The sequence below is a fragment of the Balaenoptera musculus genome, chromosome 13, assembly GCF_009873245.2.
Source record: "Balaenoptera musculus isolate JJ_BM4_2016_0621 chromosome 13, mBalMus1.pri.v3, whole genome shotgun sequence".
Lineage (NCBI taxonomy): Eukaryota > Metazoa > Chordata > Mammalia > Artiodactyla > Balaenopteridae > Balaenoptera > Balaenoptera musculus.
In genome coordinates this window covers 1642727-1786905 of record NC_045797.1, presented here as the reverse complement: position 1 = coordinate 1786905, position 144179 = coordinate 1642727, and the positions used below count along the sequence as shown (strand labels likewise).

Sequence of the window (144179 nt, the reverse complement as noted above, 5' to 3'; positions counted from 1 at the left end):
TCTCCCGTCTCTGCCTCCGTGGTCACATGGCCCCCTCCTCTTCTTTTTGTCAGATCTCCCCTGAGTGATTCTTATAAGACCCTTGTTCCCGCATTTAGGGCGCCCCTGAATAATGCAGGATGATCTCTTCATCTCAAGACCCTGAACCGAAAAGGGTCTGAAAACACCCCTTTTCCAAATAAGGTCACATTTGCGGGTTCCAGGAGTGGCGGTCGGGATGTATCTTTTGGGGGCTACTATTCCGCCTACTACAAGGAAGAATGTGACTAGAGTTGGTGAAAAAAACAAAAGAAAACAACAAAAAACACCTAAGACCTGGGGAGAAAGTCTAGAATTAAAAGTGAATTAAATTACATTAAAAGTGAATCTTTTTTTCTAAAATATATATATATATTTATTTTATTTTTTTTTGCTGTGCTAACGACACCCACAGCCCTCGACAACCATGTCCTGATAGTTCTTTAATACCACCTTTTCATTCTCGTCAAGGTACAGCATGGAGATGGCCCTGAGTTCCGTTGGGACACAGCACGCCTTGGGAATCTTAGAGTTAACTGAGCTGACCAGCGTCTGGACGATGGCGTGGTTCGTGGAGTTCAGGTGATCGGCCGGGGGGTAAGGGCACTCCCCGTGGCAGTAAAAGGCATGATACCCCAGGGGGGCGACGATCCAGTCATTCCACCCCACGTCACTGAAGTCCACGTACAAAGGGTTAAATATCCCCAATTCTTCTGTCCCCGCTACTCGATGGGTCTAAAGTTTCTGTTGCGTAAAATGAGTAGGTTCTAGAGATCGGCTGTACGGTACTGCGCCCCTAGTTGTCAGTTCTGTATTGTATACTTAACAGTTCGCTAAGAAGGTAGATCTCATGTTAAATATCCTTACCACACAGAAAAATTCTTATTGCAATTTGATTGTGGAAAGGTAATGCACGTTGATGATTTGCAGCTTCTTTGGGGGAAGAAGCTGTGTCTGATGCCCCGGGGACCTCGGCTTCCCCGCCAGTGCTGGCCTGAGAAGGAATTCTTCATCTCTGGGATCTGGCAGGACCAGAGAGGAATCAAAAATATTACCGCTTAACCACTGGGAAAAGAGCAAAATAAATATATCAGTAACCCTAGGAACGTATACAAATAGTAACAGAAGTAATAAAGAAATGAAGTAAATCCATGGCATTGACAGTTTAAAATAATTTTGAGTATAAGTGAAGAAACAGTCATTCGTAGTCACTCTATATTTCTTTTTTCTGATGCTTCAGATGTTTGAGCTACTGAAACGAATATGCCTTGCAAAATTGGTTATTATCATTTGACATGTTTTTAGACATAAAATTGATCAAACTTGTAATCAATATTTATATTCTCAAGAAACACTGGTTTTCTAAATTTTATATTAAATATATGAATTTATCAAATTGAGCATTAAACAAATAGTAATGAACATTCTACTTCACACACTTTGAAGAATGTATTAATTGTTTCAGTGACTGTCTGAGACCTTTTTTAAAGGGAGAGCCTGCTTTGTTTTCCCACTTCTCCCCTTGCAGACCCCTCCTTGAGCTGACGGGGTGGAGGGCAGGGTGTCCCAACCTCCCTCCTCAGCCTCTGTCTGAAAGGAGTTAGGACTTTAGTCCTCGGCGCTGGAAGCCAGTGGGGTCTTCCTTTTCTGACATGAGGCTCTCAAGTTTATCCACATCGAATTACAGTTAACTCCAATCTGTATCAATTTACAATTAAATCAGATGTGCAGTCATACTTAAGAAACACCATTACGATTTTAATGAGGCATTGATTTTTATGGAATAGATATTTCACTGCAATGCCTCATTCTCAGTTCCTGTTTCTTCCACAAAATTGTGTTTTCACGCAGAATAGGAATAAACACCTTTTCCCAGGAGTATGGTATTTGCTTTCATGAGTAATAAATTTGTTGTTTTTTTCCCCTCTGAGAACTTTTCTAGGCTCTCTACCCAGCTACTTTTTTTTCTAATTAATTAATTTTATTTTAGTTATTTTTGGCTGCGTTGGGTCTTCGTTGCCACACACGGGGTTTTTTCTCTAGTTGCAGCGAGCGGGGGCTACACTTCATTGTGGTGCGCGGGCTTCTCATCGTGGTGGCGTCTCTTGTTGCGGAGCTCAGGCTCTAGGCATGCCGGCTTCAGTAGTTGTGGCACGTGGGCTCAGGAGTTGTGGCTCACGGGCTCTAGAGCGCAGGCTCACCAGCTGTGGCACAGGGGCTTAGTTGCTCCCCGGCAAGTGGGATCTTTCCGGACAAGGGCTCGAACCCGTGTCCCCTGCATTGGCAGGCAGATTCTTAACCGCTGCACCCAGGGAAGCCCATACCCAGCTACTTTTGATGTAATGATTACATCCATATTTTTACTTTATTTTCTGATATTCTCAACAATGGTTCTGAAATACACCTGGCTTCAGTTGTTGAATGGATACAAATTGATGCTCCCGCTGGAAATGGGTACCCATAAAATGGCGGGCGGTGCGATGGGTAGAAATATTTGTTTTCTCCTCCAGCAAGTTGATTCAGACGCCACTGAGAGCAACTTTAAAGAAAAGTTGTGCTCACTTTTTCATTTGTAGGTTTTTATTCCTGGGAGAAGGATAAGAAAAGATTCCAAGTGGTGTTTGCAACAAAAGAAAATTCAGCATAGAAATGTGACACTCTTTCCAGATTGGGCAGTAATTGGGGTCATACTCATCAGGGGAGCATGAAACGTTGCTTAGAGATCATTGGGGGAAACAGGTCCAGGCCTGAAGTCCAAATATGCTCTGTAATTGTGCCTCATCATTGTCTTATTTGATGGTCTAAAGACATCATGAATGTTTTCTCTTTGCCTTTTGAAATTTCTGGGTGCTGTCCTCTCATTTTATAAAAAAGTGATGCATCAGGAAATAAGATGCAACAGCTCCTTGGAAAGAAAGCTACTCATTCCTTCCTGCGGTTTATAGTTATCAAGCACGTTTCATGACCAGGAAGGGGCCTGGCCCCTGGGGTCACAGGGATGGAGAAGGTGGGAGGCGGGCAGTGTCCCTGTCACCATGGCAGCGTGTCTGGACCCAGGAAGATGGCTCTGCATACGCACAGCTCCTTCAGGCCTGTCCCTCATGGCGCCTCCCTAGCCTGTGATGATTAGCGTGGGGGAGCATTTCAGGACTCAATTCAACAAGTGGGGGGCAAGACTTTGACTTTCCAGGGGTGGAGGAGGCCACCAGGTGTGAATAAGTGGACGGTCCCAGAGAGTTAGAGGGAACAGAGAGGGAGGACTCCAGGCGTGGTTGACAGGCAAGCTGGACGGTCACACTGGCTTCCGGGACCGGCTCCACCCAGGTTAGGAAGGACCCTGCCCACCATCACTGCGGAGGTCAGCAGATACCTCTGTTGGCGACATGCAGCCTAACAAAGTGTCCCCCTTACTTCCCCACGTGAACTTGGTGCAGGTGAAGCCAAGCTACACGTGAGTGACCCTTGCCCCCGTGCAAAGGGACCCGGGTCTCTAAGGAGGAAGGGGTGAGGCCAGGACCCGGTGGCTGACGGCCTCCCGTTCTCTGTCTGGGGTCCACTGGCCTCCGCCTGCACGCCGACCCCTCTGGGCAACTCCTCAGTTATCTTCCCGGTTGTCAGGGCTGTAGCACCCACGTTGGGAATAAAGAGTCACCCCCGGGACCCGATGTCATGGAGTCAGCGGACGTGCTTTCTGGGAAGGTCAAGGAGGGGTGGCTGGCAGAGGACGGCTGGCGTCAGACACGGAAACCACAGCCCCAGCCTGCTGCTTGGCCACGCTGACCGACAGCCGTTTGGAGCCTCTTCCAAGGGCAGGTGGTGGTCCAGAGCCTCCTCGTAAGCATTTCACAGCATCCCGTGTGGTTCTCCAGGCAGCTGCCCGCTGCCACATCCACACCAGGCATCACGTAGGGGAGAAGGGTCAGAGCACTGTCTGAGCCGCCAACAACCCCCCCCCCCCGCCCCGCCACCTCCTGCTTCTTTGGGGAATCTTCTCCCTTTTGGACTCTCCTTTTATTTGTGATGTGATGGCCGGCAGCAACTTCCTAGCCAGGCTCTTCAGCCTCAGTACTTGTTTTTCTCTGTTTTGTTGCCTCCGTCTGCCCTTAGACAACGCTCCTCTTTTTCACCTGGGGCTTGAGATCTTCTCCCACACCTGTGTCCGTCCCCCTGGGGTGGGGCTGCTCCTGGCCCCACCAGGAGGTCACCACTGAGGCCACCTTTTTGTAAATGTCAAGGAACATCACGATATGGAAAAAGGAGTTCAGCAATTTGAAAACGAACATGACTGAAGACTATGCACTTCTGATTGTAGGAAAAGAAAAGGACTCTCCTGGGAAATCCATGCTGTAGGAAGCTTTAAAAAGAATGAATGAACCACTGCAATGGCAGGAGCAATAGACGCTCCGTGTCACAAATCAGGGCAAGAGACTAAATGCCATAAATGTAACGTGTTTTTCTTAGAATGTTTCACCTGATGAAATCTGCATGGCTTGGCATTTCAACGCTGGGTTTCTAGGCTCAGCAGTTGGTGTGGATCTGTTCTAACCAGCAAGACTTACACCAGCAATCCAGACACGACATCTTTGCCGCTCACGCTGGTTGCTAACAGACTTACGTCCACATGATAGCTCACGCTGGTCCCAGGCTGCCCAGAAGAAAGATCCAAGGACTTGAGTGACTGGGGTCACTTCTTGGGGGTGAATTACATGAAATGACAGCTTGCAGATGCCTCCTTTTGGAACTGAAATTTACATTGTCAAATGGCTTTGATATTGCAAGGTGGGATCTTAATATTTAGCAAGTATTTATAATCTACATTATTTAAGCAAACACCTACCTGTTTTCCATAAAACGAAGATACTGAAGAAATCAAACACAGTGAAACCCAAGGCTAAGTCCTCGTGCAGGTCATCACTTGCTCTTTTGTGCTGTCGGCCGAGTCTTGGTCACTGTCTACGACCACATAACTGATGGAGTAAGGTCAAGAGACTCAGAGCTGAAATGGGAAATATGATCACTCGTGTAACAAGGTTCAATTTGATACCGACAGTCCTTGGCTTCACTGCACTACAAAATTCCCTTATTTAATTTCCACATAACATTTTCTCTTATCTAACATAAAATTTAAAATGTCAATGTACAAATGGCCCAGTTAAATGTCATTTGTGTTGACTTTGTCTCAAAAATAACTTAAAAAGGAAAATACCAGACATAGTCAACCAATGTTAAAGTAGGAATCAGAGGCAATGTGCTCCAAAGAAGCCATGCAAATTCCAGTTCAGTCCAGTATGGAAAACACTGGTAGTCCCCTATATGTTATGTACACGCAAATGTGCATGTGTAAATATTTAACACATATTAAAATCCGCCCAATCGTCAAGCCTACCTATGCAGAGCACATTAAAATGGAGAAACCGTTTGTCATTGGAAAAGGAGCATAAAATGGCATCTGCAATATCTATAAGGTATATGGATCTTTACAAAGTCTAGTGATAAATATGAAAGAGGCAGGATGGAGTGAAGTGTTCTCAAATTCAAATTACTTTAAGTGCACAAATTACTAAGGCTGGGCCGATGTATTTCCTGTTCGTTTTCACTCACACCGTACATGAGTTACAGTGACAGTTTGTCTGAGAAGCAGAGGATTCACAGAGCAGTGATAAAGTCCTCCACTGTCCCCGAATGAGTATGTACCTGACAGAGCTGCATCGTCCTGGCCCCTCTCCTTTTTATAACCATAGGCACAATGGATGATTTGCTTTTAGTTACTATTTTTGTGCATTCAAGATAGATATTTTTTGGAGGGGGGCTGGAGGATTCGATTAACCCCTCAATAAGCCTTCACATATTTTTATAAAATTGTTTTAAAATTATAGTAGTTGGTGCACATAAAATGATACCTGGAGTCTGCACTCGTTTCTGTAAGTCTTCTGATTTGATCTGTGGAGTTGGCATTCTGAAGCTAAGGAAATTGTTCTGTCCTTTCCAGGAGCTCTGATGATTGTGACACGTGCTTCTGCTTCTTTAAGAGATGCTTTCAATCGTCCTTTCCTGTGGCAATTCTCCCTTAGGTGCCAGGTCTTGGAACTGTTGTTTGAAAGTTCAGTAAATTAAACCTGACCTTGAGTCGTTACCCTCCTTAAATCTGACATTCCTGTTTAGGACTATTCACTGTTTGTCAGTGTTTTTAGAATCAATGAGGTAAATGGCCACGTGTCCTAATGGTGGAGAGCGGGCGGAAGTGGAAGGGAAAAGTTTGGCAAATGCAAATTTCTCTCTGCTGATGAAATGAAATTCATATTTTATGAAATTAAAAAAGTCTTCTTTGCCCATTTGGGCCTCCCCCCCTCCCCTTTAGTGTGTACTGTGCATCTGCATTAACCAGACCTCCTTAGGGGATAACAGTCCTTCTTAATCTCATAAAGGGTCACAACTCCTTAGGAGATAATCTTCCTCTTTAATCTCATAAGGGGTCAGGATGAGCCATACTCTTTGTACCTGTAGGTCTGGAGTGTATAAACTCAGTAATCTGTCATTTGACACATGACCCCTTGTCTCAAAAGCTTGTGTAACTGTGCTTTGACCTCTAATGGGCGCAACAGTCCTCAGGGCCTTCTGAAAGACTGTCTCCCGCGTCATCATCCTCAGGTTGACTCGAATACAATTTTCCCTTTCTTTCTTAGATTGACGACTAATTTTTTTGTTGACACTGGACTTGCATGTTCAATATTCCTGAAGGTGGGGATTTGGGTCTAAAAAGAAGGAGCGGGGGAAGTCCAATACGAGAATTGCCTCCTAAAATATATGTGTGTGAAAGCACACCAAATGGTCCTATAGGATGGGGCCACATTTAAATTAATCTCTACAACATCTCCTAATAGCCTAGGGTTCCATTTAGAAACCTTTTAATTGCAAAGTAAGTTTTCTTAAGATTGCTGCATTTTGGAGGAAAAAATTAAAATGTTGTCTGAGTATCTGTTAGGATCTGGAATTACAAGTCATTGTGGTTCTACATTCCAGAGAAAAGATGCAATGCAGCTAGATTATTCTCTCTTTTTTTTTTTTTTTTAAGATTCTTTTCCCATATAGTCCATTACAGAGTACTGAGTAGAGTTCCCTGTGCTATACAGCAGGCTCTTATTAGTCATCTATTTTATATATAGTAGTGTGTATACGTCAGTCACAATCTCCCAATTTATCCCTCTCCCTGCTTATCCCCTGGTAAACATAAGTTTGTTTTCTTCATCTGTGACTCTACTTCTGTTTTGTAAATAGGTTCATTTGTACCCTTTTTTTAAAGATTACACATGTAAGTGTGATATCATATGGTATTTATCTTTCACTTGCTGACTTACTTTACTTAGTATGATAATCTCTAGGTCCATCCATGTTACTGCAAATGGCATTATTTTGTTCTTTTTTATGGCTGAATAGTATTCCACTGTGTATATGTGCCACATCTTCTTTATCCATTCATCTGTTGAGGACATTTAGGTTGCTTCCATGTCCTGGCTGTTGTAAACAGTGCTGCAATGAATATTGGGGTGCATGTATATTTTTGAATTATGGTTTTCTCTGGGTATATGCCCAGGAGTGGGATTGCTGGGTCATATGATAGTTCTATTTTTAGTTTTTTAAGGAACCTCCATACTGTTCTCCATAGTGGCTGTATCAGTTTACATTCCCACCAACAGTGCAAGAGGGTTCCCTTTTTTCCACACCCTCTCCAGCATTTGTTGTTTGTAGATTTTCTGATGATGCCCATTCTGACCAGTGTGAGCTGATACCTCATTGTAGTTTTGATTTGCATCTCTCTAATAATTAGTGATGTTGAGCATCTTTTCATGTGCTTTTTGGCCATTTGTATGTCTTCTTTGGAGAAATGTCTATTTAGCTAGATTATTCTCTTGAATGACTAGGAGAAAAGCTGATTGTATTGCTCTTTGAAAACACAAAATGTTATGGAAATGCTAAAGAACAAAGAAAATGATGCTACTGATTCTGACTGTAGTTTTGATTATTATCAAAACTTGACTGACCAGTGATGAAGGTCAGTGAGTGGTGAGCATGGAATCAGAATTTGCTGATGGTGAGTTTCCATTTTAACAAAGAGCTATACTTTGGACGTGTATTTATAGGGCTGACTGTATTTGATAAGCTTCACTCTGATGAATTTATAGAAGAATGAGGAGCTAATACATGAATATTAACAATATGCCATTTTAAAAAATACATGAATTGAATTTATTTTGTCATCTCATTTGAGTAAAACTTCCATGTCAAGAATAATTGTCATTCTCTATTTCCTTGAAGGAACATGCACCATTGCGTCATTTAGAAGTCCGTCTAGTCACTGACATTTCACTTTTTCAGCAGGAAAATGTGAAAAACCTAAGAAAAATTCTTCCTTAAAAATATCTGAATGGTAGAATCTAGGTGGTAGATAAATAAGTGCTCACTGTAAAATTCTTTCAACTTTGCCGTAGTTTTAAAAATGTTTATAATAAGATGTTGGAAAAATCTGTTTGTAAACCACTATTGATCTTAGATCCAAGGGGTCTTCATAGCACCTGGCCAGTCTAAAGCAGTAGGATGTCCCAGAGTGGAAGATCTCCATCAGCTGCCCCCCAAGACCTCTTTCCAGCCCAACCCCTCCCCTTCACGCCCCAGATGGGAGGCCTGGCTTCTTCTGCGCTGTTTTCAAGCATGGCTCTATGATGGAGTCTGCCCCCTCGCTGAGGCATCTAGAAAATTAGAAATTTGGTTCTCAACATCAAGTTGAAAACTTCTTCCTTCTTAGTTCTGAATTTATTTTGTACTTTAGGACAGCAATTCTCAGCCTTGGTGCCACAGACCTCTGGGGGCAAATCATTCCTTGCTTTGGGTGTTGTTGGGCATTTAGCAGCATCTTCAGTCTCTACCCACTAGACGCCAGTGGTACCCACTACCTGTGGCAACCAAAAATGTCTCTAGACGTTGCCAAGTATCCCCTGGGAGACAGACTCGCCCCTGGTTGAGACCCACTGCTCTAGAGCAATTCTGAGAATTTTTTTAAAAAGTGAAATGCTGTTGAGTAGTTGGTGTGTAATTAATTTTTTAACATAAAGCAAGAGGTTTACTTTTATTTGTATTAAGTTTTATCTGGTTGATCTGGATACATCATCCAGCCCATTGATGTCTCTCTGACTTGCGATTTGTGCTTTGTAAGCTCTCTCTTCCTTGGCAGGACCGTTAGGCAGGCTGACTTAGCTACCGCTGCCTCTGTGTCAGTCCGGGTCCCAGTAGAAAAGAGATGGCTTGCTCGCTGGTAACTGAGGAAAGTTTGGTACAGGAATTGCTCTCAAAGATAGAGGCTGGGCTTCAGAAATCAGTAAGATTTTTTTTTTTTTTTTTATAGTAGCCAAAATGTGGAAGCAAGCCAAGTGTCTATTGAGGGACGAATTGATAAAAAAAAAATGTGGTCTGTACATTCAATGGAATACTATTCAACTTTAAAAAGGAAAGAAATTCTGACACCTGCTACAACATGGATAAATCTTTTGTTTTTCCTTTTTTTTTTTTAATTTGAAGTAGAGTTGACTTACCATGTTTCTGCTGTACAGCAAAGTGATTCAGTTGTACATATATACACATTCTATTTATATTCTTTTCCATATGGTTTATCACAGGATATTGAATATAGTTCCCTGTGCTGTACAGTAGGACCTGTTGTTTATCCATTCTCTATATAATAGTTTGCATCTGCTAATCCCAAACTCCCAGTCCTTCCCTCCTTGGCAACCACAAGTCTGTTCTCTATGTCTGTGAGTCTGTTTCTGTTTTATAGATAAGTTCATTTGTATCATATTTTAGATTCCACATAAAAGTGGTATCAAATGGTATTTGTCTTTCTCTGTCTGACTTACTTCACTTAGTATGATAATCTCTAGGCCCGTCCATGTTGCTGCAAATGGCATTATTTCATTCTTTTTTGTGGCTGCGTAGTATTCCATTATATATATATATATACATACACCACATGTTCTTTACAACATGGATAAATCTTGAGGATATTATGCTAAGTGAAATAAGCCAGACATAAAAAGACAAATACTGTATGATTCCACTTACATGAGGCTGGGGAAGGGACTGTGGAGTTATGTTTAATGGGTACCGAGTTTCCATTTTGTGAGATGAAAAGCATTCTGGAGACAGATGGTAGCAATGGTTGCACAGTTACGTGAACGTGCTTAATGCCACTGAACTAACTGTACGTTTATAAAGGGTTAAGATGGTAAACTTTGTTATGTGTATTTTACCACAATTTAAAAAGAAGAAAAAGAAATCATTGAGGAGAGTGTAACAGCCTCTAAGCTATCAACAGCCACAGAGGAGCAAGGTGAGGGTTCCAGAACCTGGGAAGGCAGCTCCGTGGACAGGACCGTCTGACAGAGGCTGTGCCTTCCGTAGAGGGACACACGTGGAGAACAAATACACCAAGCCCACCCTTCTTCCTTCCTCTGACTTCTGCCAGCACCTCCAGATGGTACAGCCAGCTGAGCTGGAAGGCCAGGACTCCCACTTGTGCATCCACCCAGGTCAGCTGCCTGGGGCGCCCGGGGAGTGGAGGAGGCTGGGTGGGGACCCGGGGCCGCAACAATGGAGACTCCAGCTCAGGGCCCGTGGGCTCATGCTGGTGGGAAAAGCTCGGCTTCAGAGAGCCAGGGGACAGAATATGAGCCTTTTCAGAGAGAATCGGAATTGGAGAAGAATGAAGAAACAGATTACCCGGGTGGGGATGTCCTGAGTTGGCTGTAGGGCCCTGAGAACTGCCCGCAGAGCAGAGCCCTGAACATGGGCTGCTGAGTGGCCGTGACCCCGGCAGCAGGAGACGGTCGGCAGAGCCCCCTTTGCTGCGCAGTCCTTTTGTTTGCGCGGAGTCCGCAGGGAATGTCAACAGCCAGGGAGCTTTTAAATAATGCAGTTGCTAGTGTTTCTTAAAGGAATGGAGTCTGTTTTGTTTTTTATAAATTATTTATTTTTATTTTTGGCTGCGTTGGGTCTTCGTTGAGGTGCGCGGGCTTCTCACTGCAGTGGCTTCTCTTGTTGCAGAGCACGGGCTCTAGGTGCATGGGCTTCAGTAGTTGTGGCTCGCGGGCTCTAGAGCGCAGGCTCGGTAGTTGTGGCGCACGGGCTTAGTTGCTCCGCGGCATGTGGGATCTTCCCAGACCAGGGCTCAAACCCGTGTCCTCTGCATTGACAGGCAGATTCCTAACCACTGCGCCACCAGGGAAGTCCCAGGAGTCTGTTTTTAATGTGGATAAAATCCACCTTATCTGGGTTTTCTTTCATGGATGGTGTGTTTAGTGTTGTCACTAAAACGTCATTGCCAAGCCCAAGGTCACCTAGATTTTCTCCCATGTTATTGTCTAGAACAGCCGTCCCCAACCTTTTTGGCACCAAGGACCGGTTTCGTGGAAGACGATTTTTCCACGGATGGGGTGGGGGTGATTCAGGCGGTGATGCACGCGATGGGGAGCGGCTGTAAATACAGATGAAGCTTCACCTGCCACTCACCTGCCACTCACCTCCTGCTGTGTGCCGGTTCCTGACAGGCTGCAGACCAGTACTGGTCTGTGGCCCAGGGGTTGGGGACCCCCTGGTCTAGAAGTTATATAATTTTGCATTTTTTTTTAATGGTAAACTTACTGACACAGGATATTTTTAATATTTTTATTTATTTATTTTTATATTTATTTTTGGCTGTGTTGGGTCTTTGTTTCTGTGCGAGGGCTCTCTCTAGTTGAGGCGAGCGGGGGCCACTCTTCATCGCGGTGCGCGGGCCTCTCACCATCGCGGCCTCTCTTGTTGAGGAGCACAGGCTCCAGACGTGCAGGCTCAGTAGTTGTGGCGCACGGGCTTAGTTGCTTCGCGGCATGTGGGATCTTCCCAGGCCAGGGCTCGAACCCGTGTCCCCTGTATTGACAGGCAGATTCTCAACCACTGCGCCACCAGGGAAGCCCATAATTTTGCATTTTTATGTATGTCTGTGATCCATTTTGCACTAAATTTTGTGGAAGGTGTGAGGGCAGTGTCTAGATTCTTTCTTATTAATAGTTGCTTGGTCCGTGGATATCCGGTTGTTCTGGCACATCTGTTGAGAAGACCCCCCACCCCCCCTTCTCGTTCTGTTGCCTTTGCTGCTTCTCAAGGGTCAGTTGGCTACTGTTTGTCACTGGGTCTGTGTCCAGGCTCTCCATCCTGTCCTGTCCATCTGTTTGTTCTGTTCACGAACACCAAACTGCTTTGATTATGTAGATTTACAGTACATCTTGAAGTCAGGTCCCACTGGTCCTCGTTAGAAGCTTTGGTTCCTTGTGTAGAGCACTCATTTCATTCTTTAAAAACTCTGAGATGACCACAGGGTGCTTGGTGCAGCCTCTTTTTTCTTAGCTTATTTCCCACTTTTTATTCCATAGTTAAATTCCTTGTAGACGTGTTGTTGAAATTTTAATTGTGGTGCCCGCCCCTACCTTTACTGCATGGTTATTTCTTCATGGTCAGTTAGGAAGGCAGGTGCATTGTTGGAATGGACGTGTCTGAGCATGGCTGTCGTGAATGATCTTGGACGACCTCAAACAATTTCCTGTATTTGCAAAGGGCCAGCTTGAACGTGGCGGTTTAGCATAACCAAGTGTAAATCGGCAAACTTCTGCAGATGAGCTGCAATATATCCTATTTCCTCTTTGATAGTTGTGTTTCATAATATATAATACTATTATTATTTAAATGACATCATACATGTTCATAAAATACTATTGCATACCTAATGTTAATATAGACAAAAATCAAAAAAAAAAATAGACAAAAATCAATGATCTATTCAAATTTGAAAGGGATGGAATATGAATCTAATTTCTGGGGCAATGACAAGATGGGATCAATAAAAAGTTCCAAAGATGGCATCACTTCATTGATATATTCCATGTTACTCAAAATAGGTCCCGCAGTTTTTGAGACACAGATGCAGATGCTAGAAAAGCCTGCTGAGATTTGCATTTTAATATTTCCTGAAGATTCAAGTACATCCAGCTAGAATTTGCAGGAAGAGACTTTCATTTGAGCTATGATTTATCCAATGGTCTCTAGGCCTTCAGTGTTAATAATTGTTTTGAACATTGCTGTTCTCTCTCAAGTTGCCTTTTTAATCAGCGTTTGTACAGCTGCATCCTCATAGCTGTTTGTCTGTTGCTCTTTCAAGCTGGAACATTTCAGGCCCTCTCTCTTTTTATTTTGTTTTTCAGAGTCAGCTTTGTGTTTGCAGTGTCAAGATTTACATTTGAAAGAGACAGGCAGGGAAAGGAGAGAAGATAAAAACCCTCTTCTCAGAGACCCCTCTTTTTTTTAATTGAAGTGTAGTTGATTTACAATGTTGTGTTAATTTCTGTTGTACAGAAAAATGATTCAGTTGTATATATATATAATATTTATATATATATATGTATATTCTTTTTTGTATTCTTTTCCATTATGGTTTATTTCAGGATATTGAATATAGTTCCCTGTGCTCTACAGTAGGGACCTTGTTGCCAAGGGGGAGGGGAGGTGGGGGAGGGATGCACTGGGATGGTCAGGGGTTAGCAGATGCAAACTATCACGTAGAGAACGGATGAACGACCTCTCATTTTCTTTGCGATGAATTTCACAGAAGGATGTTGGGCACTGCTCCTTTTCACTTCCGGAAGCTTTCAAGAGTGTGATTTTTAACAAGGTCTTGTTTTTCTTATTTTCTTCTCCTTTTTTATAAACATGAACGTAGCTGGGTTAATTATTTCATTCTGTCAAGTGAACATGCAGGACCAATGCCTGGATAACATGCTGCAGAGTATTTTCACAGGGATGTCACCTTTCAGTCCCTCAGGGTGACCAGGTGTGCTTTAGTGAATGATGGCGTTGCTTCTAAAGGATGCATTTATACCACTGACAGCATGGATTTTCCTATTTTTATAACAAGAGTTTTCCAGCTAGTGGAGGTAGTGTTTTATCCTAATAAAATTAATATATCATGGGAAATTTCCAATTGTGGGAGTAAAGTGTCTCATGCAAGGGGCACCTCTTTTTAAATCTGTGCAAGTAAGGGGATGATTCTGGTCACCAAGGTGAGGCTCACTGGAGGCAGAACAATTTTGGAAAAAAAGAAAGTTCTTGGGTTCAATTTTTTTTTAAAATAAATTTATTTATTTATTTTATTTTTGGCTGCATTGGGTCTTCGTCGCTGCACGTGTGGCTTTCTCTAGTTGCGGCGAGCGGGGGCTACTCTTCGTTGCGGTGTGCAGGCTTCTCATTGCTGTGGCTTCTCTTGTTGCAGAGCACAGGCTCTAGGCGTGCGGGCTTCAGTAGTTGTGGCGCGCAGACTCAGTAGTTGTGGCTCGTGGGCTCTAGAGCGCAGGCTCAGTAGTTGTGGCGCATGGGCTTAGTTGCTCCGTGGCATGTGGGATCTTCTCGGACCAGGGCTCGAACCCGTGTCCCCTGCATTGGCAGGCCGATTCTTAACCACTGCGCCACCAGGGAAGCCCAGGTTCAATTTTGATCTGTTAAAATTGTGCAATGGCAAAGTCAAGAGGGCAATTGAATATATTCCAACTCAAATTAGGTTAGAGATGAAGATATAGGAAGAAATAGCACCTAGACAACGACGCTGATGTGGTAGTGGATAAAACCACCCAGGGGCAGAGTGTAGAGTCACAAGAGAGGTCCAGCATTGGAGGAGATCCAGAGTTTCATATGGGCCAGAGGAGAATCAGCCAAAAGACTGGGGGGTGGGGGGGGGCGACCAGAGTCAGGAGGAAGGGTGCAGCTGTGTGATTTCAGGAAAGCCAGGGAGGAGAGCGCTTCCAGGAGGAAAGAGGCGTCCTAAGTGTGACGGCTGCTGAAGGTCCAGGTTGAGAATGGCAAAGCGTCCCCAGGCTTCAGGAGCAGCCGTGAGAGCCGAGATGCAATGTCCTGGGAAGTGCCTGAATGGTGGGCAAGGGGAAACTCTCAGAGACAGTCACCTGGGGGGGAAGGAGAGTGAGGGGTGGTGACTGAAGGGGGGAGGGGGTCAGGGGAGTGGGTTTTCTAAGCGATGAGAAAGACTGAAGTAGCTGTTGGGAGACAGCTCTTTACGGCTCTCTCAAATGTCTCGTGTCTGCAAGCAGAGGCATTGGCTGCCTTTGCTCTGCTGTCTGAGTAGTGAAGAGCTTTGCAAGGTGCAGCATTTTCCTCTGAGCTGAGGGCAGATCTGTCCAGTGACCACTAAACAAGGTCATGTCTCCCTCTGGGACAAAGCTCAGGCAGGCTTCATGCCCATCGTAAAATACCTGGGTTCCTGCAATGCATCCTGTGATGAACGCAGGTGTTACCTGAGCCTCTTCACCTGGCCCTGTGAGGATCGGGGCTCGGGGAACAAAGGCGAGCAGGCCAATGGTTATGCTGCCTGCTGTGCTCTCAGTGATAAAATCATTTGTCTTGGACCCAGGAGTTTGTGTCTTCTTGCATCATCTGTAAAACTGTGGTGAGCTCCTCGTTTGTTTGTAAGACGGTCCTAGTTATAGAAAGGGTTTGGCATTTACTACTTCAAAGAAATAATTTTCCCTCGAAGTCTTACGCCAGTATATGTGTGTGTATGTGAACTTCTCATTTTCCGCCAACCGGATTACTCTGAAGGAGGCTCTCTTTCATGTATATTGCACATTCTCTCTTGAATTAACCCTTCAGTCACTGTGGAAAACAGTATGGAGGTTCCTCAAAAAATTAAAAGTAGAATTACCACATGATCTAGCATTTCCACTTCTGGGTTTGCATCTGAAATAAACAAAAGCACTAGCTCAAAAAGATCTCTGTGCCCCCATGTTCATTGCAGCGTGATTCATAATAGTCAAAATGCAGAAACAATCTAAGTGTCTACCAGTGGCTGAAAACACACACACATATATATATAGATAGACATATAACATTTTCTTTATATATATGAATATTATTCAACTATAAAAAGGAAAAAAAATCTTGCCATTTGTGACAACATGAATGGAACTTGAGGGAATTAGGCTAAGTGAAGTAAGTCAGAGAGAGAAAGACAAATACTGTATGATCTCACTTATATGTGGAATAAAAAAGAAAGAAAGAAAGAAAGAGCTCATAGACAGAGATTGGTGGTCGCCAGAGGCAGGGGCTGGGGGAAGGGGGTCAAAGGTACAAAATTCCATTTACAAAATAAATAAGTCATGGGGATTTCATGTACATAGTGACTGTAGTTAATAATACCATCTTACATATTTGATATGCTAAGAGAATAAGTTTTTGAAAGTTCCCATCACAGGAAAAAAATTTCTATTTATAGTGACAGATGTTAACTAGGTTTATTGTCGTGACCATTTTGTAATATATACAAATATCAAATCATTATGCTGTGCATCTGAAACTAATATAATGTTATATGTCAATTAGACCTCAATTAAAAAAAAAATCTCCAAATCAGAATACCCTAATAATCCTGATCCTGCAAATTCATTTCCCCCACAAAATTTATCATTTTCCTTGAACTGAGAAGTACTGTCATAATTTTCAGAAAAATAAACTTTTTTGTTCATTTTCATTCAGAAAAATCAGCCATTAAAATTATTTTTGCTTTCAATTTGGAATTTAAATGAAATTTTAAGAATATTTAACCTAACAGAAATAAGTTTTAAAGATAAAATATGCTTTAAGATAATTCAAGTTCATATACATTGATAAAATAATTCCGTGACTGTCTTGAAATAAAAACCATTATTTCTCCTACTGGTTCCTTGGCTGATGCTTCTGTTGTACAGATCTTCCTCAACTTACCATGGGGTTATGTCCCAATAAACCAATGGTAAGTTGAAAATATCATAAAGTGAAAATGCATGTAATACACCTGACCTATCAAACATCACTGCCTAGCTTCGCCTACATTCAATGCACTCAGAACACCTAGGTTAGCCTATAGTTGGGCAAAATCATCTAACGCAAGGCCTATTTTATAATAAAGTGTTGACCATCTCGTGTAATTTATTGACTACTGTACTGACAGTGGAAAGCAGAGTGCTTGTCTGGGTCCGTGATGGTTGCATCTGTCAGCTGTCTCCTGGTGTGGTCGCATGGCTGGTGGGGAGCTGGGGCTTGCCACCCAGCATCAGGAGGAAGTGTCTTTCCCCATATTGCGGGCCCGAGGAAAGCTCAAAATTCAAAATTCGAAGTAGTTTCTACTGAATGCGTATTGCTTTCGCATTACTGTAAAGTTAAAAAATCGTAAGTTGATTTTTCTTCCTTGTGAAAAGTATATTCAGTCACTCAGTAATACTGATTTCTGTTCAAGAACCCTATAGTCGAGTTGGAGAGAAAAGATGAACACACAGGAGGAGAGGCAAAGAATTTTCCCCTGAAAACTGGTTGGTATAGCGTGCTGTAGGATCTCAGAGGGAAAAGAATCAACACAGGGCAGTCCTGGAGGGCTTTACGGAGGAGGTGGGAATCGAGCTTGTTCTTAGCGGATGGTTAGTATTGGAGCGGCTGGAGAGGACAGAGGGAAGGCGTTGTAGATGTGGAACATGACGCATAAAGCGAGGAGGTGAGCAGAGCGCTGCGTGCTTCTCCCAGCCAATCCTGATGAGCTCAAGTGATTAGTTCAGAACCGCTCCCGTGGGGGTGTCATCTCCATCCTCAGGGACCCCAGGAGTGGAGGCAGAGGACAGGTGGCGAGGAACGAGCGCAGCCCTGTGCCACGGGGAAGGTTCACCCACTGCTCCCGGATGCTGAGGGGGAGGGGTTCCGTGGAGGAAGGGATGCTGAGGCGGGGCCAGCGCCACCCAGATGCAGGGAATGGGGGGCGGGGCTGGTGTGAAAGCTAGTCGAGCTCAGCCCCGCGCGTGCGCACAGAGAGAGGCGGCCCCACGTGGACCCCTGCGCGGAGGGACAGGCAGGTGGAGAGGGCCAGGCCACAGACGGACGCCCAGTGCTAGGGCGCGCCCCTGTATTTCATTAATCCTTCAGCGCTTCCCTTAAACAGGTCACATCCCGCGCCCCCGGTCTGTGGGGTTTACCGATTTTTGTGGTACAGAATTCTGCTGAGTTACTAAAAATCCATTTCCAGTTTATAGGAGCGAGATACGAAACAGCTGTCACTCAGCCTTTCTTTATTGACTGAGGAAGTGAAAAAAAAGCCTTCAGAAAACAGAGGAGAAGAGGAAGAAATTGCATGAATTCTTCAAACCGTAGCCCTTACAGACAAAGCCTTTTTCCTGCTCCACTTTCCAAGTATTTGGTGGAGGGTTTAGGAGGTGAGGTTTTGTCTGCTTCTATTTCATTTCCCCTGAGTCTGTTTGACTTGGGTGCTAGAGGTGGGTTGAGCTGGTAATTTATGCTTTTGGAAGAACATCAAACAGACCGCAAAGTAGCTCATTCCCTTCCGTCTCTGAAAGGACCAGGCAGTTCATGAGGATGGGCCTGTGGCTTTGATGTGAAGCAGGGAAATCTTAAGGAGTTCAGGACTTTTCAATACAGAGAATTTTTCAGAAGGAGATCTAGTTCACAGTTGTGCTGTGAGTGATTCTAAATAGCAAAAACAGCTGGACCATCAAGGCCGCTGGATCCGAGAAGCACAGCTTTAGACGTGGATGGAGGTCTGTGTGCTCATCCCTAAGGCCCCCTCCACCTCCAGACCCCTCCCCGTGCTAGCCGAGGGTGCTTTGTTATGTCAGTGTCTCGGGCTGCTCGGGGCTGGTACTCACATCACGGGAGAACTGGCCACCAGGACACTTCCTTGGAGGCCCACAACTTGGGGCAACCGTCCACTGCGGCTCGGAGAGTGGAGATCGCCTAGCTTCCCGGCACTGGCTGGTTTCTTGAGAGATGGTAACAGCTGAGACTGTCAATTCAGGGCTACATCCAGCTGTGAATGACAGAAATCTGATCTGGGGCGGCTTAAACCAATTAGGGGTTACATTTCCCCTGGAACGAGACGACCAGAGGCAGCATCCCAAGGCTAGTCCAGAGATTCACGATGTCATCAGGGACTCAGGCTCTTTCCGTTGCTCTGGTGACCTGCACGGAGCGGGTGACGGGCTTGTTCCCTGTGCTTAGAAAGTGGCTTCTCTGCCTGCAGCGTCGGGTACCATTCCTGCGGGTAGGAGGAGTAGGGAGCCAGCACGCCTGCCAGCGATCTTGTCCACCCAGCACTCCCACCCTCACCCACCGGCCAGGACTGCGCCTTCCCTCCTGAGGCAGGCTGGGAAATTGGGTGCCTTGGGGGCACACACCAGTGCCCCCCAACAAAACGAGGCGGACACAGGGAAGGCAACTAGCAGTGTCTAACAACAACAACAACAACAAACTCACAGAGCCAAAGGCAGGCAAGAGGGAAACAAAAAGCAAAACCACAAAACCCTCACCTAGCAGATGTGGCCATCAGAGGGGGGAGGTTCAGCGAAACACTTGGGCGGGGAGAGGGCTGCCACTGAAATTTAGCGGGTAAAGAAGTCACAGCTTTCGGGCAACAAAAAGGACCAGCAGCAATTCAGGGGGTTTGATTAGGTCAAAACAGAGGTTTCTCGAGCCAAGACACATGATTTTTAAAGGATTTATTTCATAAAATGCAGGAGAGGATATTCACGTTACTCAGAAGAACTGGCTAGAATTTGAGTGTTCCAGAAGAGAAAAGAAGGATTTGGGGCGGCGTGTGGAAAGGGTTTATCACCTCCCAGGCAGGATGAACTTCTTTGGGAAATCCTGAATCACAAAGAAAATCTTATAAAAACCAAGATCTGGACAGAAAAAATTACTCACAAGGACAATGGCCTTGGGGAGACATCTGCAGGACCAGAAACCAAAAGGTGGTGGGTTCACACCTGCAGGCCTCACCTCCCTATCCTGGTGGGAGTGAAAAGGGCTTTTGTAGATGTAAAAGGATTCCAAGAGGATATCATGGAATATATTGAGGGAAGTACACTAATCAGATCAACTGCTTGTTTCATAATTATGAGAAACTAGAAGTTATGAAGATTGTGAGTTTAAACTAGCAATTACAGTAAAAGTAAATCATTGAGGGACTTCCCTGGAGGTCCAGCGGTTAGGATTCCACGCTTCCAATGCAGGGGGCACGGTTTGAACTAAAATCCCACAAGCTGCACAGAGTGGCAAAAAAAAAAAGAAAAGAAAAAAAAAAAGAAAAGAAAATCTTTAGAAACTTCCATTGATCATTAAAGGTGAAATAAAGTGAAAATTTCAGTATTGCTCTGAGATGTTTTTACAACCAGTTCAGTTGAAGCTTCCCACCTAAATCAATGGGACCGTTTCTTCATATGCTCAGATAAGAATTCTAGGGATTCGCTGTGACAAACATTCAAACAGAGAAAAAGCCCTCAAATTCAGGGTGAATGAAGAGCGCTAGATTGCAGAGTTGTGTGGGAGAAAATGCAAATGCAGAATTTAAAGTAAGTAAAAGACGTAAAGGAGAAACATAGGGGAAAACAGTTTCACATTCATCTGCTGGTGTTTCCCGAAGACCTGGTCCATGTGAGGCAGGGAACAGGGGCAGGGAAAGAGAGGCTGAAGATCAGGGAAATTCAGGGGCTTGTTGATTGCTAGTGGCCCTCGACGTGGGGTTCTGGAGATCCCACTTGTGGGGTTGCATCTGGGGAGCTGAGAATAGGAGCAGTGATGGCAGAAGATGCAGCAAGTGTAGGCTTTAACCCACAGACGATGAAGTGTAGGGCACACCCGCTACCGCAGCCAGCACCAAGTCCAAACGACACTAAGAGAACACGGAACTCTTTCCGCTGAGCCCACTCTTAGCCTCAAAGTCCTTTGAAACACGTGTCTCCAGGCAGCCCCTACTAATTGGTCAGAATTGGCACAGAAGATGAAAGATTGACCACAGTTGCTATAAATGATGGGCAGCCACTGAAGATGAGAAGTGACACAAACACATCTTTGTCTTCACTACATTGGTCCAAACTCATGGCATCCCACTTTCCCATCAAATGCAGATGTGCTGGCCTTCTGCCTATTCGCCCTGGGACTGGTCCTCCCCCTGCTCTGCTCTGCATCTCAGGGAATCATATTCCCCAGGTCTCCCTGCCTCTGGCATTTATGCAGGTTCAGCCAGTGGGAGGCACCTGCCCGAGACTGGAGGGCAGGTGGGGGGGGTGGGCGTGATGCCAGGGTGTTTTCCCTCCTCCCCTCGGCTTTGTGGCATTCCTGGCAGGGACCGAGTCCCCTCGATGGGCCTGGGCGCCCCGGGAAGGCCCCGGCTCTGTGGGCTCAGCTCTCACCTGCTGGCCAGCTGCAGTTCTGGCCTCTGGATCCTAGACCCCATCCCTCATCCCTCTGGCCCAAGGAGGGACAAACCACCTGGTTTGCCTGACCACCCACGCTTTGGGTCCTCAGCTCTTTTACTGCCTGCATAACCGATTCACAAAGTTCAATGCCTCTGTTTGAAATGTCTTCTCGATGACCCCTGGCTGATGCACCTGTGTCATTCCTCCCCTGTCTGGATCCCCTTTCCTCTGTGCTCACCAGCAGGTGACCTCCCATCACGCGTCAGTACTGAGTCTATCAGTGTGTGCAGTTGTGGGCCCAGGAGAAGAAGGATGGATTAGGGGCAAGAACAAGATGGAGGCTGGACTTGAGAGAAAAAGGCTTTTCCGTCCCCGTTGACATTCCAGGCAGCGGCTCTGGACAGCGTCCCTCAGTGGAAGTTTCCTTCTGAAGACACGATGCTGTCACCTCCCCCCCACTGGCCCATGCAGGCTGGAACTGTGCATGGTGCTGTACATTAGCAGAGAGAGCTAATGAAAATCTAGAATGTACTGGGGAAAGGACTTCCCATTCCTCTAATCGATGCCCATTTCACAACTTCTTGGAGAGAGACAGAGTAGTGGGCACCGTGGTGTCAGCTCAAAACTGAAAACTGTCTGTCTCTCTCCCTCCACCTCCACCCGCTTATTCCATCACAGCTGGAAAGGGTCCGAGAAAAAGGTAACAAAGACAATGGCCTAGACGTTCTTCAAGTCCACCTGGAAATTTTCCTTCTGGTTAAAAAAGCCCACAGGAAGGACGATGACCTTCTTCTGGTATCGTGTTTCCTTCTGCGTCTCTGCACGGTTCCGATTGTGTGAAGATAACTTTTTAGTGGGTTTTGAGGCACCTCAGATTTTATTCGGTAACATATAGAAATGTGGTTTCTAAAAATTCATTATCCCTAAAGGATGAAGTCGACGATGTCAGCTGACTTTGATTTTAGGTAACAGTGAGTAGTTCTGCTACCTCAACTTCTGGAACGATCCTTCATATCTGCAAATTCTCTTCTAAATCAGTTATTCTCCATGCAAGAATAAGTTTTTTATTTTTCATTTTAGGAATAGCATTTCTCACTTAATAGAGCTTTCCTTGTCACACGCATTCTTCCCCCCCCCCCCCACAATCAGAGGGAATAGGACCCTTGAAAGAAGAAAATCACATTTGTCTGACTTGTCTCCTGAGGGTACTTCTACTTGGTGTGGCTCAAGGACAAGGGAGCTCCTGCTGAAGGTCTTATTGGGCTGAGGAATCAAAGGTCAGAATTTGAATATTGGAAAAAATTCAGTTTATGTTTGCAAAATTGAATTTGAGATACTTAAAGCTATTAAATAACATGAAAGAACTAACTTTGTATATGTTATGGTTAAAAAGGTCCCGAGTTGTGTGTGTGTGTGTGTTTTGTTTTGTCATTGGGCTTTTTTTTTTTTAAGTCAAACTGATCAGGTTTTGAACCCCAGTCATTTTGCCAACATCTCAAACATCACATATTTGCTTTTCACACTCATTCTGTTTAATTCTTCTGGGATATACAGCCAGGTGTCTGTGGGAATTTGAATCCAGGGGGAGGGGGGAGCAGCTTGTAGGAGCCTTTGTAACTTTATTAGTAAAGGTCTTTCTCCCTTCTGTTCTTTTATCCACTTACTGGACATTAAAATATTGACATATATCATCAACTTCAAAATAGCTGATGATAGTTTCAAAATAGCTGATGATAGTTTCAAAATAGCTGATGATATAATGGGTTCTTGGGTTTCTAAGTTTTCCTTCCCATTCAGTGGGTCCAGGAGCCCACGTGGGAATCGCTCCAGGTACTGAGGAGAACTAGTCCGAGTACGTGTCCTCCTGTGGAGCTAGAACAATTACAGGAGGGGCTGGGGCCCCATGTCAACAGCTGCGAGGGGAACTCGGGTCCACAGTCCCACAGACCCTTTACTCGTGACCCCCCCGCTCTGACCAGAGCACGAGAGTGATGTCCTAGGGCCCCAGGAGTTGGCCATTTTTTTCACAACTGTATTCAGGCATATTTTACACATCATATAACTCACCATTTCAAGTGGACAATTCAGTGACGTAGTAAATTTACTAATTTGTTGTCCAGCCATCACCATAAATCAGTTTTAGAGCATTTTCATCACTCTAATAAGGCCTCTTTTGCACACAGGTAAGAAAGCTTACTGGAGTCATGAAAATATCATTAAATAGACTTTGAAAGCATTAAAAATAATTGCATTATATTTCACCTTATTGATGATCATAATTTATTTAACCATGATTAACATTTAGATTAACATTTTGTGATAATACATGTAATGATGTGATGAATATCACAGTTTGTAAATATTTGTGTGCATTTCTTAATATACAGCTAGGAGACATTTCTAAAAGTGGAATTAGTGAGCACTGATACTGTAAAGCAGAAAATTATAAAAGCTGTGGAAGTCTGAACGAAGAATAAATGTAGTACGAGGGCCTTTTCTTACTGTGGCTTTTGGCAGCCGTGTCAGGAGGACAGTTATTTTCCGTGACGGCCGACATCTGCTGATGGAGGAGGAGCTCTCTTGCCCCCATGGGTCCTAACGGGAACTCGAGGTGGTTCTGGGAGGTTCTCTCTGTGCTGAAGTCTCTGCTGCCAGGAAATCAGTTCCTGGGGAACTGCCTGATAAGCTGTGCAGCCTGACCGTCCCTTGACAAAAGCCACACAAACAAGCTAAGGTCTGGGCCAGAACGGGCAGCTGTGACTTCTTTACCGCACTTGTTCGTGTGTCTGGTATTCAGTTTTTAGAAGACACGGTTTATTCCCTGGGCCCTGGTCCACCGTGAGGTGGCATCACGGGAGAAGCAGGCCTCTGGGATCAGGAAGTGCGGGGCGCTCCTCAGACCTGCGGCCGGCCCGGCGCACAGACTCTTCCAGGCTGTTCAGACACTCGACTGCGTCCCGCCCTAGAAATGAGGAGATGACAGCTGACCCTTGGCGTTGACGGGGGATCAGGGAGCGTTTGGCAGAAGAGGGAGCTGAGACGGCCGCTTCCTTTCTCAGCAGTGGCTGGCGCCACGTGTCCCGTGGTGGGGTCTGGTGGGGCTGCGAGGGCAGGGTGGGGGGCATGACCTTAGGATAAAGCTTGAAATCATTCTTCCCCTCCATCCTAGCCAGCAGGGTCTCCGTTTGTTTTTTTTTTAATTGAAGTATAGTGGATTTACAAGGTTGTGTTAATTTCTGCTGTACAGGAAGATGATTCAGTTACACTGCACATACATTCTTTTTCATGTCCTTTTCCACTGTGGTTTATTACAGGATATTGAGTACAGTCCCCCGTGCTCTGCAGTAGGACCTTGTTGTTTATCCATCCTATATAGAATAGTTTGCATCTGCTAACCCCAAACTCCCAATCCATCCCTCCCCAACCCCCCTCCCCCTTGGCAACCACAAGTCTCTAGGTCTGTGAGTCTGTTTCTGTTTTGTAGATAAATTCATTTGTGTCATATTTTAGATTCCACATATAAGCGATATCACACGATATTTGTCTTTCTCTGTCTGACTTACTTCACTTAGTGTGATCATCTCTAGGTCCATCCATGTTGCTGCAAGTGGCATTATTTCCTTCTTTTTCATGGCTGAGTAATATTCCATTGTATATATGTACCACACCTTCTTTATCCATTCCTCTGTTGATGGATATTTAGGTTGTTCCCATGTCTTGGCTATTGTGGATAGTGCTGCTGTGGACATAGGGGTGCATGGATCTTTTTGAATTATGGTTTTCTCCGGATATAGGCCCAGGAGTGGGATGGCTGGGTCATATGGTAGCTCTAGTTTTCGTTTTTTAAGGAACCTCCATGCTGTTCTCCATAGTGGCTGCACCAACTTACATTCTCACCAACAGTGCAGGAGGGCTTGGAGAGAAATGTCCTATAACGTCAGTAGCCAAACTTGTCTGCGCTGCTGGTCGTATATCCAGGGATTTGGGTTAAAAGTTTGGGGGTGAAGAATTGTAAGACACTGAGTTCAGGAGCACTGGCTCTGCCCTGACTCAGCTGGGTGAAGTGGGTGACACAACTTGTGTCCATGGGGGAGCCAGGGTTGGCTCTGAACCGTCGACCCCAAGCGTGTGTCTAACCACACAACAAGGTTTGCTCCCTTACAGTAATAATTCAGGCATATATTGAAAATTATAGACTATGAAGAATTCCTATAAATTCTTCCAGAAAGCAAATCACATATATTGATTAACTTTCCCGAATTCTCAGCATCATCTGTTAATCCCTTAAAAACAGTTCCTTCTTGATAGGAAGGTAATGGGGGCAATAAAAACACACCTTACAGCTTCGTTAGGAATTGTATGTTTTGTCTCAAGCCTCTCCTGAACTTCTTCCACTGACTTAGGTGATAATGACAACCTGAAAAGCATACAGCATGGAGGCAGGGACCAAAGAATCCCAGGCAAGACATCCGAGCAGATATTCGGTTGGGATTTAAAATGAAATGGGAGAATCAGTGAGCTAGAAAACAGCCAGGGAGGCTGTTGACAGCCTGAAGTTTGCAGCTGCAGCAGCAGGAGGGGGGGCTCAGAGGGTGGGTCTGAGCCGGGGGGGTCTGGGCCAGAGTGATGAGTGGCAGGATGAGACAGGACACAGCAGCCTTCCCAGGCTGTGAAGTGGGCGTTGGTCACGGCGTGGTACCACCTCCTTTTGAGGGAGTGGACCCACTCATCCTTCAAGAAAGGACTACAGGAGACAGAGTTAATACTGCAGTGACGGGACTCTTTGGAATTTAAGAACAAAGCGTGGTATGATTTTCCGTGTTGAACTATCGTATCTTGAAGTTCAGAAAAGAAACCATCCAGTTGATGTGGCCCCAGTGCTCTAAACCGCAGGACGTGCATGTTGGCTGCTCAGTTATGACAGACTTCCAACATTCTTTATTCAATAGCAAACAGTAATTGAATGCTCATCCTGTGCCGGGTTTAGAACGATTTTAGTTTTCAAGTTTTTTATGCAGAAGGCAGGTAAGAAAGAAAGCAGGGAGACCAGTTAGAAGGCTCCTGGAATATTCCTCAGGAGAGAGAGAGGTGGCTTAGACCAGTGGGGATGGTCAGGACCTGACGAAGTTAGGAGACCGACAACATTTGCGGACGCGTTGAACGTGGGAAGTGAGACAAAGATGACTTTGCTGGACAAATAGAAGAAAGGAGATTGTATTCATTAAGATGGGGGTCTGCGGGGGATTTGGGGGGAAAAGACTGAGATCAGCTTCGGATATGTTAACTCTGAGGTCCATTCAAGAAGACATGTCAGGGGAATTCCCTTGTGGTCCAGTGGTTAGGACTCCGTGCTTTCACTGCCTGCCGAGGGCCCGGGTTCAATCCTGAGTCAGGGAACTAAGATCCTGCAAGATGAGGTGCAGCCAAAAAAAAAAAGACATGTCAGGAGACACACGAGCCCAGAATCCAAGTGCTGAAGAATCAGTTTGGGAGTTGTTGGTATTTGGAAAGCATTTCAGGCTCTGAGACTGGATACGATCCCCTAAAAAGTTACTCAAGTTAGTATCTGAAATGTCTGTTGAGTAGATCCAAGAAAAATGAAAAGACGTGTTAACTTAAAAAAATTATTACCGGAGGAATAATAAAGACGGAACTTATAACTGGCCTCGTGAGAGAGGTGGGCAGATTTGTAGGAGACTGGAGCCGGGATATTCCCTAACCCCCAAGACAGACAGTGATTGTCTAATTCATGTCTGTGCCCCCGAAGTGTGGCAGAATGCCTCAGTGTCCATTCATTATCCCACAGATGAATGGACGAGTGAGTGGGTGAATGAATGAATGAATGCAAGCCTGGTGGAAAGGCATCAGGCTTCCCAGAGACGGTGCTGGGCTGCCTGGGGTCCCTGGCTGTAGCCACTGGGTGTCCCCGGGTCCTCCTCGCCGTCTTCACTGGATGTTTTCTCGGCTACTTAGGAGCATTTCTTTTCTTTTCTTCTTCTTTTTTTTTTTTAAAAACATAACCTGATTCTTTATTTTATTTATTTTTAAAAATTAATTAATTTATTTATGTTTGGCTGCGTTGGGTCTTCGTTGCTGCGTGCCGGCTTTCTCTAGCTGCAGCGAGCGGGGGCTACTCTTCATTGCAGTGTGCGGGCTTCTCATTGCGGTGGCTTCTCTTGTTGCGCAGCACAGGCTCCAGGCGCGCGGGCTTCAGTAGTTGTGGCACGTGGGCTCGGTAGCTGTGGCTCGCCGGCTGTAGAGCACAGCCTCAGTAGTTGTGGCGCATGGGGTCAGTACTTGTGGTGCATGGGCTTAGTTGCTCTGCGGCACATGGTATCTTCCCGGACCAGGGCTCGAACCCATGTCCCCTGCACTGGCAGGCGGATTCTTAACCACTGCACCACCAGGGAAGCCCTTATTCTCTCTTTAAATGAAGGCCTGAGACGCCTTTAATTCAACTGGGTTGCTGCTGCAGAGCAGTTTTCAGACGAAGGAATCGGGAGTCTTTTATTTGAGAAAAAATAAACCGTCCTGGGGTGTCTCTTTGTCACCGGTCTCAGAGGATGGCCGAGGGGACAGTCACACCCGGGGAGAACCAGCCCCACCCCTACAGCCCCACACGCAGGGAGAGGTCATGATGCCCTCCGTATGCAGGTGCAGACCCGGCCACCACTGCCCCTCTGAAACCCAGCCCCTCCCCTCTGCGTCTGCACCGGGAAGTGAGGACCGTTCAGGGGACTGGCCTGGAGGGCTGGCGGCGGACGGCAGCCTGGCTCAGCTTGCTGGGACACACCTGGCTGAGCACCTGGCTGAGCACCTGGCTGAGCACCTGGCCGGGCTCCCCCCGGGCTCCCCCCGGGGCTGGTTCACTGAGCGTCACCACCCCAAATGTCGGTGCTGTTCCCGTAGCCTGACTGTACAGAGAAGGAGACCCCTGGGAGCTTACGTGGTTTACCCGCTGACACGCCGCTGGTGTCGGAGCAGGTGTGGACGAGGTGCAAGGTCCGCACAACAGACCCAGAGTCTCTGTGGTTTGGATGCTGAATCACTCGCACGCTCTCTAACTGGACATTTTGTTGTTCTGTTATTTCCCTGGACTGTAAGCTTCTAGAGGTCAGGGACCCTTGCAGGACACTCGCCCTAGAGCTGGGGGCGCCACCTGTGCTAACGGGAGCCCCACAGTGGTCACCTGGGCACCCACCTGGCCGGGCGCTCCATCCTCTACTGCACTGGCATGGAACCCTGCATGGACCGCACTTCCCAATGGAAAGTCCTCAGGTACCGCGATCCCACTCCTCCAGGGAGGGTGTCCCTAAGAGCAGGGACCCGCGCTTTCCGTCTGCCAGCCTGTCTCTCCTCCTGACAGACCCTGGGGGGTGACCAAGCACATCACTCTCCGTCACCGTGTCCCCTTGCTTTTCCTGGCTTCACGGTGTTGACCAGTGCGGGTGTCATGGGAGCGAGAGAACAAGGAAGAGTGTTCTATTTGTTGACACTTATTTTTAGCTCTTCTGTGAGATCTCCAGAGAACGGAGACTTTGTGTTTCTCTCCTCCGAATGCCCTGGCAGATAGTATAATACCTGGTGTACAGGACATGCCCAATACTTATTTTTTGTATGAATGCTTCACACAGGCACCCACGTACAATTTCTGGTCTGTTCAATGCTGATGGTTATTTTCCTTTTCTTCTCTGATATGTTCCCTGTCCATTGTGAGTGGCAAAACCCCGTATTTTATTCAGGAATTTTTTTAAGAGTACAGTTAAGAGTAAAATGATTGAAAATGAATCCAAGGCTAATGCTCTTAACTGAGACACATTTCATAAACAGTATAAATAATGCCTCCCAGCAAATTTAATAGTCTATCACCTATCGTTATAAACTGTGGCATTTTTTTTTTTAAGTTTTTCTTTTTTTTAAAAATTTATCTATTTATTTTTGGCTGTGTTGGGTCTTCGTTTCTGTGGGAGGGCTTTCTCTAGTTGCGGCAAGTGGGGGCCACTCTTCATCGAGGTGCGCGGGCCTCTCACTGTCACGGCCTCTCTTGTTGCGGAGCACAGGCTCCAGACGCGCAGGTTCAGTAGTTGTGGCTCACGGGCCTAGTTGCTCCGTGGCATGTGGGATCTTCCCAGACCAGGGCTCGAACCCGTGTTCCCTGCATTGGCAGGCAGATTCTCAACCACTGTGCCACCAGGGAAGCCCAAACTGTGGCATTTTTTAATTGAAGTATAGTTGATTTAGAATGTTGTGTTAACTTCTGCTGTACAGCAAAGTGACTCAGTTATACACATATATATATACACACACACATTCTTTTGCATATTCTTTTCCATTATGGTTTATCACAGGATATTGGATATAGTTCCCTGTGCTGTACAGTAGGACCTTGTTGTTTCTCCATTCTATATGTAATACTTTGCGTCTGCTAACGCCAAACACCCACACCATCCCTCCTTCACTGCCCCTCCCCCGTCCCCATCCGTCCTATGTGGGAATGAGATGGACCGTCCAGCCTGGGTGACTCCACAGCTGCACGTAGCCCGGGAAGCCACCCAGAAGCCAGCAGAGGAACTGCCCGACGGACCCTCGCAGTGGGAGGAACAGCACACGGCTCCTGTTTTGAGCCATTAGAGCTTGCTTTGCAGCAACAGATAACTGATACACCAACAGTGCGAACGTTCAAAGAGAGCAGAAAGCTGTGAAGAAAAGAAAACAAATAGGAACCGAGCTGTTTACAACACTCGTTGCTGCTTTATTCCGTTTAGTGAGAGTTTGTGTGTATGCTCACCAGAATCATTGCGGGATGAGTAACAGCTCCCTTGGGGCAATAAACCGCAGGCGTCCTGACAGCAGGTGCTGACCCTCGTGTGGGGACAGAAGGACAGAAACAAGAAAAAAAGAATCCCAAACATAGGGACCTGGGCTTTCTTATTTCATGAAAGAGGATTCCTGCCGAGTTTTGTTTAGAGAGCCTTGAAAACAAATCATCACCACAAGGACATAGTTTTATTTTACCTAAAAAATATAAGCAGATGAAACTTCCCTGAGAAAGCAACCGTCTGCAATGTTTAGCATCCGTGAATGTTCTCTTCTAGTAATTATTTAGATATATTAGACTGAGGAGATCAAAATATAAAAGTAACAATAACACCAGCAACAATTTCACTAGGTGTCAGGCTCTGTGATAAATAATTTACATTCACTGCCTAAATTAATCACTGCAATAACTCAGTGAGTAGGCACTGTTATTACCTCTTGCACATATTTTGCACATGAGGAAACGGAACTTCAGAGAGAACAAGTAATGTACACAAGTTCGCATAGCTAGCACAGGAAGCAGGCACTGACTTTGCCTTTCTAATCAATAATGTGACCCCAGGTGCTTGCCACAGGGTTTGATGGCAGTTGGTGGTGACATTGCTGGGTGCTGGGTGATGAGCTAGCCTGTAGTGCTGCGAATATCTGGGGGGCTCTGATCCCCTGTCATACCTGGATCACATAATTGAATAAACACAAAGCAGGACATGGATTTTCTTCTCTGACCAGCCACGCTGTCAAAGCCCATCTCTTCCCACTAGAGCACAAGACCTCCTAAGTATTTTTAAAATTTGCTTTTCGTAATTATATTCAATAGATCTTTTAAAAATGTGTAAAATGAAGTACAATTAAGATAAGTAAGATCATAAGATATAAACCACCCATTTTCCCACCATGCAGAGATAATCGCTTGTTCTAATTATTTTGGCATATTAAAATATTTTTAAGTCATCTGTGTATTTACGTATGGCTCATATATGTGCATATGTATATAAATGTGTAAGTAATACATGCGTATGTATGTGTACATACATGAGAAAGACATTTTAATATACAGTTTCTATCCTATTTGTTGACCTTAACATCATACCATGCACTTTCTCCTATCTTATTGTCTTTTTAGCCATGGTTTTCATAGCTGTGTGGAATTCCCTGAGGCTTTGTACTCGATGGTGTGTCAGCAAAGTTGGGTTGTAGAAGAGTGAAGGACATTTCCTTGGAAATACTATGAATTCATGGCAGATGTCCCCATGTCTTCGGCATAGGGCAAGCCCCAGTGTTTATCCTTGGAATTCATTTTTTGTTCCTTAGACAGAAAGGTTAGGTGAAACAATTACAGACTTTGGGTTGAGAGGACCTGAACTCAGACACTGCTGTGTCACGATGAGATCCGTCCAGTCCAATTCTCCTGGGGCCTCAGTTTCCTTGTGTATCAAATGGGGGTGACGATCCCTCCCAAGGGTGTTGTTGAGGATTCATGGGATCACATTGGCCCAGAATCTGCTACACACTGGGTGTTCAGCGCCAGGTTCAGTGCTGATTCCTTTTTCCAGATTTCTTTTTCCTTGGGGAAGGGTGAGGGTGGCTGGTTTTCAGATTCTGATTATTTGTCTCGTGACGACTGTTAAGTATGGTGGTCTAGTGGGCCTGGCAGCTCAGTGGTGTCCTAGTGGCCTCCTTCAAGCAGCCGGTGACACAGAAGCATCGCAGCAAAGTGAGTAAGGGCTGTGGAACCAGCTGCTTGGATTAGATCTTGCTCCTGTCATAGACCAGCTTTCTAATTTTTATTAAGTTATTCTGCCTTCCAGTCTCTCGGAATCACGAATACCCCTTCTATCTCAAATTTCATTTCAACGTATCAATATAACAAAATGACTGAGATATTTTACATTCATCTTTTCACGCTAAGTCTTAGAGATCCAGGGTGTTATATTACACTCCACGTCTCAGTTCTGATGAGACTCAGCTGTTCCGTATCCTCCGGTGGCGTGTGGCTACTGTGTTCACAGCACACACCGAAGGGTCCACTAGTTTAATGACAGCATTTTTGTTTGTAGTGGTTCACAAAAGACAGGTGCATCTCATGCTGAATGATGTCTTAGATTAGATGAAAAATGGTAGTTTTCACCTTGTGTTGAGAAGGGGATTCAAGACAGAAATTAAGTTTAGTTATGGAGAAAATAAAGTTACATTTCTTTTTGTTGTAACCATTTTTAAATGGGAAGAATAATTAGTTTGCAATGTTGTGTTAGTTCCAGGTGTAGAGCAAAGTGACTCAGTTATATGTATATATTCTTTTTCAGATTCTTTTCCATTATAGGTTATTACAAGATATTGAATATAGTTCCCTGTGCTTTCCAGTAGGTCCTTGTTGGTTATCTAGTTTACATATAGTAGTGTGTATCTGTTCATCCCAAACTCCTAGCTGATCTCTCCCCTCCCCTCCCGAGTCGCATTTCTTCTACCTACCTGGGGTGTAGTTAGATGACAGCTGTCCAGGTCCCCCTGCCTGCCCGTTATTCCGGATGAGCTCCGAGTCAGCCTCTCTGGTCCCTACAGAGAGGCAGCGGCTGTACCATCTCTGCTGGCTCTTCTTCTCCTGGGGCCCAGCGTGGCCGCCAACGCCTCCGAATGTCTCCTCCGGGTTTGCCAGTGCCCTGCTGGGCTCCTTCCAACTGGCTTCGTAGATGAGAATGATCCCCCATCCCTTCGTGCCAGCATCGCGTTAAAGCGGATGAGGGCCACGCGGCTCTTCTAACCTTCTTTCTCCTCCACCCTCCTGGGTGCCAGCAAGGCAGCCGTGACAGGAGAGGATGTATTTTCAAAGTCATTGATTTTTCTGTCCCTTTGACTTTTGTGATCATTTCACACCTCATGTCTCATTTTCCAAGTCTGCTCCTCCAGCATGACACCGTGTAGTTAGGACGGGAGCTGGGAGTGGAGTTGATGGGTGCCATTCCCCTGTGCTGGCTTTTCTCCATGCACGTCAGACCTCCTCCTTCCACTGGGCTGTGACAAACACAGAGACTGGCTTCTGATCGCAAGATAGAAATTGCCCTTGACACATGCTGTTCAGATACCTGTTAGTGTTCTGGGGATTTAGAGAACTCTGTTTGCTCCATAAATTTCAAAGCACAATTTCTCAAAATATTCAAAGTATAATGAGCCTCCCAGAGCTGAGCCCTTGGAGTCCGTGGGGTGTCTGAAAAGCAGAGCAGCACCTCAGGGAGAGGCTGCTTTAAGAAGCCCGTCCACAAGGACCTGCTGGAGAGCACAGGGGGCGCTAAGCAAACATCTGTAGTAACCTATATGGGAAAAGAATCCGGAAAAGAATGGATATATGTATATTTATAACCGAATCTCATTGCTGTACACCTGAAACTAACACAACACTATACTCTAACATAAAATAAAATAAAATAAAATAAAAAGCCTGACATAAGGGTTCCGAGCGGGGCTTTGAGTCAGACGGGGACCGCAGGCCGGGCTCTGTCATTTCCTGGCTGTGGGATTGCAGGCTGATGAATTAACCTCGCTGACCCCAGCTTTCCTGAAGCTAATATTATACCTACCTTACAAAGTGGTTTGTGAGGACCACCTACCCGGCATCTGCCACAAGGCTTGCCTAACTAGTCTCATATACTGTACTTACAATCGGGGCTCCGCAGATCCTTTCCGTAAAGGACCAGATAATAAATATTTTAGGCTTGGCGGCTATACGGTCTCTGTTGCAACTGCCTGACTCTTTGTCTGGCGCAGCCACGGCCAGGATGTCGACACACGAGCGTGGCTGCGGCCCAATAAAACTTTATTGACAAAAGGAGGCGGTGGCCACCGTTTGCCAAGCCCTGCTCGGATGAGGGGTCAGCGGAGGCTTGCTGCCGGAGGGCCTCCCTCCTGCTGGATTCTGTGCACCGGGGGTTTCGTGAGCACAGCACGGAGCGCCCAGGGCCGTCACCCCGACGCGTCGCCAGCCTCAGGCAGAGGTACTCAGCCCCCCTGCTCCTCTGTTTGCTGCCATGTCTCCTGTGCACACACCTCCGTCCCGGGCTGCCGCATCCCGGCATCCTTCCAGGGCCCCATCTTCGGTCCTTGTGAATCCGGCCTGCATTTTAATTACCTGGAAGCAGGCATCTTGCATCTTGCGGGGAAAGAAAAATGATGGCAAGCCAAGGTGTGGGTGTCCCCTCGGAGCCAGCACGTCCTGCAGAGGGGGTTTAGGGCCCCCGGCTCCCCAGCTGCTCACATCCTTCCTCACACAGAACCCTGGACGCTCCCCTTCAAGGATTCTTCACATTCTAACCGGAAACAACAAACCTCTGGGAATTTCCTTCTAGGAGCCTAATTAACTGATTTCCCTTCACGTGGCAAGTGTGAAAATACCAGGGCTAATGTGACATGGTAGTGGGTGAGTCTTCCCTCTAATAACTTCTTTATATTCTCTAAGACTAAGAGCTCTGTCACGCTGGCAGCGTCCCTCAAGGCAATAAGTTACTCAAAATGCTGGCCTACCAAGTCAACATCAGGACCTGTTAGCCTAACTTTGCCTTTTCTGCTGGATTTTGCCGTGGCCTTTCTCCTGGTCTGGCAGTGAACCCTTGGGTGAGGAAAACTGACCCGACCTCTCTTTCAGGCCGGGCTGTGTCCACGCTCAGTGTTTGAAGGCCTGCTGGTATTACTTTTTTTTACAGTCTTCCAATTAGGTCTCAACTTTGTGCCATTTTTTTTCTAGGGGTGGCTCACTATTTTGTGCAACTTCTACAAATTAAAACAGAGAAACTTCTAGACAAATGAAAGTGTTTTATTTACAAGAAAAAAGCCTGTACACTGTGTACACGTAAAAATATACAAAACCAAACTAGAAAATATCAAAGTGTTAAAATGTGTACAAACACTTTTAAAAGGTGACTCCTGGAAAACCTCAAGCCTTAATTCATTTGAAGAGTACACATCTCAATTTTAAAAATTATCATACAAAAAAATTCCCAAAGCTGTTAAAAAAGTTCACTGGTTTCCACTGGAAAAAATTCATAAGGATTTTTATCTAGAGTAAAACAGGCTGTGTGGTATCATAAATGTTAGGTTTTAACAGTTGCAATGCAGTTAATTTGTGTGAAACCTACCAAGTAAGAAGACTATTTTCCATAGAACCAAATAAGTGTTTCTTCCCCTAATCTTGCAAAAGCCATGAGCTGTAGATCAATTACCCATCAAAGGTCAGAGTTCAATTAGACTTCTGGCAATGATACAACCTTCAGGTCATAGTTCTACCCTCAGAGCACCTTTTTAATTTTTCTGCCAGACTTTTTAACGTAGCCAGAATGTGTGAAATATGAGTGCGTGGGAAGACTGGATTTCTGTTTGACAGAAGGATATGTAACATTTGCTTACTTCTCGTAAAAAATTGGTGTTTGCATAATTAAAACAAAATTTATTGTAAAGGTTTCAGAAATAAAGTTTGATGAAAAAAGACGATATAAAAGCAACCATGTGTGTAGATACGTATATATACAATTATATAACTATATCTACATGCACACTTTTTATAACAAGAGTAAGAACTATATCAGTATCTTTAATTCTTTAAATTCCATTAGCCCAAGCTAATTTGTTGGATTTCTTCTTACTAAAAAGGCTTCATTCACTTAATAAAGCAAGAATCAGAACTTACAGTTTATTTCCTTGAAAGATAAATACCTTTCATTTACCAATTGTGTAAAATAATTTACCAATTGTGTAAAATAATGCCCGAGAGACAGAAACATGCAGAATAATTTCACACAGGAAATGTCTGGAGTACAAAGCACGAGTTTGAACTCAGGTACGCTTTCCCTAAGCACTGCAGCTGCCCTCATCAGCTGTGGAACCACTGGGCAAGAGTCCTAAAGGATCAGAAAGTGGGAAGCCGACACAGACAACCTGAGTGCATGTATGCAGACCCTATCTGGCCTGTGCATTCAGTCACGTGTTTCTCGATAGTCACCCCCACCTCCTGGCTCCGTTTCTTCCCACAGCTAAGCAGCAATGAGACCAGGTCACTTTGGCCACCAGTCTCAACCACGCCCGGTGCCTTGATCTCTAAGAAAAAGGCTGGAGAGAGAGAGCTTTCATTATGCCATTTGTGCGCACGAAGTTCCTCCATCACCTACCATTACTCACGTGAGCCCGATCCCACTGCCGCAGCCAGATGGGACCTAATTAATTCAGTGATTGTAAGTGGTCCTGCCCGGAAGGGTCAACCCACAACATCAGGTATTAATCTGTTCCACTAGAATGAACCGGCTCGTGATCATGTAACAGAGTAACCCGGGGCGGCTTTAAACACTTGATTTCATTTCCCAATTTGGAAAAGGTTAACGCTTATTTCAGCATTGCTTTGTGCAGATGCTACGACTACCATGACAGAGAATTACTGGGGAGCCCAGGGTGGATTAAAGGTCCGGCTGCCGGCCGAGGGCGAGGGACACATGGGGAGGATGGGGCCGAGGTTCCTTGAGCCCTGTGTCCTGCAGACGAGGGTAGACCCCGGGACCGAAAGATGAACCTAAGCCCCTCGCGGGCCCTGAGGGGGCAGGATGCTTACTTGCAACCCCTACCTGCCAACCCGCGGGCCCTGTGCCCTGTAAGGCGACACACAGGACCAGCGCTGGCGTCCCTGGGGACAGTGAGGGTGCCACACCTGTTAGACCTTCTGCTTGTACCTGGGGAAGGACCTGGATGCAGGTGAGCTGTTATTCTTGGTCCGTGTTGGTTTCATTGTGACAATAGCAGCAACAAAAGATCAAGTGAAGTTACCTCGAGATGTAAAGCAACGTGACCTCCTTCAGTCCTGAGAGTGAAGAAAAGGGCCACCTAATGGCTTCGGTTTATCAAACGTCCCTCCTCAGCAGAGGGTGAAGGGTCTGGAAGAGGCGAAGCCTGGAAGAAATGCAGCTGGGCGCCGTTCCCTGTAACTGCTCCACGGAAGGCCGGGTGTTTATTGCCGTCGTGGCATTTGAGGGCTTCATTAATGTTTTGGGAAACACTGCCTCTTAGGGCCGATTTCATTCATACTGGAAGCAGCGGCACATCAACTAAAACCTCCTAATACTTTTAAGGAGTTAAACAATTTAAACTTTTAAATAGAAGAATGCCCAGCCCACGTTGTAGTAATACATGTACCCCATTTTCTCAATGTTTAGCAGACCTTGGTTCCCAAGGGTCTTTAAGGCCATGATAAATCCAAAACTTTTAATTAAATTTTCTTTACTGTCTTCAATCTTATAACCTCAGTGACACTGAAAGTACGTTTTAAAAGTACATGTGTCACAATAAAGGGTATCAATACTTAAAAGATCTTTGCAGTGTTTTCTGGGGCTTTTGAACTTGAATATTTACATTGACCCCCAGTAAATTTTCTTCCACCCATGATCTCATGCCACCAGAGGGGGCTGTCCTGGACATAAGGAGGCCGGTAGGGAAATCCAGTAGGAAGATTATTACAGAAACTTCAGTGTCGTGGGCCTCTGAAGGCAGAGCCTGGAGGGTCCAGGGGGGGACCAGGGTGGCTGGACCGCTCACCCCGTATCAGCCACTTCCCAGCGCCCAGAGTCACCAAAATGTTACTCACCGGACACCGGACAGGAGCACGCTCTTCCAGGAAACCAGGAAGGAAAGTGGCCTGGCCACATCTGCTCAGACGTAAGCCAATGCGCTGAACAGAATTACCATCCCGTCTCACAGATCTGGAAGCAAAGCTCTCAAAGTGGGCTTCTAGTGGATACTGTCATGATTGAAGTTTTTCAATGACACCCTCCTTCACTATAACAATAAGCTGTAGGAGATACTTGGGACCCAACCCGATTTCTGCTGAGTAGACCAACCAAACAGCCACTCTTGCTCAGGAAAAAAACCAATCCCGGAACACAAAACCTTGTGCAGTAAACTCTCCTGGCGTTCACACAACGGCGAAGGAGAACATATTTAATTAAGCTGCTATTGTCATGGCCAAGAAGTCTGAACTGTACCACTGAGATAGGTTTTAGTTATAGATGGAAATTGCATGTTTGACTAAGGTATTCCAAAATGTTTCTGTTTCACTACATTTACAGCCCAAAAAAAAAAAATTTTTTTTTGATGTATCAGTGACAAAAGTTGAGATTACAACAAAACCAACTGATACAGCTAACACGCTGGGCTGACAATCTTTCGCTGCCTCTCCCTCTGAAGCACATATTAATACTTATTTTCCTATTTGTTAAAGAGCGATGCTTTCACACAACTGTATTTAATTACATGGCTTTGTTATGTTGCTGACATAAAACAGGTCTGTGAAAACAAGGGTGGGATTCCTAAGCATCTGTCTGTAGGAAGAACTAGTGAAAAATCAGTGTATCACCGTCAGGATCCCAATAGCTGATATTAACCTGCAAGAAAAAAGCATGAGAGAGACAGGTGTGCATCCCCAGAAGCAGAGGGTAAAGCTAGAGGCTGGAAGCCACCGCCCACATCCCCCGGGGGTGTCCTAATCGTCAGCACCTGTGGTTAGGAAGGCTATGGGGAGGGCTGGCGGCTCAGGAGGCCAGAAAAGCTGCGGCCCGGGGCCGTCCTGCCCTGGGCTACCCTGCAGCCCCTGATTTTGCATTCACCTGCCAGGGATGTTCCTGTCCGCCTGGGGGCGTTCCTAGTCAAGTTGCAGGAAAACAAAGTGCTTCCCCTGTGCTGCTCTTCCGGGTTGGCTTTTTCTTGGACTGCTCAGGAGGAAGGCTTTATGGTTTTAGAAATGTGTCTGATACACAAAGAGCAAAGCCTTCGGTGGCAGCTGGGAGCAGAGATGGGGATGCCGAGGGCTAGAAACCCCTCGAAGGATATACCGCGGGTTCCGCTGTTAGTGTAAACATGTCTGGGCGCTAATGCAGACGTTCGTCATCAACTCTAGGCTCTTTCATGACAAGTGCACGTACAAGTGGCACAGCATGTCCCTCAGCATGGGTGCTCCCAGGTACAAACTGTGTCATCCATCAGGTGTATCCCTGACACCTGCTGCTGAAACCAGCCCTAGGAAAGAGAAGACTAACATTTTGGAGCTATTTACCCACTTGTTATACATTTGCTTCTTTTCTAGCTATTCTTTACAAAAGTTTTTTGCAACTTTCTTGAGTTTATTTCTTTGAGTTCCATTTCTATATTCAAAGCGGTCGTTAATACTCAATGGCTTAGAAAGGGAAGGAGCCCCGTGGCCACCACGAAGTCACAGCTGGCGACCGAAGGCCGCGCCACCTCCAGGGCACCTTCCAGCATCTCCGGGACTCGGAGCCCGGCCAGCCCCTCAGGCTCCCGGCGGGCAGCGCACGGCCCGCAGCCCGGGCAGCACGACCTTGCCCTTGCGGTGCAGGTCGCCCTGGGCGCCCGTGTTGAGCCGCTGCACCAGCAGCTTCTCGTAGAGCAGCGGGTGGTAGGCGCCCAGCGTGCAGGCCGCGTCGTAGTAGGGCTCGTGGTAGTGGCACAGGTCCGTCTGCCGCACGGACGGGATGTACTCGTACACGTGCACCTCGCCGCATAAGCTCATCATGAGCAGGATGCCTGCGGGAGAGACCAGAGCCGTGAGCGACTCGGGAGGGGGTACGTCAGCCCTCGCGCTGCAGCCGGATTCTGCGCTCATGTCTTCCCTGTCTGCGCATCTCTCTGCCCTTCTGACCGTGACGTCTGTGGAATTGTCTGTTTACAGTCTGTCTTTCCCACTAGCAAGCAGAGGATCTGAGGGTTAGGGCTGGGCCCCATCCATCTTTCTGTCACTAGTGGCGAGCACAGTATCTGGTGGAGAGTTGGGGGCCCATGCTTGTTGAATGACTATAAGACCTGCTTTCTTGCTTTTTTTAAAGGTAAGGTAACGAGGTGGGGGACGTCTTTGAAGGGCCGGGGGTGGAGGGGCACGGCTGGGGCAGGAGATTCCTGCTCTGTGCCCCCTTCCTTGTCGGCTTTACCTTGTGGCTCTAACTTCCAGTCAGTGGCATGTGTGCGGTTTGGGGGCTGGGGGCGTGTTAAGACGTGATGCTATTAAACATTCACTTGTCCAGTTGACCACTGGGGGCCCAGGAATGAGAGAAGAAAAGACAAAGTGATCAAACTTAAGGAAAGGACAGTCAGCGACAGATCTGCATCCCCAAGTCAGAATATCATGTACCACCTTCGACACGCAGGTCCAACCGATTTGCAGCAGGAGGACTGTGATATACCAGAGAGACGCATGTTATAAAAAAAACTGGGGCTTCCCTGGTGGCGCAGTGGTTGAGAGTCTGCCTGCCGATGCAGGGGACACGGGTTCGAGCCCTGGTCTGGGAAGATCCCACATGCCGCGGAGCGGCTGGGCCCGTGAGCCACAACTACTGAGCCTGCGCGTCTGGAGCCTGTGCTCCGCAACAAGAGAGGCCGCGACAGTGAGAGGCCCGCGCACCGCGATGAAGAGTGGCCCCCGCTCGCCGCAACTAGAGAAAGCCCTCGCATAGAAACGAAGACCCAACACAGCCATAAATAAATAAATAAAATAAATAATAATTAAAAAAAAAACTGATGCTAAAATAGTTGCTTAAATGAAAGAAATGGAGACACAGAGTTCAAAATTAATATTAAAATTATTTTTCTCACTGGAACTATCAATATTAAAGTTGCTTTCATTTCTTTTTTTTTTTTTTAATGTTCAAAATAGCTATAAAACCATATGATCATTGAGCAGATCTCGTTCTGGATCTATGCTAAAGAGCGTTCTTTTCCTAGCTCCACCATCATCTTTGTTAACATTCTTTAAACTTAAAAAACATATGGACTTCCCTGGAGATCCAGTGGTTAAGACTCCACGCTTCCAATGAAAGGGGCGTGGGTTCGATCCCTGGGCGGGGAACTAAGATCCCACATGCCGCATGGCGCAGCCAAAAAAAAAAAAAAAAACCCCAAGAGGAAAACAAAAGAAAAAAAAAATGCTTAGTCCTTTTATGAAAGGATATCCCTTGTTATGAAAAACACATGGAGTCACACAGTTAGCTCCTGTTACAGACAAGGTTTCTCTGCAGAGGACAGTCGTATTTCTAATTAATCAACTGTGCGTGCATCATGAAAATCCCCACAACTGGAGAAAGTCCAGCACGAGGGGCCCAGGGGAGCAGTGGGAAGGGCCTGGTTTTGCCTGGGGATCCAGAAGGGTCCCCAGGGAGGTGAGGCCTGAACCCGTAGGTACCACCTTGGGCAGGGCGGGGCGGGGGGAAGAAGGGGAGGGGAAGCAGAAAGGATGACAGAGAGGACCCTGGTGTCCTGTTGAGAAGACGTCAGGATGTGCCTTGAGGGCCACGAAGCTGCTGTGGCTGAGAGTAAAGCATGCTCCTAACGAGAGACAGAGATTCTTCAGGTCAAGGTCTAGGAAGCGACACTGTTCCCAGGAGCTGCGTCGGAACTTCAAGTCCCTGGTCAGTCCCCCTCTTCCTCCCAGTTCTGCCGGCTCCCTTCTCCCCTCTGCGTCCGTGGGCCCGCCCGCCGTGACCGTGATCCAGGTGGAGCCAAGAGAGGACCGAGGACCAGCACCTCCTTCCTCAAGTCACCGAGGGGGTGGGCACCAGCCCAGCATCGCACAGGCGATAAGATCTCTGCCTCTTTTGTTGTTTTTAATTCTTTTTCAAATTCTTTTCCCACTTAGGTTATTACAGGATATTGAGCAGAGTTCCCTGTGCTATACAGTAGGTCCTTATCGGTTATCTCTTTTAAATATAGTAGTGTGTACGCGTCAATCCCAAACTCCCAAACTATCCTGCCCCCTCCTTCCCCCGTGGTATCCCTGCTCTGTGTACATTTCTCCTCATCCTCACAAAATCTCCCATGAGGAGTTGACACAGTGGATGAGAAAGCCATGTGCCCAGAGAGTTACATTCGTTTATTCCCGTGACTTTAAACCTTTGATGAGCAAGGCCGCCTCTGCCGTGTGCGTCTCTGGGTGAGAGTCACAGGCCTGTGTCTGTGGAGCCGAGGACGCTTCAGTGTTTGCCCGTCAGGGCTCGCGCTGGCCGCCCGCCCTCCCTTCCCTTCCCTGGGCATGGCGTGTGGCCAGCTGTGCCCAAGGAACCACATCAAAGCATCCCAGAATCCTTCACACCCTGAACATCTTCCCTCCGTATATTTATTACAACAGTTTTCCTGCAGCGCATTGAAGAGGCTTCAAGGGTATCTTTTTCTTTTTTTTAAATAAATTTATTTATTTATTTATTTTTGGCTGCATTGGGTCTTCATTGCTGTGCACAGGCTTTCTCTAGTTGCGAAGAGCGGGGGCTACTCTTCGTTGCGGTGCGCGGGCTCTAGGTGCGCCGGCTTCCGTAGTTGTGGCACGCGGGCTCAGTAGCTGTGGTTCGCGGGCTTAGTTGCTCCGCAGCATGTGGGATCTTCCCAGACCAGGGCTCGAACCCGTGTCCCCTGCATTGGCAGGCGGATTCTTCACCACTGCGCCACCAGGGAAGTCCCCTTCAAGGGTGTCTTTTGCACAAAAGCTTCTGATAAATGAGCGTGGAGCTGTGTCTAGAAACCACACTCTCATTACTGTCAGCCCAGAACACAGCCTCGTCCACGGGGGCTGCGACCGGCGTGCACTAGCTGTCGCCTTTGCCACTCTGGTCTCCAAGTGCATGCCTTTCAGAAGCCACTGTCATTCTTGCGAGATGCTGTTGTCCTCCCTCGAGAGCAGTTCTCAGCCTTCAGCGTGAAGGGACGACCTGGCAGCTTGTTAAAATGCAGATTCCCGGGCCTGTCCCCGTCCCTAGAGACCTGGGTTCCCTGGTGTATGTTGGGGTCCAGGAAATGGAATTTTTTTTTTGGCCGTGCCACGTGGCATGTGGGATCTTAGTTCCCCGACCAGACCAGGGATCGAACCCATGCCCCCTGCATTGCAAGGGTGGAGTCTTAACCACTGGACCACCAGGGAACTCCCAAGGAAACGAAGTTTTTAACAAGCATTCCTAAACTACCTGTGGTGAAGGGCCATTAAAAAAATTCCTATCCATCACAGACCAATACTTCTGTAAAATACACGAACAATGAACTACTAGAAAAATGATCACATATTAGGTTGCCATGCTATGTCAAATTGCTATAAAGCCTTCCAAATACTTCCAGTTTCTACACTGATCTAGTCGTAGACTAATAACAAACGTTCCTGGACCAATGCTGGTCTGCTTACCACGCTTGGAGGACCAGGCTGGTCTCACACACGTATCCTTTGAAAAACTCTACCGTAAGGATCCCGGAGGTGTCTCCTTAGTAGCTGACCGTTCTGCATGTTAGACAACTAACCTAGAGTTAAACTGCTACCCACACCCAAGTAAGAAGAAGTTTGAGAAATTTTTCTAGATGTCCTTGCTATCTACTTGGCTTCAAAGGTCTACTAAGTGCTCAAATCTGGTTATTGTTTTCTGGAAAGTTTTCCAGAGGCAAGGTTTCCTCTTACTGCTAGTGAACTACTATCAATACATTTTAAATCACGTCTTTATTAAATAGACAATATAGATTTTGTCATATGACTGGGCAAAAAGTTATGGTTTCACTGTAAGTAAATAGGTATATTTTTGCATTTTCATATATAAATACTTTATATATTTTTAAAATTTATTTATTTTTATTTATTTTATGGCTGTGTTGGGTCTTCGTTTCTGTGCGAGGGCTTTCTCTAGTTGCGGCGAGCGGGGGCCACTCTTCATCGCGGTGCGCGGGCCTCTCACCATCGCGGCCTCTCTTGTTGCGGAGCACAGGCTCCAGACGCGCAGGCTCAGTAGTTGTGGCTCACGGGCCCAGTTGCTCTGCGGCATGTAGGATCTTCCCAGACCAGGGCTCGAACCCGTGTCCCCTGCATTGGCAGGCAGACTCTCAACCACTGCGCCACCAGGGAAGCCCAATACTTTATATTTTAAAGTGACTTCTAGAGCTTCAGAAATACTGAAATTTGCTAGGTAGTTCACGGCCGTCCAAACTGAAGGCCGACAGAGGTTCAGGAAGTGTCTTATTTTGAGTTATCTGTGTACGTCCTCCTGGTTTTTGCATCTCATTTTGTGCTTCCATATGAACTTGTGGGTTCCTATAACCATGAGCCTTGGTCCAGAGCACCCTAAAATGTAAGCTAGAGCCGAATCTGCTCTAAGTGATTAAATGACAGCCAGCTGTAGTACTGATAACAGAATCGGTATGGCAGCACCTTCAAAGGGAAGGGAAAATCAATTTATAACTCATTGGTACATGTGAAAGGTGGACAAGATTTATGAAATCAAAGGTGGAGGATATTTTTTTCTTATTTAAAATTTTTTTTAGACAGCATGGTCATTTCATTTGGCATACGTATACTCTGCTTATTAATTTATTAAGGCCGATATCACACATAAATTTGAGTTTAGATTCAGACTCTATCATATAATAAATACTGAAAATCATTATTAAATGTGGTTATATCTGCACATCACTTTTCCTAGGAGTTAAGAGTACTTAGTCACACACAAAACCCTGAAGATGAAACTTCTTCATGTATTGCAAAGGGGACCTAGGTGGACCTCAGTGTCAGGAGGGGTATAACAGTCCTGGCACAGCTCGGGGCATGTGTGTGGGGAGGAGGGAGTGCGGGACCTATAGGGTTGGGACCAGAGCTGTCAAGCACGGTTAGAAGCCTTTTCAATTAAACTCACACATGTATTCAACTGGGCACAGTGCTGAAAACTGGGGATTTGGAGAAAGTTTCTTTAAGAAAAAAAATAAGTAAACCCAACTAAAGAATGAAACTTTAAGTTTCACAATAGGTGGCAAGCTCATAAGCTACAGTTCTTAGGACAACTTGAAGAAAGCGTCTTAACTACTGTACTGAGAACAGTGTCTGAGCACTGCCACCAGCATCTCTTCTGACGTGCTGTGATGCTGGGTCCTGTCATCCACAAGTGACGTCAACGCCAGCACGTGGTCCTCAGATGTTCTCTGAGGTACACTGACAAGGTACCGTGCTGGGAGGCCCCAGCTTACTTCTGGGTTTGATGATTTGCTAGGAGGACCCACCAGACGCAGCACATAGCCAACGATTTATTACAGGCCTGCTGTGCCTGGCACACACCAACATTCCAGACTCCAGAAGGAAGCAGGTGCTGGGTGTGGACCCACTGCCGCATAAGCATCTGGGCACAGTGACCCACCCTGGCACTTAAGGGGGCCTCCCCAAACCCAGACTTCCAGATGCCAGCCAAGGGTCAACCCTGCAAGCAGGGCTCCCAGCCATCGGCAGTCAGGCCTGCCACGGTGGCTCTTTTCTGCACAGATGCCGTATATACCTGGAAATTCACAGTATCACGTTAGCTCCTAATCATTTCCCCATGCCAGGCCGACACGGGGAATTCACAGCTGGTTATGCTAAAAATGTTTTTTTGTGTGTTTTTCATTTCCTTTCTTAGGACTGCTCAGGATTACCCAAAAAGCGAAACGAATACAAACCATCTAATGCTGTGCTATTCAGTAAAGAATTTTTAAAAAAAATCACTTAAGGAACTTTTATGTTACATAATTTTGTTTATGGACTACCAAAAAGTAACTGCTTTCATCACTAATAAAATTTTACTGCTTTCAATGTGGAGCCAGACTTTTTGATGGGCGGTTCAATACTGAGACACTTTTTAATGTATTTTTCCAAGCCAATCAAAATGGGCATGCAGCCAGTTCTTAAAAATCTTTGACCATAATTCATAATTCAGTTAATGTTAAGTTTTTTGGCCAGTTTTTACAAATGAGGAGGGATTCATTTGAAGAAAAAAAAGTGCAAATTTTCCTGGGCAATTATGACTCAAGAGGCATTCATTTGCCAAATGACAGGTTTTAAAATATTGTATAATTCAATATAATTATCAAACCAATTAAAAAGCATTTCCACTGGTCTTAATAAAATGTCACATGATATGACTCAGCATAACAAGCAGTATGTACACTCATTTATTTGTCCAAAACCTGGATAAAAAGCAAACTTCCACCCATGTTCAGATGATCACAGATCCTGAACGAATGAGGTTCCCCTATAAAACTCTACTTTGCATATATATAGATGCCTTTGATACGTGTCAGAGTCCAGCAGAGTTTCATCACTGAGCCTTTACCTTAATTGTGCTCACACGAAAATCGTCTTACTTTGCACCTGGCAAAATATTTAAAGTAACAACACCCCAAATCGTTCACAGTAATAGAATTTTTTCCTTGATGAACAGATCCTTTTAACGTGGAGCAAAATAAGCTATGGATATAAACAGAACCTAATGCAAGTGACGGGAAAAATACTGGCTTTCATCCATTCCAGGTAACACTTGAACATAATTCATAATGTGAGGTAAACTAGATATTTCTGAGCATGTCCAATAAAACACTGCAAAACATGTTTCGGAATGACGGGTGAGGGTGAAAGGTTAAGTGTATTGAATATGCTGATCCGATGGAAATCTAGCAGCTATTCTGTGGTTTCCCCATAAATTCATCATAAGATGGAAAATTATGAGAACTATACTTAAGATTATTGAAGGAGCACAAATGACATTTTAAGTGATAATTCCAGAAAATATCTGTAATTAAAAGGTGGTTTGGAAATTTGCACTTCATGAAATAAAATAATTTAAGAAGCATCTACTATATTAAGTAAAATCATGTAATGCATAAATAATACTTGAAAGCCAAGTTTTTAGCTCATTTATATTGTATTATTTGATAAGGATTCACTATTTACAGGGAAATGTAAAAAACTGTTCCTGACCAACATAATGTGATTGATTTTACACACTCATAGATATGGATGTTAAGCGGCTTATTCGTTTGGGTTAATGTGTTATTATTTTGTGTTAACATCTGAGTTTGGATGATATATTGGAAAATTAGAACCCCAAACTCAAAATAAAATGGAAAAGAAAGGAAGTTATGACCTGTTTTTAAGCATATTATTCTTGTGCATGTATTAACTAGGCTGAAATTACAGTGTTTGCATCTGTGAATTCTGGAAACATTCCTTATGATATAATCAGTAGAGGTAGGAGGAGGCATTGGGGGTTTGCACACTAAAGGCCTTGTCACCTGCAGGCTGGAGGGGTCCCCGCTCTATGCTGCTGGTCGGGCCGGTGCACCAGGCCCGTCTGCCTGACAATGCTCAGCCCCGAGCCCTGGGGGGTGAAGCTGGGCCTCCTGCTTGGCTGGAGGCCCCACTACCTCAGGTGGCAAAACCATCCGGCCAGGCTGCAGGACCCCAGACGAGCTCACGGGCCCTCTGTGACAACATCCGTCTGTAGGAGAGCTACACCGAAACAATGGGATTCCAAGGAAATGATTCCCTATCCTCAGCCAGGCCATGGTGCGGTCAGAAACCACCTCCTAGTACCAAAGAACGAGAGAAAACCTCCAGCATCCAACTGGGGATGAAAGAGAAATGTCCCTCATGTGTGAACAAGCAGCTCCCAGCGGGCTGAGGGTGAGGGCCCTAACGAAGTGAAGGAGTTGTTCCATGAGGGCCCTAACGAAGTGAAGGAGTTGTTCCAGAGAAGCCGGTCTCATGGAGCATCTAAATCGCCTGGATCCACGCTCCTTCCTTCTAATTTTAAAAATACAGGTGCAGTGCCGGAGAGGTAAGAATCCCTTCACTGCTGCTCTGGAGAAGCGGACGGTTCACGGCATACGTCTCTGATGCACTTACTATTGTAAGGCTGTCCTTCTGTGACCCGGGAGGACAAATATGGCCTCTGGTCAGAATTCAAAGGAAAAGCGGTAAGTCAGCACTTTCCAACAATGATCGACACGCCATCCCCTTTGCTCAGCACTCATACTCCTGGGAATTTATCTTCAGGAAATCTGATTGATAATCGCAAACAGCTTCTATCACGTGTGTCCCCACCCACAGGGCGCAGTGTCCAGTGGGACCCTGATACCTTCTCCACGAGCTCCTTTTCATCCTTTTGCGGTCAGCACGATGTGGCAGTGCTGTCCTTTACAGCCTTCCCTGTGGTGGAGACGGTCTCCGTCTACACTGCCTAGGACTGAACCACCAGGAGCACATAGCTTTGAGAGTTTGAAATGGGGCTCGTGCACCCAGGAAGAGAAGTTTTCCTTTTATTTAATCCTAATTAACTTAAATCTAAGCAGCCACCTGTGGCTAGTAGCCGCTGTACTGGACAGGACAGTGCTAGAAAATAATAACGATTGCGAACGGCCTGATAAGAAGGTGTTGTTATGACTCCCTTTTCTCCCAGGAGCGCAGGGACTTTCCCACGAGTAAGTGACTCGCCCATGGTTGGAAACCCAGTGACAGCAGAGAAGGACTGTCGCTCAGCCCAGCCGCCACCCCTGCAGTGACATCCAACGGCAGTCCCCTTCATCCCGGAAAGGATGCCACCCAGGCAAGCCGCAGCCCCTGAAAACTCCAAACAAACGCCCAGCAAATAGCTGTGAAAGGAAGCTGTCCACACGTGACAGGATTTCTTTCAACACATGAGGAAACAGTGTTCTCCAGCTACGACTATGTCAGTGGAAACTTTCAAACTGCACGTCGACATTAAGGGTACCTGACAGCCCTCACTGGTCTCCCAAGCTCTCGCTGTAATCAAATACCGGCCACAGGAATTCACGGGGAGGCACGGATGGGAAAAAGGCTTGATCAGATGGTCATGTCCTGTTATGCTGTCTCAGCATCATTCCATCCCGTTACACATTCTTCCCTAAATCCGCAGGATTCCGTGAAACCGCACAAAAGATACAGCACTTAGGATTTCGCAAAGTGACTTGGAAACAAAGCATCTTGACGGCACGACATAAAATGGGTGGGAGGAGCTATGCTTGAGGAAAATAGCACGCAGCGTCGTTAATCTGTCTTGAATTCTGCGTAAAATATTTCACATTATAGTACCTCGAACACGCGTCAAAACCCACAAGCCTCGCTTCGGATACTCCTGCGCCTTGCATCGTTCACCAACCCGTGTCACCTCCACAAATGCTCCTTTAGTCATGGGGACCTACTGTGCACCCGAGTTAAGGTGCAGGGTGGAAATTCATCGAAGTTAGGGTGGAGAACATTAGCAGTGGTTTATGGACAAAGTTACTATCTTCTGGTTTCACTGCAGCTTTCATATTGCCAAGGGGATCTAAGACCTCCCTTAATATTACCCTATTCAGGTAAAACCAAGGAAATGTTGGGGCAAGAGGCTGAAACACAGGAAAAGAAGTGGGTTAAGACCACAAACTTGTGGATCGAAGCCTGGCTGCAGAAAAATACACAAGAGCCAAGTGTGATGCCCTTGTTACAGGAAGTCCATTCTCAGATCGCAGCTGGCGGGTCTGCTGCAGAGAGTGGGACATGGCCCTAGAATCCGGCTACTCAAAGCCCAGACCTACCAGGAAACTTGCAACGTCTGGGGTGTGGTCCTCTGGCCACAAACTCCCATCCTCGATCCGGGCCCACATCAGCAACGTGCACGCGAGTGGGTGGTGGGTCCCGGGTGGCCCTGGGGTCTCCAGCCCTTGAGTATCTCGGTGACCCACAGAGAGTCCCCAGGCCTCCACCCTGAGAGACCGCAGCTTCGATTTCCTGTCGTTGGAACACTTGCCAGGAGCCCTGAGCTTCCGTCAAGGGTCCAATTCCCGTGAGGCCACCGCCTGCAGGCACACGGTCACCAGTCCAGCTGAGCCGGCCTCCCAGCCGTCCCCACCGAGGGGGCAGGCAGGGGAGTGAGGCCACCCCATGACGCAGCTGAATACCCACGAGGCCTGTGGAACGAAGGGGTCACCCAGCCGGGCCCATCCTGACCCACCCGTCACGAGGGAAGGTAAAGCAGTTCTCGTTTCACCCTTGGAAAGGTTGGGCTGGGGGAGTTGTTACGTGCCCATTGGAAACTGGGACAGTGTCCTTGTGCCCTTTTCAGTTCATCTGTGTTCCCTCTAAAGCCACCTTCTAGGTGCTCTTATCATCTAACATGAATGTATACTTGCTAAACCCTAAGCCTCACCCCGCCGCCCAGCCGTCCCGCCTTCTGGCATCCGCCTACCAAGGAAGCCCGAGGACGGCGGGTTCGGCTGGATCTTCTCCCTCGTGTTCTCCTGGATGATGTCCCAGAGCTGCCAGATGAACTTGGGGTGAAGGATGTAAAACGGTTGGTCTGGGTTTCTCTGACGGTGCTGAACATACGGAGTGAACAGGTTGTAATCCGGCTTCTTGTACCACTAAGAGGAAAAAAATAACACAGTCAGAGGACCACGCCGGGAAGAGGAAGCCGGGCAGTGCCCGCCTTGGGGGGTATTTAGAGGCTGAGGGGCCGGGCTGGGAGGGGATGCGGACCCCCTCTTCTGCAGGCACTTCTGCACTGGATGAGGGGGTGAGTACAGAGGTGGGGTCTGGCCTGGGGGGCTGGTGCCTTATTCTTTAGTAAAATGAGGGAGGAGGGCTAGGGCGGGGGTCACTGGACTTTTCTGGAAAGGGCCGGATAGTAAACACATCAGGGTTTAGGGCCGTAGAGTCTCTGCTGCAACTGCTGGGCTCTGCTGTGTATTTACTTGGAAAGCAGCCACTGAGGGTACAAGATGAATGGGCGAGGCTGTGTCCCAATAAAACTTTATTTACAAAAACAGGGGCAAACCAGAAAAAAAGAAAAAAAATAGAAACAAACAAAAAGAAGAAAAAGGAAGGAAAAAAATAGAAAAAACAAAAATAAGAAAAAGAAGGGAAAAAAAAGAAAGAAAATCAAAAAAACATGGCCGGATGGCCCATGGCCGTAGTTTCAATCACTGTATTTCAGAAATATGTTTTCCCAATCTAATCTCTAGCGCAGAAAGATGTCAGTAATCGCCTGGGTTTCGGGTCGGGTCTGGGAGACGGATGGGCGGGCACAGGGGACTCTGGAGCAGTGGGAAGATTCTGTTCCTTAATTGTGGTGCTGGATGCAGGACTGTATACACTTGCTACTACCCATCAAAATGTGCACTTACATCGGTTACACATAAATTACTGTAAGGAAAGAATAAACAGTAAGGTTCAGGAGTGTCTCAGGTGCCACCGAGAAATGGGATTTGGAGGTGTGTGGGGAGAGGCTCGGCCCATAGGGCTCTGACAGTCCTTTCAAACAGACACCTCGGGCAAAGATGGGCTCGGATGAAGATCCCAAGGAAGAGTCCCTGGTTGAATGGGGTCTGTGGCTTTAAAAATTTTGACAAGGACGGGCCAGATCATCTTTAGTGAACTGTGCCCCCAAACCCCGGGGCAGGGAGAGGGAAAGCAGGGGCACCCCGGGGCTCGGAGTCTGCGCCGTCTCCCCCAGACCCTCACACAGCAGAATCGGAGCCCGTGCCCCTGAGAGCAGCCAAGCCCCTCTGCCCACGTCCATTGGTTGGACAGCTCTGTGCCCTGGGCTGGGCTGCTTCCCGTGCAGGAGGGAACACGGGCCAACAGCCGGAGGCTCTCATGGGTCCACCAACAGCAAGAAAGCTGTCAGAACTTACAACTACAGAACCTCAGGCTGGAAGGAAGCTGACAGGTTCAAACACCCACTTGATGCTGGTTCTCAGGAGATGGTGTGTAGGAGAATCAACCAGAGAGCATTCTCGAAAACACACATGGGGGACTTCCCTGGTGGTGGCTCAGTGGTGAAGACTCCGTGCTCCCAATGCAGAGGCCCCGGGTTCGATCCCTGGTCAGGGAACTAGATCCCACATGCGTGCTGCAACTAAGAGTTCGCATCCCACAACTAAGGAGCCCACCTGCCGCAACAAAGACCCAGTGCAACCAAATAAATAAATAAATAAATATTAAAACAACAACAACAAAAAACCACACATGGAGGCCGGACATGCTCGGATTCCTGGGAAATGGGCTCTGACGGATACTCTGAACAGTGATTCTCCAGATGATGCTGATGTGAACTCCTGACTGAGAACAGTTATAATCATGCCGGCTATGTGTCCAGCCTCCGTCTTAGGACGCATGGTGACAGAATGCTCCTTCCAGAGGGACCATCGACTGTGGGCAGCTCTCCTGGATAGTTACCCCCTGGTGGGGCTGAGATCTGTTCCCACATTCATCTTAGGAAGCTGGCATCCTCTCGGGTCACGGCAGAACAAGTCCACAGACACTGGCACAGCTGACAGCATCGCTCACGGGGCTAAATTGTAACCGATCTTCCCAGCCCCCTTTCAGAACAAGTGCGCTGACTCTTCATGCCAGGTTTCCCCACAAGTAGAGAGGCCGTGGATGTATTGGTAACTTGCTTATATTTTGATGGCTAGTAATAACCTTGTTTACGCTGTATCGTATAAGATTAAAAAGATTTGGAGGCAGAAGCCAAGAGTGGCACACTCAGGAAAAGCCTGTGACACGTTCCACTTCAGTAATAAGGGTTCACAAAGCTTAGCCTTTCTCGCCAAGAACTTCCCATGTATTTCAAAAGGTCTTGTAACTACTTGAAAGGTGATGTAACCGTCTCACAATGGAAAAATTCGGAGTTTAAGCAGCCCAACCTCTGGTGTCGCTAGGACTTTCTGAACATCTAGACATTGTACATTTGTTTTTGTTTTTGAAATCCTCCAGAAAAACACTTCAGCATGAGAGGGACTTTGCTCAGCAAGGGTGCTACTGCTACCAGGACTCAAACCCTGTGAACATATGTGAATTTAATTCGCCCCCACACTCGGTTTCATTCTGCCTGTCAAAGTTTAATCCCTGACTCACTCCCATTATGTATCGGTCAAAGGCCACTGTCTGACCCTCAAGGGTAGGGGCACCAAGGAAATACTCACCAGGTGAAGATTTGCAGAATAAGGAGCTGGGTCCCAGGCCACCAAGATGACATCTTTATACAACGAACTGTCAATGAAGTGATGCCTGGGGTTGGTCAGAATCTGCAAACACATAGCAGAATCATTTCAAAACAAGGGTTTGGGCCTTCACAATTATATTTTAAAAAGAGGTAAAAATTTTAAAAAGGAGTTTTGGAGCAAGAAAAAAAATAAATGTTCCTCAGACTTTCTGGGGGGAGGGAGAGAGGCAGGCTTTACACGCTAAGGCACTCAGGAAATATTTAGACAAAGGAGGGCTTTCTTTTTTAAGAAAAGAACCAGGGATTTCCCTGGCGGTCCAGTGGTTAGGATTCCGGGCCTTCACTGCCGAGGGCCTGGGTTCAATCCCTGGTCGGGGAACTAAGATCCCGCAAGCCACGTGGCGCCGCCAAAAATAAAAAATAAAAAAAGAAGCAGCACTGGAGTCATCTAGAGGCACCAGCTCCTGATGGAACTCCTGGCTGAGTAAGACCTCATCAACGACAACTGCCCTCACCGGCCGCTGGAGAGAGAGCTGCAGGCCTAGAAGGACGGGGTTCTTAGGCACCTGCCGAGTGCCAGCCTCCGGACAAACTGGGCCCAGAGGCCAGGAGACGTGAATCCACCCGGTATGACTGCCCCCCCTCTGGGGCCCTCTCTGGTCCTGAGTGAGTCCTTCAGTCTCACCGGCCAATCATCCCCTTTTGTCAACTATAGTCTGGGGAGAAAAGGATGCATTTGATTTGCTTCATTTTTAAGATGGAATTTTCCCACAGTTTTTAAGATGCCCTCTTTTCCTTGGCATTTTAATATTTCTGAATTTAGGGTGTATCTCACAAGGGACCTGTATTTTAATTTGCTGGGGCTTATCGCCTCCTCTCTTAAAAGCTCTCGTCAGACAGATGAGGAATCTTCAATCAGTGGCGTCTCTGAATTCAGGAAACCGGGGCCTGTTTCTCACCTCTGCAGGCTGCGAGCCCAGAGCCCGACGAAGAAAGCTGGTCTTTGGTTCTGCAACAAACTCACCATAAATCGCTCATCACCCCATTTTTTTCTATACAGTTTGGAACTCTAGAAATTGGTGTGGTTTGTTCTGAGACTAATTTTGCTATGAATTTTGGAGAACATTCTTATTGAGAACATACAAAAAAGAGATATTTTCCTTTTTAAAATGTTCAATAACAAAGTAAAGTTTCTGAGCTGTTCTTCTGACGCTTGAATTCTGTTCCTTTGCTTTTCTCCCCTCCATCCCCATGATTTACTCTGTTTACCTTTCTTTTCCTCAGTTCACAAAATGCAATATGCTACATATATATATTTGTACCTCTACTCTGATTTTTCGTTTTGATCTTATTTACTCTTTTTTCCTACTCACAGGACACACGAATTCCCATTTCTCTGCATTTTCCCGCCCTAATTCTTTATAATTACAAGACCTTTAGAAATAAGCAAGGCCGTGGTCATGGATAACTGGGTGATTTCTCTTCATTCACCCAGTTAAGCTATTTACCTATAAAACAGTCCACCGTGAAAACAGTCCACCCATCTTACCTGGGAATTAATGATGCGGACGGTGGTTTTATTTCCAACATCCTTCTCGTAGCCACGTGTAGGAGCAGAGTTAAATCTCAAAACTGCATCGTGGGAATCTGAGGGCACATAAGTGACAAACTTACTTCTTTTTTTCCCTCTGCATAAAAATCAGCATAATCTAGGAAAATATCTTAAAGCAAATCTTTCAATACCTGAAGCTAACTCGACCCCAGTAAAATTCAGGTACCCACACACACACTGTTTGGCATACTATTTATTTAGAATGAGATCCTGGCTGGGGGCAAATAAACATAAAAACATATCAATCCATTACAAGTGGTCCTATATCATCTAAGTTATATTTAGATACTTGGTATGTGTTCACGGTCTTTAAAGACATGCTTTGCACAGGAAATTTCAAGACATATGTGTGTATCTAGACTGCTTTGTGGAGTCTAATGTGTTTCCCAGAAACAGGGCTGAAAGCAGAGTTAATCAGCGATAGGGAATTTCTATGCGTTTTCTTCAGCTTCAAAAACCCCATGCACGTTCCTAATTAAACTTGGAGCAAACAACAAAGCCTGTCTGTGAGAGAGTGAGAAGTGCGATAACGTATCTCTGATTTGTCAAAGAGCCTTGTAGGTCCACGCTGCATGCACTGTGGCCAGAGCCTGCACCAGCCCCTAAAGCAGCCGGCCTTCTTCTTGCGCATCTGCCGTCCCTTCTGAGGGTCTCCTTGGGAGGTTGCTTCCACCTTCCCTAAGCAGCAGACACTCAGCGGGCATGCCAGCGTTAGAACCACGTGACGAAACAGCCTGCCCTTCTCCACAAGCTCAGAACTCAGATGAATTTGGATGCCAGTTTTGGGCATCAAAATCACTATACTTTTGGAACACATGCCATCCAAAAATCCTACAACATTCTTTTAGGGGAAATTTTCCAGGAGTCGGCAAGCTATGGCATATTTTAGTGAATAAAGTTGTACTGTAACACAGACTCACTGGTGTTTATCTGTCGTCTGTAACAGCAGGGTTGTGACAAAGTCCCTATGGCTCACACAGCCTAAAACATTTACTACCTGGCTCTTAAAAAAAAAGAAAAGAAAGGTTTGCCAATCTCCAGATTCGACGCAATCTATGCTTTGCATAAATGATGCCAAACCCCCCCAATACTTCCAATTTTCTTTCCTTCACAATTTAAGTACACATTTGCAATTTGGGTGGGTAATGATTTGCCTTATTATTTATTATTATTGAATAGTATTTTGTCATAAAAATTCAAATGATACTTGAGCTAGAAAAGTCAGGTCACCCACAGCAGTGGTTCTCACTTTTTGGTCTCCGGATGCCTTTATACTCTTGAAAATTACTGACAACCCAGAGACCTTTTGTTTATCTGGATTACAGATTTCAGAATATATCACATTAGTGAGTAAAACAGAAAAATTGTAAATGTTTATTAATTTATCTGTAAAATAACACTTTATGAGAAATAACTACATTTCAAAAAATCGTGAGAAGAAGGGCACCGTTTGAAACGTTTGCAAATCTCTTTAACGCCTGGCTTTTTAGAAGAGAGTTGGTTTCATATACCTGTTTCTCTATTCAATCTGCTGCAATATATTGCTTTAGTTGAAGTATATGAAGACTCAGATATATCGCTGCAAATGGTGGGAGTATTTCAAGAGTCTTTCCAGATGACTAGGAATATTCTCCTCTGATACTTCATCGTAACTCCACAAGAGCTAGTTTCTGAAAGGTTAGTGGCAGTGTGGAATGTGAAACAGTATCAATTTTTGTGCTCTGTTACACTAAAATCCATTAGTTAATCTTGCTCTTTAAATGGATGATTCATCAAGAAAAACAAACAACCCAGTCAAAAAATGGGCAGAAGATCTAAACAGATGTTTCTCTAAAGAAGACATACAGATGACCAACAGGCACATGAAAAGATGTTTAACCTTGCTAATAGAGAAATGCAAATCAAAACTACAATGAGGTACCACTCATACAGGCCAGAATGGCCAGTACCCAAACGTCTACAAATAGGAACTTCCCTGGCGGTCCAGTGGTCAAGACTCTGCTTCCACTGCAGGGGGTGCGGGTTCGATCCCTGGTCGGGGAGCTAAGATCCTGCATGCTGCACGGTGCGGCATGGCCAAAAGTTAAAAAAAAAAGAAAAGTTTACAAGTAATAAATGCTGGGAGGGTGTGGAGAAAAGGGAACCCTCCTACACTGTCTGGTGGGAATGTAAGTCGGTGCAGCCACTGTGGAAAACAGTACGAAGGTTCCTTAAAAAACTAAAAATAGAATTGCCATATAATCCAGCAATCCCACTCCTGGGCATTTATTTGGAAAAGACAAAACTCTAATTCGAAAAGATACACGCACCCCAATGTTCACAGCAGCACTATTTACATAGCTAAGACATGGAAGCAACCTAAATGTCCATCGGCAGAGGAATGGATAAAGAAGCTGTGGTCCATATATACAATGGAATATTACTCAGCCATAAAAAGAATGAAATGACGCCATTTGCAGCAACATGGATGGACCTAGAGATTATCACACTAAGTAAAGTAAGTCAGACAAAGACAAATATATGATATCACTTATATGTGGAATCTTTAAAAATGATACAAATGAACTTACTTACAAAACAGAAATAGACCCACAGACAGAAAACAAATTTATGGTTACCAAAAGGGGAACGGGTCGGGGAGGGATAAATTAGGAGTTTGGAATTAACATATACACACTACTATATATAAAATAGGTAACCGACAAGGACCTACTGCATAGCACAGGGAACTATATTCAATATCTCGTAATAACCTATAATGGAAAAGAATCTGGAAAAGAATATATATATGTATGTATAACTGAATCACTTTGCTGTACATCAGAAACCAACAAACATTGTAAATCAACTATTGAGTTGGCCAAAAAGTTCCATAAGATGGTATGGAAAAACCCAAATGAACTTTTTGGCCAACCCAATATATTTCAATTTAAAAAAAAAAGGATGATTCATCCATGTATATTTGGTAACACTGTGCAACGGTCATTTGGAAGCCATCAGTTCAATAAGTAATGCAGATCTTTCAAATATTGAAGCATTTCATTATAAAGTATCAAATATCATTAATGTCACCATGGATCTCATCACTTTTTAAGTTTGGGAAGCTTCCGAGCTCAGGGTTGAAAGCTTTAATTTTATCATTGGCAACAAACACTGTCAGTTATTTTCCTAAAAGTGAAGGCTTACTTACTTCCTTTTTGAGAAAATATCTGCCAAATGTCCAAGTCTAAATTACGTATGTCTGTCAGTCATCTGTTTCAAGTTTAATTGTGTTTTGTGACAAAAGTGGCTAGTGCCACTCACAGCTCAATCACATCAGTGACCTTCCATCGGGGGTTGGTTTGCAGAAATGCTTTCATGTTATTTCCCATTTGGTCTTAAACACACATGTACTTCAAAGACTGAACTCTAATAAAACGAATCATTTTTACTGCTTCATTAAGGACATCCATACGTGGAACTGGCATGCTTTGCTTTCACTGCTAAGCTTGGCAGGAAAACATTCCGTGGGGACTAGTACAGTTGGGTACCACTGCCTTGATCTGTGCTAAGAAGCAGTTTTATCCACTATTGCTCCTGCATCATCCGTTCCGATGTCAACAGTTAAAAAGACCTCTGAGTACTATGATGAAAATTGTTCTCACCTTGTGAGCCCCTGAAAGGATCATGGGGGCTCCAAGTGCAAGGCCAGACACTATATGACCTGCTCACCTGGGGCAACTCTCCCATAGGCAGGGAGTGAGGGGGGGGCCCAGACAGTGGGGTGGCCTCCTGGCACTCAGAGGTAACCAGGATGGCACCAGGGCAGGAAGCAGGATGCTGGCACTCCTGGACCAGTTCTCCCACCGAACCACGCCACCCTTAGATATGGCCTCCGTCTAGAGGTAAGGTGAACAAACTGAGAATGCCAAGCAGTGGGTACATTTCTAATTGATTACGTAGAAATTCCTAACAAATCATATCACCCCAGAAAATGTCCCAGCTTTTAAAAGCCGGTGTTCTACACTGAGGTGTGTTTTAAGCCTTAGAACAACTTGACAAAGCACAGGGCACAGAAAGGTAATCTAGGTTCACTCCTTTGGAAGTCGTATGAGGCTGAAGAGTTAAAAGCCAATTTCATGGAGGACACAGAGGGGTAGGTAGGGATGGGGCTGCTGTGGACGAGACTGAACTTCCCCCAGCTGGCCGGGAGAAGAATGGACCAGGATGGGAGGGGACGTGTGGGGAGGACGAGCTGAGAGAGTCCGTCACGTGGACACATTCGTAAACGTGCACCTGGCTGTGCTTCTCCCAGATAACCACCTTCAAAACTAAGCTGTCCATTCACATTTACGGAGGGAGGAACGGATCAGACAGCCGGCACAGGGGAAGAAAGCAGAGCGTCATTTTTGGAGACGGCATTTCCAGGCTGGAGCCATGTCACGTTGACCTTGAGAGCAGAGCCAGACTAAGAGCATCATTGAGGAAGATGAAAAACTCTGCAAGGAGCCGCCAGCCAGAAGGCGGAGCAGCGCGAAACCCCTGCCCGGCCCTGGGCACTGCACCCCCACCTCCCCCTTCCCTTCCCGAGCTCAGGAATCTGCAAGGGCAGCCAGCGCCTTCAGTCTTTGGGGAACGGGGAATGGCCTGCCAAAGAGGTGATTCTCCTCTCTCCCAAACCCACCGCCCTGGTCTGTCTCGCCTCACTGGGACTCCTGCAACGTGCTTACTCCCATCTAGGCTCTGCAGCAATCTTTCCGTAAAGAAACACTGACCCATCACTCCCCTGCTTCAAAGATTTCAGTGCCTCTGCACCACGAGGCCAAGGGGCCGGAGCTGGAGTTTCTGGGACCCAGACTGGGGTTCAAATCTGGCTCTACCCTCTGTGTCTCTGGGTACCTTGGTTTCCTTACCCATAAAAAAGGAATAATCGTGTCTGTCACTTGGCATCGCAAGGCTTGTTCACAGATAAAAGCATTGAGGATGAGACCTTCCCTGCAGTAAACACCCTGGAAGTGGTATCTATTATTACAATCATTATGAGAAGTCTAATTTCTGGGGAATGACATCCAGGAGCACGAGGCGGTTGACCGCCTGCCCCCCTGTCCAGCTTACCTGTCTGCTCCCCACCCCCAGCCCACAGTGGTCCCCAGCCCTTATCACCCACACACTGCGCTGTTTCTCATCCAACTGCTCTGCTGGCCTTTGGCCTGGATTCCCCTCCTCAGACACCTGCCCTCGCGGCGGGGCGGGATTCCGCGGTCATGTCCTCTCTGTCTGTCTGCGCATCTTTCTGTCCTTCTAACCGTGATACTGGAATTGTCTGTTTACAGTCTGTCTTTCCCACTAGCAAGCGGAGGATCTGAGGGTTAGGGCTGGGCCCCATCCGTCTTTCTGTCACTAGTGGCGAGCACAGTATCTGGTGGAGAGTTGGGGACCCATGCTTGTTGAATGACTATATGACCTGCTTTCTTGCTTTTTTAAGGTTAACAGGATGCCAAATCCCAAGCTCGCTATGGGAAGATGCCCCCTCCCTACACAGCCTCCTCCCTACCCTCCCATTTCCCACACACTTCCCAGAATCTGAGTTTCAAGTAACAGATCCTGACCTCCCATTCAAGGCGACAGCTGTAAGTTCAGAGTACTTTTCTCATCTGCAGTGTGTTTCCACGGGATTGCTGCTAGTGATCTCGCTACCAAATTATTATTATTTACAGGAATGGGTGAAAAAAAGATCATCTCACCACTCTAGAAAAGAATGTTCCATGTTTCCAAAACAGTTCAGTTTGCTTTTCAATAACATATTCAAAGTGGAGGTGTTTAAACAATTACAAGGTATGATGACTCAGTCTAACAGAACTGGGGAAACAGGACGGCACTGCCCAGGGAGCGGCCAGCAGAACCACTTGCAACCCTGGCGCCTCCCTGGTCCCCTGGGGGAGGGGCAGGGGCTGAGCCCTCAGGAAGGGCGGGGAGGGGGGGGCAGACAGGGGGCAACCCGCAGGAACTTTCCTAGCTCTGCCCTCAGTTTTTCATAAAACCACGACCTCGTGCAAGACTTCTAATCTTCACTTAGCCAATTCACAAGTAGATGCTTAGGGGTGAAGATGAATTTAGCTAAATAGTACAGCATGCCCGGTTCCAAGTTTCCTGAAGGACTCTGCTATGTGAATTTGTTCTCATTAGGAGAGGTGTTAACAACTGTGTGTTGATAAGCCTCTGTATGTTCAGGAGAGTTGGAAGGAGAGATGTCAGCACATGGCAGGCACAGGGGCTGATGCTGAGAGACGCCAGCTTATAAAAAAGCGAGACTTCTTGTCTTTACAAGTTGAACTGTGTTATGTTACATACTCTTAAAAAGGTATCGATAGCTATAAAATTGGATTCCAAGGAACTGAGGCAAAACAATAGAGAATTTAAAAAATTTTCTGAGTGTGTTTGTTCTTCAGTTACCTTTCTACTATTCTAATCATGAACCTTTGTAGAAGTGCAGACGCTATCAATTAAATGTGGATACTAGAAACTAACAAAGATATAAATGACGTGCCATGTTCCCCAGAAATGTGGAACTCCCAGTGTCTTTCACACTCTCTTCCAAATTCTGAATAGAGGAGAGTTTACAAGACTCCGGTCAGGGGTCAGGGATATTTACACCAGAATATAGAGCAAGGGAATTCTCCAGGCAGGTGAGAGCACGGCAAATGTGCAGCTATGATGTGGTGGGGCTTAAAACAAAGCAAAAAAAAAAAAAAAAAAACCAAGAGCAAGTCACCGCCTGCTTTGAAGCGTGCTGCTTAAATTCCTTCTTCCATGATTAATCATGGTCCTCGGAAACCAGAGAGAAGTGTGGCTTTACTTGGCCCTGGGGGCCTCTGAACCAATGCTCCTTCCTAATTGGTAGCAGCCGCTCGACTCGGCTTTGGCTGCAAGCTTATGTGACACACAGACAGCGTGATTACGAGTCTGCTTAATGTCAGCTCGGGGACACTGGGACCCCAGGCTGCAAGTCCAGACTTGGGCCTTGTTTTTTCAACTTCTTAAAACTTTCACATTCAGCCTCATTCCCAAGAGCCTGTGGGAGGAGGTCTGGGCTGTGCAACCTGATGATAAGGGTGTCACCCGATTTCAAGATGGCTCTGGGGTATCAGCCACTCTTTGAGGACACGGAACAATGAATGGGCCCCTGAAACAACGATTCCTTTCTATCAAGTGGGCAGTGCCCCCTGAAGGTCACGTCCAGGTCAGCTACGAGCTAACACCATCCACCTGTGAGAATGTATGTTTTACATCTGGCCTCAAGGCAGACGCTGTGTCTGATCCACACTTGTTTTCTTGGTACGTAGCACGGAAGCCAGCACAGAGTAGAGGCTACACGCGTGTTTGCTAAATGAGCCTAAAGGGTCACGGGTGCAGCGCCAGGATGGGCTGGGCGCTGAGGGGACTCAGGGGCGTTAGACTAGCCTGCAGGTTCCTGGGGAAGAAGGGCTTCTGCATCCAGATGCAGGAACCCTCCCGAGCTGCCTGCCTGCCAGCCTGCCCCGCAGATTTGGGGCTTCAGGCAGCAACATCAACTCTTATCTGCATTTCCAGCCAGCCTACCTTCCCGCCCTGCAGACTTCAGATCTGCCAGCCGCTAGGACGGCAGGGGCAAAGCCTTAAAGTAAATCTTTCTCTCTACACATATCCCACTGGTCTGTTTCTCTGGAGAGGCCAGACTAACAGGGCTGTTCTCCAGGGCTCAGGCATGGACTTGAAGACAGTTCAGAAGGGAAGATGGAAGCCCAGGCTGCGACTGGTTATCTGCCATCCTGGAGGAGGTCCCTGGGAGGCGGCTGGGACCCAGAGGCTGGGTGTGTGCCAACCTTGGAGGTGACGGTGCCCACCGGATCAATGCTCTCACCAGCTGTCGGGCTCTCCGCAGAGCCCAGGGACAGGGATTTTAGTCCTTGAGCGAATTAAAATGATCATCCTGCAAACTCCTCTTTGGAGCTGCCCCCTAAGGCTCGTCGCCAGCGGGGTTTCCCCTGCTGTCCTTTCTGCTCCCCCATAATCCTGCCACGTTAAGGGTTCATCAGGGGTGCAGGCCCGGCTGGGAGTTGTCAGTGCAGAACGTGGGCTCTGCAGGAGGTGGCTCCTGAGACAGGGGCGGTGAGGGGGCCGCGGGCTTCCCCTTCCCGGGCCCCCAGCTCCTGGGAGGATGCCCGTCGCTCCGAGTCTCCGCAAAGGAGACCTCTGCTGGGATTCCACCCGCCGAGGCTCACTCCGTCCCAGGGAAGGAAGAAGACCTAAGACCTTCCAGAAGCACAGTGCCGGAGCGGCCACCCTGGGGGCGGGGGGGCCGCGGGGACCCACCTATCTCTTCGCCCAGGGACGAGTTGAGGATGGCGCCGGCCGACGTGACCACGGCGCAGGTCCGGAGCCCGCGCGGGAGCAGCCGGCCGAGCGGCACGGCGGGGACCAGCGCGCGCCAGCCGAGCGCCGAGAAGGGCGGCTCGCTGCCGTCCAGGGTGCGCACCCGCACGCGGCCCCGCAGGGCGCACAGCAGCTCCGCGCGGCTCCGCCCGGCCGCCCGGCGCCCCCGGAAGCGCACGCCGTGCTTGTTGGCGCGCAGGTAGGCGCCCATGGCCTTCTGCAGGCGCGGGTGCAGCATCCGCGCCGACGCGTCGCCCTTCCAGAGCCGGCGCAGGAGCGCCCGGGACGCGGACGCGTACAGCCGCTCCCCGTCCTCGCCCACCCCGGGCGCCGCGCTCCGGCTCTGCCTCCGGGCCCCTCGCTTCGCCCGCCGCCCCCGGGCCCGGCGCGCCGACCGAGCCCCCTCCGGGCCCCCCGACGTGCCCGGAGCGGCGTCCTCCGGGGGGAAAGCGCTTTGCGATGTTCTCCCCGTCTGGGGCGAAAGGAAGTCGTCTTCATTTTCAAAGCCGTCTGGGGCCCATGCCCGCAGGTCGCCCGGCCCCGCGGGCAGCGGGCCATACGGGTGTGTGCGGGGCAGCCCCCTGCGAGCGTCCGCGCCCTCGGGCAGGCCCTCCGATGCGCCCATGATGGCCCGCTGCCTTCCCTGCGCCGGCAGCAGCTTCCTGGTCTCCAGGAGGGAGAAGGAGCTGGGCGCGGGCTGGGCAGGGTTGCTGTCGGTGAAGTACAGGAAGACCACCAGGAAGAGGAGAGCCCAGGCGAATATCCCGCAGAGCGTTCCTTGTCTCCATTGCTTCAAGTGTGGTTTCATGGCAGGTCCGCGGGGTCAGCACCTGGCGTCCCGAGGCGGCGGGAGGCGGGATGGACCTGAAAAACAGCCGGGTGTCTCGGTGAGGCGCGCGGGACAGCGCTGGGGACGGTCTCTTTAGAGGGTCTCGGGAGGGTTAGAAGGGGCATCAGAAACCAGGAGCTTCGGCTAAATTCAGGGGTCATATGCCCCCCACCCTCATCACGTCTGCAAGGCAAGGGGTCCCACTGAGGCAGGACGTAGATGGCCCCCCCCCCAAGGTAAGCAAGTGGAGATTTGTTCCCTGTGGCCCGATACTTCCAGACGAGAATAGCAGGACAATCGAGACAGGAGGCTGGGCCCTGCCCAGACAGAAGGTAAGAGACCACGTATTCCTCATTCTCGAAGTCAGGAGACTTCCCTGCCTAGAAAGCTCCTTGGAGGTCAAAAAGGGAGTGATGTCAACTCTACCCATAGGCCTCTCCACTAGAATCCATCTCGGCTAAGAGATGCACACACCCACGGGGGGGACCCTGAGGTATACCAAATACAGACTCTCACCATGAGCCTCTGAGATATACCAATCGCTCTCACCATGAGCCTCTGAGATATACCAGTCGCTCTCACCATGAGCCTCTGATGGAGTAAGAGGGACAAATGTCAAAATCCTAAACACGGGAGGAGATGAGAGAGCTAGGTGAGCCTCCAACTGGGAAAGGGTGAGGAAGGAGGCTGAGATGAAAGTACAAGAAACAGAGTCAGAGAGAAGGACCCTCTTCTCGTAGCGCAGCCCACGATCATTGCTTCTTTGTTACTCAGGTAGCAAGCACAGTGCTTGGCACTAAAGGAAACGACAAAATATCAATAAGAAATGCACCTAATGTGGCTGATAGCAGATCACTAAGTTGTCATAGTCGCACTTGCTCTTTTCCCCGTCCCTATATGAACCAGTCTTCACAAGGGGCCTTTCCTATCAGTATGGAGGGTCCTCAAAAATCTAAAAATAGAGTTGCCATATGCTTCCGCAATTCCACTCCTGGGTGTGTATCAGGAAGAACTCTCATTTGAAAAGATACATGCACCCTTATGTTCACAGCAGCACTATTCACAATAGCCAAGACATGGAAACAACCTAAATGTCCATCAACAGATGAATGGATAAAGAAGATATGGTACGTGTATACAATGGAATACTACTCAGCCATAAAAAAGAATGAAATAATGCCATTTGCAGCAATATGGATGCAACTAGAGATCATCATACTAAGTGAAGTAAGTCAGAAAGAGAAAGACAAATACCGTATGATATCACTTTTATGTGGGATCTAAAATACGACACAAATGAACTTATCTACGCAACAGAAACAGACTTGCAGGCATAGAGAATAGACTTGTGGTTGTCAAGGCGGTGCGGGGAGGGAAGGATTAGGAGTCTGGGGCTATTAGATGCAAACTATTACATACAGGATGGATAAAAACAAGGTCCTACTCTATAACACAGGGAACTCTATTCAATATCCTGTGATAAACCATAACGGAAAAGAATGTGAAAAAGAATATATATGTATAACTGAGTCACTGTGATCTACAGCAGAAATTAAACACAACATTGTAAATCAACCATACTTCAATAAAATTTTTAAAGAAAGAAAAATAAAAAAAGAAATGCACCTAAGCTTTAGGAATGCAAGCAAAGCCTCAGAAAAGGACAAACATAAGGAATGCTAAGTGAGCTGCGGGAGCTTTAAGCTGTGGAGCCCAGAGCCCAGCACAGGCCGGCCCTGAATAAGTACTGTTGAAAGAATGATGTGTGTGTGTGTGTGTGTGTGTGTGTATGTGCGTTGGGGGTGGGAGCTGTGTGTCTGCAGATGTGCACAGCTGTGTGTTGGTGATGGTGTTGGAAGAAGTGGGGAGACCATCTGGGGGGAAAGCAGGCTGGGAAGCTGTCCCTTCCAGCCTTGGGGGTGGGGATGGGGGCCTACTGGGAAGTCGGGGCCACGTGCTGTGTGAGAAATGGGGAGGAGGGAGGTCTCTGAGCAAGGCAGGGAGGTGCTGGTGGCAGGGGCTTTCAGGGGAGTGGGGGGCAGGGAGGAAGTGGGGTAAGGGGGGCCTCAGCAGCAAGCAGACATTCCGGAAGCCCGTCTGATGGGAGGGGCTCGCAGAGGGGACTCCTCCCCCACCTCCACAGGCTGAACGGCCTCCAGGAAAACCAGGAGGCAGGTGAGGAGAAGGCCGTAATGCAAGGGCAGGGGGTTTTACTCAGATAACTGAAATCAAAGTGGGTGATCCCCAGGTCAGTGTAGTCACCTGGGGAAGCTATACACCGTCTCTGGTGGAAAAGAAGATGTGCGAAAGTGAGAAGCCCACATGCCTGTTACAGGTGGACACGGTCCTTTGCCCTCTTCCCATGGAGAGGTGAGTCTGTGTCTCCCCGCCTTGAGCAGCGGGAGGGCTCTGACCAGGCACCAGGCCCAGGTCCAGCAGCTTCCACGTCCTGCCTTTAAAACACTCACAATGGGGGAAGTAGCCCCCAGCAGAGACAGACGTCTCTCTCACCCGAGTCCACCATGCAGTGAGGAAGCCCAGGCTAGCCGCATGGGAAAGGCCACGTGGACCGAGAGATGCCCAGCCAAGCCCGGGCTGTCCAGCTGTCCCAGCCTCTCACCGCCTTGGACTCCAGCCCAGTGGAGCGTTCAGATGACTTCAGCCCTGGCCAGCCTCTGGCTGTAGCAGCACGTAAGACCCCAAGTGAGAACCCAGCGGAGCCCAGTTAACCCACAGAACCAGGAGTGATCATGACAGGTCGCTGTTCTGAGCCACTAAGTCTCGAGGTGTTTTGCTGCATCAGAAACGGTGACCGGAGCAATGCCAGATGAGAGGGGCCCAGAATGCATCCAACGGTCTAGCCTCTCCGAGGGGTTATGTGAAAGCCACATTCGGTGACCTGTTTAAGTTAGGGCTACTTAACAAGTGTTTGCTTGACCTCGCAGTCACGTGAAAGCAAGCCTGTAGGTTTCCCTCGCAGTCATACATCAAACCCATACACAGAACATGGTCTCACCAAGCCAGAAACAACGATGCCAAGAAACGAACATACAAGAAATAATGCCAGGGACTCCCCTGGTGGCGCACTGGTTAAGAATCCACCTGCCAATGCAGGGGACACGGGTTCGAGCCCTGCTCCGGGAAGATCCCACATGCCGTGGAGCAACTAAGCCCGTGAGCCACAACTACTGAGCCTGCACTCTAGAGCCCGCGAGCCACAACTACTGAGCCCGCGTGCCACAACTACTGAAACCCGTGCGCCTAGAGCCCGTGCTCAGCAACAAGAGAAGCCACCGCAATGAGAAGCCCACGCACCGCAATGAGGAGTAGCCCCCGCTCGCTGCAACTAGAGAAAGCCCGCGCGCAGCAACGAAGACCCAACGCAGCCAAAAATAAAAATGAATAAATAAATAAATAAGAAAGAAATAATGCCAGCAGTTTACTTGCTCCGTGCCAGACCCTGTGCTCCCTTAATGCTTTTCCTGGATTATCTCATTTGGTCTTCCCAGCACCTAGTAAGGTAGGAAATACTGCGATGTCCATTTTATAGATGAGGAGGTTGAAGCCCAGAGAGGTTAAGTAACTTGCCCAAAGCCACAGAGATAGCAAGCAGCAGATAGCACATAAAAACCCATCTGCTCACACTTTTAACACTAAGTTCTGATTCCATCTGACTGTACCAGATGAGGCCACCTATTCTAAATACGCCTTCTTAAGCTGTCTGTGGGGAAGGGTCATTCTCCCCCTAAATTGTCGCAATCTGAATACCTTCACGTTTCCATTCCTGACCGTCTCGGCAATGTCCCCATGCTGGAAAAACTTCTCAGGGCTCACAAGTTCTGTCCATAGCTCATCAATGAGCAGCGTGCAGGCGGGCACTGCCTGGGGACCACACTTTGAGCAGCATCTGCTCAATGATCTTCCTAAACCTGTCCATTGAGGAGCCAGTGCTTCAAACCGTGACGCTCCAGCCTGACCATCTAAAAGCTGTTTCCGGGATTTCAACATTTGTATTAGAAATCACAAAATTACCCTTAATAACAGTTATCCTGCTTCCCCCCCAGCTGAGTGCCGTGCAATACAGCTCTGACACCAGCCACTGCAGTTAGCGGGCACCCCACGGGGAAAGGACTCAGTCCCACGAGACTGACCCCGCTTCCGACACCAGCCTGAAGCAGGGTCCCCAGGCCACCTGCGCTTCTTGCAACGGGGAAGAGCCAAATCTGACTACCTGTTGGCTCCTTTTACTTTCACCTTTGCTTTCTGCTGCCTTTGTTCACTGAAAGGAGACTGTACACAATGGCCTGCCTCGGGGAACCCCGCCCCTCTGCCTGAAGGTTAAACCAAAGTGCCTTTGTCCAGGGAAACATCCGGACCCTGTCCACCTGCGGATGGCGGCAAGGAACAAGAAATTAACACATCCCCTCCCCGAGGCTGGCCATTCCAGGGGATATTTGCAAATCTTATGGTCTTTGTACTTTACTTCCTCATCTCCTCCCCCTCTCTGTTCTATCGAAGAAACTGGCATCCAAACCCCGATAAGATGGTTATTTTGAGATGCTAGTCTGCTATCTTCTGGCTCTGCCGACTTTCCGAATAAAGTCGTATTCCTTGCCTAAGCACCTCGTCTCCCAATTCATGGGCCTGTTGTGCAATGAGCAGAGCAAGCTTGGACACGGAAACATTCTGACTGTGTAGCTACCAATTTGGGGGCTTCCCCATGACACCCTCAGGTTTGAAAATTTGCTAAAAAGACTCGCAGAACTCAGGAAAGCGCTAAACGAATGATCACGGTCCTTTGGGAAGGGATACACAGAGTTCAAGGTCTGGGTGGGGGTCATCCCAAGGGCAGAGGGTCCATGTCCTCTACCCTTGGTGTTGAGGAATGTCACCCTCTTGGGACATGAATGTGTCCACCAACCACAAAGCTCTCCTGAGCAGTGGACCCCAGAGTTACGCTGGGGTTTCATTAGGTAGACATCACTGAGCTAACCGTTGGCCATGTGACTGAATTCACACTCCAGTCCCCCTCCCATCCCCAGAGGTCAGGCTGGCCCAAAGCCCCTCATCACAGGGTTTGTCTTTCTGGTGATCGGTCCCCATCCTGGGGGTCACCAAGAGTCACCTCATTAGCATAACAAAGACACTCTTATAAGTCAGGAAATTCAAGGGTTTTAGAAGCTCCATTCCTAGAACTGGGACACAGACCAAATCATTATACCACAGCAAGGCTGTAGTAGCTAATTTAAAAGGCAGTCTTTCTGCTTCTGGCTGGAAATCCTTATTACCTGGCTGCCTGCACTGAGAACAGCTCTGAGGCTTATCCTGGCGGATCACTAAAGAAGAGGAAACAGAGGTTTCTTATTCCAGCATTCGCTTGAGAGACTATTTTTAAAATCTCAAAGTGAGGCGTGTACCCAGGGCTGGGGTGGGGGAAGCCTTGGCTTGCCGGGAGGAGCCGGGGACCAGCGCACCCTGGGCCAGCCGACCCCCAGCTGCCTCCATCCAGTGGGGTCAGGAGGCCCCGGGAACTGGGCTGGGAGGGGACCTGCCACATCTCAGGGCAGGACTCAGAACATCACACACAGAGCCTGCTTTACACGGAAACGCCTGGCTCCCAGCCGAAGGCTCGAGAAGCTGTTTCCCTCGTGGGGGGATGAGAGACATGAAAGGGAGCGAAGTAATGAGAGGAGGTGCGGGCACTCAAAGGGAGGAAAGGAAAAGCCCTGTAGGACGGATGGGGCTGTGAGGGGCCAGGACCCTGGGGGAGCCGGGGTCCCCTCCACCTGGTGCCCTGGGAGGCGGAAAGGGCAGGGTCTGTGAGGCCTTGAACGCTGAGAAAAGAGCAGCATACCAAGGCACAGGATGCCTTCTCGTCAGGGGAGACTTGCCTGGTGCTCGGCGTGGGCTCGCAGCCTGCGCTCCGGGCGAGGCTTCAGCTGTCAAGAATGCACACCCTGCCCTGCACCCTCTGTCACTGCAAACCCCTCCTGTCAATTGAGGGAACATCCTCCAAAACGATGACATCTCAAGGCAGCGCAAATCCTCTGCTAGCAAAATGCTGTAGGAATCATTCTCATGTATCAGGGCCCCAGTCACCAGCATTTTTGCAAAAATCCAGGACACACAGAGGTGGAGGATGCCGTCCAAGTCCGAGCCGTGGACCAGCCTTTTCCTTAAAGTAACCGAACAGCCTAGTGGGAAGAAATGTTGGATAAACAACAGAAAAGACACCCCTTTCCCCACTAGTGTAGCACATCTGAAATGCTGTAATGACACAGCTCAAACAGGCAGCGTCTGTTACACTTGCCACTCCATCCCATCATCAGCAGGGGGACAAAAATTGCATCCGGGAGATACAAATAGAGGCCCCCAGGCGATGATGAAAATGGGCCCCCGATCGATCACGGGTTCATGCAGCCTCGTCGGGGATGAAGACAGTGACTGAGGCTGCTGAGGTCCTGCCAGGTCCCTGGGAAGAGGACTGGCAAAGTTAGATGCACCGTCTGTGCCGTGTGGCTTTCTCGTCTCTCCCATAGCAATTCCCAACATTACCACCCGGCCGTGCTAGGGCATAGATTTCAAGTGGATGCTCTCTGCCTATTTGAACCAATTTTCTCTGATCCCACCTTTCCCCCACTTTCTGTCGCCTTTCTAGCCAAGCCTCTAGGAAACCTGTACGATAACACAGAGACAATGATTAGAGACAAAACAAAAAAGTGACCCACTGCTAGAAATCATTTTGATGGTTCTACCTGCTCCGGAATTACGCTGCCCAGATCTTGGACACTAATTCTCAAAGAAATGCGTCCCACTGCTGCATTGATGTTCAGAGGAGCGTGAGAGTATTTAAATGTTTCTTCAAGTCATTCAGAAGGAAATCACATTCCCCAAAAGGCACAATTTATGACAAGCTGTCCAATGAAATTATGAAATGTAAGCACCACCACAGACAGACATTACGTACGATGCAGCTGTGGATTAATACCTTCTTATTTTGTTAAGGGTTAGGAGAAGTTACTTCTGGGCTGTGCCATTTGAATGATGTGCTTCCTACACCCTGAGGTTGACAAGCTTGGTCACTGGTTTTCTTGAATGTAGAGTTTTTTTTTAACACACGTTGATTGATGCGTCTGCTACAACTGCCATCTGGCCAGCTTTTCTCTTGGTTGGAGAAACACTCGTGCCTTTTTTTGTGTATAGAAGTTGTCTCAGTGATCTTAAATCTAAGTATTTGTTTTAACTCTGAAATAATAGTAAAGAAGATTTAGTGTGTGAGCTATAGTGAGGCACTCATGGGTCTTAATAGCCTTCAGGAGTCATTTTCTTTCAAGAATCATTTTTCTAAAATTAGCTCTCATCACATGTCCAAGAACACACTTGGCCTGCAGAGCACGGGGAGGGTGCCGTCCCAGCCTCTTTACCGCCTCAGGGGGGTCCTTTCACAAAGGACCCAGTTTCTTTTCTTTTTTCATTTTCTATAAATGTAAGGAGTCCTCAAGGCCACTAAGGGTCCACCCCCTAGTGCATTTCCTCTCCATCCCAGCCCATTCTTAAGCTAATGTCTACAAGAACAGAAAGAAAAAGTCAGCAGGGTCGAGCAGAGCTCAGCGGTGGTGGGAGGGTAGCCCCTTCTCTGCACCTCCCGCCTCAGCGGGACTGCAATTCATCCTCCGGAAGGAAAGGGCAGCCCCACTGCTGGCGGCTTCTGGCCAGTCTTCCCGTGACCCCAGGCCCCAGAAAGAATGGAGCAGTCCCGGATGGGAGGAGGGATGCCGCGAGGGCTGGACCACTTGAGGGAGGTCGCTTGGCAAAGGTGTAAGTTACAGAAAGCAGTGCCAGGCTTTCCCTTCGTTCAGAATTTGGATGCTGGGGCAATGTCAGTGCAGGTGAGTGTGAGCTGCTTGAAGCTGTGTGAGCGGCTCCCAGCGAAGGTAACTGGTGTCGTGCAGTCAGGTTAGCTCAGGTCGGACTGGGTTGCTATTATGAACGGTAGCTGTCAGGGTGGTGGACCAGACCAGCATCACTCTCTGCCATCACCAGGTGCCCCCATGGGCCAGACACTGCACCCAGGGCCTCATCTACACTGTCTCATTTTAATTCTTCATTTTTAGTTTAATCTTTATAACAAACTCCTTACAAACATTATTATTCTCATTCGGCTCTGAGTGGTTCCTTTCCTGTACATTGTTCCAAAACCCTGTCTTTTTGCACTATATCTTGAAGCCAGGGAAGGTGCACCATGCTTAAAATTTTAATGAGATTTTTTTTCCTTTCTGCCACAAAGTAGCATGCTGAATTTCAGCCTAGCTCCCTGCCTTGATAATAAAATCCCGTTTTCCCTAACATCCCTCTTTATGTTCACTGGATACACTGAGCCTCCCAGGTGGGCCTCAGAACCACACAGCTCCACACTGGCGGCCACCGCAGACAGCTTCGCCTGGCACGTCAACCACGCGGCTTCTGCCCAGTCCGAAGGGGAGGCCGGCTCCCTGGCATTGCCAGAGAGGCTCCGGGTGTGAAGGCTCATGATCGCAGGGGATTTGCTCTCTCGGTAGGAAGACAAATGATGCTTCTGACTGCTTCCTCTGTCCCAAGACGGGTGAGTGTGCAGAGGAGCGACCAGGACCGAAGTCATCCTGGGCTGCGTCAAAGAGGAGGGGACCAGAGGTGGACACTGAGGGACAGCGCGGTGTGGGAGGGGTTACCCACCTGCAGCCAGGGCCGTACCTGCGCCAGGGCTGCCTGCTGAGCAGACAGGTGACCAGGAGCGATGGGATCTCCAGCCGGACAAGGAGGTGCCCTCTCGTTGAGGCCCTGGGGCCATCTTTCTGGGTCGACTGGCCAGCAGTCCAAGGTCTGTCCTCGGGTGGCAGGGCAGACGGGAAAGGGTTTCAAAGGCAAAGGCTCGCACAGGCGAGCGGCCCTGGGCAGCCTTCAGCTTTCGGGGCTTTCTGCAGGGAGGCGGCCGGGGCTAGCAGGGCAGGGGGCGGCCTTCCTGATGCCCGTTACTGGCTGCGCGGCGGTGCGCAAGCTGCCCGCCAGCTGGGGCCTGTGGCTGCTCAATCACAGCCGGCTGCTCCGGACACAGTGGTCTGTTTGCTTTACGATGATTATCATTGGAATATTTACACGTTGTACCAATCATGTGCCAAAAAGGCTCACGGCTGAAGCAGTAAACTAGCTTCACGCTCATGCTGAAGAGTCAGGATGGGAGACTGCATACCTGCCACTGAGATGTACAACTTTTCCCCCGATCCCTCAAATGTAAGCGGGCTTCGCAGCGGGAGTGTAGGTGTCCGGCAGGTGGTTCTTACAAGGAGGCCTCCGTGGCAGCAGAAGCCCCCTTCCTTAGGAAAAGCGGGCCCCCCCTCCTCGTCTGAGAGGTGTCCAGAGCCTCACCGTGGGCCGGCAGGGCGTGGGGTGCAGTGGTGAGGGGTGCTGGCACCACCTAGGTGGCAGCTCAGGGCCACCATCCCCGGTCCACACTCTGCGTGTTGGACTCTACAGTGTGTGGTTGACCAGAAGGCCCTGGGACGGGACAGGCTGTTCACATCCTCCCCGTCACCTCGGATAATCCTTTAAGCCTCAGTTTCTTCATTCAGCAAGTGTCATACACAGCTTGATCGTCGTTGGTCTACGAGAGTTAGCGCAGTGACTGGCTCACAGCGAGAGCTCAAGAAATAGTATTTTTCAGTCCAGGTGTTGGATCTCTGTAAAAGCAATCCAAGCCTGGATTTCCCTGTATGAGTATTGGTCCCATGTGTAGACCCTCGAGGGTTCACTGGTGGGCATCCCTTAAATGACCCCAAATGGATGTGCCCTGGTTTAGACAAACACCTGGCCCTGATCAAGCTGATAAGCACTAAGTGAGCCCCCCAGTAAACCCCCTGCCTGGCGTTTCGGTCGTAAAAAGTAGACCCATCGTGGCCTGAATACCTGATGGGCATCTTCTAATGGCTTCGTCCTGCTCAGAAGTTTATTGTAATTTATGCGGCTGTAATTCAGCAAATAGTTACTAAACCTAATGTCAGATTGAATAGATATCACCTGATTCTTTGCCCTTGAGGAAATAAAGTACATTCTTGGGGAAGCATTAGATTTAAATTCTTGAGTAGCAGACAAATGAACAAAAAGTACACTGAAGATTCAAAATCCAAAATCTCTCTGCAGTCTGGAATTGGGGCATCTCACAAGAGCCCAGAGACGAGAGGGTGCTTCGGAGACCCCCCTCTCGGGAGACTTCGAACACCCTACGTGGCACTTGAATCCCGTCAGAAGGAAAGTGTCTTATGTGGGCAAAAGCCGCCTCTTAAAAAACCAAGCTCACTGCTCTAGCTCCATCTCCAAAGACCAGCGCAAATAAATCTCAGAGAAACGTTGAGGGAAAAACAGGAGCTGCAAAAACAAACACAGCACATCCTACTGTTTATGTAAAATCTGACAACCCGATACAAGCTGCAGCTAGAAGCTCCTCTGAGGAGGGAGGGAAATAGCTTGGGTGAGAGGAGGGGGCAGATCCTGAGTTATCACTCAAATACGTCCTGTCTCATACAGACAAGATCTGGAGGAAAATGGCAAAATATTCACATCTATTCAATCTGGGTACCAGAAACTCTCTTACTATTTTCTCTATTTTACGTGGATTTCAAGTACTTATGATTTTAAACATAACAAAAGTTGTCAACATAAAACTTGTCCTGAAAGTTGTAAAAACAAGAAGGAGAACTCATTAATTGTGTTTATATCTATGTCTCTATTTCCTAATCTCTTTAGGTCATGATTCCTGCTAATACATCAGCACAAAATAGAAATCTAACATTGTACGCTGGATGCCAGCTTTGGTTAAAACTTTCATGTGACAATGTTATCAGTCTGCAAAAGAAAAACTTAAAGCTAAAGTGATTTACGAAGGCATAAAAGAGCTCTAAGCTCACAGTGGGCTGGGAGAAACACATTAATTTTTGTGCTTTAAAACACATATACACACATATCACGGAGTCAAATAGAAAATCAACCTGAGGATTTAGTATGAAACATGAGACTTCAAAGACAGTTCTCAGTGTGGAGCTTTCAACTCTGCCCTGTGAGCTCCAAAGCCACGTTCTCCATCCACAGAGCCCCCTGTGCAAAGGTGTGAGGGGCTGGAGTGGACTCAGCGGACATCAGGGCAACCCAGACATGGTTCGGATGTTTTCCCTCTAGCTTGCTTCTCCAGTTTTCATTTTCAAGACCAGTAAAAAGTTTCCAGGTTATGAAATCATTTCTGAAGTTTCTAACTCTGAGGATTGGCCACTCGTTACAGCATCCCCTAACTGTCACCCACCCTAGGTCACGGCCAGTCACTGGGTCACTGTGCCCATGTCAAGAGCCGAACAATTGTTTTTGTATCTGGTGCGTGTGTGCCCAAGAACACAGCGCTGATCTTCCATTACTTCCTTCATTCGTAAATTCCACAGACATCTGGACACCTGCTACGTGCTGGATTCCAGGTATACGATGCTGAGCAAATCAAAGAATAAATCCCCCCTCACTGAGCCTAAAGTGATTTGGGAAAGACAGACACCAAGTACATAAGTAAGTGTGGCAGGACACTGTGCATCCTAACTGATTGTTTCCACGTTCCCTTTTGCCCCTGACTTTCCTGCCTTCACAGGGACAAACAGAAGACGTCCAATGCCCAAGGATGACTGTCACAGAGGAACCAGGAGCCCAGTACGTAAATTCTTGGAGTTTAAGTTCAAAAGCTGTATTTCAAGGGGTGGGGAAGGGGAGGACAAAAATTTGGAAGGATACTTGCTGAACCGGTTTTCTCTTGCCCAAAGGGAGATAAAAAGTCTCTCTGGGCTGATGGAAAAGGAGAACGGGGATTGAAACAGAAGAGTGAGACACGTGTGCGTGTGTCTGTTTATTGAAGTCTAGCTGACTTACAATATTGTGTTAGTTTCAGGTGTACAGCACAGTGATCTGTATATATATATCTCTATCCCTATGTGAACTGAGTAGAGTTCCCTGTGCTGTACAGTAGGTCCTTGTTGTTTATCTGTTTTATATGTAGTAGTGTGTATCTGTTAATCCCAAACTCCTAATTTATCCCTCCCCACCTTCCCCCTTTGGTAACCGTAAGTTTGACTTCTATGTCTGCGGGTCTATTTCTGTTTTGTAAATAAGTTCATTCGTATCAGTTTTTTAGATTCCACACATAAGCAATATCATATGATATTTGTCTTTCTCTGCCTGACTTACTTCACTCAGTATGACAATCTCTAGGTCCATCCATGTTGCTGCAAATGGCATTATTTCCTTCTTTTTTATGGCTGAGTAAGATTCCATTGTATATATGTGCCACATCTTCTTTATCCATTCATCTGTTGATGGACATTTAGGTTACTTCCATGTCTTGGCTATTGTGAATACTGCTGCTATGAACATTGGGGTGCATGTATCTTTTCGAATTAGAGTTTCATCTTTTCCAGATATATGCCCAGGAGTGGGATTGCTGGATCAGATGGTAACTCTATTTTTAGTTTTTTAAGGAACCTCCACACTGTCCTCCATAGTGGCTGCACCAACTTACATTCCCACCAACAGTGTTAGGAGGGTTCCCTTTTCTCCACACCCTCTCCAGCATTTAATGTTTGCAGATGTTTTGATGATGGCCATTCTGACCAATGGGAGGTGATACCTCATTGTAGTTTTGAGTTGAAATTCTCTATTAATTAGCGATGTTGAGCATCTTTTCATGTGCGTGTTGGCCATCTGGATGTCTTCTTTGGAGACAGAGTGGAACTTTTAAATGGAGATTTCATGTAGCTGGTTGCTTGCTCTCAACCCTCCTTTCTTCTTCCCCCTATAAGACACGTGCGGTCTTGACCTCCACGAGGTACACGGCGTGCGTGACCTGCTTGTCTCTCTGACCTCACTTCCCACACTTGGCCCCATGTTCCCAGGGGGCCCTGAGTCCCAGGAGGCAGACCTATCTTTCCTAAATGCTTAGGCACTCGGGGAACGTAAAGAACGAAGGACTGGGAGACCAGGGCTTCAGGGCACGGCTCAGATGGGGGGCCTCGGGAGGTCATGTGCAGGCAGTGAGGTGTTAGCCGAGGACAAACTGATGTTGGGGAGTCAGGTACCTAGCGGCCAGGTGCATCACACACCGAACAAGAGCTGTGGAGGCAGGGCGGGGAGGAGTTGGCACGCTGAGAATTGAAATCTGGGTAGCCTCCGGGTATATCCCAGACCTCCCATAAAGTTCAAACCACCTGTTTCTTAATCTACACATACACCGGCTTCTGTGAAATATACTAACAAGAACTTGTGAGAAACACTATAATTTTAGTGTCTTCATCACATCTAATGACAGCAGTAAAATGCAGTGGGTTTCAACCTCCCCGTCCGAGCTCAGTAAAAACCTTCCCTCACAGATAGTTTTAGCTAAAACCGAACGACATACAACTGAGATTTGGGAACTCAGACGTATGACTCCTGGAAGTTCATTTTGTGACATATGGAACCAGGAAGAAGAGAGAAAAGTGAACATAATAATATATCCACACTCCCCAGCCTTGACTGATGGCTCAAAAGTTTTGCAGGGCTTCAGCGGGATGGGGTGGTGGCACCGAGGATGCACCCACGCCGAACGCTGGAACCCGGACCCGCCCTGGGGAGAGGCCTGCCCAGCTCAGGAAAGGTCAGGGGCAGAAGTTCAAGGAAGACCAGAAGGGTGAGACCACAGCTGTGGCAAGTCACCAGAATGTGAACCGAAAGCCAACTAGGATGACAGGGAAACAGTCCATCAAAGGAGAGGAAGGATGCTGTCTGAAAACTGCGAGTTTCTGAGGTGATGCATGGGATCACATCATCTGAATCCTGGTTCAATATCTGTGCCAAACACGTAATCTGGGAATCTCCCCACCCCAGCCCATCCCAGCCCCTCCTCCTGCTACTGTAATTTCTCCCTGGCCTGGAAAAGCTTTCTTCTAGCTTTCTTCTAATTCTTATTTAAGTCGTGGCATATAAGCTGCCCATCCACTCCTGATGGGAATTCACACACACACACACACACACACACACACACACACACACACACACAATGTACGAGCAATTATTATATGTCCAGGCACTGTGCTAGACGGTGGGGATTAAAAGGACAATACGACACAGTCTTATCCTCCGTGATTCTATAATTTAGAGAGAATAACCGCTAACACTGTCTTCATGGTGCCTGTGTCAGCCAAGAGTATTTCATTAGTAAGTGGAAATGATGTTCATTTCTTCTTCTTTCTTACTCTATGTAAATACACAAATACTATTATAATTAGGGTCTCTGTATCTACTTTCCATACTAAGTGAAAGTTCTGTAGCAGAAAAAAAAAAAAAAAATCACTGCTCCAACATTTATTCACTCCTCAAACATCTCTTGTAAGGAGCACTCTGACCTAAGATTATTAGCAGTCATACCATATTAGTACATGCAGCTTAACCAAGACGCCAGCACCACGGCCCCACGGTAATCAAACAGCTCCAATCTTTCCTTTGCCTCTCCCGCCAGTATGCGTTTGTTCATTTTATTTCTGCTCTTGGCAAGATTTAAATAAAGGCTTTTTTCTTTGTTCTACAAATGTTTGCAGCAGCTATGTTACAATGACTTAACACAGCATTAACTCCAGTACAAATATACACTCCCAGATTGCTTTTTGAAAAAGGAAAATGTTTATGATCTTTACCACAGAAACACTGAATTCATCGGCCTAAAATTTATTTAAAATGTCAGATGAGTTTGATAAAAATCTGTATCTGGAATTCATTTCTGAACAGTGTACAGTTATTACCTTGAATTCAAAGAAAAAGAACACACCCCAGAATATGTTCTGGCTTTCTCAGAATGTCAAGTTCAAGTTCAGCCATGAATGGCTCCTGTGGGTCTACTCTGCTTTACAGGCTAAAAAAGCACTTCTCACTTGGTTGCCCTTCTCATTTTAGTATAAATTTTTAGTCCCACTTCTACAGTAAAACAAAGTATCAGTTCTAAGTGAAGACAACTGAGAAGCGTGGACCGAGATGAATGCAATTTTATTATCCTTTACATTTAGTGCCTTTACGCGGGTACTAAACAGGTGGGTCACATAAGTAGAACGAGGTTCTAGAGGGATGCAGAGCAGGGCAGGAGAGAAAAGTGACTCAACACTTGAGAGAACACATCATTGAACTACTTTAAATCTAATTAATTTGATGAATAAAATACATTTCTATTTTACCCACCCCCAAATAGACGAACACAATGATAGAATGATGAGTTCATTGTTCACAATGTAAATGTGTTGTTTGTCCTGGAAAAGCCACAGAACATGAAATTCGTGCTGATAATTTTTTCCCCTCCATCCGGGAGACTTGGGAGCTTTCACAAAAGCTGGGGGAGACCTTACAAAAACTCCCACTTCCTCTTTTTTGCAATGAGGTACCCACGGTCTGGGGACACGCAGTGCGTTATCTGTGGCTACAGAGCTGGCTGGTGGTGGAAAGAATGAGAACACAGGTCCCCGGGCTCAAGCTCACACCCTCGTTCTGTCTTGTTCTCTGTCATTAAGAGATGGAAATGGATGGAAATACCTAAAACCCACAGAAATCTCTTCTACTAGCATTACACTCCTTGTCGTCTAATGATACTAAGTAGATCGGATCATGGATTTTACTTCCACTATTTTATAAAGTTCAGTAGCTGAACAGAATGCTGCGGGAATTGAATAGGAGGAACATTAAGAATCAAATTACTATGCTGTAAAGTCTGTAGAATCATCCCAATGGAGCTCAAGACATCTTGGGGAGCCCAGGTGGTCCCCCGTTCAAGGCACGATGGTTCTGAGGTTGGCCTCGGAGCAGACTGCCACGAGGTGGCATCCAGGGCACACGGGCAGGACTCCTGGGGCCTGTGTCCCCGAGGAAAACACACTGGCAAATGGGGAGAAGTGTGGGTCTCCCAGGTGCTATGGTAGGACCTGCGCTCCTTAATAAACCTCTGCCGTCTCTGTTCTCTCAACTGTAAGATAAGGAGTAACGACCGCTCTGAACATCTCACAAGGTGATCGTGGGGACAGATGGAGACTGGGTGACACAGGGATGTGAAGCTGGGAAGAGCCTTATTATTACTGTGTGTGTCCTCTCTTCCTGGTGGCGAAGACACTGAAGTTAGAACGACATTTCTGTGTGTACTGTTGCACGTATGTTAAAAATGAAACCTCCTGGGTTCTGCTCCAGACTTGCTGAACCAAAATCCCAGGGGCAGGGACCAGACACCTGCATTGCAGAAGCTTCCCTTTGGATGTCGGCCCTCGGATGGGGGGCATGAGTGAGTGCAATCCAAGGGCGGGAGAGAGGACGGGCACTGCACCCTTGCCCCACCGTGCGGTCAAGAAGTGGTTCGCAGGAAGCCCCAAACCACCCACAGAACTACCCACAGAACTACCCACAGACGCCTGTCTGACCACAGTCTCACAATCCCCGTCACCTTTCCCCAAACCAGCCTCCACCTTGACACCTGCAACCCTGGATCCCACACGCAATGCCCGGCTCACATCTAAGTGCCTCTGCAAGGGCTGTTTCCTCTGCAGGAAAACTGGGGCTGTCACCTTTCAAGAACCAGCCTGGGCATACTTCCCTGGCCACCTTCTGTGCTACCCGGCGCTGCACCTGTGCCTGCTTCTCCTACAGGCAGAACCAACGGCGGGACTTTCCATGCCTGATGCACAGATAAATGAATGAAAGGAAAAAGAGAGTGTAATTACACTTAGAAAAATTTTCCCAGAGCGCTGAACACTATTACCTTTGCAAAACATATTTAGATTTCCATTCTACCGAAGAAAGATGTTAAGGAGCTGAGTCACAAACACCTAAATTCAAATACTTTTCCAACATGCATTTCTTCACTGATAAGCTGTATAAATAAGGGCAAGTTATCCAACCAGAGACCAGGTTCCTCCCCTGCAAGGCTGAGGTACCGTCATACAGCTCAGCCAGACTTTCAGAGGATTTTCATTAGATTCTATACCAATCAGTGTACTGCCAGGCAAGGTGCTCCAAGAATGTTCATCCCCTTTTTCCTTTTTCCCTTCCCCACACTTTCTAGTGGGTTCTGGAATAGTCCACAATAGACACAGCTTGTAACAAACCTTCCTAAAGGAACTTCTCTAAATTTCATCCCCATTCAGTAATGTGCTGATAACAGTTTTAAAATTGGCTCTCGGGGAAGGGGGGTGGGGGGAGGAGACCTGATTTTTAACATCTGCCCATTTCTGTGGTGTAAGTATTTCCACCACGGCCAATTCCAAACTACTGACGTGTCGTCACTGAACTCAGAGTTGGGAAGAGATGCACAGAAGCTCATCTTGGGTCAGTATTTGTATCACACGGGTGCAAATAGATGTAAAGGACTCCTGGAAGAGAGAGGACAGAAAATGTGACGAAATCATTAGGAACTGACGAGTTTTGAGAACTGACTACCTTTGTTTTTCATATAATTTAATAAGTGGCTCACAAAGTTCCGGAACATTGACAAGGGAGCTGCAGCTAACTAGGGCACCTCACCCCACCCAGAAAAAGCTGACTGTGCACAGTGTTTACGCCAGGGCACCCTGTTGGAGAGCTTTATACACGCGGGGTCCTTTAAACAAATGCAGGAAGTACGAGTTCAGACCTCCTACGTGGGTGCGATACGGCTACAAGACAGCCGGTGTCTGTATGGCGGTGACAGGTGCACGTGGGCAAAGCCCCGGCTGTGGGGAGAGGGTCTCCTGCCAGGGCCCAGGCGACAGGACGGCGATGATAAAGCTGGTTTACTGGTGCCCATCACGTCCTGTTGTATACACTGCTATGTCTTTGCTTTTATCTTAGGTCCAGTCTCCTTGCAAGACTGGACCTAAGATAAATGATGTCCAAGTTTCAGGACCCACGAAGCCTCTGAGGCTCTCACTTTGCAGGTGAGAATGCTGAGATGCAGAGGAAGAAGCCAGCTGCCACGGGAAAGGAACAGGGGCTGGAAGCCGGGTCTTGTACTTATGTGAAACCACTTGCTCTTCAAAGCACTGAAGGCGCTCCATTTTATTCGCTGTTCATTTGTGCAGACACTGACTCATTTCCAAAGGGCTAATAAGATTTATCCTCCGTGACTTATAGAAGCCTCTGTGCGGCCTGCTCGGTTCTGGACGTGACACCGAGTGGCCCCGGCTGCATCTGCACCAGGCCATCTGTGTCTGAAGCCTCGCTCGGCAGTGGAAAGGGTAAAGCCCACCAGGGGCCAAGTGTGCCACTGTGTCAGCAATAAATGGAGTCATTAAACCTGAGGACAGACTATGAGTTATAGGTACTATTAGTGCCTCAATGTTACAAAGAGGAGACAGAGGTTAAGAATCCATCAGACATCACTAGGGCCGGCTTCACGGGCACGTGGCTGGTAGCCCCATGGGAACCCACGTGCAAAGGGCCAGCCTTGGTTCTCTGCTTCCCTCTCACTGTCTTGGAGTTCTTCACAGCTGTGTCTTTGAGTCTGTGTGTTCTAAGTGAAGCTGGATGGGAGAATGGGACCACGAAGCATGTGCTCCAGCAGAACAGATGTGCACAGTACGCGTGTCCCACGTGTGACCACCAACCCTTGCTGCCTCGTCCACATACAGCAGCCATGATGCCCCAGGAGCACGGACCCCCGGGCACCCACTGTGCACGGCAGTTCAGCAAGACTCAGAGTGAGTGCATGGTGACATGTCACCTCTGTAACTAAGTGGGGGACCCCAGAGCCCCGGGAGGCCAAGCTTCCTGTTAGAACCAGAGCTTGCTCCCAAAGTGGTAAGAAACGCGATCGACCAAGGGCCTGTATCATGTCCTTTCTTATCTCCCTTGGGGTCCCTCAGCCAGCCCGCTGTCACATGGCTGGTAAGTGGCAGTCAGGATGTGAGCCAGGTTGACCTCACATCCCGCTGGCTTTGGCAGCATCTCCTTCAGCCTCCCTCGAAGGGCCGCGGGGTTTGCGTAGTTTCGGAAAATGTCGTGATTCCACCGTTAGCGATCTGGACATCTGACCCTTATGTGTTTACCCCCTTTGACTTTTTTTCTCTTTTTTCTTATTTTCTCTGCATCATTGAAGCCGCATTTTCTCCATTCACTGAGCAAATCATCACTCTGACCCAGGAACACAAAGCTATGTCACCCAACGGAGAATCAGCAAAGCATCTACTTTCAGAGACAAGGATGGCTGAGGCATTTCTAAAAATCCTACTAAAAACAAAGAACTGATGAGTTTCATGTAACTTCAAAGTCTTTCTGCTTCTTTTCCCCAGCACTTCATTACCTGGTCAAGGGGCTGTGTTTCATGGCAGGTGGAATCTCTCCAAGGATGAGGGCAGGGCTGGTGGGGAAGGGGGAGGGGCTGGATGAGCACGTGCTGATAGGCAGACATTCACTCTTCCTCAAAGGGGGCTTGTTCGGGTGAACACAAACGTGGGCGCGAAGCTGCGGGTGAGCATTCTGTGTGCTTGGGCCCCACAGAGGCTCAAAGTCTGGGAATTTCCACCCCACGACCTCTGCCACCGGAAGACTCCCCCCAACAATGTAAGTTACCTTGTATGTGTGTAACTTACACCACACACAATGGGCTGTAAGTTACATCAGCTGTAAGTCATGCCCCTGGGATAAGGTGGTGCATAAGAAGGTAAGGAAAGGACAAAACAACAACCCGAAACCTTTAGGAGGGTGGCCTAAAGCCACAAAAGCCATAAAGCATTTGCTGGTCATGCAGCCAATTCCATGCCCTTTTACCACTATATAGCGATTGTGTTCTAGTAAAAAATAGCTACAGATGTCACCCTTGGGCCTGGTGCAGATGTGCTGATGGACACGTAAAACCGCTGCTTGTCAAAAAAGACCCAGATCATTGACTCTCATTTTACAGAGCAGGAAACTGAAGCCCAGAATCTGGTTAACTTTTTCCTGTTTTGTTATAACAAAAAGTAGAAGAAATCACAGACATAGATGTAAAACACAAAACTGTAAAACTCCCAGGAGATAACACGGGAGAACACCTGGATGACCTTGGGTGTGACAATGACTTTTTAGGTACAATGCCAGAGGCACAGTCATGGAAAGAATAATTGATAAGATGGATTTCATTAAAATTAAAAACTCCTGCTCCGTGAAAGCAATGGCAAGAGAATGAGAAGACAAGCCACAGACAGGGAGGAGAAAATATCTGCAAGAGACACATCTGATAAAAAACTGTTACTGAAGTTATACAGAGAAATCTTAAAGCTCAACAATAAGAAAATAAACAACCTGATTAAAAAATGTGCCAAAGACCTTAACAGACACCTCACCAGAGAAGATATACAGACGACAAATAAGCCTGTAATAAGATATTCCACATCCTATGTCATCAGGGAGATGCAAATTAAAACAACCATGAGATACCACTGCACACCTACTAGAACGGCCAAAATCCAGACACCACCAACACCAAATGCTGGTGAGGATGTGGTGCAACCGGAACTCCCATCATTGCTGGTGGGGATGCAGAATGGCGCAGCCACTGTGGACGATGGTTTGGCAATTTCTTTCAAAACGAAACGTAGTCTTAACACACGATCCAGCAGTTGCACTCCCTAGTATTTACCCAAAGGAGTTGAAAACGTACGTCCACACAGAAACCTGCACACGGATGTTCACAGCAGCTTTATTCATAATTGCCAAAACTTGGAAGCAACCGAGATGTCCTTCAGTAGGTGATGGATAAATAAACTGTGGTCCATCCAGACAGTGGGATGTTATTCATCACTAAGAAGAAATAACTATCAAGCCATGAAAAGACATGGAGGAAACTTACATGCGTATGACTAAGTGAAAGAAGATGGTCTGAAGAGATTTAAGTACCATAGGGTCCCAACTAGACGACACTGTGGAAAACACAAAACTACGGAGACAGTAAAAGACCAGTGGCTGCAGGAGCAGGTGGGTGGGAGATGGGGGCGATGAGTGGGCAGAGCACGGAGGATTTTTAGGGCAGCGACACTACTGTGTGTGATGCTATTACGATGGATACATGTCCTTACGTGTTCGTCCAAGCCCATAGCATGTACAAGCCCAAGAGTGAGCCTGAATGTAAACCACGGACTTCGGGAGAGTATGATGTGTCAGTGTAGATTCATCAATTGCAACAAATGTACCATCTGGGGGGTTGCTGATAATGGGGGAGGCGGTGCGCGTGTGGGGCAGGGGGTGTGGGAAATCTATGTTCTGCTCCCTTTTGCTGGGAACCTTAAGCTGCTCTAAAAGTCTTTTAAAAGAGCAGAAAAGAGAGGAGAAAAGAAAAAAGAATAACACCCATAAATCCCCCCAAAGTGGAGGCCCTGGAATCTGAGACTCGGTCTGCTGGCTCCAGAGCCTGTGTCTCTCGCAGGGACCGCCCGCTACAGTTTACAAAGGGCTTCCCCATACTCTCAACTCAGGGCCATGTGGATTTCAGATTAAATGTCCAATTCTGACCTCCGTTACACTGCAAAGAAACTTCTCGCAGGTCATAAATTGTGAGCACCTGCCATAAGAAAGCAAGCATCTGTGTACAAGTCCCAAAGCAGAGATCAGCCCCTGGAATTCCCCGGCCGCGTCTCCACAGAGCTTGTGTTGATGCGGATGCGATGACGTGACGTGTCGGAGAAAGACAGAGAGAGAGGCTGAGGGGAGGCGAGGACAGAACCCAGGACGAAAAGCCTCGCCCGCCCACCCTCAGGGTAGAGTCTGGGGGCTTCAGAGACAATCACAAGAAGCCAACTTGCTTCTCTTCTTAAGAAGGAAATTTCTAACCTCAGAATGTACCTGTTCCCACATGTGTTCGTTATGGCTGAAGAGCGTGAATCAGGGAGTGGGTGCAGTAAAAAAAAAAAACCCTATGAAACGCAGAATTCTTGAAGGAGAGCCATGCATCCCTTTCCGAGACACCTCAGCCATGGGATAAAGAGTCGGTGGGTGGGGACTTCCCCGGTGGTCCAGTGGTAAAGAATCCACCTTCCAATGCAGGGGACGCGGGTTCCATCCCCGGCTGGGGAACTAAGATCCCACATGCCATGGGGCAACTAAGCCCGCGCGCCACAACTACTGAGCTCTCGCGCCTCAGTGAGGAAGCCCGCATGCCACAAACTACAGAGCCCGTGGGCCACAACTAGAGAGAGAAAACTCGCATGCCACAACTAGAGAGAAGCCTGCGCACCACAATGAAAGATCCCGCATGCTTCAACGAAGATCCCGCGTTCTGCAAGCAACTAAGACCCGATGCAGACCCAAAAATAAAATAAACAAACAAATAAATAAATATTTTTAAAAATCATTTAAAAAAGAAAAAAAAAGAGTCGGTGGGTGGAGCTCCATGCCCGATGGCAACAAGCCCGTGTCTGCCATGAAAGGAGTGTCTTTGAGTCAACAAATATCTACAGGAGGAATCTTCCAGCCCCTGGCGACACAAAGGTAAATTAGATAAGCTCCCACATCTAGGAATGGTTGGTGGGGGGGTGTTGGAGAGGATCTGGGGAGGTGGCCAGGATGCCACAAGCACAGGACGGCCCACAGGAGATGTGAACAGCGCTGAGACAGTCCTGGGGAGGGAGGTCCCAACTGACGCCCTAGGGTTCTGGATCTGGGTCAGGGTCTGGGTCAGGGTCTGGGTCTGGGTCTGGGTCTGGGTCAGGATCTGGGTCTGGAAGGGCACCGTCCCGCGGGGGCGGCGGGGGAGCAGGGGAAGGCGGCCGCGTGTCCGGAGCTCCCTGCGCACAGAGCTTTGCCCCTTCCACTCAGACACTCCGGGAAATACCAAACCCAGGCAACTCTGTTCATTTCCTCCGGCAAACAGAAAACACATTCCGTCTCCTCTTTTCCTCCAGAAGCCCCCAAACGACACTTGCCCTTTGAACTCTGTGATAACCGTTCTGGTCCCGGGGAGCCTTTTGAGATGGGGGCAGAGGGACCCCTCCGCCTGTTTTCTAGGTCAGGGAGGGAGAGGCTGCGTTTACACAGGGCCGACGCCCCTGCCGCCGTCTCCCCTCCCTGGGCAACTTCAGAGCTGTCAGTCAGACCCTTCCAGAAGGCAGAAGAACCCTGGGGAGGGAAGAAAGGATCTGTTTGCTTTTTAGTGCTTCTCATTAACTCGACCGAGAGCCAAGGCTTTGCTCTCAGCACTGCAGGGATCTGAGGCTGAAGCTGAAGCCCCCCCAGCTCCGGGGGACCCCGCTCCCCGACACCTGTGCCTTTCCCCTTCCCGACACGCAGGAGGGCTAGACACAGGGGGTGCCGGGCCTCTGCGCCTGGGAGACAGATCACCCTTATTTACCTGTTTGTCAGGACTGCGCTGGGGCCGCCTCGCTTGGAGCCAGGTCCCCCTTTGCCTGGTGTGGTCGACGGGCTTGGGGTGCCTGTCAGGGGGCCCGTCTGCAAAACGGCCAGCGGGGAGGGGTAGGGAGAGCCACCGGCACAGGCACCTGGGGGTGTCACTAAGCCGCCGCGTGACGAAGAATCCTCCCGACGGCCCCACAGTGAGATGCTCCACCTTTCACCCGGCCGAGACCTGAGGCCAGTGTGCGTATCACCTCCGCCCCCGGACCCAGAACAAGGCCTTCCTTTCCAAAAACAGAACGGACACGATTATTTTGGTGAGCAAACTGAATGCTTCATAGTAATTCACTAAGAGGGCCTCAAATGTTGAAATTTCCACCTACTTCAGATATTCCTGACGTGTAAGCAAGGGAAAGGCAGGACCGTTTGTTAGATCCGAGTTATTCATCATCAGTTTCTCGGAGGCCACAAAATCGTCTTGACTTTGAGGCTCCCTGCCTGAGAGTAAACGTTCTCAAGGAGTCTAAATCAGTTGGAAAAAAGAAAACCAAACAAATAAACAAGCAAAACAGCTAGCCCGGTACAGAGGTCTAGGCTGAGTTCGCACCCTCTCCTAAAAGCTTGGGATCCACCAGAAACCAATTTCACTATCCGACGGTTCTGAGTCCCCAGAAAAGCACAAGATAAGCTGGGTGGGTTTTATCACAGGGTTAGGCCTTCCTGGCTGGCACCAGAATTCCAGAAACCGGTAACAGAATGTTCTAACCGCGTCCAGCTATCAAAAACCTTGCGCAGAACGACAACATAATTAAAAAGTGCAGAGAAACCCACCGATAATGCACACGTTATTAAGCTGGCACAGCGTGACTCACAAGGAAAATTAAAAGGGCTTGAGGGTGTGCAGAGAGCTAAGGTCCTTAAAAATGGAATACTTTTCACAGATATTTCACATTGTAATATATTACCATAAATATCAGTAACACCTGATGCTCTGGGACCCAACCCAAAAAGCCTCCTCTGCCGGGTGTGTGTCTCCAGGACACACCTCGGTCTGTGAGACTTTGTGGAGACCCCGGGCAGTGGGGGGAGGGTGTCACCAGGTGGAATGCCGGGTGTCACAGCCAGCGGCATGGCGGCTAATAGCCAACACACATGAAATCATTAAAATCCACTTAACTAGATGATGAAAGCGATTGAAAAATTATTTCCTTGGGTGAGAGGAAAGCCACACTTAGTTTCCTCTCTCTTCATTTGCAAGTGATATCCTGTATCTGAAGCATACGTAAGTGGAACAAGAGAACAGCTCATTCAAATGCCCCATGTATTTGACACTCCATGTGCTTTCATGAAATTACTGCAGCGTTCTACTTACCACTGAGAATCACTTGAAGTCCCTAACTTCAACCACTGGTAACGTTTTTTTTTTTTTTTAATAAATGTATTTTATTTATTTATTTTGGCTGCATTGGGTCTTCGTTGCTGCGCTTGGGCTTTATCTAGTTGCAGCGAGCGGGGGCTACTTTGTTGTGGCGCGTGGGCTTCTCATTGCAGTGGCCTCTCTTGTTGCGGAGCACGGGCTCTAGGCGCGCAGGCTCAGTAGCTGTGGCTCGTGGGCTCTAGAGCGCAGGCTCAGTAGTTGTGGCGCATGAGCTTAGTTGCTCCGCGGCACGTGGGATCTTCCCGGACCGGAGATCAAACCCGCGTCCCCTGCATTGGCAAGCGGATTCTCAACCACTGCGCCACCAGGGAAGCCCACCACTGGTAACGTTTTTAATTTTAATTCTAGTATGGGCTCAGAGTAAGGGAAAGGGTCCCTTTAATTAACTGACTCACCCAGGCCTGCCCCGAGCTCTCACTTGACCTTTTGGGAGAGAAACGCACAGCGCTTAGCACACAGAGGATGAGTCCAGGATGATCCTTTGAAAATACAGGAAGCGCCATCTAAACTCTAGTGACCCAAATGCACGCTGTCCCTCTGTCACTGCAAGGTGCACTCAGCCCGGGTGGAAGCGCCGGCAGGTTAAGGTCACGGCCACGTCTGACACCCACGGCCACGTCTGACGCACGGGAGGGGAGGCACAACACAGCACCACCCTCGGCTTCCCACCAAGAGTGTGTGTTACCTTCCCCACGTGCACCTGGTGGGTCTGAACTCAGGGTCAAGGCACTGAATGTACAATTTTTCATAGACAGTTGATATTTTATACTTTCCCCTAGAGGGACATTTTCCAAATTTTAATATCTCTTCACAGATGATTTGTGGGCAGGCAGGAAAAAACACGGCCCCAACAGAAACACCACCGAGCCCATCACTGGGGAGACGACTTGTTATCACAGCAGGTGCTGATAACATATGCGGCTCTAATTGTTAGAATTGGATACATTTATGAATCCGAGACAAGTGCGTTTATAAACTCTCCCTGGGCAGATCCTACCCAGTTTATTTACTAATTACTGACCAGTTACACATGTCCCTCACTTCTGAATGCTTTGTTTAAAAAAAAAAAGAACAAAGATGCTCAACTACGTTTGCGATAATTATGAAAAGAAAGGTGAATTTCAGGTTTTCTCTCTGAGATTCACAGAAGCATAAAAATAATACGGTTGAATGGTTTAACTCTGACTTCCTAACATAGCTCGTAAATGTGCTTCTCCGAAGGGATGAACTGCACCTCGAAAGATAATGTATGTACAGAATGGTCCACCTGATGCACGGTCCCTCGTCCTGACGAGGTCCTGTTTACCACTGGATCGCTAGAACCGAGGGAGGTATGTACATGGGGATTCAACTTGAAAAAAAGACATAAGATCCTGCCCTTTCTCTATTTTCAGAAATCATGTTTAGGGAGCGGACGGTGGTCCTTTCAATCTGATAGGATTTCAGCTGCAGTCAGTTGACATGGATCAAGCATGTGAGCTCAGTCTGTGAAGTGTGCTAAGTGCTCTGGATGCAGCTTCAGGGCTGCCTGCAAGGACCTCACAGTAAGGAGGAGTGAGAGAGGTGTAGAGGGAAGGGCCCCACTCATTCACTGTGTGTGTGTGCGCGCCCACACGTGTGTAACGGAAGCCTTGGTGATGGAGGGAGAAGAACCGGGGTTGTCCTTACATCCAGCCTAATGTGGTCGGAGCCTAAAAGTGGGAGGGCGGAGACCATAAGCCGGGGGCCAATCCAGAAGCACACGATGCTCTAAACATCCCAGACTGTGTCCTGGAAGCAGTATGGGTGCCTGGGGCAGCTAAGGAGAGGGGAAGGTCACGATCGAGCTTTGGGTTTGTCCAGTAAGGACGATGGACGGGGGTGCAGGAGGCGAGCAAGAAGGGATGAGACACCTGTGAAACGAATCCTAAGACAAAACGCTCCTTCCACTACCAACACTGCAGGCTCCTCCACTTTTCTGTAAAGAATATGATAAACACCAGAGGCTGAAGCCTGAGACACCTTTTGCCCTCCAGATACTGTAAAGGCCACCGTCTCCATCAGGAGGGAGATTCTGGCGGGGAAAGAAGCGGAGTCATGCATTTTGAAGCCACTGACACGGCACATGCCCAAGGGCGCCCTGTAGAAAAGCCAGCATTGTCAGGGGCAGGTCCCTGCACACCCTCTGGGCGCGGCTGCCCCACACCACCTGGCTCCATCGGCATCTGGCTTTGGGTTTAAGCCGATCTCTTTGGCTTTAGGAAAATCCCGAACTTATACAATACAGTCTGAGTACATCAGCTCTTTATGAAGCCATCTGCCTGTTACCCTTTTTACTTTTAAAATCACATTTCAGTTACTTATTCTCTTCTTTTCTACACATTTGAAGATATCATTCTACCTTTTCTTTACATCCCTTTGAACTTGAGTGTCTGGTGCAGTGGAAACCTCTCTCAAAGTTGGTCCGGGTACTCCAAGTACAGCCCAGGCCACTGAGAGCCTGTACTGAGGTTTCAGATTTTTCTAGTTTTTAGATTTTTATTTATTGCTTCCAAATTGCAGTGTAGACTAACTCTGTGAGGACAAAAAAACCTGAAGAATCTATAGAACTTTAATCTTCCATGTCTTGTGGAAATTTCCTTCCTTCTTTCCTTCCTTCCTTTTCCTTCCCTTTCTTCCTTCCTTCCTTTCCTTTCCTTCGTTTCTCCCTTCCTTTTTCTTTCCTTCCTCCTTTCCTCCCTCCCTCCCTTCTTCTCTTTTCCCTTTCTTTCTTCCTTCCTTTTTCTTTCTTTTCTTTCTCTTTCTTTCTTCCTTCTTTCTTTCCTTCTTTTTCTCCCTTCCTTCCTTCCCTCCTTTTTCTTTCTTTCCTTCCTCCTTTCCTTCCTCCCTCCCTCTTTCTTTTTTTCTTTCTGAAGTATAGTCGATTTACAACATTGTGTTAATCTCTGCTGTACAGCAAAGTGACTCTGTTTTACACATTTATACATTCTTTTTTAATATTCTTTTCTATTATGGTTTATCCCAGGAGATTGGATATACTTCCCTGTGCTGTACGGTAGGACCTTGTTGTTTATCCATCCTGCTGAAATTTTCTACAAGCCGGTTCCTTAAGAACATCTCCTAAGAGTGTCTAATGATGTTATACAAAATGTTTCATAGAACTACCCATCTACCGGTGTCCACTTGCAATATTAAAGTATACCAATTCACAATTCAGAGGCTACAAGTTGCCAAATGAAATTAAATACAGTTAGTAAGGAAAACTTCATTTTAAAGTGTTTTTTTCCATATAAATGTTATAGAATCACCTTTATTAAACTGAAATATGGTAAAATATGTCTTTAAGCGTTGAGCACAATGCACTCAATTTTAAAATGAGCACATTTTAAAATTTATGTTTGATCCTGTGGTTGACGTGAGTTGAAAGAAAGACCTATAGCACCCAACAAATGGCAAAACCAAGCTCCTATGTTATTAACAACAAAATGCACATCATGCAGCACAGACGTTTCAATGATGAACATATGTCAAACTTTCTACTTTAATAGCATAACAAGTATTTCATTCCAGGTTAACTCTGCCTTGACTCTAGAAGCATACACTAAATGGTTAAAAAGTTATTTTGTTTAAACTTGAATGTAAGCAGGTGACACACAAGTAATCTATTCTGTTAGAAATCAGGGGAGTGGTTATCTTTTGGGGACAGAGACCTGAAAGGGGTACAAGGAGGCTTCTGAGATGCCGGTGATGCTTGTTTCTTGATCTAGCCAGTTACACACGTAGATTCCATTGATGGAAGGTCACAAACTTTACCCTTCTGATCTGTGTGTGCGCAGCTGGCATTGGCAAAGGATTTAATAATTAACTTTTCTATGTAGCAGTCCTCTGGTTAGAGAGACAAAGCTGAAGGAAGCAAGAGTAAAACTGAACCTTGGAGAAATGACACAGCTTCCTCCCAACTATATACGTGGATGCAGGAAGCCCAGGAATGAGGAAGAAAGTCAGAGTTCTGAACTCTTGGGAGGAAAAAACTAGTGGCAGCAGGAGGTGAGGTGGGGATGTCAGGTCTTTATGCACCTCTTTTCTTTTCCCAAATCCCACTGGACGGCACCCACTCCTGCTTTGAGGACTGGTAAGGAAAGAGGCACGAGGGCTAGTGTCCCAAATCAGGATGTTTCGGCAAATCTCGTCTGGCCTCTCCGATTGGCAAGGGGACCCTAAGCTTGCTTCTCCCCATCTTTCTGAGATCCCAGGAGGTGGCTGGGGACATTGTTTCCCCTCTCTCTTTTGTACCTGAGGTTGATGAAATCTGATACATGGGCATACATGAAGCTGGCAAGAACAACATCACAGGAAGGTCAACGTAGTTTTGTGAATTAAAAAAAAAGTTGAGAAAAGACAGACATGCTCCAGACCCATTGTGTTCTGTGTCACTCCCCCCGGCATCTGGAGTTCAACAAACGCATGAGGCTTTGAGCGTCTTGGGGTGAACTTTACCATCCTTTCCCCCGTTCTCCCCACACAAGCAATGGGGCCGTGACAGTCGCTGTGTTTTGTCCACCCTGCAAACCGCCAGCACCAAGGGAAGGACATTTAATTTTGAGGTACACAGGTGACTGGACATCCCAAGGCACTGGACTTTATCTCTAAGGAAGAATGTCCTTGGCAAGTACACAGGGTAACAAGGGGAATGTCTGCATACCTAATTGTAACCATCAATCCCGCTTTTACCCACGGTGTAAAAATACAATATAAAGCACACCAACACACACATCTGACCTTCCTCCTATAATCCTGTCCTATGTCCACCTTTCCGCACATAGAGAACTTGACTTTTCACTTGAGAGAAAAGAGTATGTGGGCTTATAGGGAATATATGCCCTGGAAAGCAAATTAATCAATCCATGCATGCCTTTCAGTTGGGCAAGGAATGGCTCTAAGGAATGGCCCGCCGGCCAAGCTGCTGGGGTCCAGGGGTGCAGGGACCTGGCTGCTGGCTGGAGCCGTCACCCCAAGCATGTGGCGCTGTCACCCTGCATTACATGGGCACAGTAATTCCCAAACGTGTTGGCCACCATGCAGGGTCCCTTCATTTTTTCCATGTTATAAACTCATCTCTCATTTTCAATACGGTGTGATAAGTTCAGTATAGATCTAATTTGGGCAGCTGAGAAGCAGGGACCCACATGGAGGAGATTTGGGGTAAAGCAAGTTTCATTTTGCCAGGAAAACATGCATACCACGCATCTGATCACACCCACGGAGTTCCATGTGAAACTGGGTTCCATGAACCATCTAGAAACACAAAGGCCCCCTGGTCTCGGATTCCTCTGACTATTCCTTAAGCAGCACATTAATTAATACAATTTAAAGTTTTTTTTTTTTAAATCCACTTCTGGTTTCACATCTAACCCTATGCTTACCAGTCATGAACATATTGAAAAAAAACTCAAACCAGAAATTAATTCTGCTCTTCCTTTGTTTGTATCAGATAGCAGTATGTGGGGTATTACTAGGATATGACTATATTTAATACAGTATGTTTGAATTTTGCGGTGGAAAGTCTAGAGTGAGGCCAGCAGGGACATGCTTGGGTGTAACTTATAGAAGCCAGCACACCTTACAGCCATGATCCTCCTACTGTCAACACGATTCTGACACTCACTCTCCCCCCTCAAAGAGTTAATGAGATAATCTCTTTAATGGCCCTCTCTGAATTCAGTCATTATAAAGTACCAAGCATCGAGTCAGGCAAATTACTTAATTAGCTCAACTCTCCCAGCTACTAAATTTGAACACAGCGCAGAGGAATACACTTTGTAACCACACTATTGACTCGAAGGGGGAAAACTGCCCTTTGGAAAATGGAGATTATATACATCCATACACATTACATACATGTACATACACGTGTATATTAACACCAAGTAAGCCATGATGCACCGTCAGCTTCCCATTATTCGTCATTTGCTCAAAAAGTATTAATACCTTGGGAATTAGTGGGTATAGTATTTTTTTTTAAAAAAGGAACAAAACACTTTTGCTTATGGTCTTCATTCTTTTACCTAAAGTCTGAAGTGATTAGAGGACTTTACGATTCAGGGCAACTTGAAAGAGTTAGCTGTTCCCCAGGAGAGAGAAGGACTTACCTCCACTTTGGCCAACTTCAAGTTGACCTGAAACACCTAAAATGGCCCAACCTCTTTCACGGTAGCCAGGAGCTAATTGATACCAGGACTCCAGTCACCTGGCCCAGCCCAGCGCCCCTGATGCCCTGCTAGAGATGCCTCTGGCGGTCAGTCCCCAGGATCAAACACATCCTGCAGGCCACCCTGGGTACCTGAAGACTCTGACGTTATAAGAACACTCACACTGCACACACACAGAAATAAGTGCGTTCCCACACATATTCTACTTATAATAAACTAAGAGTACAGTTTAAACACTAAACATTTTTGAGATCTTCCTACCCCACTGGTAATTTGGAATTCTCCAGAGATTAGTGACATAGGAAAAAGAACATTCTCTCAGTGAGAAGGCCAGTGTTCGAGTCCTTCCTCAGTTTGTTTCTCAACAGCTGTGAATCCCAGCCATGAATACTTACGTGTCCCAATTCAAGTTCTCTCCCCTCATCACTGATGTAAAAACATATCGATGCAGGGATGTATTCCTGCACTGAAGTGTGACTGTGTGCAAATATGTGTGTGTGTGCTCGTGGGGTTCTTTTAAAAGGCACTCCTTTTTTTTGTATTGAGATTTCTCAGGGGATATAGTTTTCCCGACTGTAAAATATAATTTACATAGTAAGATCTCTCTTCTAATAGTAAAAACAAATTCATTCGTTTAATCATGCACCTTGAGTCTGACACTGTCATTGTATTAACTGTATCAGTTAGAAAACAAATCCTATATTAATTGTACCTTTTTCTACCTATTTGTGGCCAGAGGTACAAATATAGGTTTTTAACACATAATATATTTCAAAAAAGTCATCAGTACACTTTCGAGGAAGCTGCTTTTCACATTTCTTTCTTTTTTTTTCTTTTCATACATTTATTTACTTATTTATTTTTGGCTGCATTGGGTCTTTGTTGCTGCACACGGGCTTTCTCTAGTTGCAGGGAGCGGGGGCTACTTCTTTGTTGTGGTGCGCAGGCTTCTCATTGCAGTGGCTTCTCTTGTTGCGGAGCACGGGCTCTAGGCGCGTGGGCTCAGTAGTTGTGGCTCGCAGGCTCTAGAGCGCAGGCTCAGTAGTTGTGGTGCAGGGACTTAGTTGCTCCGCGGCATGTGGGACCTTCCCGGACCAGGGCTCGAACCCGTGTCCCCTGCATTGGCAGGTGGATTCTTAACCACTGCGCCACCAGGGAAGCCCCACATTTATTTCTGAATCAGGAAAGCTATTGGATTATCTACGAGATTTACTCTTTCCCAAATTTAATTTAAAGCCAAGTCATTTTAGAAGCCACAATTACTAACATGCAAGAACCTCTACTTGAAAAATTTTTATAATTTGAACATGCAAAACCAATTGTTCTAAATTTATTAAAGCATTTTCCTCTCAGGCTCAAATCCTAGAAGCAGCCTAGCGTAGGACTAGATGTGTGAATTATAAACTTCTGAAAACAGAGGCTTCTGATCAAGACGCTGCAGGATTTTTCTTTACAGTGTTTTCTCTAATGCTTTAGCCAATCCATTTCTAAATGTCCCAGGAGACTAGTTTCTAAGCTTGTGCTCTTCACTTTCCCAGTAACTCAAAGCACAGGGGTAATTCTCTTGAAACTTAGCTTAAATTTTTCCTTGGAAATTTCACTGCTGTATCACCTTGTGAGCCTGAGTTTCATCCTAACACTGCCAGCCTGGCGATTCCAAATGGCAGGAGCCACCTTTGAACTGCAGCTCAAGCCTCCCTCGGCCTCCAGGTTCTGGAAGACATGGGCTCCCCGTCCCCCATCTGCAGCCTGGAAAACCTTCTGGAGCCAGCACGCCCGGCTGAGGCTGGGAGCTCCCGGTCAGTCTTCTTCTGGCTCCAGGACAGCGAGAGAAGTCCGTCCCCTTCCTCTGCGTGGCGGGACCTCATCTCACTGCACGGCCTTTGGAGACACACGAACCCAAGCTCAAATCCCAGCTTTGCCACGTTCTCACTCTGGAGGCAGCCACTTCCTCCTTCTGAGCTCAGTCTCCTCATCTGTAAAATGGGGATGATAACCGCCCCCCCCAGGTTGTGGCCAAGGTACCCCTTGGTGCCCCGTGCAGACCTCGAAGCAGTGGCTGTTATTATTCTTGGAAGCACTGCTCTCCCTGGGGCTACGTGGTGTTGGCAGGGATGTCCAGCATGAAAACTAAATGCTCGTTCTCTTCTGTGCAGGGGAATCTGCTTTTCAGTACACCAGAATACACAGTTATCAATTCCACGCGATCCCAGCACCGGAGGACACCTTGCAGAGGGGTTAACCTGAGTCTTTATCTTGCAGCCCTGGAAACCACGCGCCGGTCACCACAGGACTCGCGTCCAGGAGGTCTCCTTGCTGCTTCGCTCTGAGAAAGTCCAGTGCAAATCCACAACCCCAATCCTCACACCCTTGTCAGGAACAACATCTGCCTGGAACTGGGAATTCTTTCCTCGAGAAGACCACAGGGGGCAGCAGAAACCAGGAGGGGCACAGACAGGTCTGTGCAGACAAGTCCCTGAGAGTGGGCAGTGGTCTGATGTCATTCCCATCCACAGAGCAATTCCTCCCCAAAGCAGGAGGGACTTGGCGCTGGGGGACAGCCCGCAACCCGCACGCGGCCGAGTGAAGACAGTAGCCAGACCACTGCTGGGGCCCAGCTTTTACCAAGTGGCAGGTCTAGGATGGATGCGAGTGCTGGACCAAACCGCTAGCTTAGGACTGGCCAGGCCACACCTCACCCCTTTATACTACGACTACCACTTCACCCGCAGGCCAGGTGGGCTCCAAGCATTCTGAATTGCGACTCCACCCCATCAATTCGGAGGGGGGGGCTTGGAATTTCAGATCAGGATCGGATTTGGCAAGAGTCGTAATAAATCCATGTTGCTGCCCATAATGTTTACAAATTAATCTCTCAAAGGCAGAAAAACGGCAGATGTGTTAAATCGAGAGTCTGATGTTTATAGACTAACAGTAGCTGGTCACCTTCTACAGCACATTCAGGGTTTGGACTTGACACCAATCTGTTAAGAACGTCGAAAACTGTTGTGTAAATTACACCTGCACTGTCCTGATTCCAAAATTAGTATCTGATTCTATAATTATTTCTCTTACTGTCAGTTGTCAATTTCATCCCCTAGTTCTTTTTTAAGGAGACGCTTTCAATGCTTAAAATCTCAAAGCTCAACATACACCTGCCTTGAAGGCACTATCTTTCACTAAGACATTTAAGCAAGTAGTTCACTTAATTAATCAATTAAAATTTAAGATCACATAACAGAAGGTCCAGGAGGGGGAAAAAACACTGTACACTTAAAGAGACGTGAATATTAAAACAAAGACTGTCCCAATTATCAATGCATAAGATATTTCTGTTCAAAATTATCAAGAATGAGACACCAAATCCAAAAATTGATTCAGAGTTTCTCAAAGAGCAAACATCTCCAAGTTTCTGGAAAGGAACCCATCATTTGCTTAGCTAAATGGTAGGTACAGAAGCCTAGAAATGAGTTTGTCACTGTAGGGCGGGCTGGAGTACTTGAGAAATGCTTGGATAAACTGTAGACCCAGAGTATAAAATCCCAGTTAGTATAAGCATTAGATCAGATACTCACACACTTACGTCATCTCAGGAAGAGGAGAATCTCAGAAAAAGAGCTCCAGAAACAAACATCTACAGGAATTTCTCAGCAACCACTTCCCTATTTAACCAGTCTCACTGGCTACCCACAAATCCTTCCCTAGACCCAACTTAAGTCTTCACGCCTTGAGGAAAGCCTATCCCTCTTAATTATCCTCATCAGAGACGGAGCACAGTTGATTGCCCTTCTCTGCATAATAAATCCATTCACATTTTTTCAAACATTAAATTATCTCAGCCTTGAATCCTCCAGTCTAAATGTCCTCATTTCTTTATCTTTACTTCCCAGATCACGTACATAATACACTCACCAAATGCTGGTCTCCGCTCTGAACTCTCTTCCACCATCTCCCCTTCCTGTCTAAATTGCGGGGCTCAGAACCCCACCAAGAGCCCGAGGCTCACACCACAACCTCTACAGAGATTCAGCTCAAAGCTCCAGAAGCTTCAACTGCACCAAGAAAAAGGTAAAATGCTCGTTTCTATCACTCACAACAAAAATTATATCAAGAATTCCAACATGTTTCAGTGACTTTTTTTTTTAACCTAGCTGTAAAATTCAAGGCAGTTCACCCATTATTTTAGAACGCTCCTCATTTTGATCACAATATCCTTCCCCTACTGTCAACTGTTTCCCTGAGGCATTAGTGGGAAATGCGAGCCTTCAAGTGTGGTAAAAATTCTGGTTGCCAGTTTCAGAAAAATAACAGGGTAAAAATAAGTTCAAGGCCATCACTTCTCCTTTGAAAAGAAAATGTTAGCCCCGAGTTTGCAACGACAGAGTTTCAATTTTTGAAACTCCTGCTTCACGAATTTTATTTCAATGTGGCAAAGTATGTTGACCAAAATGTCAAAAAATGTAAGTATCAAGCAACCCGCATGAGGCTTTTTAAAACGTTCAGAAAGTACTTAAAATGCCTTCCGAGTCCGCCAGCAATGTCCTCACCAAGCAGACGGCCCGCTGCGCTGAGGATCGGCTGGCCCCTTCACCGTTAGAACGCCAACCGCACAGAAAGCAAAGATTTCGACCAAATATGGTTCGTCTCTCCTCAAATTTTCAGCATGACCACTAAAAATACGTTCACAAAAAATCCAGCCAAGCATTACTTTTCTCCCAAAGTGCTTCTCGGATTATAAAACAGCTTTGAAAGTTCAGCCTGACAAAACAAATATGGTACTAGGAGGAGAGACCTGGAAGGCGATCACAAAAAGTCTCATTTAAATTCCTGGAAAGCACGGCTTCTTCGAACAGCTATTCAGAATAGATCGCTTTGGAAGGAGACATCACTTGCTTCCCTCAAGCCAGGAGTTTAACTTCACTCCGTCCCCCTGCATCGCAAAATCCGAACGAGATGGATGTTACATGCCGTACCCCCAGTGCATCAAATCTCCCCTCGGTACACGGTGGAAAGTAAAACAACTCAAAAGCAGTTTTCCTCGCGCCAAGTGCGCAAGAATGAATACCCGGGTATTCAGGATTCTAAAGATCCCTTCTGCCCCTAAACGCCTCAGCTACAGGAAACTAGGAATCAGTGGAACGCACTTTAAGCTTTAAGAAGCTCAGTTTTGCCTGCGGGAGGGGTCGAGAAAGACAATTACAGACCCCTATTCCCTTCCAGAGCCCAAAGAAAAGATCCCTGTTACTGAGCCACTGGGGCACACTGGGTCCTCCGGTCCCCGAAGCGCAAGCCCGCCGTGGGGCTCACCTCTCTAAGAATTTCCTGCTTCTCCCCCGCAAACCGCCCTCAACATCCCGCCCACAGGTCTGCGTGCGGGTCGCCGAGTCTAACCCGGTGCTTGAGCTGCCCCCGGGCTGCGGCGACCCCGCGGCAGACGCCTGGCACCGCCCGACCCCGAGCCCCCGGTCGCCCACCTTCTCCGGACGCCGCGCCTCCCGGCGCCCGACCCCGAGGCGCTGGAGCCGGGGACGAGCGTGTCACATTCTCCTCTCCGGCGGCCGCTCGGGCGCGCGCCACGCGCTCCCACAATCGCGCCAACTGGAGCGGAGACCCGGGGCCCGGGCGCCAGACGCGCGGGGCTCAGTGGCTCCCGCCCGCCTCCGCCGAGCAGCCTCTCGATGCCGCCCCGGAGCCCCGGCGAGCCGCCTTCGCGGGTCCGGATCGCTCGGCGCCCGGCAGCGGCGGCGGCCGGCGCGGAGCTGCGCTCAGCCCGCGCCGCGCGCCTCATTGTTCCCGGCGGCGGCGCTGGGCTCCCGGCCCCCGCGCCGCGCCGCGCCCCGCCCCCAGGCCCTTCCGCCTCCGCGGCCGCCGCCGGCCTCCCCTCCCGGCCCCGCTCACCTAGCGGGCGGCCACCGGCCCCGGGAAGTTCCCGTCGGCTCCCCACGCCCCCGGCCCCGCTGCCCTGCCGCGGCGGCGCAGGGGGTGCACGCCGAGCCCCGCTCCTGACACAGAGCGATCGCAGACTCGGGCGGCGCGGCGGCCTCCGAAGGCACGCCTGTCCCCGCCGCTGCCTCCAGCCAGCCCCGGTCCTCCGGGGGTCACCTGCACAGGCTCCGCCCGGCACGGCGCGTGGCACCCGCGGGCACTCGGGCCCCGCCGGCGGCAGGGATGCAGGGATGAGGACGGGCTGTGAGTGGCAGAGAGGGTGTCGGGGCGCCTGGCCCCGCGGAAGTGAGTCTTTGTGCGCCCCTCTCCGGCACACCCTCCCGCGGCGCCGAAGGCCGGGCTACCTGCAGGCGAGGCAGAGCCCGGGAGCCGGCCGGGTGGGGCGCAGCGGGGCGAGCGCACTATCTTCCCGGCCCGCTGGCTCCCTTTGTTCCGCCCGCTCGGCCGGGGCTCCGCGCCGCCGCCCGGCGCTCGCTCCCGGGAGCTTCTCCGAGGCGCCCGGGGTCGGGGTTGGAGCGGGAGTGGGCCACCTGTCCCCGGGAATTCCCTAGCGCCCTGTCTGCCCGGCCTCCCCGCCGCCCGCGCCCGGCCCCGGGAGGGCCGGCCAAGTTCTCGGGACCGCGGCGCCCGGGCTGCCGGCCCGGCGCGCGGAGAACCCGGAGCGGGAGCCGCGGATGGGGCCGCAGGTCGGATGTCCGTCTGCCCGCGTGCGGAACGCCCGTTTGTCCCTGCGGCCCTCTCCCCCTCCGAGGGGACCGCAGCTGGTCCCGGGACGGAGACCGCGCCGCCCTTTGTTCGCTGGTGAACACGCGCCTTTGACCTTCCAGGCGCTCCCAGCGTGTGCGTGGGAGGCGGTGGGCCGCTGGCTGCGCGGGGCTCCTCCCGCGGACCGACAGGGCTGTTGGGGTGCGGGTTGACGGGCCCCCCGGCTGGAGCCAGGTTGCGTTGAGGAGTTGAGTGACACTACCAGGTAGTACCCACCTCAGAGGGACAGAAGTTACCGCTGGCCCCTCCGTCCCGGGTCGCTGCGAGGGCTAACATTTTGGAGACACAAACCCTTCATTAAAAATACTACTTTAAAATTCGTATGTATTCACGTTCATTGACCTCACTGAGGATTCTTAGAACAAAAGCAATGAACTAGATACCCAGTTCATTCAGTATTTATTGAGTGCCCGCTCTGTGCTGGGGACTCTGGGTCGGGCAGTAGCCACGCGAACGTGAGTTCCGTATCCTCCTTATCCTTATCCTCTATATCCTTATATCTTTCCTTATCCTCTAGAAGCCTGCAGAAATTTCAAACGTCACAGGGGTTCAACCACTGATAAAACCGACTGGGCAAAATGCGCTGCCCTCAGTCAAAAGTGTGGGCCGAAAACGCTTCCTCAGTGTTTCCCCAATTCTGGTGACAGTTTCTGACACCTGGAATTCGGAGGAACTGCATGGAAAGGACAACTTGGCACACAGACTTAAGGAAGAGTGTTTCGTAACAGTGAAATAGGGGCAATATGGCTACAGAAAAGTGACGTGATAGAATCCTGGGGCTAGTGGGCATGGGGGTAATGCTGAAGAATCCGCCCTGTATCCCCCGAGGGACGCCGGGCAGGTCGCAAACTCTATGGGCCTTGGTTTTGTGTTTTGCGTAAGGCACATAACAGTACCTACCTTCAAGGTTTATGGTAAGAGTAGAGGTCAGGTGTTGAAATGTCTCCCTAGTGCCTGGAATGTGATATTTAATAATTGTAGTAATTAATAAATAATAGTGCCATTATTAAAACCCCTTAACCATGTAATAGAAAAATAATTTATATGCTCTTCTTTTAGTGTATATGTATTTAAACGCTGCAGAAGTTGACGCCTTGATTACCTTCAGGAAAATTTAATGAGAAGCTCAATAAGGGTGGCCAAATTCTGCTTGTAGCAGAATTACCACCTGCGGGCAAATATGCAAATCATTGTTGTAAAATTTTAAGTGAATTTATTATTTATGGTTGGGGTAATCAGTGAAGTGGGGCTAAATGGACTTAATCTCTGGCTTCCTAAGGAAATCACAAAGCTAGTTGATACATATAAAGCTATCAACTGATGATTGTTTCTGTCAAAATGTATGGCAAATAAAATGTTTTGACATCCTTTAATTGCTTAGAGGCACCCAAAGTAGGAGCAGATTATTTAATTTTTTTTATCAGTCTACGGATTTGCTAGGAATTCCCAGCCTCTTCTGGCACTTTAATATTCCTTTCTTAAAATAACAACAACAACAAACCCAAAAAACCCGAATAAACTTATTCCTAAGCATCAGAAACCCACTTGATGTTATCCATTTGCTCCTAATAACCTGAATTTCCTTTTCTGTTTTTAAACTCAGGGTCCACCACTGTTCTTTTTTTTTTTTTAAATCCACTGTTGACGGATGATGGGCTCTGCTTACGGGGAACATTCCTTCTGTTTTCTGAACCTTGTCTTTGTTTAGCAGTCAAATCAGGAAGTTCCGTGAGTCTCCCAGCTCTGAAGTATCTGGGTTTGGGTAGGAAATGAGGAAATATTTTCTAACGGTACCATTGCTGAATCTGGGGTATTTGTTTTCACTTAACTACTGTTCATAGAAAATATTTCTCTCCTATTATTATGCCATTCAGCTCTCACAATAAACATCCAGATTATTTTACAGATGGGGAAACTGAGGCTGACATATATATATGTGTGTGTATATATTTATATATATATATATATATTTTTTTTTGGATCATTTTCCCTAAGCGTAATGTCTTCAGGTTCTGATTTACCTGAGTTGCCATTCTGTAAATGAAATTCATACCTCAGGGAGGAAAATAACCTACAGACGTGTTCTTCATACTTAATCAGTGAAACAAATTTGTTAGTGGGCAGTGCAAAAATGAATTTCAGATACTTGTTTGGAGCCCATTAAACAATGCTAACATGGGAAGAAGCATTTTTTTCCCAGCCAACTCATAGGTTTTCTTCTTTCAAATTGTCATTTAGTCTTTAGAAACGTTAATGGGGAGATGACCACTATTAAGAAGAAACAGGCTCAGGATTTTGGATGCATATAGCGGCCAGAATCCTGGATGTGCAGGAGCTAACACCAGCTAACACCTACAGTATTTTCAGATGGGGAGAAAACGATCTTTTTTAGCATCAGATGTAAGTAAGATGCCTTTTCAGCATCCGATGCAGACGAGAAGACACTGAGGTGTGATTGGCTGCCCCTGGGTTGCTGTCATCCATTCCTCACCTCCCCATCCTAGAGGTCCACTGGGAGGCTGACCTGGCCTCCGGTGGGGTCAGGGGTCACAGCCACACTTGCAGGACTGAGCCAGCGGAAAACAAGTCCGGCTGTGAAAGAAATTCCCCTTTCCTAAACTTTCCCTTGTAGCCCACAACCTAAAGTTAAAGGGACAGGACTCACATCTGGGAGATCTGGATTTTCCTCCAGCCTGTCACCTTCGTGAAGCTGTTTGAACCTTGTGTTGCCTCAATGACCTTGTCAGCGATGCAGACTAAGCCTGCTTTACAAACAACTACAAGACCCTGAGCTCACATCACAAGCTCACAGACATTCACAAGGGTACAGCACTTCACAGTTTATGTAAAGGCTTTTGCCCCACAGCTCCGAATTATGAAGTGAAGGTATGAGGGGATTAAAGGCCATCTAGAGGTGGCCCTGCCACTTCTGAATTGTGTGACAGTAATAATACCTAACACTGATATTTTAAGGGCTATGTTCTAAGTCCTTTATAAATATTAACTCATTTACTACTCATAACAAGGGTTGTTTTTTTTTTAACTTTATTTTGGAATAATTTCAGACACAGAAAATTGGATAAGCAATACCTTCCCCCAGATTCCCCAAAGGTTGGCACTTGACTAGGTTTGCTCTATCATCCTTTACTTCTGTTTGTTTTGTCGTGAACTGTTGGAGGACAAGTTGCTTTGTCCTGCCCTTTTCCCCCTAAATACACGGATCCCCCGCTTTCCATAAGTTCACTTTAAGCCACTTCGCTTTTAGAAAAAAACCTACATTAGTGCCTGTTTTCACTAACAGAAAGAAATCCTAGGAGGATTTCTCACTTTTACAAAAAAAAAGGCAAAAAGTGAAAGTTGCGTCCAGGTGTTTTGCATGAGTGGCCCCGCCAAGCTCCTTCCTGGAACCACACTCAGCATCCAGCCCCCAGGGCTGTGAAGCACCTCTGTGAGCATCTTTGCTTTTTCTCTTTATTTTGTGCACCAGCTAGCAAGACCTGTCCTAAGGTAACTTCTTCGGCTTACGAAAGCTTCCTTGGGAATGCTCTACTTTCAGAGAGCCGGGGGCGGGGCGGGGGAACTGTGCTTTATTTTATTTTCTTAATAACAGGGACATTCTCTTACATAATAAGGGAAATAATATTGTTATACTATGATCTAATCTCGGACTTTATTCACATTTTACCAATTGTCCTGTGAATGTGCTTTATAGCAAATAATAATAATAATAAACAATAAAGGCCAGGACCCGATCCAGAATCATCTGCTCTACTTAGTTATTTCTTCTCTTCGATCTCTTTAATCTGGAACAGAATTTCCTTAACCTTAACATTTCTGCAGAGTTCAGACTATTTCTTGTGTTAAGTGCCCTCCATTTGGGCTTGTCTGTTGTTTCCTCACAATCAACTTCAGATTAACCTCAGATCATGCTGTTTTCTTTTTGGCCAGAAATACCCCAGTGTTATGTCCTTCTCAGAGTATCATTTCAAAATTACGTACTGGCTTCATTTGTTCCAATACTATGAGCTTAACTTTTATTACATGGTTAAGGTGGCGTCTGCCAGGTTTCTCCACAGTGACTTTACTGTTCCTTCCTTTATAATTAAAGGTAATTTGTGTGGAGATACGTGGAGAGTATGTAAACGTTCTGTTTCTCCCCAAACTCCTACTCGCTGGTTTAAGCCTCTGATCGTGATTCTTTCCTGCAAGGACGATGATTTCCTAGTTCCATTCTCCCTTTGCACGGAGTGGTTGGCATTTTGCCACAAGGAAGAGTTTTTTCATTTCCCCCATTTCTTGATTTCATAACAAGCTTCTGATGCCAGTGTTTTTTTTTCCTCCGTCTTTGGAAAGAGGAAACTGAAAGGTCACAGACAAAGAGAGCGGACTGTCCTGGGTCACACATCCAGTGATGGAAGAAACCTGGCAAGGTAATAACTCGGAAACCATCTCCTCGCCTGTAAAATGAGAATAATCATCCATAGGGCTGTTCAGTGTGACTTCAAAGTGCCTACCCCGATCGCACACCTAGTAACTGTTCAGTAAACGGCTGTTGTCAGGAGGGTGGAGCGTGCTGATTTCTAGATAAGAAAAGCCGGTCGTAGAGGGTGAGAGGGATGCTTGTTACAGAGGAGCATTCCGACCCGAGTCCTGTCCTTCGGCCACTGTTTGTCGAGTGCCAGCGCTCAGCCAGCCAGCTTCAGTTCCAGACCGGCAGACACAGACGTCGTGACACAACAGGTGCTTCTGTTTTTTCCACATCAGACTGAATATACAAACCCATGACAGCAGACCGTATATGACAGTAAAACTCCGCCCCAACATCTGCAGCACCCCGACCAGGAAGCCAAACCCAGCCTGTGTACGGTCAGGGCTTAATAACAGCCAACTTCTCAAATGTTTGCCCTCACTTCCGACGTACAGCATTCCTAGAAAGCCACATATGCTCCCCTAACCAACCACAGCGGATGCCCCATTTCTAGTTAGCCCATGACTACGGGGTAAATTACATGCCCCTAAAATTGATACTGTAAAGCCTAACGCCCTGTACCTCAGGAAGTGACTGTATTTTGAGATAGGGCTTTTCAAGAGGGGATTCAGTTACAATGAGGTCGTTAGGGTGGGTGTTAATTTAGCATGACTGCTGTCTTTATAAGGAGAGGAGATTATGATACAGAGAGACCCCAGCGATACCGTCTCACAGAGAAGAGACCACACGAGGACACAGCCAGGAGATGGCCGTCTACCAGGCAAGGAGAGAGGCCCGAGAAGGAACCAGCTGTGCCGACACCCTAATCTTGGACTTCCGGCCACCAGAATGTGGGAAAATAACCACCCACCCTGTGGTACTTCGCTATGGCAACTCTTGCAAACGAATGCACCCACATGCGGCCTCCCCAGGCCAGCAGTCTGCAATCAGGGCATCCCTGAAACCTTCCATTTTTCCCACTATCAAGCTCTCCCACTCCTCTGCCTGCCTTTGAGTCTCTGTCAAAACCAAGCGATGATGGCTGACTCCCTGGCTACTGCCAGCTCTGAATATCAGCCTTTGCTGGTTCTCATCTGGGTGGTCTTCATTTATTTCCACACAGGGAGAGGGGAGACCCATCAGAGAGTTGCCAGGGGACACATAATTCCATCCTTAATCCTTAGGAGGATTTGGAGATGGACCGAAAACTAGTCAAGAAATTCCCTTTTTAAAAATAGTCTTACGAGAACAAATGGCCCATATGTGATGTTTCTTTGATTACCTTTCCAAAGACCTCTCCTAACAAGCAAGCAATATCATTAATTAAAACCTACCTCCACTGCTGAGTAATTTTCCCATTGATTAGCTCTGCAGTTTATATTTCACAAAACACTCATCATTTTAAGGTGAAGCAGGCTGTACTGCACACAATTACAACCGAGTTTAAAACAGCATTCCAGTTCAGAAGTCTAAATCCTACAGCAATTAAAAATTTTTTCAACCAGTGATAGAAATGGTACAAAACAGCTTTAGTTATAGAAACTAATGGGTAGTAATTGCACTAATTTAAGAGACAGCAGAAGCATGAATGCAAAGTGGAAACTTTGGACCATTTTTAAAAACCCTAGTAGTTTTTTTTGGGCTTCCCTGGTGGCACAGTGGTTGAGAATCTGCCTGCCAATGCAGGGGACACGGGTTCGAGCCCTGGTCTGGGAGGATCCCACATGCTGCAGAGCAACTGGGCCCGTGAGCCACAACTACTGAGCCTGCGCGTCTGGAGCCTGTGCTCCGCAGCAAGAGAGGCCGCGATAGTGAGAGGCCCGCGCACCGCGATGAAGAGTGGCCCCCGCTTGCCACAGCTAGGGAAAGCCCTCACACAGAAACGAAGACCCAACACAGCCATAAATAAATAAATAAATAAATAAAAATAATAATAAAAGGGTACCATTCACATTAAAAAAAAAAAAAAACCCATTAGTTTTTTTTAAAGAAGTACTAAGTTGTCTGATACTTCTCTTGTTCTACTCAAGCTATTCTTTCCAACATATTTCTAGGTCTCCTTTAACACAGTTCAAAATCAATACTTGCATCTATATGCATCAAAGATATTGGCCTGTAATTTTCTTTTACAGTAGTGTCTTTGTCTGGTTTTGGTATCAGGGTGATGGTGGCTTCATAGAATGTCTTTGGGAGTGTGGAAAAGAACATGAAAAAGAATGTTAATAGATGGATAACTGAATCACTTTGCTGTACGGCAGAAATTAACATTGTAAATCAACTACACTTCAATAAATAAAGTTAAAAAAAAATCAATACTTGCTTCCGAAGAGAATTCTCACAGAACTGGGATGGGCGGTAAGTTATATATTCAATAGCACATACGTTTAGATAGCCATACATTTCTTAATTCGAATAGCAACAAGAGCCAAAAAGAATTGCCAAGGTAAACGGTATTACATTACATGCAAGAAATAAATTTTAAATTTTTGAGTGACTTATCTGAGGGGAACCAGTTATCCTGTGACAAGAAAAAATATTAGAGGGACAGATTGATCTCTTTTGCCTTTTAGTTCAGCTGTAACTTACGGTGGCAGCATTGATGTCATACTTGTTCTTCTGAAAAGGTTAGCAATTTAAACATTTTATCTTCTTTTCCTTTATAGTTTACGTGGGTTGCAGAGGATGTTCCTGATGTATTGAATCACTGAGAAATGATAAAAGGAAAAGTGATAAAAGTACACTCATGATTTTACTTTTTTTTGAGAATGATAACATCCACTTACGAGCCCTCTTGGAGGAAGAGTTCAGAGCCATCAGCGTCCTGGGCTGTCCTCATGCAGGCAGGTTGTCTTGCACGGACACCTTCCCACATGAGAGCAGGAGACCCTGAGTGTGGCTCAGGTCTGGGGGCCTCAAGAGCCTCTCAAGAAGGGTTCCCGAGGTCAAAACTATCTTCGTAATAATGCTAGAGATTAGGTTCCTTTTTAACTCGCGTTCTCTCCTGAGTGTATGGTGGAGTTTTTCAGAGGCTGTGTGGCGTGATTCTGCAGCAGATTGATTGCAGAAGCAGCTGTGAAAATTCAGTTGTATTTTAAGCCAGACATTAAAGCAATTTGCAAAACTTAAAGCAATGTGACTCTTTTTCCTAGTTTTTTTGTTTTGCTTTGTCTCGGGAAACGTAGTTACATTTTCACAAAAATGTGTGACTCACGTGAACAGGTGATAGCTTATTGTTATTGTTATTTTTAAGTGAATTCAGTGTTTTAAAATTTTCTTAGTTTTAATTATGGGAAATAAGCAATAGATATAACCCACATAAATAAATATGGTTGAAATGCATAGGTGTACCCATATAAATAAAAGCTCTCTGGGATCCTCAATAGTTTTTAAGAACAGAAAGAAGTCCTGAGATGAGAAAGTTGGAGAATCCCTCTGCTGGAGGGTTGGAGCCTGTTTGCCCATGAAGATGTTCTCGAATGCGGGGCTCCCTGGCTGGCGGACAGCAGCCTGAGCTCCACCCGTCTGTCTTGCGCTTCACCGCTCCCCCCCGCCCCCCGGAAGCGCCCCGGACCCTGCCTTTGCCCCTCCAGGCTGGCCTGCTGCGTCCCCTCCCCCGCTCCCTGTGCCTTCTCCCTGGTGTCCGCCCTCCGCCCCCTCCAGCCCCTTTCTTCTCATCCTTCGCATCTCAGCTTAGAGAAAACTTACTGACACCCCAGACCAGGCTAAGTCCTTTAAAGATATAACTTAATGGCACATAGTGGTTTTCTTTCGTCACATGTAACAAAACTGTAATTACAGTGATCAAATGTTAATGCCGGGACCTTTTCTAGGTGCTGGGAAACAATCACAGAAGGCGTCCCAGGCCTCGTGGAGCTCCCGTCCTGGTGCAGGGTGCAGGGGAGACAGACCATAAGCAAGGAAATTCCTACATTATACAGTGGCCGGTGATGACGAGAGCCATAGGGACACATAAAGCGGAGAAGGAAGAGAGAAAAAGCTGGGAGTGGTGCTGTCTTGAAAAGGCTGATCAGGCAAAGCCTCACGAGACGGTGAAGGAGCAAACCGCGCAAAACCCAGTGAGACCGGGACCAGGGCCAGGAGGAGAGGCAACAGCAAATCGCGATGACAGTAAATACGGTAAGGACGTGGATACTTTACCATGTACTTTCTGCGGCATCTCTATATGCACCTTGTCTATATGTGGACTTTCTATACATGTTGAATCAGCAGAAGCAAGGACGCGTGTGTCGCGTTCAGCGCTGCGTAAGCCTCTGTTAGGGGGATGCCACGTGCACGCGCTGGCTGTGCCCGGACTCCGCGCCGCGCATGCGGCCCCGCGCCGCGCATCTTCACGGTCACCAGCTGCTCGCCCTGTTGCCCCAGAACCTGGCTGCTCTTCCTGTCATCTCTCTGGGTCGTGCCGCTCAACGCATCCTTGAACGCAGGCTCTCCTCCTCACTCAGGGGCTGGTTCGGAGTCTCCAGGCCGCATCCTCAGGGCACCAGCAGCGCCGGGAAGAGGGTGCTCCCTCCCTCCCCACTGACCTCTTCCCCAGGCCCGCCCCGGGCACGCGCCCGCCCTCTGGGTGTCCGGATCTCCTCCTGCCTACGGGTCAGTCATCATCCTTGCCTTAGTCACCCCGGGGTTACCATCACAACAGTACCATAGACCGGGCGGCTTAAACAACAGAAGGTTCTTTCTCACCGTTCTGGAAGCTGGGAGTTCAAGATCAAGGTGCCACGGACTCAGTTCCTGGTGGGAGCAACTTCCTGGCTTGTACACGCTGCCTTCTTGCTGCGTCCTCACAGGGTGGAGAGAGGAAGCTCTGGTCTCTTTCTCCTTATCAGGGCACTCATCCCATCAGGGGCTCCACCCTCATGACCTCATCCACCCCTAATTTCCTCCCAAAGACTCCGTCTCCAAATGCCGTCACATTGGGAGTTGGGGCTTCAACCTATGGATTTGGAGGGGGACACATCCAGTCCATAGCAATCCTCCCGCCATAAACATGCTCCTTCCCCAAGGTGACCCATCTCTGTTTTCCACGATCAGAGTCTGTGCTCCTGAAGGAAGATGGGTTGTCCCTCCTCCCCGTGTGAGCTAATCTCGGAACAGTTGCCTCAGTGCATTCACTGAGGGGCAGAGATTTGACTTAGGGAGGCTTGACTTAAAAGCTGAAGATGGCCTGGAATGTTCAGGCTTAGGTCTCTCAAACTCTAAAAGCAGCAGTGTTTCAGGCCATCAGCACTAAATGGGGGTTAACATTGACAGAAGCATGAGGGTGATGGGTCTCCGCGGTGGTGTGACAAGCTGACTGGCACACAGGCTAAACCTGAGTTTACCTCCTCTGGCTCGCCCATCACTAGGGCAGGGACTTCTAAACCCAGGTCCGGTGAATTGCATCCCCTTCCATCCAGTTTACCCCAGCTAGGAAGCTGGACGTCAAACACACCCCTAATGTCCAATTAAATTCTGCACTGTCTCTTAAAAACATGTTGCTTTGAGTCAGATTCTTCCCATCTCACACTGAAACCACTGTACAGTCTGGTCTTCCTGATCTTGGAGGAACAGCAGTGAGCGGTCCTGAAGGGAGATTTAGTTCCCTGCCCAGGAACTGAACCTGGGTAGCCTGGATGAAAACCAGGAATCCTAGCCACTAGACCACGAGGGGCTCGAGGCTAGAGGTACAGTTTCCCTGGCTCCCTGTTTGAAAGCAAGAATGTTTCAAGGAGGCAAAAACTGTAAAAACAGGTACAAAGCTTACTGTGAGAGATACAGCACAACGTATGGGAGAGCACACAGAGAAACAGTCTGTTTAGTTAAGACAGAAGCAAGGCAGAGATGCACACCCGGAGAGAAAGGGCGTGGGCGTCCCCCCAGTGAGGAGGAGCGCAGTAAATAGGTGATTAAAATCACTTATATAGGACAGTCCTTCCAGGTCTTTGTTTACCTTTGGCCAATTATCTTGTTTCTTTTTTCACACCTGACGGGTCCTAGGACCCTCCCCAAAATGTGTGTGCAACTTTTTGCTAAGATGGATCCCACCACAGTGGCCTCTGGGTGCATGTCCACACTTATTATGGGGTGGCGCCCCCCTCCCTTTTTGACCCCCAAGGAGCCTTCCTGAGCATGTGCAGACAGGGAAGTTTTCCTTGACCTCAGGAGTACTCATCTTATCCCTTTACTTCAGCAGAGCTCAGCTTCTACCACTGGCTTTGTTCTTGGAGTGTCTGGGTGAGAACAAAGCTTCAGTGTTACCCCACTTGACAAACACCAGCTGTCCGGCCCAGGGGCCCATCTATCTCCTACCTCATTCCTACCTCTAATTTATCCCCAATTCAATCTGTCCTTCATGGCCACCACGTTGTGTTCCTAAAAAAAAAAAAAAAATATATATATATATATATATATATATATATATTTATATTTATATATATTTATATAATTATATATGCATTTATTTATATACTTATGCAGGCATTTATTTATATATTTATATTTATATATTTGTTTACATTAAATATATACTATTCATGTCTATTATGTTTATATTATACACAAATATAAACTTATCTATCTCCATGCATAGATAAATCTATATGTCAATATTATATAAACATTTATGTACAGATTTGCCAATCTGCCTTTCCCTCTTTAAGGCCATCTTTGGTTCTTTAATGCCTTCAGAATAAAAGGTAAACACATTTAAAGTGGTGTTCAAAGCCTTCATCTGCTAATTCAAACCTCATTTCCCAGCCTATTTTCTGCAAAAAAAAGGAAATGCAATTTTTTCCATATTGGGAAAAAAACAAAATTTGTTCTTTATTAAATAAAATATTCAATTTCACTGTGTCTTTATTCTTTCCCTAATTAGACCCATGATTCTCAAACTGTGTGGAGATGACCCGGACAGCACAGAAACTCACTGAGAGGCTGCAGGATAGTTTAAAATTTCAAGGGAAACACAGTGATACTTGATGCCTGTGGGATAACACGGTTTGACAGCCTCAACATTACAGCGTGCTACACTGTCACTGGCGATATCATATCTCTTAGAAACTGCGGTTCCAGAAGCTGTTGTGATTAAAAGTAAGTATCATGTGAGAACCAAAGTGGAAACAGAAATGGAGACAGCCTCGCTCCGTCTGATCCCAAGCTTGGGAAGCCACGCAGCTGCCAACAGGCACACACATTATTAAGTAACGTGGATATTTAGGAACGAAGCAAAAGTATTTTTCTCTTCAATCCATAGGTATTGTTTTTCAAATAGCTACACTCGGTTCTCAGTTATTTGTAGTAGTCATGTTTTAGAATGTCCCCATGAACCGTGGATTAGCAATACTGAATCACAGCGCCATGTGAAACACAGGATTGGGTCTTGCAAGTTCCTGACCACAACATTTTCATGAGCTGATCAATTGATAACCTTTTAAATTTGTGTTTCTGTTTAAAGACATCTTGTATAATATATATTGTCGACCCATTAACATTGAAGCACAGCTGAGCGCATCAGGGCACACGCCTGAAGGAAGCAGTGTCTCACACATGTTTTTAGTTTTCAAAAGTTTGCCTATAATGTGTCTTAGCATGTGTTTCTTTGGTTTTATTCTGTTTGAAGATTGCTCATTTCTTGATGTGTAGGTTTACACTTTTTGGCAAGTTTAGGAAGTGTTCAGTCTTTATTTCTTTACGTATTTTTTATTTCCATCCTCTTTTTGATCTCCTGGGATTCCAATGACATACACGTTAGAGCTTTTGTTATAATCCCACATGTCCCTGAGACTCTATTCAGTTTTTTTCCATCTATTTTCTCTCTGTGTTGTTTAGATTTGGTAATTTTTATTCTTCCATCTTCAAGTTCACTGATTCTTTCTTATTTCCTCTCCATTCTCTTGTTGATCCCATCACTGAGCTTTTTATTTTGGCTATTTCATTTCTTAGTTCTAAACTTTATACTTGGTTCTTCTTTATATCTTCAACATCTTTTCTGAGATTTTCGATTTAAAAAATTTGTTTCGACTTTTTCATATTTGGTCAGCAAAGCATTTTTATGATGGCTGCTTTAAATCCTTGTCAGATAATTCTAACATCGGTGTCGTCTTGGTGTTGATGTCTACTGATCGTCTTTTCTCATGTAGTTTGAGATATTCCTGATGTTTTGTATGAAAAGTGATTTTTTAAAAATTAAAACCTGGATATTTGGGGCAGTATATGGTTCAGGATCTAATTTTAAGTCTAGTGTTTTGGTAGGGCTCCTCTGATACCACTCCAGCGGGGGTAAGGGGATGTTACCTTGTGACTTCCAGGTGGTAGTGAAAGTCTAGATTCTCCACTTGGCCTCCTTGGGGGCAGGGTTTGACTCCTTGGATTTCTGGGTTGGGGGTGAGGGTTTAGTCCCCCTAGGACTCTTGCTGATACCACCTTGGTACCTGGCATACTGTTCTTTCTTGGTGTATTACAAATGATAGATCTAAAATATTTCTCTGTCAACAATCAACTCACAAGGCAAGAGGGAAACAATGTATTTAGGCCAGATAACTATCCTGGCTGACTCTTTCTTGAGAGAATAAGACGGTGCTATGAACAGAGAGAGCTTTTGCGAATGCAGAGCTAGCAGCCATTGGGCAGAGGGGAGGTTCTTCTTCCAGATAACTTTGCCAGTTGTTTTAGTTTGGTTTCCCCAGAAGCAGACCTTGAGACAAGTGCAAGTTTTTCTGGAGGAGAGCCCAGGAAACATCAGCAGGAGGGGGCTTGGGGAAGGAAGGCCTGTAAGCAGAGGCAGCCACTAAAGAGCGCATTGTGAAGAAGATAACCAGTGTGGGCGCTCAGAGCTCAATCCTGCGGGGGTCCCGTGGGCACCAGCAGAGTACACTCAGCTCAGAGCATGATGGAGCCAGGGCTTTTAGGCTTTAGTTCCTCCCAGTCTCTGTTCAAGGGCTGCGTGGGGGGATGGGAGGGGGTGTTAATTCCTTGATGCTGCCTAACGAGACTCCAGCTGCCAGAAGAAGTCCCCAGGCACAGGGATGAAGCGGTGACAGTTGGAAGTCAGCCTGCTGCGCTGACACAGCCAGGTCTGATGGGTACGAGCAGAGCACCAACAGCATCATTGCCACCAGCCAAGCAGGCACCTAGAAGGGACCTAATGCTGCACTGGCACATTTTGGCACAATCTGAAATACCCAATGAAAAAAACGCCTCTTTTAGCTGGGGCCCTCCCTCCATGTTTTTTTCTTCTGCATTTGTTGCAGGAACACGGTTCGGCAGGATGCTTATCTTCCCTGGGTCTTGTTTCAGCATCTCCACTGCCCTTGTGAGAACTTTCCCTATTCCCATCTTCTTTGAGGACAGGTCCCAGGGCTCCTCTCTCTAAGGCAGCTTCAGACAAAGCCACGCTGAGAAGTTACCACTCCAGGCTGAGAAGGGAAGGAACGCGTGTCTAAGGGCAATTCCAGGCACCGGAGCGGCTGAGAGAGGCTGCCCGCTGCAGGGTGGGAGGGGAACACCGGTAAGTACAAATGGGTCCCCTCCTACAGCTGTTCTGGAAACAGTCTCCTTCTGGCTTCGGTTGAAGGACAAGTAGCGCCCCTGCGAAGATCTGATTCAACAGGGGAGCCGTGTGAATGAGTAAATCCACACTAGGGCCTGGTGTTCTGACACAGATCCCTGAGAGGCCGAGGTCTGCCCTTTCCTGAGCCACTGAATGCTTTGGTGGGAAGTAATTTTGAGCTGCCACACTCGGGCATTGTAAGAATCAATTGAAAATACAATTGTTTAATTTTCCCTATAATCAATGGGATCCTTTCCTTGCTGGGAACCATGTGCCACTTTACAAGAGGGAAGTACTATTTCTGCTCCTTGGTTGCCAGAAGCCTTAGAAAAATTGTAAAAATATGAAGAAGCCAATTTAACTGTATGGAGGAGACTCTGTCCTCTATTTCCTGAAGGGAATAATAGCAATTTTACCCATTCTCCTTGTTTTATCTTGGCCTGTAATATAAGAATATGAAAACCAAACAATGGAAATACTTTTAAATGCCTTAAGCGCATCTGTCAAAATACTCACATGGTTAAAAACTCCACGTAAGAAATCTGAAATTCTATTTGAAGATAAAAATTCCCTTTGAAATGCTCTTGCTCTACCACTTCTAGTGGCCGTCAAAAATGACATTGCTTTTGACTTAAGAAATAGGATTCAAAGCCAGTCTGGGAAACCAGGCCAAGACTTTCCCCAAATCTGGCTTAGCGTGAAAGAAAATATTTTTGGATAAGCACCAAGCATTTTGTTGGATATTCTTTTAATGTCAGACCAAGCATTAATATAAGCAAGAAGTTGTTTTTAGGTATATACTTCCTATAGCCAAAATTTTGAATGATTCCACAAATGAAGTTTTTTATTTAGCATTTATATTAGTTTCCTAGGGCTGCGGTAACAAATGACCACAAACGTGGTGACCTACAGCAATAGAAATGTATTCTTTCCCAGTTCTGGAGGCCAGAAGTCTGGAATCAAGGTTTGGGAAGGGCCTCTCTCGCTCTGAAGGCTCTGGGGGAGGTTCCCTCCTCACCTGTCTCAGTTTCTGGTGGCTTCAGGTACTGCTTTCTGTGGCCACATCACTCTGATTACTGTCTCCACATGGCCGCCTCCTCTGTGACACTGGTCATTGGATTTAGGGCAGATAATCCAGGATGACCTTGAGATATTTAATTCAACTACCTCTGCAGAGACCCTTTTCCCAAACAAGGTTACATTCATAGGTTCCGGGGGTTAGGACTTAGACATATCTTCTTAGGGACCACCGTTCAATCCACTAGGGCATCTCTCTCTTTTTTTTTCCAAGACATGTGTCACTGGATTAAAATTGTAGTAAAATTAGGCTATATCAGAAAATCAAACACCTTTTCATTCTTTATTTACATTTCCCCTTTCCAGCATTTCTGCGCTTTGAGAACACGACGTTGCTTAAAGACTTACAAATCCGTCTGAAGGTTTCCAAGTGCCTGCTGTTCTCTGCTGGTGCAGCAAGCACCCTGCACGCGGCAAGGAGCAAGGGCTTCAAGTTCTGAGTTGCGATCCGGGGCGGGGTGGCGGTGAGGCCTCCGCGGACGCCCCTCAAGGCTGATTGGCTGGTCCAGTGTCACGTGACTGTCCCACAGCCTCTGCGGGGGCCTGGGGAGCGCGTCCGGATGCTGAGCCAGGAGAAGACGGGTGTCCACAGCTTCTGAACACAGTTCTCAGGTGAGGGATCCAGGGGGCGAGAGGGGGTCAGTTGCCAGAAGAAGAGTAAGGGAGAGACTTTTCCGAGCGGCACCGAAACCAAACCCCCGAAGCTGATCTGCTTTTTTCCGTGTGTTGAGACCCTGTTTCCTTGGCGTGTCTACACGGCCTGACAGTAATTCCTTTCTGGGGCTGTAGACACCCCAGGCCACCACTTCCCTCTCCAAGGAATAACTCTGATGCCACATGCACAAATGAAATTCTGAGGACTGGGCCTCTCGTGCAACTCGCCAAGGGGGAGAGAATTCAGCAGTGGGGTTGACATAATTTTGTGGTCCGCTTGGCTGTAAATATGAGAGCTGGCGTTCTGGCTGCATATTTCTGTGCCCTGTGAGCTTTCTAAGGCAGAACTAACACCCCCGGTTCTGCTCGTACTGCAGGATTCATGCTTCTCACTTCCTTTTACAATTCTCGAGGATTGATTTAATTAGAGCCCTTCTGGTCCTATCACACTGTACAGACATGCTGCTTTGGGTCACCCCCTGCACCTGGTGACAGTGCGGGGGGTGTCACTTTTTATAGGGCAGGAAATTACCTTAAGAAACATCTCTTTACCCCATTACCCCTGTTACTGCTGCTTATAAACGTTCTTTTTTTTTTTTTTTAAAGTATATGGAAATACAATTTTAATACCTAAGGGAAAAAGTGGGACTGAAATGTTTTAAAAGGTGGGTTGTTAAAAAAGAAGTGGATCGTGATTCCCAAATATTTGTGTAATGAATATGTTATGATTGTTAATATCACATTTTATTATAATTATGTATTCACATGCATTGTTTCTTCAGCTGCATGTTAAGTGTTGTGAGGGCAGGATTGTGTGTCAATAATCTCAGTTTTTGGCACAGAGCATGCTGAGCTAAGTTTATTGTTCTAGATCAAGGCTGCCCAACAGAGCTCTCTGCGAAGATGGAAAGAGCCTGTATCTGTGCTGCCTGACACCATGGACAGTAGCCAAAACAGGTGGCTCTTGAATCCTTTGAAAGTCCTGTTGTGATTAAGAAACTGAATTTTAAATCTAATTTATTTTTAATTACCATAAATATAAATTAAAATGGCCACATGTAAAACAAGGAGGAATGAGGATATTGATGAGTAATAGAATTAGAAAAAATATTGTTAAACTTTGTGGCAGAGACAGTAGGTTTCCTAGGCCTGTGCACCCTCGTCGGCAAATGCAGACCTTCGGGAAGGAAGTGAAGGCCTGGTGTGATCTTCCGTTTGGACGGAGTGAAAGAGAACAATGCAGAAGGACTCCGGCCCACTAGTGCCTTTACATTGGATTGGCTTTGGCTATGTAGCACTGGTTGCTCCCGGCGGGATCATTGGCTATGCAAAAGCAGGCAGTGTCCCATCCCTGGCTGCCGGGCTCCTGTTTGGTGGATTAGTGAGCCTGGGTGCCTATCAGCTGTCTCAGGATCCAAGGGACATTTGGGTTTTCTTAGTTACATCTGGAACCTTGGCTGGCATTATGGGAATGAGATTCTACCACTCTGGAAAATTTATGCCTGCAGCCTTAATTGCAGGTGCCAGTTTGCTGATGGTCGCCAAACTTGGAATTAGTGCGTTGGGTAAACCCCATCAGTAGAAGTCATGGCCCAGCTTGGACTCATGAAGAATTTTTAAATTTTCACTATTTTTAGCATATTAAGATAAATAAGTACAGCATTTTCACATATTCTGACATTTTCCTTAAAACAAAGACAAACCAAAAAAACCCAACTTTGCAGAGAAAAAAGTCAGTTATTATCATTACAGCCCGAAAGAGGTGGGTAGAGTGTAACACAAAAATAGCTTCTTCCTATAGTAGAAGCATACAGTTTGATTCTTGTATGTTGGTGTTATCTTTTCTTTCTGAATCTATAGGTGAAATCTCCAGAGATAAAATGTAAGGTGTCACCATTGGGGCCCCTGATAAACATCTGGATGCTGAGAACACGTGTTAGACCAATGAAATCAAAATCACTGGGGATGAGACTCAGGCATCAGTATTTTTTAAAGCTCCCCAGGTGTGATGATTAATTTTCTGTGTCAGCTTGGAGGGTGTTTTTGGATGAGATTAACATTTAAACTGGTGAACTTTGAATAAGCAGATTGCTCTCCATAGTGTGGGTGGGCCTCATCTAATCAACTGAAGACCCTGAATAGAACAAAAAGAACTGCTTACCCAAGCAAGGGGGAATTCTCCATCAGACTACCTTTTTTTGTTTGTTTGTTTGTTTGTTTTGTTTTTATAAAATAAATTTAATATCATCTTTTCAATATCCCCCCCAACACAGCCTTTCAATAATTTGGTAGAATATTCCTCTAAACCTTTCTCTGTATTTACACATATTGTTTCTTTATTCTGTCTTTCATTCTTTAATTTTTCAACAAAAAAGTTTACAGTCTGAAACTCCTGGAATTGATTTCCACAGTGTATGATAGCTTGTTCAAATAATAGGTGCCTTTTAAATTTATAGAAATTGTTTGATTATTTTGCAAAAAATTTTGCAATCCACACTTTCCAGAAAATGGTGGACATGCCCTTTTCTCCCCAAATTCTCTCCATCACAGAATACCATGGATTTTTTAAACTTTGGCTAATCTGACCATCAGACTACCTTTGCACTGGAACTGTACCATCCTGGGTCTCCAGCCCACCAGCCCACACTGCCGATTTAGTGTTCACCTGCCTCCATGAATGTGTGACCCAATTCCTATTTACACACACACACACACACACACACACACATTACTGGTTTTGTTTCTCTGGACAACCTCAACCTGACTAATATTCCAGGTGATTCCAATGTTGGAAGTTTAAAAATCAATAGTGAAAACCAATTAAGTTCATGCCAGCCTCTGACCAGAGATTGCTGTAGGAAGGCAAATGTGTTTCTGCCCATTTCTACAGCAATTACCAGTACGAGGAACCATAGCTGTAAAATTCAAAGCTATATTACTTCTAATAGATAACACTGAGAAATTCTAGATAGCCTTAGGTTTGGTGATGACTTTTTTTTTTTTTTTAGAGTTTTACAGTTTTATTTCTTTGTAAAATACTTATCAAGAGTTTAAACAGTGCTTGCATTTTTCTCATTGTATAACTTATTTTTTAAAATAGATCTTTATTGGAGTATAACTGCTTCACAATACCCTGTTAGTTTCTGTTGCACAACAAAGTGAATCAGCTATATACATACACATGTCTGCATATCCCATCCCTCTTGAGCCTCCCTCCCATCCTCCCTATCCCACCCCTCTAGATCATCGTAAAGCACCGAGCTGATCTCCCTGTGCTATGCTGCTGCTTCCCACTAGCCAACTATTTTACGTTCGGTAGTATATATATGTTGATGCTACTCTCACTTTGCCCCAGCTTTGCCCTCCTACCCCATGTCCTCAAGTCCATTCTCTATGTCTACCTCTTTATTCCTGCCCTGCAACTAGGTTCATCAGTACCAGTTTTTTTTTTTTAGATTCCATATATATGTGTTAGCATATGGTATTTGTTTTTCTCTTTCTGACTTACTTCACTCTGTATGACAGACTCTAGGTCCATCCACCTCACTACAAATAACTCAATTTAGTTCCTTTTTATGGCAGAGTAATATTCCATTGTATATATGTGCCACGTCTTCTTTATCCATTCATCTGATGATGGACGTTTAGGTTGGTTCCATGTCCTGACTATTGTAAATATTGCTACAATGAGCATTGTAGTACATGTCTCTTTTTGAACTATGGTTTTCTCAGGGTATATGCCCAGTAGTGGGATTGCTGGGTCATATAGTAGTTCTATTTTTAGTTTTTTAAGGAACCTCCATACTGTTTTCCATAGTGGTTGTATCAATTTACATTCCCACCAACAGTGTGGGAGGGTTCCCTTTTCACCACATCCTTTCCAGCATTTATTGTTTCTAGCTTTTTTGATAATGGCCATTCTGACCGGCGTGAGGTAATACTTCATTGTAGTTTTGATTTGCGTTTCTCTAATAATTAGTGATGTTGAGCATCTTTTCATGTGCCTTTTGGCCATCTGTCTGTCTTCCTTGGTGAAATGTCTATTTAGGTCTTCCACCCATTTTTTAACTGGCTTGTTTGTTTTTTTGATATTGAGCTCCATGAGCTGTTTGTATGTTTTGGAGATTAATCCTTTGTCAGTTGTTTCATTTGCAAATATTTTCTCCCATTATGAGGGTTGTCATTTTGTCTTGTTTATGGTTTCTTTTGCTGTGCAAAAGCTTTTAAGTTTAATTAGGTCCCATTTGTTTATTTTTGTTTTTATTTCCGTTACTTTAGGAGGTGGGTCAGAAAAGATCTTGCTGTGGTTTATGTCAAAGAGTGTTTTTCCTATGTTTTCCTCTAAGAGTTTTATAGTGTCTGGTCTTACATTTAGGTCTTTAATCCATTTTGAGTTTATTTTTGTGTATGGTGTTAGGTAGTGTTCTAATTTTATTCTTTTACATGTAGCTCTCCAGTTTTCCTAGCACCACTTATTGAAGAGACTGTCTTTTCTCCATTTTATGTTCCTGCCTTCTTTGTTGTAAATTAGGTGCCCATATGTGCGTGGGTTTATCTCTTGGCATTCTATCCTGTACCATTGATCTATATTTCTGTTTTTGTGCCAGTACCATACTGTCTTGATACTGTAGCTTTGTGGTGTAGTTTGAAGTCAGGGAGCCTGATTCATCCAACTCTGGTTCTTTTCCTTGAGATTGCTTTGGCTATTCAGGGTCTTTTGTGTTTCCATACAAATTGTAAGATTTTTTGCTCTAATTCTGTGAAGAATGCCATTGGTAGTTTGATACGGATTACATTGAATCTGTAGATTGCTTTGGGTAGTATAGTCATTTTCACAGTATTGATTCTTCCAATCCAAGAACATGGTATATTTCTCCATCTGTTTATGTCATCTTTGATTTCTTTCATTTTTTTAAAAGTATTTTTAAAAAATTATTTATTTTATTTATTTTTGGTTGCATTGGGTCTTTGTTGCTGCGTGTGGGCTTTCTCTAGTTGCGGTGAGTTGTGATTTCTCCTCTTTCATTTCTAATTTTATTGATTTGCGTCCTCTCCCTTTTTTTCTTGATGAGTCTGGCTAAGGGTTTATCAATTTTGTTTATCTTCTCAAAGAACCAGCTTTTAGTTTTACTGATCTTCATTTTGTTTTCTTCATTTCTATTTCATTTATTTCTGCTCTGATCTTTATGATTTCTTTCCTTCTACTGACTCTGGGTTTTCTTTGTTCTTCTTTCTCTAGTTATTTTAAGTGTAGGGTTAGATTGTTTATTGGAGATTTTTCTTGTTTCTTGAGGTGAGATTGAATTGCTATAAAGTTCCCTCTTAGAACTGCTTTTGCTGTGTCCCATAGGTTTTGGGTCGTCGTGTTTTCTTGTCATTTGTTTCTATGTATTTTTTTATTTCTTCTTTGATTTCTTCGGTGATCTCTTCATTATTTAGTAGCGCACTGTTTAACCTCCATGTATTTGTGTTTTTTACAGTTTTTTTACTGTAATTGATTTCCAATCTCATAGAGTTGTGGTCAGAAAAATGCTTGATACGATTTCAATTTTCTTAAGTTTTCCGAGGCTTAATTTGTGACCCAGGATGTGATCTATCCTGGAGAATGTTCCATGTGCACTTGAGAAGAAAGTGTATTCTGCCACTTTTGGGTGGAATGTTCTATGAATATCAATTAGATCTATCTGGTCTATTGTGTCATTTAAAGCTTGTGTTTCCTTATTTATTTTCTGTTTGGATGATCTCTCCATTGGTGTAAGAGGGGTGTTAAAGTCCCCTACTATTACTGTGTTATTGTCGATTTCTCCTTTCACGGTTGTTAGCATTTGCTTTATGTATTGAGGTGCTCCTATGTTGGGTGCATAAACATTTATAATTGTTAAATCTTCTTCTTGGATCGATCCTTTGATCATTATGTAGTGTCCCTCCTTCTCTCTTGTAACAGTCTTCATTTTAAAGTCTATTTTATCTGATACAAGTACTGCTACTCCAGCTTTCTTTTGATTTCCATTTGCATGGAATATCTTTTTCCATCCCTTCACTTTTGGTCTGTATGTGCCCCTAGGTCTGAAGTGGGTCTCTTGTAGACAGCATATATATGGGTCCTGTTTTTGTATCCATTCAGCCAATCTGTGTCTTTTGGTTGGGGCATTTAATCCATTTACGTTCAAGGTTATCATCAATAGGTATGTTCCTATTACCATTTTCTTAATTGTTTTGGGTTTTTTTTTTGTGGGTCTTTTTCTTCTCTTGTGTTTCCTGCCTAGAGAATTTTCTGTAACATTTGTTGTAAAGCTGGTTTGGTGGTGCTGAATTCTCTTAGCTTTTGCTTGTCTGAAAAGCTTTTGACTTCTCCATCAGATCTGAATGAGACCCTTGCTGTGTAGAGTAATCTTGGTTGTAGGTTTTTCTCTTTCATCACTTTAAGTATATCCTGCCACTCCCTTCTGGCCTGGAGAGTTTCCACTGAAAAATCAGCTGATAACCTTATGGGGATTCCTTTGAATGTTATTTTTTGTATTTCCCTTGCTGCTTTTAATATTTTTTCTTTGAATTTAATATTTGTTAGTTTGATTAATATGTGCCTTGGTGTGTTTTTCCTAGGGTTTACCCTGTATGGGACTCTCTGTGCTTCCTGGACTTGGGTGACTATTTCCTTTCCCATGTTAGGGAAGTTTTCCACTATAATCTCTTCAAATATTTTCTCAGACCCTTTCTTTTTCTCTTCTTCTTCTGGGACCCCTATAATTCGAATATTGGTGCGTTTAGTGTTGTCCCAGAGGTCTCTGAGATTGTCTGCAATTCTTTTCATTCTTTTTTCTTTCTGCTCCTCGGCAATTATTTCCACCATTTTGTCTTCCAGCTCACTTATTCGTTCTTCTGCCTGAGTTATTCTGTTATTGATTCCTTCCAGTGTATTTTTCACTTCAGTTATTGTGTTGTTCATCTGTTTGTTTATTCTTTAGTTCTAGATCTTTGTTAAACATTTCTTGTATTTTCACAATCCGTGCTTCCATTCTGTTTCCGGGATTCTGGATCATCTTTACTATCATTACTCTGAATTCTTTTTCAGGTAGGTGGCCTATTTCCTCTTCATTTATTTGGTCTTGTACGTTTTTACCTTGCTCCTTCATCTGTGACATAATTTTTTGCCATCTCATTTTTTTTTTTTTTTATGAGTGGGATTGTGTTCCTGTTTTACTGGTTGTTTGGCCTGAGGCTTCCAACACTGGAGTTTGTAGGCTGTTGGATAGAACTGGGTTTTGGTGCTGAGTTGAGGACCTCTGTGAGACCTCACACTGATGAATATTCCCTGGGGTCTGAGGTTCTCTGTTAATCCAGTGGTTTGGACTCAGAGCTCCCTCCACAGGTGCTTCTGCCTGACCCCAGGCTCTCAAACCAAGATCCCACAAGCCGCGTGGGGTGGCAAAAAAAAAAAAAGAACAATAACAAAGTAAAAAATAAAATTAGACTAGGAAACTAACAGATATGTTAGAAAGAATGCAAAAATAAAAATACAGATGAATCAACAACTGGAAAGTACATCATTAACACAATAGTAAAAAAGAGGAGGAGGGAAAAGAAAAAAAAAAAAGAAAAAAAAGGGGGGGAAGGCCTTGGCTGTGGAGGGCAGGGCCTAAGCAAGGGCGAGGTTTGGGTGGTGGGCGGGGCCAATGCTCAGGACCCACAAGGCTGGAAAAGGCCCTGGGGACTGTGGGGGTGGGGCTTTAGGCTCAAGGAACAGAAGGGGCCCAGGCGTGCCCCCCACCCCTGGTCTCAGAGGGCAGGGGACCTCACCTGGGAGCCCAGCAGGCTTCCTGGGCTTGAGTGGGAGGAGCAAACGCCCTCCTCTCCTCTCCTGCTCCTTTGGTCCCGGAGGGTCCCTCCCGCCTGCCTCTCCTGACCTCCCCGGCCTCAGGGGTTCCGACCCTGTCTGGCCTCCACTTGTCCTCCCCCCTCAGTCCCCCCACGTCCTACTGGTTCACTTTGGGGTTCCTCCCGTCTCCTTGGGCATCAGAGTCTCCCACCAGCAGCTGGCAGGCGCCCTAGTCCTGGGGAGACGCCAACTCCGTGTCTTCCCACACTGCCATCTTGACTCTGCCCTCTCCGGTGATGACTTTTTAGATACAAAATGAAAAGCATGATTCATGAAAGAGAAAAAATTATTAAGGTGGACTTCTTTAAAATTAAAACAAAATTAGCTTTGTGAAAGACACTGTAAAGAGAATGTAAAGACCCCCTGGGAGAAAATCTCTACAAAACACATATCTGATAAAGAACTGGTATCCAAAATATTCACAGACTTTTAAAACTTAACAGTAAGAAAACAAGGAATCCAATTTAAAAAATGGGCCAAAGTTCTGAACAGAATTCATCATTGCTGCTGCTGGTGGTGGGTCTCTGAAAAAGTTTTCTTCTTTATTAAAAAGTGGTGCAAAGGAGGACCATTCTCTGCCCAGGTCTTGGCTACCGCTGTGTGAAGCTGGAATGCTCACTTCAGCGAGTTGTAATCTTTTTGCTGGTAGAGGGGCTTGCCTTGAAGTCGACGGCTCCTGACTGATCAGGGCGGTGGTTGCCGAAGGTTGGGGTGACTGTGGAAATTTCTTAAAATAAAACATCAATGAAGTCTGCCACAAAAAAAAAAAAAGATGGAATGCTCAGACCTGCTCAGCCTTCCTGCAGTCATGAGGGGATAAGCATGTGGGTAAAAGACAAACAAATGGTAAAACAGAAGATGGAAAGAACATGGGTCTCTGGGGAAGTGGTTGTGACTCTCAGTTTTCCAATCGTCAAACCACCTGACCCCTGATTTCTCATTACGTGGCATAATACATCCATTTATTGTTAAAGACAAACAATTCAAAGCATAATGATTTGAACCATTTTTGAAAAAGTGGCTTATGTTGCCTTAGTTTTAACAATTAAGTTAGAAAAACAACATCATCATACACTAGCATGTTCAGAGCTGTGAAGTGTCAGGGTAACTGCTGGCCTAGGTGTTGCTTGCAATCCCTTCTCTAGCTGAAGGGACGATTCTGGCACCACCTCCCTTGTCATCCTCCTGCTTTCTTTACAGATGGGGGAAGTTGGATGACAGTGTTAAACATAGTTCTCTACTCGCATTGCTTTTGTCGTCTAATTGGTTATAGTGAGCTGGAATTCTACCTTCTCCAGGTCAATGAACTCCTGTTTCCAAGCTTTACGTGAATTGTGAAAATCTGAGGTTGATATAAATATTTGAAAGACATTTGCAGAAAAGATAGATAGTTACGGCATTATAATGAAATAAGGTTCTCTCTAAAAGGTCAAACCAGAAGGTCTCATCCTTAGAATGAAAAAACTTGTATTAATGTATTACATGGTAAAAATACTAAATGCTAGAGCACCACATGCTAACACTTAAAAATGTTTTAGTAGGACCTACTGTAGAGCACAGGGAACTCTAGTCAGTACTCTGTAATAACCTATATGGGAAAAGAATCTGAAAAAGAATAGATATAGGTATATGTATAAGTGAATCACTTTCCTGTACACCTGAAACTAACACAACATTGTAGATCAACTGTACTCCACTATAAAATAAAAATTAAAAAAAAAGTTTTAGTTGCCAGGATCATGGTGAATGAAGTAATTAGTAGAATCCCTCTCTTCTCTGCATTTTTTCTGTGTCCTTCTCAATTTATTCATTATTGCTGACAACTAATAACTAAGCAGTGGGATTGTGAGTTCTGAGATGTATAAAGACAGGGAGCAGAGGAAAAGAACAGCTGAAGATGTTCATGGTCATCAGATGGTTTTTATCTGCATTTATAAACAGGAGCCATGAAAAAACCAAGACCAACAGGGCACAGGCTCTGTCCAAGAGCAGTAAGCATCCTGTAAACGGTAGTTATTCAACTAGTCACGTGTTGAGTGGATGGAAGGGATCCCTGGACAGAACACTCTCGACTGGAATGCCGCCGGTTTTCAGAGACTGAGGGGACATGTTCCACATTGCCGTCCTCTCCAGGACCACCCCGTCCACACGGATTGAGGTATGTCGATTGGGTAAGTGGATCTCTGCGGGTCTCAGTGACCTCATCTAGTAAGTGGGACTGATTTCATAGGTTGTCATAGGACATGGGACTAAATGCATAGATAGGACTATGGACTAAATGCATAGGACTAAATGCATAGTCATAGGACTATGTCATAGGACTAAATGCATAGATGTAAACATGAAGTGCTTAGAACAGTTTTTGATATACAACAATCACTCAATGAGTCATAGCTACTCTTAGCAGTAGCGTTAGTAGTATCGTAGGAGCAGTACAGATCACATGCCGGGGGTGTTTTGAGGCTTAATGAGGTGAATTACTTGGCCCACACCTGTTGGCGTGAATCTTCAGAGATGTTGGCTGTCAGTCTGTCTTTGGTGGTGTGTCCTAGTTCACCTCCTGTCTCCTTGCTGGAGGACAGGCCAGCCCCCGAAGTGCTCTCCCCACTGCTGTCCCATTTCTCTGTAACTCTGCGCCATTCTGTGACGTAAGACGCTTTGACTTTTTAAAAAAAAATTTTTTGGAGTATAGTTAATTTACAATGTTGTGTTAATTTCTACTGTATAGCAACGTGATTCAGTTATACATATGTATATCTTTTTCATATTCTTTTCCATTATTCTTTTTATCCCAGGATATTGAATATAGTTCCCTGTGCTATATACAGTAGGACCTTGTTGTTTATCCATCCTTTATATAATAGTTTGCATCTGCTAACCCCAAACTCCCAATCCATCCCTCCTGCATCCCTCCTCCCCCTTTGGCAACCACAAGTCTGTTCTCTGTGTCTGTCAGTCTCTGTTTTGTAGATAAGTTCATTTGAAGACACTCTGACTTTTATCTAAGAAACACAGGGCAGTTTTAAGAGAATTTTAGCTGTGAAGAGGGATCCACTCATCAAAAGGTTGTGTTTGATGTCTCCAAAGACCTGAGTGTTTCACTTCATGACAATTCAATGACAGGTAATTTGCTTGATTTTTCTTTTTCAGTTTCCGTCCAGGTGTTTGGCTCGGCTCCACAAGGAGAGTGTCTGAATGTTGCTCCCTTGTCAGTGTCGAAAGCAATTTGCCATTATACTTGAAATCAAGTAACAAAGATGTATTCTTCTGTAGCTCTCCCTCTCACTACCCAATCATACGAGTATTCTTGAAGACTTTGTGTTTTACAAAACAAGCCACAGTCATCAGGATGGTAACTTACATCACGTGAATCACGAGTCCCAGGCAAGCCTGAGCCTCTGCGTTCTAATCTTATCTCAAACATACCTGAGAGGTATTGTTTGCAATATTCTTTCCCTACTTCCTCTGTGTTCATTTGGGCCACGAAATGAGGTTATGAAGAAAGAAAAATGAGGTAAGAAAAAAGCTAAAAAAAAAAAAGACTAGAAATTAGATGGTATACTTGAAAATTATAATGTATGTCCACAAAATGGTAAAAATCCAGGGAGACTGATTTTTTTTCCCTCTCACGCTCAAGCCTGTCTGTCTTCATTTGGAACAGCGAGGCTAAATCATGGTTAAACAGTAAATGCAAATGTCATGCTTGCTGACTTCATTTAGCTTCGCTGCATTTATTAAAGCTTATGTTTAACATCTTGGCTATCCAAAATATAACATATGGACATGTGGGTGAGAGTGCTATAAGAACCTTTGCTTGTGCAGTCTTTGATTGCAAAGGCTTCAAAATAACCTGAATGTTAAATTGCTATTTTTTAAGAAAATGACTTTTTAAAACTCTAGGAAAAACACCACAGCCAAGAATGTCTTCAAGTCTCCAGGACAGGCTAACAGGGCCAGGAGACTTCTGGAGAGCTGGTGGCGGGGAGATTGTGAGATGCCCGAGCACAGGAGAGGGTCTGGGGGCGGGGGCAGAGTCAGTGCAAAGACTTCCTAAGAGGAAGCGTGAGAGCTTCGCTGCCCTTGAACCCTAACAACGAATTTGTTCCAGCCATTGGTGTGTGTGTGTGTGTGTGTGTGTGTGTGTTTAAAACTTGAGAAACAAACAAACAAAACCAAACAACCTCTTTATCAGCATCTCAAAAGGAAAACCTCCACTGGCACACTTGGGATTCTAGCCATTGTTTCTGCACTGCCTCTAAAAAGTTTGCATCTTTTGAAAGGAGACAGCTAACGAGCTTAGGTCAAAATCCACTGGAGAACAAATGAACTTTTATCATCTTTTTAGTGTATATTTTGAGTCAGTTATATTAACAGGCTTTGTGTGTGTGTGTGCGTGTGTGTGTGTGTGTGTGATTTTGATTCCCCAAATCTTCATGCTTCTTTTTAATGAAATCTGTATGACGAAAGACTGTGGCCAGGAGGAAAAGATAAGAAGGTCTGCCAGAAATAGAGGACATAGCAAGTTGTGTGAATCAACGTTCATTCCATTTTAAAAGTTCAACCTCATCTTAGTGAGAACTTGAAATCTAGAACTTTTATACTCCTTTAAAATGTGTTTAAGTAATAAAAATACTCTGTTTTAATTATAGAAAAACTATATTCTCTGCTTTTGAAATAGATGGAACCGTTTTAACACGAAGACTTCTTTCTTTACAAACGTGCAATGGGTTGCATTTCGCTGAGATCATGAATGTAATTTCAGTGCAGTTGTTAATCCAAGCTGTTTAATTCCATCATACAAGGTTTCTTCTCATCTTTGGGTGACAGATTTCAGGAGTTAAGAGAATATCAAACATCATATTGTGAATGGAGGCTAGGGTTGTTTGGTCACTGCAGGTCATTGTTGTAAATACACACAGGACCTGTCCTGAGACACTGGCTCTAGTCCTGGAACTGAGCCCAGGGCTACTGCAAGCGGGTAGACCTGGACTTGACATTGTCTTTTCCTCCCAGGAGCCTTGTGTTCTCAAACAAGACAGTTTGCAAACTTGCGTCACTGTTTCTTCAGGTGTAAAACAGAAATGATAATGCCTGCTTTGTAGGGCTCTTTGAGCATTAAGTGAGGTGGTCGGAGCCTCACTCATGCTCGTTGTGGAGACTGAAGACCAAGGTACCTTCTGCTTCTCCCTGGGCAGGCTCTTCACCCAGCCTCCACTTTCCTCTTCCCTAACTGATGTGAAAATTTGCGCTTCCTGCCTTTGTGAATGCAGGCAACAAATCACATCGTCTTTGAGACTGGTCCAGAGACAGAGCCTTGGGCTGAAGTATTGTTGGATTTGTTGGATGTTTCTAATGCTCGTATCCCTTTGAGGTGTTGACATTCTATGTCAAAGATAGGTCTATGGCTGGTCTCAAAAGCCAGCCCTCTGTCTGTTTTTGTGAAGGAAGTGGTATTAACACAGCCATGCTCATTTGTGTTCTGTTGTCTAGGGCTGCTCTGTCTGACAAGGGTAGAGTTGAGTAGTTGCACCAGAGACCCCGTATCTTGCAAATGGAAAACTGACCATCTGTCCCTTTAAGGAAAACTTTGCAACCCCTGGTATGTTAAACACACCACTGCTACCTCGGCCAGGTCATTGCTGACTCACGTGTAGCTCTTTCTCAGATGAGAGTCGACAGCCTAGGAAACAGCATCAAGCCGTACTGTGAGCCAGCTCCTATGCTACATACCAGGGATGTAAAGATGAAAGAACCCAATTATTGCCCTAGGGTCTTTCTAGCTGGGTAGTGGACGCCTAAGAAAACAGGCAGCTGCACACACTACGGGAAGAGCTATGATGTAGGAAGACATAGGCGCTTCACGAGGACTTGGGACCATGGACAGTCCAGTTGTGTTGCTACCACAGTGAGTGGTCCAGTGTGTACGTCTATACTTCTGCCCTCAGAAAATTAACCGTTGCTTGAGGGATCTGATATTAACTCATGAAACCCTAGCAAGACCGGGGACAGTAGTTACTTAACTATGCATCAGACAGAACATGGAGTTTAAGGTCGTGAACTCTCGTAGGCTGTGAGGGTGATACTGAAGGCAAGCAGAGAGCTGAGTGTGCTTAAAAGATCTGCACCAGCTTCAAGGAAGAGGCAGGATGTGGATCAGAGCTGACCCTCAAATATCTCAGTTTTTGCCTCTCATTGTGGATTTATTACTTACTCAGCTCGTGGTCAAATTTTTTTGATAGCCGGACCTTGGAAGAAACAGAGACAACACTGTATTTAGTAAATATCAACTTTACAAATAATCTCCTAAGATGGGTTCCTTCATGGTTACCTGACATGTCTGTTTTGTTATGATTGTTTCCATAGGGGACATTTCCTGACCTTGACTTTAAGTTTCAATGACACTGAGTAACTTACGATGTCCTTCTCAAAGGACAAAAATGTACTGATTAAGTCTCTGCTTGCCCCACTCAAATCCTTTCTGATTTTATAGGTATTTATCATCTTAACTCCCAAACTTTTTTTTTTTTTTTCTTGTGGTAGTAAACAAAGGTCACTGAATGAAAACAAACAGAGGCTATTTTTTTATGGCTGGGAGTTAGGCACTGTCACTTGTGTTTCGGCAGAGACTCAAGACTCAAAGGCAGAGAGAGGAATGGGGAAGATTTATGGTGGAATAAAGTGCAGGGCTTGGGTGCTCTGAGAGAGGCTGTGGGCCATACATATATGACATTTTCTTTATCAGTTCATCCATCGGTGAACACTTTCCACATTGTGTCTTGGCTATTTTAAGTAATGCAATGGACTTGGGGGTGTGGATACCTCTTCATGTTAATGATTTCATTTCCTTTGAATATATACCCAATAGTTGGATTACTAGATCATATGGGAATTTTATTTTTAATTTTTTAAAGGAACCTCCATACTGTTTCCCATAGCGGCTGAACCAATTTATATTCCCACCAACAGCACACAAGGGCTCCCTTTTCTCCACATCCTCAACATTCGTCGTATTGGCTTTAACTTAATTTAATTTTAGTTTAGTTTAATTTATGTTAGTTGAGTGTTGTTTATGTTAGTTTAGTTTAGTTTGTCTTTGGAACATAAGGAGTTTATATTGACTCTTCATCCTTATTTTGGATTTAATAGCTAAGAACCTGTGGTCTAAATAGAGTGTTTTTTTTTTTTTTTTTAGCACTTGTAAATAGTAAAATAATCATGAACCATGCTTACTGCTTCTTCAAGGGAAACATCTCCACTCCTGGTGCTTTTTGAGGAAATGTCCTCATCCATCTTTGTGCAGCGGGAAGGCATGTTTCTCAGGCCCTGACTGAGTTGGGGTGGGCACTTCCTCCAAATTTGGGTGGTCTACATGCTTTTTAAGTGGCTTATGCCAAAGCTCGCTGGACAAGTCCGAATTGGTGTCTTGGGAATTTAAGCTGAGAAATATGGAGAAATACAGGTAGCTGGAATCAGGCTAATAGGATGCTTCAAGAAAGGCCATGAGATAGACTGTGAGCCTGGAGGAAGGTGATATTCTGAGGAACAAAAATTATGACTAACCAGAGCCGTGGTGGAGAGCCAGTGTTCGAGTGGAAGAGGAGGAAAGCCAGCTGTCAGAGGGCAGGACGTGCCCTAGATGTGAACGGGAGCAGAAACACAGAGGATACAGTGCAGGCAAAGTGGAGGAAAACTCAGACTTCTGAGTGTACATAATTGCCTAGGATCTTTGAGATTTTATATTGTATGTTTTATACAAAAATATAAATTTATTATCTGACTCCTTTAGAAGAATGCAAGCAGATGAGGTCAAAGTCTTTGATTTGCCAGTGTGTCCCCGAGGCCTGGCATAGAGCAGGTGTCAGATAAATATATGTTGAGTTAGTAAAAAAGGTTTATAATTTTATGATTTTATACAAGTCATTTTTATTGGTTTGGAGCTTGTTCTTATCTACAGAGCAGATCTTAGGCAGGTGTGAACCAAGGGATTTTACTCTGCAATTTAAAAATCATTGATAAAAATAACAGATGAGATGGAGTCCAGGTCCATTGTTTAATGAGCCCAATACTTAGCCTTTTTCATCCACAAAATCCATTTCTAGTAAGTTGCTTGAGTTTGAGGAAATGTAAAACATTATATAGGATATATATTAAGTAGCCTTCCCATAACTTCCCTGTTAATGGATTAGCCCAAGTCTTTCCCAAAATGAATAATTTTAGATTAAATGCTGAGAATAAAAGGTGTAATCATAAAAAAAAGACTGGAAAAACCCACTAATGATAATCAAAAGCATGTGATTCTACTTATAATATGATAATTTTGAAAAAAATTAAATTCTTTTTTAAAAGAATTATTTTATTGAAGTATGGTTGTGTGTTAATTTCTGCTGTACTGCAAAAACTAAATTCTATGTTAAATAAAATTGAGGATAGAAGTACAAATCAGAACCTGAATATTAATAAAACATACAACCACAGCTAAGAAGAAACTCACATTGTGTTCATGTATACATATGTGCGGATGCATAGCTATAAAATCTGCATCATCTCATCTGAAAAGTTGTAGAGAGTGTATCAGGATAAGTTAGGTCGTGCTGCATTACAAGCAACCCCACATCTCACCGGCTCACCACATCACAGTTTATTTCTCACTACACTCATTTCTGACACGGTCAGCAGATTTGTCACATTCGCTCACATATTCATCCCGGCAGACTTTGATTTCAAACAGCTTGTGATTCCTGAGGTGGAGGGGAGATTGCGTTGTGATTCATACACTTGCTTTTAAAGCTTCTGCCCAGACGTGATACTTATTCCACTCTCATTTCATGACCAAAGCATGTGACACGTCCACACCCAGTTTCAAAGGGTGAGGGAAGTACAATCCTACCATGTCATTATAAGGAGAAGAACCAGGATATTTCTAAACGGCACTAATGGCTGCCACAAAGTGTATTTTTACTTTGGCTTTGAGTGAAGGTCTGTAAACAGGGTGGAATGGTTAGATGTAGGAGTCCCTGGTTACTCCCCGTTCCCTTTCTGACACACTTCTTCTCTTCAGGATAAAAGTGTCCTGGGCAAATGCATTATAGGTTCTAAGTTTTTTCTACTCAAGCCCTTTTGCATTTATTTATTTCATAGCTTCCTTGATTGCATATTGAGTTAAAGTGCTTTTTCTCTGACTGAGAACGAAACAATGTTAGAAGAAGACAGGGAAAGAGACAGAGTGACCAAAAACAGAAAAGAAAATAGAAGAGGCATAACAAAATGGTTACCTTGACTTAACCTTATCAATAATTACTTTAAATGTAAATGATATAAACACTCCAATTAAAAGGCTGAGATTTTCAGACTAGATACAAAGCAGAGCTGACTCTATACTACTTAACAAGAGAAAGCAGACAGAACAGGAATCACTGAAAACGGAAACAGGCAAGTGATAAAGACAGCCAACTCAAATGTTGCTTCTTTGGAACCCACCTCAGCGACCTTGGCTGGCCTAAACTCCACATCTGTCTTTTAAGCTTAGGGGGCTGCTGAAAGCTTTACTGGCTTCTCAACCTCCCGACACCTTCCCACTGACCAGCTTCTCACACCGTTGCCATGAGCCATGGATTGAAACACGTTTTGAGAAGAAGAGCTACACGCAGACAGGTAAGTACACCTTAAGAACTTCCCTTCTCTCCAAGATGTGGCCACTCAAATCTTGTCACAGCTGCTCCCCAGTTCCTTCAGAAGGATTTTTAAATGAAGTTTAATCCAGATCTTGTAGGCAGTAGGAGCATGGGTCTGCTACAAACCAGAAGTAGAACTTCTCTGTAAATGATTATTGGTTATTATTACTCATGGATTTGCCCTAGAAAGTACTGTCCATCCTCTACATATGTAGTTATTTGCAATAGAAATGGTAGTAGTAGACGCCTTTGAAATTTAACTCAGTTTTGGATCTGTAATTCATTGCTTAAGATATATTAAAACATAAATTTACAACTATAACTTTAAGAATACAACCACTTCCTATGCCAAAAAATGCCTGTCACCTTACAGGCAATATAATCAAAGGTTGTAGGAATTGCCAGAAGTCTCATAGTGGGAATTTGGAATGGTTGGCATAATGAGTTCATATTTCTGTCACTCAGTGAATATCTGTCTGTCAAAATGTCTGTCAAGAAGAACTGCTTAACTTTCAGCAACATATGATTCAAGTCAGACAAAAAATTAAGCTATACATTTAATCATAGGAAATTCAGACAAAACCATAATGTTATTGGACATGTTTCAAAATTATGCTGTTGATTCTACAGCAGCTAAATAGGTCAAAAACACTAACAAGTATGGATTTTGTAAGACAGCGTGCCACCATAATCTTATCTATGGCTAGTGATGGCCAAAAGTCTTCTAGAATAATCTTTCACTTCTGAAAGTAGGGAAACTTTTGTAACAACAGAAGGAAAGAATAATGAGTTAGTATGTGGTATGTATGTTCTGTTTGTTTAGTTAAAAAATAAACACAAAACCCAAACATATGTACATTTTTTTCTCCAAAAGTCTGTTTTTAAGTTGATGAAGCAGCTTCTATTTGAGGGTGTCAGAGAATCAAGGAAATAGCAAACATCTGTATAATAAGGAAGCACAGACTCTTCCTGTAGTTTTTATTTTCCAATATTTTGTCTATAATCATTTTCTTCTAAACTCAAATCCCAGGTTTCTGATCTGTTGACTTCACTGACCGAAGGGGTTCCGTGGCCAACCCCTCCCAACTCTCTTGTTGGTGCCTTAGCAAAGAACAGTTTATAGCTAATGTTTCTCTTGCTGGTGTTGTGACTGAATCTTTCAGAAATTTATTTTTGTGATTTTAGATGCAAATTCAATTCTGTGGGAGAGAAAACATTTGGAAAAATCTTGCCCCTTGCTTTGTGATTTGCATATTGGGATGACTCATGATCTGAATTTCGGATGCTGGCTGACCACAGCTCACATGATGTGCTCTGAACATTTTGTAATTAAAATGGATGACTTTTACCTCTGGGGTGTCACTGAGGTTTTCAATATATCCAATTAACTTTTACCTTTGAAGCCAAAATTACACGAAGCAGAACAGTACATTGGATACTAGGTCTGGGTTGTTTGAAAATATTTAGAGATTATTTAGGAAGATAAATTTTGTGTGATAATGCTCTTTTTAGATGTGGCTGAAGTTAGCACCCTGTAACAATTTCTAAATTACATGCATGTTCTTGAAGTAGTTTTGAGCACACACTTTTTAAAAAATGTATTTTATTGAAGTATAGTTGATTTATAATGCTGTGTTAATTTCTGCTGTACAGCAAAGTGATTCAGTTATACACATATATACATTCTTTTTCATATTCTTTTCCATTATGCTTTATCCCAGGATATTGAATATAGTTCCCTGTGCTATACCGTAGGACCTTGTTATTTATCCATCCTATATAAACTAGTTTGCATTGAGCAGAGACTTTTTTTTTTTTTTAAGTTTAATTTTTATTTATTTATTTATGGCTGTGTTGGGTCCTCGTTTCTGTGCGAGGGCTTTCTCTAGTTGCGGCAAGTGGGGGCCACTCTTCATCACGGTGCGCAGGCCTCTCACTATCGTGGCCTCTCTTGTCGCGGAGCACAGGCTCCAGATGCGCAGGCTCAGCAGTTGTGGCTCATGGGCCTAGTTGCTCCGCGGCATGTGGGATCCTCCCAGACCAGGGCTCGAACCCGTGTCCCCTGCATTGGCAGGCAGACTCTCAACCACTGCGCCACCAGGGAAGCCCAGAGACTTTTTAATAGTACATTATGGGCCAGTTAATTAAACTCAATCAATGCGTGTCACCACTGAAGTGACACTGACAGGTGACAATTTTCAGGTTGAATGTTACATTCCCCATTATTTCCTCAGGTCATATTGGATATCTCATCTAAATAAGCACCTCATCTCCTCCTTTGAGGATTATCAGGTCAGTACCATCCCATGCATTGTGCCATTTTTCTTATATCTGAATATCTGAATATTAGCAGACACATGCAGGAGAGAATTAGGTCCCCAGAACATCAAGAAGAACATTTCTGAGCAAAGGAGAAAGCCATCCTTATCCTCTCAGAGCGAGTGACTGACCAGGCAGCTTACTTGAAGGCAACACATCCAGACACATGTTCCAGACTGCGTACATCCTCTGTGTACAGACGATCTGTCAGACTCACCGGTCTCCAGGGAGCTGGGCGCATTGTTCCTGGTCCAGCCACATAACCATGTGATTTGTCATCCATCCCCAAACATTTTTTTCAGCAAAAGGAGGTGCTTTTAATAAGTACGTTGGGACCAAAGACTCACATGGGGACATCTGGGGAACCAGGACGGACGGCCAAGCTAAGTCTGCACAGAGTGGTGACTCTTGCCTGCCCACCTGCAGCTCTTATCAGGGCTTGCCTGTCCACTCTGAGGTGTAAGAATCGTGGCCTCGGCTTGGAAGTGTGAGAAAGTACCACCGGTGGGGCAAAGCTGTGATCACTGGGGAATGGGAGCCAGCGCACCGTCTTTCCCCTTCCTTCCCTGACACATGTAGGAAGAGAGCCCCTCCAAGACAGTAGTGGATGAACGGACAGTGGGGCGAGCTTGCTGTGGAACCGGGCAGCTCTGCCATGCACTCTGCTGGCCTCTCCCCCGCTCCCTGCTTCCTCTTCCTTTCTCCCACTCCTGATCCCAGAGATCTCACTTCCTAACAGAGCAGGAACACGTAAGCTCTCTGAGGAACCAGGCTAAGGGAATTCTGAACGCTCACGTCCATAAAAAGCATGCTTGGCCCTGTCTTAGGGGACTCCATTGAATGCATTTCAGTGAGTTCCCTGGGAAAAACTACTAGCTGGTGGCAGCACGCAGCTGTAAACATTAGTGGCCGGGCTCTTAAGAAAATAGAATTTTTATAAGACCAAACCTATCGATTTAACGACCTGTGGGTGAATGTTCGCAAAGACAGAGCCCAGTGTCTGCAGATTTTCAAAAGGGCTCACAAAAGTGAATTTTGAGGACATGTGGCTCTCACCCTGAGGGAAAAATTGTGAAAAACAATTATAGGAATAAGGTGACACAATAAAAAGAAAAGCAGAGGAGGTGGGCTGTGTGTGGAACTGCACAGAAACAGCAATTTTGCAGAGGGAGTTGCGTGTGGAGGCCAAGGAGTAGAGCATGTGCTTTGTGGAAACACACCTGCTTCACCCTCACTCAGTCCTGTAGGCAACTGGCTCCAAATGCCCACTCACTGGACCAGCATGATGGAAAAAGAAGGAGAACCTTTCTGTACAGCACCCGTACAAAGACGCTGCAAAAGAAAGAAAAGACAGTGAAGACAACCAATTTTGTCTTCTGGATTCTCCAGAAAATCATTGCTTTGGAAGAGATGAAAATGGTAAAAAATAAAATTTTCATTAATTTAAAATAAGTGCTATTTTAAAAGGTATACAATGAAGCAGAAATGCAAGAACTCAGGTGAAAGATGATGAAACAGCAAATCATCACCAAAATGAGGATGGAATTGGATAGAGTCTAAGGGCAAATAAACACTAAAAAAAATGAAGTGACATGAAGAGTAGAAATGAGAAAGCTCAAAAGAAAACAGGGAAAAAAAGTGTTAAAAACATTACAGGACAAAGGCGAGCAGGAAACTAGCCCAAAAAACTTTGAACACAATATTTTGACTATTTACCTCAGCCTGAAGATAAAAATAGTATATACATATGGAATCCTAATTAGTGACTGTTTTTCACAGTCATTTTGGTTACTAACTCTGAAACTACCTCTGAGTATTTTAGGATTGAGAAAATAAGTAAATATCTTGAGGATTCTTGGCCTCAACTTTCTCCTCTCCTGTTGGATGGCTGAGTTACAAGTACAGAGAGGGTGGAGATTAAAACGAACCCCATTGTGTGCAGAGGAATTGGAGGTGTCTGTGTAATCTCACGACTGTGTGCATTCACATGCACACACACATGTGCAGGTGCACACATGTGTGACTCTATCCGTAGAGTCCCCAGCTCTCTCAGCACCAGGGGCACCCACATCTTGAGCTCTGAAAACCATCCTCTAGCAAAATGGCTGGAAAAAAATGGTTTCCTTGGAGAAGTGGCTGATTCTAGGGTTGCAACAAGGAAAGTACAAGATGAGGAACAGAGCATCCTTTTGTGCTCAAAGTAAGAAAGGAACCAGAGAATGGAGACCTGCCAAAAGGCCCTACGAGCCAACTTACAAACACATTCCCTCTGGTCCATTCTGAAACCATTTGAGCGTCAAAATAAATAACAAGGGAAAGAAAGTATTATCCATTGAATAAACTGAGAATCAATCAATCCCTGAATGAATGAATGAATGAGAAGGAAACACTCCTTCTTCATGTAGAAAACCAACAAAGAAAAGAGGAAGGGACAGTGGCCTTAGGAAATCACCGTTGGACAGCCATTGACTCAGGTCAAAACCAGGGGGAGAAAGTTTGAGCCTGTAAACATCTTGTTTCCATCCAAGTGTCTCCCCACAAAACACTTATTAGAGACAAAGAAACCTTGCAGACACCATATTCCCTAAAGGATGGAAGTTAACTTCACACCAAAGCCAGATCAAGTACCTCTTGCTGTGATTCACTGAGAAGATCACAACATCACTTCTGTGGTGTTTCTGCCCCAAACATGTAACCTGCAACTAATCACACCAAAACATCCAAGTGCCCACATTGAATGATATTCTTGAAGACAACTGGTCAAAGTTATTAAAGAAAGTGAAGTGTAAGAACGCTTCAGATTAAAGGAGATGCAGAAGATGATGATGAAGTATGATGTGTGGCCTTTTATGAAACCCTGGGCTGGGCAGGGCTGGGGGTGTGGTCTTTATGATAGACATTATTGAGACAGTTGATGACCTTTGAACAGAGACTGTGAATTACATAACCGTATTGTATCAATATTAAATTTCTTGGATTTGAACATTGTTTTGTGGTTTTATAAAAGAATAGCCTTGTTGTTAGGGAATATACTGATATATTTACGGTAAAGGAGTGCAAATAAAAATATAGGTGAGAGAGAAAGAGAGGAGAGAGAGAATGCACAAGCCATAAGGCAAATGGGGCAAAATATTTAAAAAATGGGTGAACCAGGGTAAAGGGAAAATAAGAGTACTGCAACTCTTGCAACTTTTCTGTATGCTTGAAATTTTATCAGAAAAAAAATTATAAAGAGAAAAATATAGATGATAGGCAAAAGAGATCCAACAGGTGAGTTGCTGAAAAAGGAAACCAAAATAACAGAATTGAAAAATGTATTTAAAAACATAACTTCAAGGGTAAAGAAAGAACTTTTAATGCAGCAGGGCAAACTAAGACATAGGGGGAGAATGAAGTTTATTTTTTTCTTTTCCATAGGAACTTTTGCGACAGGACAAAGACATCCAAAGAAATGAAGAGTAAGCTAAGGATTTTATACTCGTTGAAATGTCCTTCAGGTATAAGGGCTACAGGCAAATGGTTTTGAACTTGTGCAAACTCAGGGAACTTGTGCAAGCTTTTGAACTTGTGCAAACTCAGGTATTGTTCCCGTGATTTCATCTAAGGGAGTTATTGGAAGGTGCTCTTAGCTAACCAAGAGATGCTAAGAGAAACCACAATGAAAGACTTAAGTAAGCATTGCACATGTAGGAGTGGAACCAAGACTAACACAAATGTCAGTGCTAAATAACCTAATAATGTGTGTATGAGACCACTGATAAAATTAAAAGAGAAAAGGAGAAAGAAATTGAGAAAAATTAGCTATCTTATTTGTGGTAACTGGAGTCCAAGGATCACAATTTTAAAACTGACATATTTAGGAGTAGACGTAAGATACGAGAGAAAGATATGAAATTGCCCATGGAAAAAAATTTTAAAAAAGAATTTGAGGAAAACTCTGAATTAGAAGACTGATGGGCAGGAATTATGCTTAGGAGACATAAAAAGTTACTCGCAAAGCCAGATACATTAAAACAGCACGGTATTGCTGCGTAACTAGACAGACCAATGGAAAACAAAATCAGTTAGAAAAGAAATGGTCCAGCAACCGACTCTAATTCAAATTTTGTGTATGGTAACTGAAGAAAGACAAACTACTCCACAATTTGAGATGATACTACTGGATAAGCATCTGGGAAAAAACAAAGGTAAATCCTACAGCAGAAACAGAGTAAAAGGGACCCTAAAATCACAGGAGTTTAGTTTAATCTAACTGAATTGAACAAAGGTTTATTACTCATTCACATTATTTATCCATCATTGAGCAGAGTGCAAAAATTTGCAGTTTTTAGGTAAATCTGAAACTATTCTAAAATTTTTAAAGTTTATTTTAAAAAATCCAAATACCATATTCTCCCCTGAATTGCTGCCTTCTCTGAAGTGGGTGGGGAGCCCCATGGTCTGGCGATGCCCATCTCCTGAACTTGCCCTCCCTCTGGACAGACTCTGACTCTTGTATTGTCTCCCCTACCTGCCCTTAGTCAGCAGGAAATGCAAAGGCACGAGGATTAGGCCATTGCTGTGCTGTGCGTTATTGCTGTTCCTAGATCCCGAGGCCTTTCCAGAAATCCCTGGGGATCTGATCCTTTATCCCTCACCAGCTGCCAGGCCTCCAACCTCCTCTAACTCTGATCACCCAGCCCCTGGCCTCTGCTTTGACCTCATTCCTGCCTCTCACCATTTGATTTATTTTTGAAGAAGAATCAAAGCCTGTTAGTTCTGGAAAGAAACTTAGACGGTGTAGTCAAATCCTTCTGAGTTGTATAAAAAATGAAACAGAGACAGAGAAATGGAGGGCTCAGTGCTAATCTTGACCTTGGGGAGACTGTGCCCCGGCCCACCCCCTGCAGACCTGGCTGTCAAGGTTGGTCTTGGCCCTTCTTGACCAGCTGGACACTCCTGACAGCAGCTTTGTTTTAGATTTCGTGTTATATGTCTTGTGCATACACACAAAACCACAAGTGTGCATGTGTGTTCGTGTGAAGTTTGAGGCTGAGATCAGCTTAGATCTTGCTCGTGTTTTATACACAATGTTTTCGGGAAAGGGTAAGCAGGAGTAAAAGAATATCTGTTGGCTAAAAAGACATACTTCTAATTTTTGAACATTCTGAACTACTTTTTCAATCTTCTGGAGGAAACATAAGACAAAAGCTTTACCTGGTTTCTTTCTCCTCAGATGTCAAAGCTCCTAAAACTCCTTTTCAAAAGAAAAGATCATCTAGGTTTGATTCGTTAGTTAATGCAGCAGAGTGTAAAAAATAGAATTAATTTTGACTTTTAAGCCTTGGTCTATACCTGCCTTTAGAGGCAGAGCCTGCATTTTTCTTCATGGAAATGAGCTTGAGAAGATCGTGCATTTGAATGACGCGGTGACCACCTTAAGCTCTCATCTGGATGACGTGGGGAGGTGTGTGGAAGCATTTCCCAGGAAGCAATCTGAAAGCAGAACTGTGCTTTGGGTAGGATGTTGCAGGCTCTCAAGATAATGTGTTTGCTCTAGGGCTTCTGCAGATGGTCCCACTGCTTCCCCAGCAGTAATAAAAATGGGGACTCTTCTGAAAATATGCTCCTGGTACAGAGGCATGGGATTTCTGCCTCTTCCGACCGGTCATATATTTGAAAATATGCATGCTGGCAATGTGTTATTTTTTTCCTTTCAAAAATCATTTTAGACCTTCTAGACTGAATAAAAAAAAAGAAGACGGAATCAGTTAACACCTCCTTGAAACAGTTCCACCAAATCTCAGGGTGGGTTTCAGAAATGGAAGAAAATATACAGGATTTGAACGTGTTGTACACAAAAAGTTATGGTGACTTTTGAAAATACTGTTTCTCAGTGCTCAGAGGCAATCACGTTTGATGTTTATTGTAATCCCATCAAAGCAACACGACAGGAGTATCACCACTCACATTTCAAGGAAAAACACATTTGTGTCAACCCCCCCCCACCCCGCTCTCTGTTATCTTGTTTGCTTTTCAGCTTTGAGAAGAAGTTACTTTGAAAATTGTAACTATTTCCTAGAATGGACCACGTGAAAGTAGATCCAGCTCATCTTTTTAATGGAAAGGATAGATCAAATACTGTACCGGGATGAGAATGAACAAACTCTCATTACAAGCAACAGCATGGAAGGACAGTTGAGTTGAGTGTGCCAGACACAGAGCACAGTGTATGAGTCTGTTTGTGTAAAGCTCAGCAGCAGAGGAGCTAACTTATTGGGTCAGGGTCTCGTTGCCATTGGGGGATGGTGATGGGGGGAGCACAAAGGTCCTTCTGCCTTCTTATTCTGTCTTACATTCTGTTGCTTCTTCTAGGTGCTGGTTACACAGGTGTTGTTGAGCTGATTACACTTAGGATATGGGTACATCCCTCTACCTGAATATAACGTGCTTCAATGAAAAGGTCATTGAAGATAATCGGTCTGATGGTTGCCTCGAGATAGATGACTTTTAGCTTAGGTGTTTTAGTAAAGCCAATCCACATTCAATCAAAGAAGTTTAAGTTATAGTTATAAACCCACTAAAAGGTTTGCCTGGATTTTAAGATTGTTCCTTCAGACATTAGCTGTGGCTTACGTGATTACCAGGGTCTTCTCCAGGCAGGATCTGAGGAAACCACTTGTTCCAAATTCCAGTAATTCTAGGCATCTCACTGCATTTTTTAAATGTTGGGTGTCAAAAGCATTTTAGATGTATTGAAGTCAAGGGTATTTTGCATAAAACTCAGAGAATTGAATCTTGGTTGCCTGGAAATGCTACTGTAGTGTGGGCATTATTCATTCCTGTTTCAACCAAAGTGAAATTGCTTTGTGGATACAGTATTTTCTTAAGGGAATGAGTCGAGTATATACAGCAAGTGAAGGTCAAAAGCATCCCACTGTGTTTTTACTATGTTGATTTCTAAAACCTATCCAACTCCTGGCATTAAATTCACCTCGGAAAGAACTTCCTGTGATCTAGGGCCACTATACTTTTTCATTAATTCTGTGCAACCTTCCTGAAAGCAAATAAGCAGAGCTGCCCAAAGAATGGGAGTTTTGACTTGACATGTGAATAAAA

General features: G+C 45.9%; 2 protein-coding genes across 2 annotated transcripts; one reads left to right on the top strand and one right to left on the bottom strand.

Moving 5' to 3' along the window:
* Positions 1 to 34992: 34992 nt before the first annotated feature.
* ST6GAL2 (ST6 beta-galactoside alpha-2,6-sialyltransferase 2) lies at positions 34993 to 100377 on the bottom strand. Its single transcript, XM_036872286.1, has 6 exons — positions 100233 to 100377; positions 62886 to 63809; positions 54492 to 54589; positions 52923 to 53024; positions 50183 to 50357; positions 34993 to 39710 (listed from the first exon to the last, which is right to left on the bottom strand). Exons 2-6 carry the CDS (start codon positions 63751 to 63753, stop codon positions 39457 to 39459), a joined length of 1497 nt encoding a protein of 498 aa, XP_036728181.1. The 5' UTR covers positions 63754 to 63809; positions 100233 to 100377; the 3' UTR covers positions 34993 to 39456.
* A 17985-nt stretch (positions 100378 to 118362) lies between these two features.
* LOC118906166 (transmembrane protein 14C-like) lies at positions 118363 to 118902 on the top strand. Its single transcript, XM_036873541.1, has one exon. The coding sequence runs from the start codon at positions 118453 to 118455 to the stop codon at positions 118795 to 118797; it is 345 nt and encodes a 114-aa protein (XP_036729436.1). The 5' UTR covers positions 118363 to 118452; the 3' UTR covers positions 118798 to 118902.
* The last annotated feature ends 25277 nt before the right edge of the window (positions 118903 to 144179 follow it).

Excerpts from the sequence above, each read along its gene's own strand:
- ST6GAL2 (XM_036872286.1), bottom strand. The coding sequence starts at position 63,753 with ATGAAACCACACTTGAAGCAATGGAGACAAGGAACGCTCTGCGGGATA. Across the intron at positions 53,025-54,491 it reads TCCGCATCATTAATTCCCAG|ATTCTGACCAACCCCAGGCA; the intron begins GTAAGATGGGTG and ends ATGTGTTTGCAG. Across the intron at positions 39,711-50,182 it reads GCCGTCCTCGGGCTTCCTTG|GCATCCTGCTCATGATGAGC; the intron begins GTAGGCGGATGC and ends TCTCTCCCGCAG.
- LOC118906166 (XM_036873541.1), top strand. The coding sequence starts at position 118,453 with ATGCAGAAGGACTCCGGCCCACTAGTGCCTTTACATTGGATTGGCTTT.